Below are 144179 nucleotides of genomic sequence, written 5' to 3' on the forward strand. Positions count from 1 at the left end.
TGAGGCTACAGTGAGCTGTGATTGTACCACTGCACTGCAGCCTGGGAGACAGAGCAAGACCCTGTCTCAAAAAACAAAAAAACATTTTACTACATCTGTACAATATAATAGCATATGCATATTCTAGTAGATACATAGAATGCCTCTAGAAGAAAACATATGAATGTATTTTGTATGTGTTCTATATGTGAGAGCTAAAAATAATAATAAGGACTGGGTTACAAGTTAAGATTCTCCTTGTGAGGGATTTGGAATGCCGGGGGCTTTTGGGGTGCAGCCAATATTCTGTTTCTTGGCCTGGGTGCTGATCACACGATGTGTTCAGTTCATGAAACGTATGCAACTGTATTATGACTTGTGTGCTTTTCCATATTATACGCCATTACAATTTTCCAAAAATAAAATAAAATAAAATTGAATTAAGAAAGCATAACTCCAGCATCAGGCAATCCAGGAGATTCTCAATCCCTCTCTCAGCAGGATTAGTCCTGACTATTACTCACACACCCAATTCAGGACAGGGGATGAAAGAGGCTTACGTTTCAACGTTCTCCAATCTGGCCTCATTTACTCTTCCTTCACACTGACCTCAGTCTCTTGTTTATCCATTGCTTCAGGTCTTTTTTTTTTTTTCCAAAACAGATTAAGCCACGGTTGTTCATCTGTTCAACAAAGTCTGCCCGTTGTCCAATCTGCAGCTCTCTGGGGCTGGAGTGTTGAAGAGAACCTGCTGGCTGTGAAACAGAAGGGAATTTGTTTCATTTCATGCTGGTACTTTTCAGTGTCAGCGAGTACATTTCTTGTCTTTTAAAAAAGGTAAAGACTTAATTATTCCACTCTTTAAATTGAGGAGAACGAAAAAAATAAAATTTTCTTGATATTTTTCCTAAGGGATAACAGATTGCCCCAGAAAGAAAACTCAAATGCTCTCCAATCCCATTTTCAAAATTGATTCTAGGCATTCCCTTTGAGGATGTTGAATTTTTGCCCAGTGAGTTCAGAGCAACAACCAAGATTCACACACATCTGGAACACAGAGCACCCTAGAGACAGAGCTGGAAGGAACCTGGCATATACTGAAGGCCTACTGTGTGCCAGGCACTATGCTAGGAACTTCCATCATTGTTGCATTCATATCATGATAAGTCTTTCAGTAGATACAGTTATTTTGCCCATCTCGCAGAAGAAAACAAAACCTCAAAGTGGTTCCGTATCTCACCTGAGGTTCTACGCTATACATATCCCAACACAGAGTGGCTGAAAACAACATTTTACTGTGGTTGCGTGTGATCCTAGGGTTGACAGAGCTTCACTGGGTGATTCTCACGTGGGGTCTCTCATGCAGTTGCAGTTAGATGTCAGCTGTGGCTGTAGTCTTCTGAAGACTCTACTGAGCTGGATGTCCAAGCACAGTAGAGCAAAACTTTATTGAACAAGTGCTGACCTGGGGCTGTCACCTGGGCTGTCATCTAGAGCGCCTGCCTACACATAGCCTCCCTACGGGAAGGGTGTGTTCCCAGAGGGTTGTCCCAAGAATAAGCATCCTAAGAGAGCCAGCCAGAAGCTACAAGTCTTCTTCTGCCCTAGCGCCACTTCTACTGTACCCTATTGGTCAAAGTGAACCACAGGCCTAACCCAGATTAAAAGGAGGGGTGAAGAGACTTCACCTTTTTTTTTTTTTTCTTTTTTGGAGATGGAATTTCACTCCTGTTGCCCAGGCTGGAGTGCAATGGCGCGACCTCGGCTCACCGCAACCTCCGCCTCCTGGGTTCAAGTGATTTTTTTTTTTCAGACTTCATCTCTTAATGGGAGACGGCATAGAAAAGAGTTTGCTGCCTTCTTTAGCCTACTACATCTAGAAAGTGGTGAAGCCAGGATTTGAATCCAGGTTGGCCTGACTCCTTTCTTTAGAGCCACCTCCAGGCTTCATTATGAACCTGCCTAACCACTGAAAAATCACCATTATTGATTCCAGTGTTTGCAAAGGAAGTTAAGTGGCAATATCAACAACACTTAGATACCTCTTAATAAAGAGGCCAGTGCAGGCTGCACCAAGTCCATTGAGAAGGTCTGAATCTTCCCACTACCCACTGGAAGCCGTTGTCTTTTTCAACAAAAGATGAGGATCTGGAAATGCCTGCAAGACCTCTGAGGTGCCAGGGATCCCTCCTTCTACCATAAGATGATGGGCCCTGTCCTATCATCTAGGGGATACTTGAGCCTATCTCCTAGATATCTAGGTTAGGAGTTCTCTGGAAGCTCTGTGATAAGTGCTATCTGGAATCCCGAGCAAAGTTCTGTGAGCTTCAAGAATAACTTTTTACCAGGTTTCTTTTAAAAATGAGAGCCCCAGCCATGTTTCCCATCACCCTATCCCTGGGTACCACCCCTGTGGTAACCCACTCTCTCCAAAGGCTCATGTGCATGCTTGTGTTGGAGTTAGCCCTGATAGTGGGTCCCATGCTGCTCCAAATCTTTCTGCTATGCCATCCGGCTCTATGAGACTAAGGTAAGAATGGGCTTTACTAGATATAAGAAAAGCCCACTCGCCCTGGGGCACTGAGATTCTGTCAAGGCAGGTCAGTGAAGGAGCATTCTATGGAAAGTTGAGTTATTCTCCCAAGAGGGACTAGAGAAGGTATAGAAGGTATTTCCTTTTTTTTTTTTTTTTTTTAGCATCTCCTGCAGCTGAAGGGGGCAGAATATACTGCCCCAGAAGATGCCACTTTGGTGTATGGGTTATTTTGAGTTTAATGCCGTTGAGAATCAACAGATGCACAAAGACTTCTCGAAGCTTTCTTTATCTAAGAGCAGAAACTTCTGAGAAATGAGAGTTTCCATCTGTCCTCTCAGGGGAGTTTTATGGCCATGAAGAAGATGGCAAGTCAGCACTGAGATGAGCCTGCACACACAAACTTTACTAAAAACCCCTTATCGGCCATTGGCTTCCCCATATATTCACCTTCCCATAATTAACCACCCCTGGAAGCTCAAAACCCTTTTCCTTTGTCTTGCCACTTCTCCACAAATATATTGCCCTTTGTTTGGATGGTAGATAAGGCTTGTGGTCTGACCATCTTTCTAGAGTTTTCATTTCATTTCTGAGCGGTCTTCTCTAGGCATATCAAATGAATATTTTCCTCTTGTTCACCTGTCAGCTTATTTTTCAGGGTCCCAGTCACTGAACCTAAGAGGGTAGAGGAAAAAGGTTTTCTTTGTTCCCCAATACAGCTTTGATTCACACCTCAAACATTTAATTGGCACCTGGTCTGAGGCAGGCCCTGCCTTAAACTTCTCATTCTAAGTACCTCTTTCACGGCCTCAATACCTTCTCTCCTTTGGGAGGCTCCCAGGCCCCACCTTAGGGCATAAAGCCTCCTGCTTCCCCAGTGCCCACACAGGCCCTAGCACCCAGTCAGTGCCCAGCAAGTATTCATTCAATAAACTTCAGGCCAGGCATAATGGCTCACACCTGTAATCCTAGCACTTTGGGAGGTAAAGGTGGGCGGATCCCTTGAGATCAGGGGTTTGAGACCAGCCTGGCCAACATGGCAAAACCCTGTCTCTACTAAAAATACAAAAATTAGCTGGGCGTGGTGGCACGTGCTTGTAGTCTCGGCTACTCTGGAGGCTGAGGAACAAGGATTGCTTGAACTCAGGAGGTGGAGGTTGCACAGAGCTGGGATTGCACCACTGCATTCCAGCCTGGGCAACAGAGAGAGACTCGGTCTCAAAAAAAAAAAAAAGAAGAAAGAAAGAAACTTAAATTTAGGGAAAGATTCAAAAGTTGAGGGGAGGAAACGCTGCAAACTGGAGAGTTAAAAACTAATTATTCTTTAGACAGGGGCCTCAAAATCGCCTCAATCAATATTACTGAATAATTAAGCAAACTTTACATTCACACTCTTGGTAAACAAAAGGATTTTTATAACAAGCTAATCATTAGAAGAGATTGCAAGAGGGAGTTTAACTTAATTAAGAGGATAGTTCACAAACCTGTTGTTTTATCCATTTCCAAATAATAGGCTCACTTACAAATTTCAAGTGTGCCTTAGGAATTTGTTAAAGAAGTCTAAGACTTGTTATTAAGCAAGATTTTGTATCAGTGAGTTTATGTTCACCCTTAAAAGAAAGAAACAGTGAATACCTTTTAAGTACCCCAATTCTAATGTTTTGCCAATTCAAAATAACCTTAACTTTTTCCACACATAATACATGGAGAAGTGTCCTTGCAAAGTATCTTAAGAATGTAGCTTAGTATCTTCTTTTGTCAAACAGATACAGTAGCTGGGTGTGGTGGCACGCACCTGTAGTCCCACCTACTGTGGAGGCTGAGGTGGGAAGATCACTTGAGCCCAGGTGTTCTGGGCTGCAGGGAGCTGCGACCATCAGGTATTTGCACTAAGTTTAACATCAATATAGTGATCTCCCAGGAGCAGGGAACCACCAGGTTGCCTAAGGAGAGGTGAACCAACCCAGATCAGAAATGGAGCAGGTCAAAGCTCCAGGGCTGATTAGTAGTGGGATGGTGCCTGTGGAAAACCACTGCACTTCAGCCTGGGCAACATAGTGAGACCCTCTTTTTGTGTGTGTATGTGTGTGACAGAGTCTCACTCTGTCTGCCAGGATGGAGTGCAGTGGTACGATCTCAGCTCACTGCAACCTTCGCCTCCTGGGCTCAAGCAGTTCTCCTACCTCAGCCTCCTGAATAGCTGGGATTGCAGGCTTGTGCCACCACGCCCAGCTAATTTTTGTATTTTTAGTAGAGATGGGGTTTCACCATGTTGGCCAGGCTGGTCTCGAACTCCTGACCTCAGGTAATCCTGAGCCTTAGCCTCCCAAAGTGCTGGGATTACAGGCATGAGCCACAGTGCCTGGCCAGTGAGAACCTCTTAAAAAACAGAAATATTAATTGCACCTCTATTGTAGGGTGGTCACCGAGAATTGGGTGAGATTGTGACAGGGAAAATATTCTGGGAAATTTTTTAAGTTTTTTTTTTTTTTTAAACACTCTGTATTTACGTCCTATATCTCTTGGCCTTCTCCCATTTCGTCTGTAGTCTTTTACTGCCTTTCAGCATTCATTGCCTTAGGGGACAAATGACATGACAGAAAAGCAGCACAACAGTTTAGGAGCCGTCAGAAGGAAGCCTTTTGAACTGCAAAGTTTATGTCTGGGCCTGGCGTGGTGGCTCACACCTGTAATCCCAGCACTTTGGGAGGCCAAGGTTGGCAGATCACCTGAGGTCAGGAGTCTGAGATCAGCCTGGCCAACATGGTGAAACCTCATCTCTACTAAAAATGCAAAATTTAACTGGGCTTGGTGGCAGGTACCTATAGTCCCAGCTACTTGGAAGGCTGAGGCAAGAGGATGGCTTGAACCCAGGAGGCGGAGTTTGCAGTGAGCCGAGATTGCGCCACTGCATTCCAGCCCAGATGACAGAGCAAGACTCTGTCTCAGGAAAAAAAAAAAAAAGTCTAAGTCTGAAATAATTGAAGGTGTCAAATATTGGAAAAACAAGAATGAGATTGCCCTGTCTCCAGGGATTCGGGATTATCAGGACTATGGAAGGGAGGAAAGAAGCAAAGGGAGGCAGAAAGTTGGCAGGGTCCCTGAAAGAGGGGCCTGCAGCCTGCCTCTTGCCCAGGGACCTGATCTGGAGTCCCTGATCTGCAGTGATGAGTGACAGGAAAGCAGAGGGGACTGGTGCCTCCTGTCCCCAGGGCAGAGGAATTGTTTTCAAAATGTGCTCAGACAGAGAGGCTTTAAGTCAGAACCAGGTGCTAGAAACAGTGGCTTGCTCCCTGTGAACTACGAAGTGGTTTTGAGGTAGCAAAGAGAGTGATGGGTTTTAGATATGGAGTAAAGGAGGACCATTAGGCAGAAGCCTGCAAGAATGTCAGCCCTCACACTGCAACATCACAGCAGGTGCCACTGTGGGTAGATGAGTACACAAAACAGCAAGTCCTAGCTACCGCCCATCACCTGGGAACTTAGACAAAACTTGGGATAGGGCAGGGACCCAAATCAATGAAATAAGGATGTTGCCACCTAGCAGAATGGACATTCAAAATAGAAATTAAAGTTATTTATAGAAAAAGTAAATACAATTGCATCATTGTTCAATTCTACACATCTCATCCAGACCTTGAGATTTGCCCTCACTCTAAGATAATGCATGTAGGTGCTTGATGTATAACATATGCTCAGTAAATGCTAGCTACTATTAATATTACTGTTACCTTTGATCCCAGGACAAGACACTGAAGAAAGTCCTTGCACTCTTTAAAAAAAGTTCCATTACTTTCTTTTAGAGAATCCAGGAAGGAAAGGGGGGGTCATTTTATTCCTCCCAAGGGACACTCAGGTTTGTCACATGAACAGTCATGGTGGGAAAATGGGTCATCAACAACCAGAGAGGACATCTGTGGAGAGTCTTCATGACTGATAGAGTAAGTTCCCTATGTCTCAGTTTGTTGCAGGAAGTTAGGTGGAACCATGTGACTAATTCTAGCCGATGCAATGGAACAGAAGTCAAACATGCTACTTTCCTGCACACTAAAGCTTCTCTCCAACAGAAAACTAAGTACTCTAAGGGCCCAGCAGACAGGCAGAACCATGAAAGAGGAGGAGCCGGGGTTTCCGAGAAGCCCCCTGGAGAAGAGCCCCTTGGAGAGAGCCAACTAGGACACTTAGGTTGGGCTGTTCCTAAGTGAGAAATAAGCTTTCCTTGGGTTAAGCCACGAAAACGTTGGGGCTGTTTGACATAGCAGTCTACCCTGCTACACACTGTACAAATACTAGAGTATGTTCAGTGAGTTCCTGTCAACACGACTGTGGGTCTCCCACCCCCGTACCCCTCTCCCACCCCTGCTACCACACTTCATCCTTCACAGCAGTCTCCCCGGAAGCCAGAGAGTGAGTGGGTACGACTGTACCTTATTTGCCTCGTAAATGTTCTTCCGGATTTAGACATTACCAAGAGTGAGCATAAGTTGGTTTCATTTTTAGGAACTTGAAAATCCTAGATTTGAGAGCATTTTTAGAAATGAAAGGCACATTTGTAGTCATTTGGCCCAACCGTTAAAACACGCGAGGAGGAAACCGAACCCTTGACAGGGACTGGTGTAAGGCCATTGAGCTGGATAGTACTGACGCCAAAATCAGGACCCACTTCTTCAGAGCTGCCTTCAATGTGCCTGTAGGTATTTTCAAATTTCCAGCATAGCATCACATTGACAACTCAAACTTTAAATTGGACCAAAGTGGACTAAAATTCTGGCTCCACCTCTTACCAGGTGGACCATTTTAGGACTAGCATTTAACTTCTTTGAGGGTTGGTTTCCTTATCTGTAAAATGGAGATAATAATAATAAGAGTACTTTCCTCCTAGTGTTGTCATGGCAACTAAACAGCGCCATGAATTTAAAGTGCATAGCACAAGGGCCAGGCGTGTGGTTCATGCCTATAATCCCAGCGCATTGGGAGGCCAAGGCAAGAGGATCTCTTGAGATTAGGAGTTCAAGACCAGCCCAGGCAATATAGTAAGAGCCTGTCTCTACAAAAAAAAAAAAAATTTTAAATTTGGTACATAGTGGCACATGCCCTGTAGCCTTAGCTACACAGGAGGCTGAAGCCACAAGATGGCTTGAGCCAGGAGGGTCAAGGCTACAGGGAGCTATGATCAGACCTCTGCACTCCAGTCTGGGTGACAGTCAGACCCTGTCTCTAACAAATTCAAATTAGATTACAAAGTTCTTAGCACACATCTGACCCTAATAAAGTCTTAGTATGTTAGTTTCTGCTATTACTTAAAATAATACCAAAGTTGTATGAAAATAATGGGGCAACCTTAACAGAACCACATTACACAAAACTTCAGGATTATTTCCTCTGGGAACAGAACTATGCATTCCCTGCTCGTGCTTTATTTGGGGCACTGGTTCCTTATCCTATAAGCCTGACTCTCTCCTCTACCAGATGGCAAACTTCCTGTGGCCTTTCTGTATCCTTCAGGGCATAGGAGTGTGACTTGCACTAAAGCTTGTTGGGGGCTGGAGTCTAGCATGGGGAAGCAGGCATGGGAGTCCCTAACACCCTATTCTTGGCCTGGGTCCCCACTCCTACCTCCTTCTTCTGCTCTGATGAAGAGAAGGCAGCCACTCCTGGTTGTCTAGCTGAATGGCCACTATTAAATGTGTTAGGGCTCAGAAACTGATATCCTAAAATATGGTGCTTTGACATGCTGGACTGAAGAAGCAGGCTCAAGGGCTCTCTCTTTTTTTTTTTTTTTTTTGAGACGGAGTTTCACTCTTGTTACCCAGGCTGGAGTGCAATGATGCGATCTCGGCTCACCGCAATATCCGCCTCCCAGGTTCAAGCAATTCTCCTGCCTCAGCCTCCCGAGTAGCTGGGATTACAGGCGTGTGCCACCACGCCCAGCTAATTTTGTATTTTCAGTAGAGACAGAGTTTCTACCTGTTGGTCAGACTGGTCTCGAACTCCTGACCTCAGGTGATCAGCCCACCTTGGCCTCCCAAAGTTCTGGGATTACAGGTGTGAGCCACCGTGCCCACAAGGTCTCTCTGACCTCCCCACCACTCCCTGCCTAGTCCTGTTTCTCAATCCTCTGTCTCTTCCAAAGCGGGGGATAAGTTGTTCTCCAAAGATCCCTTATCTGCCTAAAGTTCAGACTCACCAAAGAAGACAACAGTGACCTCTGGTCCCTTTCCCGAGTTTTCATTAACTGAACTCATATTGCAGGAAGAAAGACTGACGTCTGTCAACACACCTAGACAGACTTTTGTTGCAAACCACTATCTGCTCTGCAGGCTCAACAGACTTTGTCCCAGGTCATTGTATGCTCTCCAAGTCCATTTATTTTCCCCTAAAAATTATTCACTATTCCTTGAATTGTCACATTTTCCCCATCTCCCTTCTCCTGTGAAGAAGGGTATATAAGCATCTGTACCTTGTTGGGTTATGAGTAATTATTCTCCTTCAATTCCCTCAAACTGTACACCTAAAAATAAAAATGTGTATACCTTTTCTCCTATTAATCTGCCTTTGTTCAGGTGATTTTCAGCAAGCCTTTAGAGGGCGAAGGGGAGGTTTTCTCTTCACCCTTTGATATGGTTTGGAGGTTTTGTCCCCTCCAAATCTCATGTTGAATGTGATCCCCCAGTGTTTGGAGGTGTTTGGGTCATGGAAGTAGATCCTTCATGAATGGCTTGGTGCTGTCCTCAGGATAATGAGTGAGTTCTCACTCTGAGTTCACATGAGATCTGGTTGTTTGAAAGAGGATGGCACCTCCCTGCTCCCCGGCCTTGGCCTTGCTCCTGCTCTTACCATGTAACATGCTGGCTCCCCCTTCACTTTCCACCGTGACTGGGTCCCGCACCAGAAGCTGAGCAGATGTTGGTGTCATGCTTCTTGTATAGCCTGCAGAACTGTGAGCCAATTAAACCTCTTTTCTTTACAAATAACCCAGTCTCAGACATTCCTTTACAGCAACATGAGAACAGACCAACACATCCCTACACTAGGGAAGACTTTGATCTTGAGGAGGTCTGGAGAAGGTAGTAGTCACAGAAATGCTTGGCCACCAACAGGCAAACCTAATTTACTAGGCTCTCGCTATCAATCTATTCAGTCCTCAAGACAAGAACTTCTGTGAAAACCAGAAGGCTGGAAAGCCTTGCTAATTCTAGCTACTTGTTCTAGGGGTTACAATTCCCATTTGGGTACACCTATCTCTAGAAGCCAGGCTTGCTCTCAGAATCTTGACCACTTTACTCCATATCACACCCCCAGGGGAGGGGCAGCTTGGGAGGATGAAATTCACATTAAACTGGCTATAGCTCTGGGAAATGGACAGAGTGGAAACTACTTCTCTAAGAATCAGTTTTGCTATTCATTGATTAGCATTTGAGGATTATCCAGGAATCAGAATATTCCAAGGCTTCTTCTGCCAGGAGGTCCCATTAGCAGTAAAACTTCAAATTTCCTTGGCCTAGGCTCCTGCTTGCATAACCCTGAACTTTGACCCCCCACTTTCATTTTAGGAGACCTCAGTGGTGCACCATGAGCTCATAGATGACTTGACCATGGAAGCCAAGGCAAGCGTTGGCATGTCCACTTCTGCCAGTTTGTGAGGAAGCCAAGGTTCCAGTCCAGGGCATTAACTCAGTGATCCTGGCTGCCAGCCTTAGAGATGACAACTGTGCAGCCATCATCTCTGGGACCCTCACTACTCAGCGAGCCATGTTGTGTACCCCTTTGAGGGGTGAAATGAACCTCTCCCCGGCCCACATGGCACAGTGACCCTTGCACCCAAGCAGCCTCTGCCAATGCCACTCTATGCACAGTTCAGGTTCAGATACCAGCCTGTCACGGGGTAGACCCATGAATGTAGCGGGGTGCAAAACTGATATTTTTTAGCTAAAAAGCATCAAGTTAAGGGCTGCCAGCAGCTCCCAGGACTTGGTTGAAGCAGGAAGTCATCTTGGAGCATATCCTTTTTTTTTTTTTTTAGAAATGAGGTCTTGCTGTATTGCCCGGCATGAACTGAACTTTTGGGCTCAAGGGTTCCTCCCACCTCAGCCTCCCCAGTAGCTGGGACTACAGGCATGCTACCACCTCACCTGGTAAGATTTTCTTTGTTCTATGACAATACTTGCAGTAGCCCCTTCTAGTCATGTAAATATGAAGGTCAAAAGGTGCTCCCTGCCCTGGGAAAAGGGTACAGCAACATCTTTTTTAGAAGGCAAAGGCCTGTCTACCATCCTTGATATGCAGAGTTGGTTTCAAGCAAAGAGAGGGCCAATTTACAAAGAAGCACAGGATCTTCTAGGGCTCAGGGATGCTGAAGTGGCTGATGAGAAAGGACAACAGGAGTTCACCTCCAGGGAGGCAGTGCTGGACCATGGCCTGGGATCAGTCAGAAACGCTGAGAGATTGCCTGGTTCTGCCGCTATGAGTCTTCCCCAGCCACCCTGGAAGAAGCCTGGCTTTGAGAACAGTGACAGGGCATGAACCCACAGAACAGAGCACCTTGTGAAAACAATCAATTCAAAATCTGAGCTGTTGAAACTTTATTTTAAGCCTAAAGGAATATGATTATGGGGCCTGAGCCATGTGATAGGTGACTGTAACCTAGGCAGCTGTAACCTATGTTTCTCTCATCACAAATTAGCCTTCGTCCTTACCTACATTATTTTGTAAAATGTTACGAACGACTAAAGGGCACCAGGGAAGACTGTTTCCCTCTTACTGTTTGTCTTCATTACAGATAAACTTCCTTCTTACCTCTCTCACACAGAGACTTCATGGTGATCACATTATCTAAAATGGATTGTTAAATATACTATTTTAAATTGGAAAGGAAATGAAAAGAAGCCCTAAGGGAAGGAAAAAAAAAAAACAAACTAACAAATTAAATTGTCGTAACTCATGAACGATTCTTGTATAGAAAATGTTGTAATCCTGTTAAATTTCTTTGTTTCCTTCCTATATAAGCAAGATTTGAACTTTTAACTTAGGTGCACTGACCCCATTTCTCTGGAGTCTATGTTATCCGAATGGCTATTCTCAGGCTTTCACATGAATAAATTCTTTAAACTGGCTTCTGATCCCTCAGTTATTTCAGGTTGTCAGTCTCTGCTGCATGTTAAAATAAGCAGGGGAGCACTGGAAAAATATTAATGCTGCAACACCTGAGCAGCTCTTTGCACACCAGTGTTCACAGCAGCATTATTCACAATACCAAAAGGTGGAAATAACCTAAATGTCCATCAAGGGATGAACAGATGAACAAAATGCGATACATACATGTAATGGAACATTATTCAGCCTTCGTGAGGAAGGAGATTGTGACACATGCTACAACATGGAGGAATCTTGAAGACATTATGCTAAGTGAAATAAGCCTGACGCAAGGACAAATGCTATATGATTCCACTTACATGAGATGCCTAGAATAGTCAAATTCATAGAGACTCGGGTAGAATGGTGGTTGCCAGGGGCTGGAGGGTAGGGGGAATGGAAAGTTATCGTTTAAGGGGTACATAGTTTAAGTTTGGGATGATGAAAATGATCTGTGGATGGATGGTGGTGATGGTTGTACAACAGTGTGAATATACTTAAAGAAAACTGAATTGTACACTTAAAAAGATTACAATGGTAAATTTTGTGTTATGTATATTTTAACCACACATGTGCATGCACACACACACACACACACAAATATCAGGGAGGTAATATAGGACTTTTCCTGTGTTGGGTACAACTGAGGCCTCTAATTTAAAAGGGAAGTGAGAAGAACATCTCCTTTTTAAAGAAAGGTTCTGGACCTTCTGAGCAAGACTTGTTAAATTCACAATTTTTTTTTAAAAAAAGAGTTCTACCTTTCTGAACCCATCACTCATTCACCTTCCAGCAAGTCATTCTAAATGCCAGCAGTGTAAATACTAGGGTGAGAGTTGTCCTGGAGTCCTGGGCATCTCCCTCCCAATCAAGCCTAGTCAGGGGACCCAAGAGAAGGATCCAGAGTGCTTGATAGAGGTTTCCTGCAGTTGGGAAGACTGGGAAAGTCTAAAGAAGAGGTGTCGGCTGTCCTGCTCTTGATCTAGTGGGCCCTGATGTTACTGCTGAAGGGAATCAGAATGTGCCACCCCAAAATATGCCACTTTGGCATAAGGATTATTTTGAGCTGAAGGCAAATGAGAAGAAGTAGGTACAAGAAAAGCCCTCTGCCTTCCTATTTGCCTAAAAGCTGGATATAATTTGTGAAGGTGTTTCCTCCTCTGCTGTCTACCTGAAAAGACAGAAGTTAATCAATAGAGACCATTTTAGATGCTCATCACCCCAGAGAAGGCACTGGAGGAATCTGCACAGCAAACCTTTCTCACTAGCCCTTATCTTCCATTGAATCCTCCACATATTTGCCTTCCCACAGCCCTAGAAATTCAAAGTTATTTTCCTTTGTCTTGTCACTTCTCTAAAAATTTATTGTTCTTTTGTTAAGATGCTATATAAACCCAGGTTCTCCCACCCCTTTGAGTTACTCATCTCTGAGCACTCCATTGTGTAAGCAGGATGCACATGCTAATAAACTTCTGTTTATTTTTCTTTTTAGTATGTCTTTTGTTAGTCAACTTTACAGGGTCTCAGAGAACCTAAGCCAGGTAAAGTAAAAACACATTTTTCCTCCTCGACACCATCCCCCCAAAATGACTACCCTCATACATGAACATCGTTATATACATGTAACATATATATTTTATATATAGATATATTAATAAATGCACACATATATGTATTGCATGCACACATGCAATACACATACTGCAGAAAGCCAGAAAGGAGCCCTTAGAGAGGCTGGAAGTGATCCACATCTTGATCTAGGTGGTAATTACCTAGATAGATACATATGCAAAAACTTATCAGGCTGTATGCTTAAGATTTGTGTATTCTGCTGCATCTAAGTTATATCTCAATTTAAAAGTACCAATGGTCAGGCTTACCTTCAAAGACTCTGGATTTAAATGGTCTGGGATGGGGCTCAGGCATCATGATTTCTAAAGATCCCCAGTTAGTTTTATTAATAGCATGTAACCAGGGTTGAGAAACAGTGGGAGCCTCACAATCTATCTTGTAGGGGCTGGCTAGTGACTGGTCTATGCCTGGCCTCTGAAAACAAGACTGGCTTGCTTCTGTAGACTGAGTAAACTCTGGGGATTATAGGGCAATTTGTGAGGTGGGGGAAAGAACCCTATGTCCTTCTAAGACCTCCCTCCCTACTCCCCTCTACAATTCAACTGAGAAAATCTACCCTGCAGACCACACCAAAAGTTGGAGGATTCGGCCTCCAATACCTCTCCTGGCCAGGGAATCACTGTGTGGTAAGCTGGGGAGCCAAAGGTTTACCACTGCAGGAATTTGACTGTAGGAAATCAGGCCCACAGCTTCAACCTGGCATCTGGACATGTGGCCTATTCACCCAGGGGTGCAAGGAAGGTGGTACACAGCAAGGCAGGTAGGTGGTGGGAGGACACGAACATTTCCAATGACCCTGGAGAAGTATCACTGAGATGATCTTGGCTGAGAAGCTCTGGGTAAATGCAGTGTAAAAGCTTTGTGACTATGGTCTAGGGAGCTGTTGGAATGAGTATTTACAGTGGTATTTTTCATGGAACTGACTAGAAAGCTTCAGAAATGAAAGATTTTTTGGCACCATAAGCCTTATGCCAACCAGCATATCTCTAATTTAAGTAGAGAAGCAGACAGGCTCTGAGTTACTGGACACTAATTCATGCCTCGGCACAAAAATTTGAGCTGCTCAGAACGAGTTCTTGCAATTAGACATTTTAAAATAACGAATGAATACCGATGAAGAAAGAAGAAAAAACGGAGTGATATCTACTCAAGTTGCTGTTTAATGGCAGAGAGGCTGTAGAAATTGTCACAGAGTCACCCATGGTAGAGCCCCCTTTTCCTTCCTGAGAGGTCAGTCATCCTAAACCACTTCTAGTTTTCTGAACAACTCCCCAGAGTCTCCTAAACAGCCAATATACAGTTGACACATAACCAATACCACCCTCAAATCATCCACTCTCCGCTTCAGACCCCAAATGCAAAAGCCAGACCCTCTTTCGTCCCTCTCAGACGTCCTCTTCTTCACTTTATGGTCAACCCTGCCCTTCTAGTATCCCCCACCCCAGCACGGTTCTAGCAGTTTCTCTTCTCTCATTCTTAATTGTGTCTTTCTCCTTTCTTCTTTGCCTTTTTTTTCTTTTCCTTCTCGACTTCAATCCTTAATTCTAATCATTACTGTGCCACCGCCACGGTTTTTGCATATCCTAAAATTTACTTAATTTTTTTACATCCAGTGATTTTTTCCCTCTTGGCTCTCCTTTAAAAAGCTAAGCAAGATTATTTTAAAAAGAAACTTTTTATCAGTAGAAAACCAATATCTCTTGCTATTAATAGGAGGAAATTATAAAACAGTAAACTAAACACAACGAAAACAGAGCAGTGGTATTAAATTCTAACTGGATACTGTTGCTGATTGCAGGCTCTGAGCCCAAGGCCTACTCATCTTTGGTTAAGAGTGGAGAAAGGAAAAGTTAAGAGAGGTGTTGAAGACAGAGCAGCACCAAACTGAGGCTTTCTCTGTCACATAATCAGAAGTGCCAAGGGCATGGCCTCATCAGTCTCTGCTTAATGCTGTGTCCTTAGACAATTTTCTGTAGCTCAGGAAATAATGGTGCAAAAACTACTCTAGTGTATTCTTGTTATAGTTTGGATGTTTTTCCCCCAGACCTCATGTTGAAATGTGATCCTCTACTTTGGAGGGGAGGCCTAATGGCTGGTGTTTGAGTCACAGGGGTGTATTCCTTATGAATGGCTTGGTGTCATCCTCACAGTAATGACTGAGTTCTTGCTCTATTAGTTCCCATGAGAGCTGGTTGTTAAAGAGGGCCTAGCATCTCCCCCTCTCTCTTATTTTCTTTCTTGCCATGTGATCTGCACATGCCAGCTCCTCTTTGCCTTTGGCCATGAGTGGTAGCAACCTGAGGCCATCACCAGAAGTCAAGCAAATGCCAGCACCATGCTTCTTGTACAGCCTGCAGAACTGTGAGCCAAATAAACCTCTTTTCTTTATAAATGACCCAGCCTCAGGGATTCCTTTACAGCAACACAAATGGACTAAGACAACTCTCTTTACCTTACCCTTGTTTTCTCTCTCTCATTGCTTTCCTGTTTCCCTGTTTGTCCCTCATTTCTTCCTACTTCCTTCTCCCTTCCCCTGTTTCTTTTTAGTGCAGTAGGCAAATACTTATGTTATCTTCAATGGTCTAACTACCACGAGGGAAAAAAAGACAGAGAAGAAAATTCAAACCTGGGAAAGATGACCCAAAGAGACATCTAGCTAGGCTATACTACGCCCAGGTAAGCCTGGCTTCCAAGGGCTGGCCATTTATCTGCTTCTAAGCCAGCTTCCTGCTCTCAGAGTGGGTAGGACTTATTCTCTGACACTGTTTTTGGATACTGTGTCAAGGGGAACACCAATCTATGGCATGGGGCTGGGGGACCCAGGTCACCCTGTACCAACCCTATCTGCCATCTTTACACATACTGTCTCCCCATAAAAACTCAGCCAAGAGCAGTTCATGTGGATATGGAAACAAACCCATCTCGCAATTATTCACTGCACCACACAGAGGGATGGCGGAGCTTAGTAGACAGGTGTGACATTGTTAGAAGGTAAAATTATGACTTCCATAAATATATTTTTAAAAGAACACATGTTAAGGAATTTATGTTGCTCAAATAATATGAAGAAACCAGATAGATAGGTGTTATAATTGGTTCAAAGGAAAAAAAACAACACAAATTTATATGGAGTAAAGAAATGTTGAGATGAATTGCAAATGAAGACAAAGTAGGTTTTTTTCCTGCCAAATGAGTGGGAGTGAGAAAAAGTCAAATCTCTACCAGACAGAACAGAATTTATGTATCTATGGATTACCTACAATTTCTGGATGTGCAAAACAGCTTAAAGACAATGAACAAGGGACTAGTCACATGGCTCACACATATAATCCCAGCACTTTGGGAGGCCAAGCTGGGAAGATCACTTGAGGCCAGGAATTCAAGACCAGCCTGGACAACATAGCAAGACCCTGTCTTTTAAATAAAAACAAAACAAAAAAATAATAAAAGACAATGGGCTAGGTGTGGTGGCTCATGCCTGTAATCCCAGCACTTTGGGTAGCTCCTGCAGGAGGATCACTTGAGTGCAGGAGTTCAAAAACCAGCCTAGGCAACACAGGGAGACCCCATACTACACACTTTTTTTTTTTGTAGAGGTAGGGTCTTTTGCAGAGACCCTACCTCTACAAAAAATACAAAACTTCGCTGGGCATGGTGGTGTGCACCTGTCGTCCTAGCTACTCAGGAGGCTGAGGTGGGAGGATCACTGAGCCTGAGAGGTAGAGACTGCAGTGAACGGGGCTAGAATATCATAACCCTGAGGGGTGTGCTATAAATGATATGTAGTTTCCCACTGAAACAATGAATTTTTTCTACATAAGGTTCTTAACCCAAGGGAGACACTATTCATTTAATTAATGTTTCCCCGGCACCAGCTCCTTTGGTCACAAGCCACACTGCCTCTCCACCAGACCTCTACCTGGCCTAAGGTTAGGAGAGGATGCCCATGTGACAATCGGTGTAAGGTGATGGGGATTTGGGTTCCAGGTGTGACTCATCATTAACCAACAATAGGAACAGTGTGCCTAGGTCAAGTCACCCAGCCCTCTAGGTCTCTTCATTTGAGTGAGGGACTTGGGTGCTCTCTGACATTTCTCTAGCTTTAAAGCTCTAGAATTCAAGGGAATAAGAAACATGTTTATAAATCTTAAACTAGCCCAAGGATTTGTAGCAAGTAGGTGTAAACCCACAGGTCTGACTGGGTCAGGCCCCACCAGGTCAGCCACTGTCCTGGGGTAAATAGCAAATGAGAGAATATCTTTAGGATTTTCCTTTGTTTGTTTGGCATTCCTTTTTTTTTTTTTTGAGATGGAGTCTCACTCTGTCACCCAGGCTGGAATGCAGTGGCACGATTAAGGCTCACTACAACCTCCACCTTCCAGGTCAAGCAATTCTCCCTGCCTCAGCCTCCCAAGTAGCTGGGACTACACGTGACCGCCACCACGCCCAGCTAATTTTTGTATTTTTAGTAGAGGTAGGGTTTCACCATGTTGGCCAGGCTGGTCTGGAACTCCTGACCTCAGGTGATCCTCCCGCCTTGGCCTCCCAAAGTGCTGAGGTTACCCGCGCCCGGCCTTGTTTAGCATTCATTCTTACCTCTCCCCAGCCCCATAACAGTTTAGGGCCCCAGAGCAACTCCGCTGCTGTGATGAACTGAGAAAACCCCTTTCCCCTTGTTGTGCTGTTTTCCAGGAAGCACGTGGCTGCAGAAGCCATGAGCTCTCTGTGGCCTCTCTTCCTGCTCCAGGATTCCGTGTGTCTGTGACTCTAAGCCTGGTGTGTGGACCCGGAAACATTCAAACAAGGCTAAGAGAAGCTTTCAGTCCAGCTCGGGCTACACACGCACCACCCAGGAATTTCCAGAGCACGTGCCACGCAAGGGGCACACCCGACAGAGCCCAATGGGGTTCCCCACTGGGCCTCCTACCGAGGTGCTCAGGCTGGGCCGGAAAAGGGTGAGTCACCCTGGGGGCGGGCCTCTCCAGGGTAGAGGCCAAAGGAGTGATTACCATGACAGTTCTCCAGAGGGCCTGAGGCGGCAGTGGACAGCCTGGGCGACAGTGGGCCCGCCCCGCAGAACTTTGGTTCCAATCCCTCTCCACCCAGCCCAGGAGTCTCCTGGCCCCAGAAGCAGAAGCAGGAGGCGCCAAAGAAAGAAAGAGGAAAAAGAATTCCTTTTCCAGTCATTTCAGTCCCAAATTTTCCCTGAGACTGCCAGAAAAGATGCTAATGAAAGACCAATTGTGTGGCCAGAGTGTTTTCTTCGGACATCTGCCCAGGGAACTGGAGGATACCCAGTCCAGAAGCGAGGTCACTAGCATCATCCTATGGCAACACCTTTTGCTCGCTACTGACCCCTACTGGGGAAGTGGAGACAAGCGGCTGAGTGCTGGGAAGCAGCTGAAAGAAACTAGACCCGGACATGTCTGCTGGGTTCTTAAATCCAACATCTGCTGTTGGAGGATGAGTCCTGCCTAAACCTTAGGCCACAGATGCAGAGGATCAAACCTTGGGAATTCCCTTTGTTTCAAGGGGCCCCAAAACCTTTCACACTGGACTTCTCTTTTGCTTAACTCCCCTTTATGTTGTGTCCTACGGGAAATGAGGAGCCTTTAAAGCCAGCTTGTCCAACCTACCGCCCACCGGCCGCCTGTGGCCCAGGACGCTTTGAATGCAGCCCAACATAAAACATTATGAGATTTTTGTTTTGCATTTTTTTTCTCATCAACTATCGTTCGTGTTAGTGTATTTTATGTGTGGCCCAAGACAATTTTTCTTCCAGTGTGGCCCAGGGAAGCCAAAAATTGGACACCCCTGCTTGAAGGCCTTTAGGAGAATGAAATGAACATATAGCTACATGTTAGCAGCAGAACAAAGAGTGGATTAGAAGCAAGGCTAGGGTCAGCAGGGGTGCTTGATTATTTCTTGATGTCCTACTAGGTGCTGTCTCCAGCAGAAAGACCAGTAAGGAGGCTGTGGCAATAACCCAACAGAAACATCTGGAGGGACTAAAAGGGGGCAAGTGGTTGGAGGGAAGAGGATGTCTGTGGGGAGGGGAATATTTGGGAAAGACTGCAACGGCCTCGGTGATGGCTTGAATGGGGTAGCACTGTAGAGAAAGCAGAGTCTAGCACCACCTTCCTGTCTACACCCTTCTTTCCCCTGCAGGGTTGGTTTTTGCTAACATCCTTCCAGCAAAATGAGATTTTAAGCAGAAGAACAGGTGTGAAACATGAATTTTGGTTTGAATATGGTTTGAGATGGGGTCATTGTCGTGGCGGAGAAGGACTTTGGTATCAGTCTGTCCAAAGCCAGGCTTGGCCACCACCAGGATGTGAGACCTTAAACAGATGCTTCGTCAGCTTCAGTTGCTTCACCTGTGAAGAGAGAATACGACACCTACTTCATGGCTTTTAAAAAGTGTTTGTTTTTTAGACTCAAATGATATAAATTGTTTAGTGTCTGGCTGTTTAGGAAACACAAGCTTAAAAAAAAAAAAAGATGAGTAATAGGCAACTGAATGCCATAAACATACCTGCATTAATGGTTACTATGAGCCAGGCACTGCCTACGCACTGTACATAATCTCATGTAATCTTCTTGGCAGTTCCATAAGGTAAGGACATGATGATCTCCAGTTTATAAGTGGGGAAACGGAAGCACAGAGAACCTAAGACACCTGACCAAAGGCACACAGCTAATAAGTGGCAGAGCCAGGACTCAAACCTAGATATGTCTGACTCCAAAACCGTGGATCTTAACAATCACACTGATGTCTTTACAGCAAATACAGGTCAAAGCATAGAAGAATAGTCTTGGCTAGAGCTACAAATTCAGGAGTTGTCAAGATTTGATAATATGGTACAACAAAAGTAACTTAGGGGGGAAAAAAGATTTGATCATAGTTGAAACCATAGTTATCGATTAAAAACTTCCCAGATATGTTTAGAAAGAGAGAGGGAGGAAATGCCAATATTTATAGTGCAGAGGGAGAGAAGCCCTAAGAGAAAGCTGAGCAGAAGCAGGCAGAGATGGGAAGGGAAGTAGGGGAGTGATATCAAGGGAAGAGAACAGGCTCCGAGGAGGTGGGTTGGTCAGCAGGACCACAGTGAGAAATCAGCCCATGGCCTGAGTCCATTAATGGGTCCTTGGAGAACCCAGCAAGAGCAGAAATAGGAGCAGAGTTGAAGGGAGAGTTAGGAACAGACCGCAAATGAGGCTTATATTGCAGGTAGCTTGTTGGTGAAGGGATGGGGAAAAGGTGGTAGCTAGAGATGGATGCAGAGGAAGAGATGGGGGTCTGGATTTCTGGTGATGCTTTGGAATGGAGAAAGCCTTCCAAGAAACAGGAGAGAAGATGTGTTCTGAGAATGCAGGAAGGTGAAGGGGTTGATGGCCAATAGATTATATTTTCTCCATGAAATTATTAGTGGGGTGGGTGCTGGGTAGGCAGTTTGAGAGCCCTGGTGAAGATGTTTTTAAAGGCTAGTCAAGTAAAGCAGTGAGAGTGGAGCAGGAACAAAGGAACCGGTAACTGGTAGTGATCAATTAGTTGTAAACATCACTGCACTCCAGCAAGCCCCTGGTGAAGGTTTAAAACCACCACAGAGGTGAAGGGGGCTAATGTTGCCAGGGTGACCAGGACTGGGCAATAGGACTGCCAAATAGGGGTGTGCTCCAGTGGAGAATAGAGCCACACACTGATAATGGCCACTGATCACATTGTTGGGTGCTTTTCCCAGCAGCCTCACCAGCACAAGATAGGGTCACCCATAATCCCAGTTTACCCAGCACAATCCCCATTTTAGCAGTGAAAGGCTGGAATCCCAGAAAGTCCCTCAGTCCCAGACAAACCTGGACAACAGTTCATTACCCTAGCTTAGGATGGGAGCAGCAAAGGCAGAGTTGGATTGGTCCATGGCTGGGGATTTCATGGGAGAATGTGCTGGAGGGATGGGAGGACTGAGGCTTTGGAGGAAGCTGGCAAGAGAGGAGTGAAGGTGAACTACTATGCTATAGGATGCTATAATGACATGAAAGACAGTAAGAACAGCAAATAGTTAATAGAATGGGAGAAACAGGAAGGGCCATGGAACTAGAGCTCCCAGTGAGTTCACTGGAGAATGGACTTAATGGGGAATTAGGATTTCAAGAGACAGGAGAAAAGCAATGAGGATGATTTGGACTGCAAGTAACAGAAAACCCTGACTCCAACTAGCTTAAATGATACAGAAATGTATTATATCACATAATAGAATGGGTAGGTTTCAGGGTGGTTGATTCAGTGGCTCAACAATATAATCAGAGAATCATGTTCTTTTCATCTCTCTGCTCAGCTACCTTAATTGGTGACTTTATCTTCAGTCTAGTGGCAAAAAGGCCACCTCCAGATATGACAATGTCCAGAGTAAAAATAAAAATCTTCTTGCCTGGTTAATGTCAAAGGGGGCGGGGGGAGAAAAGACCATCTCTTTCTGGAGTTCCACTTAGGAACAAGGACATTTTTTTCAGGAGTCCCCTAGTGGACTTCCCAGCAGCTCTCTTGGGCTAGAAGTGGGTCACATACTCATTCTAGCACCAGTCATTGGCAAGATAGACCAATCAGACCCACTTTGGAGCTTGGGGTGGGACTGGCTTTCCTTTTTTTTTTGAGACGGAGCCTCACTCTGTCACCCAGGCTAGAGTGCAGTGGCATGATGTCTGCTCACTGCAGCCTCTGCCTCCCAGGTTCCAGCAATTCTCCTGCCTCAGCCTCCCTGGTAGCTGGGATTACAGGCATGTGCCACCACACCTGGCTAATTTTTGTATTTTTAATAGAGACGGGGTTTTGCCATGTTGGCCAAGCTGGGCTGGAACTCCTGACCTCAGGTGATCCAGCCTCCTCAGCCTCCCAAAGTGCTGGGATTACAGGCATGAGCCACCATGGGGTGGGGCTGGCTTTTCCTAGGGCTCATGGCAGCATGGCAGAGGAGTAGATCTTGAGCAACATTGGAGTTCTGTTAGAAAGGAGTCGGGAATGGTTGCTGAGTGTAAAGTAAACAGTATTCATCACAGAGGCAACACTGAGCAACTGGGATATGAACACTATCATAAAAACTATTCAATTTTAGTTTTTTACCTGCTTAAATTGTTCACTTGGTCTCTGCTGCCTATAGGATACATTACAAAATTGTTAGTTCTAACCAATATTGAGATAAATCTCTGTCATTTCTTCATAAAACTCCTCTGCTCTGGCCAAGCAGGTCAAGTCTAGAACACACCTTGTATTTTCTTTTTTTTTTTTTTTTTGAGACGGAGTCTGGCTCTGTCGCCCAGGCTGGAGTGCAGTGGCCGGATCTCAGCTCACTGCAAGCTCCGCCTCCCGGGTTCACGCCATTCTCCTGCTTCCGCCTCCGAAGTAGCTGGGACTACAGGCGCCCGCCTCGTCGCCCGGCTAGTTTTTTGTATTCTTTAGTAGAGACGGGGTTTCACCGTATTAGCCAGGATGGTCTCCATCTCCTGACCTTGTGATCCGCCCGTCTCGGCCTCCCAAAGTGCTGGGATTACAGGCTTGAGCCACCGCGCCCGGCCCCTTGTATTTTCAAACCTCCTTGACTTTCCCTGTTCTTGGAATGTCTCCCCATCTCCCTGCCGCTCCACTTTCTAATAGATAGCCAGATCCTACCCATCCATCAGGCCCTGACCCAAACCCAATTGCTTAGTCTATAACCACATTATATTAATGCCCCAGAGAACCTTCAAGACCTTCCAGCCCAGGATCGTCTCTCTTCAGGGATCTCCCTGTATAGTCACAGCTCCTTGAGAGCGGATCCTGTTTGACACTTCTCAGGGGTCCTCTCTGCTCCCAACACAATTACTGATGCACACAACGGATGTTCACTGTGTACTTGATGACTGGTGGGTTAATCAATAAATGCCCACAGACTGAGGAGTGAGTATAACCATTCTGCTTTGGAAGCTGCAGACTGGCTCTCAGGAGAAAAAGTCCAGAGGAAGGGTGGGAAGGGAGGCTGGCTCTGAAACACAGAGGGGCCGCCGGGCAACCGTGGGATGTCCAAGTGGGAAACAAGAGAGATGACGAAGCTGAAAGGCACATAAATGACCACCCTCAAATGGACAGGTTAAATGATGTACTAGAACCCATCGACTGTCTTCTAAGATGCACGTTTAGTATCATCTCTGCTGAATGAGTCCTGTTGTTCCATTCCCATCGTAGGCAATTTCTATCCCAACCTTTAAGTTCGGGATCCCTGGTGGGGAGGGAAATGAGCAAAGATCCTTAGAAGGTACCCTCCTTGCAAAAGTTGCCTTCTCTGTCCTGGGAGGAGTGGGAGGGGAAGGAGAGGAGAGGTCATTTTTATTCTTTTTTTTTTTTTTTTGAGACGGAGTCTGGCTCTGTCGCCCAGGCTGGAGTGCAGTGGCCGGATCTCAGCTCACTGCAAGCTCCGCCCCCCGGGTTTACGCCATTCTCCGGCCTCAGCCTCCGGAGTAGCTGGGACTACAGGCGCCCGCCTCGTCGCCCGGCTAGTTTTTTGTATTCTTTAGTAGAGACGGGGTTTCACCGTATTAGCCAGGATGGTCTCCATCTCCTGACCTTGTGATCCGCCCGTCTCGGCCTCCCAAAGTGCTGGGATTACAGGCTTGAGCCACCGCGCCCGGCCCCTTGTATTTTCAAACCTCCTTGACTTTCCCTGTTCTTGGAATGTCTCCCCATCTCCCTGCCGCTCCACTTTCTAATAGATAGCCAGATCCTACCCATCCATCAGGCCCTGACCCAAACCCAATTGCTTAGTCTATAACCACATTATATTAATGCCCCAGAGAACCTTCAAGACCTTCCAGCCAGGATCGTCTCTCTTCAGGGATCTCCCTGTATAGTCACAGCTCCTTGAGAGCGGATCCTGTTTGACACTTCTCAGGGGTCCTCTCTGCTCCCAACACAATTACTGATGCACACAACGGATGTTCACTGTGTACTTGATGACTGGTGGGTTAATCAATAAATGCCCACAGACTGAGGAGTGAGTATAACCATTCTGCTTTGGAAGCTGCAGACTGGCTCTCAGGAGAAAAAGTCCAGAGGAAGGGTGGAAGGGAGGCTGGCTCTGAAACACAGAGGGGCCGCCGGGCAACCGTGGGATGTCCAAGTGGGAAACAAGAGAGATGACAAAGCTGAAAGGCACATAAATGACCACCCTCAAATGGACAGGTTAAATGATGTACTAGAACCCATCGACTGTCTTCTAAGATGCACGTTTAGTATCATCTCTGCTGAATGAGTCCTGTTGTCCATTCCCATCGTAGGCAATTTCTATCCCAACCTTTAAGTTCGGGATCCCTGGTGGGGAGGGAAATGAGCAAAGATCCTTAGAAGGTACCCTCCTTGCAAAAGTTGCCTTCTCTGTCCTGGGAGGAGTGGGAGGGGAAGGAGAGGAGAGGTCATTTTTATTCTTTTTTTTTTTTTTTTTTGAGACGGAGTCTTGCTCTGTCGCCCAGGCTGGAGTGCAGTGGACGGATCTCAGCTCACTGCAAGCTCCGCCCCCCGGGTTTACGCCATTCTCCGGCCTCAGCCTCCGGAGTAGCTGGGACTACAGGCGCCCGCCACCTCGCCCGGCTAGTTTTTTTGTATTTTTTAGTAGAGACGGGGTTTCACCGGGTTAGCCAGGATGGTCTCGATTTCCTGACCTTGTGATCCGCCCGTCTCGGCCTCCCAAAGTGCTGGGATTACAGGCTTGAGCCACCGCGCCCGGCTCATTTTTATTCTTGAAGGCGGCTCAGCCTCCAGAGGTCTGCAGTTCCCTGGATAATACTAGATTTACAAAGAGCCTGAAAGGTCCCCAGGATTCGGGATCGACTCGGAGCTTCACAAATGTTTATTTTGAGGGATTAGCGGTCCTGGCCAGGCCTGTTTGCCTAATGGTTAATCAACCAGTCAGCAAACATTTATTGAGGGCCTGCTTACTGGGCACCAAAACAAGCATAGGAGAGAATCCCCTCTTTTGAGGCATTCAGAAGGGTAATTGAGGCCCTGAAGTTAACTAACACCTGCAACAACTAGCAAATGATATGACATCATAAGTGTGCTTCAGACTGCCCTGGTCTTCCCGGCACCACCCCCTCCAAATTCTACTCAGACTTTATCACCCTGGCTCCTGGGGTACAAGTGTGGTTCAGGCTGAGCCAGAGTCCCTCGCTAAGATACTACCTCTAACGCCATCAGCCGGGAGAGGAAAAGTGGCTTCCCCTGGTTACAAGGTTGTAAGGGGAGAACTAGGAGTGCCCCAAGGCCATATTCTGGCCTTAGTGGGCAGCCAGCTTGAGAGAAAGAAAGAGAAAACCAAACTGAAGAAAGCCAGGCAGGGACAGATGGACAGATGGAGTTTAAGTCACTGGCCTGCCAGGGGTCCCCAAGGCCAGCTCCAGTGTGGCACTTTCCTCAGAGCAGTTACTTGAGACAATATAGTCCCTCCCCTTTCCTTTTAGCTAGGGCGGTCCTGTCCCCACCTGTGTAGGCAGAGGAGCCCTGAGCAATGAGCACACTGCACTTATTCAGCAGCGGCTGAAGTGATTCAGGACGGTGGCCTTGAAGGATGGAGAGGAGAGAGGGCAGCCCGAGTGAAAAAGACGATATGAAAGAAGGCTCTAGGGGCTGGGCGTGGTGACTCATGCCTGTAATCCCAGCACTTTGGGAGGCTGAGGTGAGTGAATCACTTGAAGTCAGGAGTTTGTGAACAGCCTGGCCAACATGGTGAAACCCTGTCTCTACGAAAAACACAAAAAGTAGCCGGGTGTGGTGGTGGATGCCTGTAGTCCCAGCTACTCAGGAGGCTGAGGCAGGAGGACTGCTTGAACCTGGGAGGTGGAGGTTGCAGTGAGCCGAGATCGTGCCACTGCACTCCAGCCTGGGCAAAATGAGCGAGACTCCGTCTAAGAAAGGAGCGGGGAGGAGAGGGGAGGGGAGGGGAGGGGAGGCAGCTCTAGGGACATAACAGCCCTGGAGGGTGGGTCTGAGGGTCAGGGGTGCATGTGGAGACTGGGAGCCAGCTGGACAGAATGCCCTGAGGGAATCTGCTCTCCAGGGGTCCCTGGGAGCTTGGGCTTCTTCCTGACTTCTGGGTTTAGCAGGAGCCCACACTGGCGGTCCCTGGATGCACACAGGCCTCCAGCACACTTCCTCTCCATTTATTATATAAAGCAGAGCTAGCACTGCACACTCAGACTATGCCATGGGTACCCAGGGATGCCATCCTGGAGCTGGCTTTAGTTAATGTTTACATTTTGTCCACATTCCCCTCCAACTCCTACTCTCTCTTCTTTCCTCTAACCCTCGGTTTCTCTTATTCTTATTCTTCCCCATCTTTTTCATTTTATTTTATTTTATTTTTAATTTTAGAATCAAGGCCTCCGTCACCCAGGCTGGAAGAGAAATGGTGTGATCATAGCTCACTGCAGCCTCGAACTCCTGGCCTCAAGCCATCCTCCCACCTCAGCTCCCAAGTAGCTTGGGATTACAGGTGTGAGCCACCTCACTGTGCTCCCCATCGTTAATATGTTGAGACTCACTCTGGGAGGAGTGGATATTAAAGGACCCCAAATCTCTACTTCTCAGGACCTATATTTGATACTCCAGCCAGCAGCTTCTGAATTTCACACCTAACAGCAGCAGGGGTTCTGGATGTTCTCATGGCAACCCCGATTTACACCCAAGAAGGGGCCTTCTGGGTGGCCACCTGGATCCTGGGTGCTTTTCCCTGGGCAGTGTTTATACTAAAGGCCTGCTCGCAACCTGAATCTGCTGCGCGTTGAGCCCGCTCTCCTCCCCCTCCCCGCCCCACCCCACCGCACCCCACCCAGCCTCTGCTCTTCCTGCCCTTCTCCTTTCTGCTGCGCCAAGGTGGAGCCCAGCTGCCTCCCTACCCAGCCCTCTGTGACTCAGTGGAAGCCAGTGGCTACTTCCCCCTCCCACCCACCCACACTCACATTCCAACGGCCAGCTCACTTGCTTCTTGGCACTCGAACTGCACCCACCAGGCCTCTGACTAGAGTAAATAGTCATCTCTTTATGGGACAATTTATGACCAGGGCCAGCCCAGTATGGGAAGAGGTCACGTGTATCTTACCCTCTGAGCACACTCCTTTCGCTCCACAGCTAATGACTGACCTCTGTGGATCTTTCTTTCTGGCCCCTGGCTGACCTGGGGCATTTTATTTAGAAGAACTAGAGTCAGCCTTCAGTGTTGTACCTAACACAGTGCCGACTCAATGCATCTTTGAATAAAAGAGGTTTAAAAAAAAAAGTACTGGCCAGGCGCTGTGGCTCACGCCTGTAATCCCAGCACTTTGGGAGGCTGAGGCGGGCAGATCACCTGAGGTCAGGAGTTCGAGACCAACCTGACTAACATGGAGAAACCCCATCTCTACTAAAAGTACAAAAAGATTAGCCGGGCATGGTGGCAGGCGCCGGCAATCCCAGCTACTTGGGAGGCTGAGGCAGGAGAATTGCTTGAACTCGAGGAGCAGAGGTTGCAGTGAGCTGAGATCACGCCACTGCACTCCAGCCTGGCGACAGAGCAGGTCTCCATATCCAAAAAAAAAAAAAAAATTACAAATAAATAGAGAGTAATTCCCCAGGACCTGACAGATCCTACTATTTTGGTAAGGACTCATTTAGGCCACACCTGGGAAGTTGGGTGGTTTAAAGTGGAGTTAGTGACACCTGAGTTAAGCCCCATCTCTGCTGCTGTAAGATCTCAAGCACATTTTATGACCTACCTAAGCCTCTGTTCCTCACCTGTGCACTGGGGATGACACTCTGTATTTCATCAATTCTAGGATGTGCAGCTTTCTGCATCTTAATCTCTCTGAAATTGGGCCATGTCTTACAGTTGATATGGGGGTGGGAGGTTGTGTAATCCCACTCCTGGATCGACTATAGTGCCTCTACAGTGCCCTGCCAGAGAAGCCCACACCCCACCTCCTGAGCCAGTGTGGCCATCTGACTTGTTCTGGCCAATGGAGTGTGAAGCAAGAGACATCTATCACATCTAGGCTGCAGGTTTCAAAGGCAACTGTCGTTCAGCTTATGCTCTTTTTCATCCACCTCAGCAGCCAGCAAAGTTCCAGATGGAGGCTGTTTCGTGGGCCCAGTCCCACAGGAAAGAAGATGTGGAGCTGAGCTGAAGCCAGTGGGCATTTAAGGAACAGAAGCATAAACCTTTCTTCTTCAGCCATTGTGACTGGGGTTCTGTGTTTTGACAGCACAGTCTAGAATATCCTGACTGGTACTGAATGCTCCAGTTAAGTGACAGATTCCTTTTTCTTTCTTAGTACATAGTGTTGTATCTCACAATTGTTGGTATTGTTGATTCAATGAAACACGGTAGTGCCTCTCACAGACGAATGTAGGTAAATCACTTAGCACAATACCCTGCCCACAGTAAGTGCTCCGTTCATGTTAGCCATTGGTATATTTCTAGCCCTCAGCATACAGCCAATGTTTAATACACGCTTGGAGGATGATACTGATGACACATGAGATTGGGACCCCCCTTAGATCCCGTGGCATGAGAAAGAGTATTGTAAAAAGACAAACTTACAACAAATTTAGTTTAAAGATCTCAACCAGCTTTGTTGCAATTCTAGAATTGGGCAACACTTCATTCCATAAAATAGAACAAGTGTTCCAATGAACTGAGGAGAAGAGTCTGGCTTTACAGACAGAAAAGGTTGAAGAAAGCAAAAACAAAGAACAAAAAGCAGATTGATCATTTCAAAGTTACTTGCCTTGTAAGGCGGGGACAGAGAGATGGAAGAGTAGAAAAATCGCTATTAGTGAGTATCACGTTACTTCGGGCTACCTTTTGCGTGTAAGGATTAAGGCAGAGGAAACTTCAGTATCGTGCCAATTGAAGATTGAAACTGGCCTGTTTGGGAAATTGGCTGTTACCTTATTTCTCAGAAGGTCAGATAACTTAGTTTTAGTTTGGTGAAGTGGAACTTTGGCATGCGTGACTTTTTGTTTTTGTTTTTGTTTTTTTTTGAGATGGAGTTTTGTTCTCATTGCCCAGGCTGGAGTGCAATGGCGTGATTTCGGCTCACCACAACCTCCACCTCCCGGGTTCAAGTGATTCTCCTGCCTCAGCCTCCTGAGTAGCTGGGATTACAGACATGGGCCACCATGCCCGGCTAATTTTGTATTGTTAGTAGAAACGGGGTTGCTCCGTGTTGGCCAGGCTGGTCTTGAACTCCTGAACTCAGGTGATCTGCCCACCTCAGCCTCCCAAAGTGCTGGGATTACAGGTGTGAGCAACCGCACCCAGCCATCATGACTCTATTTTTAGTCTTGTCTGTTGGCGCCTGGTGCAGGAGCTTAGTCCAAAACAAAGGCCTCCTGCAATTTTTATTTAACAGTATAGATAAGTTCAAGTAAATAAAGGAGCTTTGGCACTTGCTTTTGGAGGCTCTTTGAGGGTGTAGGTGTTTCTGATGACCTTTCTGAAAGCTTTTTCAGGGGCTACTCGTTTAGGCAGGTAACTAAGAATGCTGAGTTTTTATTTTTATTAGTGAACAGCTTATTGCCTGGGATATGAGAAAGAGGAAGAAATGACTCAAGTGTGATGTGGCAAATTTTTGGTGCAACAGAATAAAGAAACTGCAGTCTCTTAGAGCAAAATAGAAGCATCTTGAATTTTTGCAGAATCAAGTATGGACCACAGATCCTGCTCTGAAGATACCATACTTCCAGCTAATTCTTGATCTTCTGTGTGCCAAACCCCGTGCTCTGGAACAAACCTCTCCAGGAATTTTATAGCCAGCCCCTGCAGACCCAAAAGTAGGGAGAGTGTTCTACATGCTGGGTTGGGCTCGGGTGCTGGAGGGCAGCCAGGTCTGCTCCTGACTTGCCAGAGCCACTTCCCATGCCTTTGGCATCCTCTCACCTGAACCTCCTATTACCTGTCTGTCTCCTCCTTTACTTCCTCCACTTGGGAAGATGACAAAAGTAATTTATCCTAAAGTATTATTGGTTTGTGCGTTACTTAAATGGCAACCTAGAAAGTGAAAAAAGGAAATCACAGGACTGTATGTTAGGTTATCTTAGGGATCTGTTAATTGCAAGAGACAGAAACTTAAGATGGCTTAAGTTTTTAAAAAGGGAGGACTTATTATCAGGAAACTGGAATTCACATGAAACTTGATTGCAGATGGTACAGTGTGGTCTCAAGGGAAATGGAAAGTCCTCAGGCAGCTAGCTACTCCCTCCAACTCTTCCTCACTCTCTGGAGTTCCATGTTTCTCATCTCTCCTGCCTGCATCCACCTCAATCTTTTCTCTCAGCACACAGCTGTCTTCACTCAGCTGTCAGCTTGCACATGGTCTCATAAAATGGCTGCCCAAAAATGTGGCTTTCAAGTCCAGCACCAACTAGCTAGACTTTCTGTGGCCTCCAGTTCCTGAGAGGCAGGATCTGGCTTCATGTAGCCTACAGATGATTCCACTGAGGTCAGTTGACCATATCTGGTCAACTGAATTGGCTCAGTCAGTCATGGTGCTGCTACTATTGGGCCAGTTAGTTTCCCTTAAAGACCAGGATGGTTGGTGTATTATGCAGGATTTGTTGAGCTGCATGTGGCAGAATATTCAAAACAATAGCAGCTTAAAAATAAAACTTCTGGGCCGGGTGCGGTGGCTCAAGCCTGTAATCCCAGCACTTTGGGAGGCCGAGATGGGCGGATCACGAGGTCAGGAGATCGAGACCATCCTGGCTAACACGGTGAAACCCCGTCTCTACTAAAAATACAAAAAACTAGCAGGGCGAGGTGGCGGGCGCCTGTAGTCCCAGCTACTCCGGAGGCTGAGACAGGAGAATGGCGTAAACCCGGGAGGCGGAGCTTGCAGTGAGCTGAGATCGGGCCACTGCACTCCAGCCTGGGTGGCAGAGCAAGACTCCGTCTCAAAAAATAAAATAAAATAAAATAAAACTTCTGGCTAGGTATGGTGGCTCATGTCTGTAATCCCAGCACTTTGGGAGGCTGAGGTGGGTGAATCACCTGAGGTCAGGAGTTTGAGACAAGCCTGGCCAACATGGTGAAACTCCATTTCTACTAAAAATACAAAAATACAAAAATCAGCTGGCCGTGGTGGCAGGCCCCTGTAATCTCAGCTACTTGGGAGGCTGAGGCCAGAGAACTGCTTGAACCCAGCAGGCAGAGGTTGCAGTGTGCTGAGACTCTGCCACTGCACTCCAACCTGGGTGACAAGAGTGAAACTCCATCTCTCTCTCTCTCTCTCTCTCTAGATATATATAAAATATATAATATATAAGTTTATATAAGCTTATATATAATATATTATATATAAATATATAATATATAAGTTTATATAAGCTTATATATAATATATTATATATAAATATATTAAGTATAATATATAAATATATAATATATAAGTTTATATAAGCTTATATATTATATATAAATATATTAAGTATAATATATAAAATATATATAACTTACATATTATATTTTAATATATATATATTATATATAAATATATAATATATATAACTTACATATTATATTTTAATATATATATATTTTTTTTCTTTCTCATCTAAGAGGTGAGCAGTCCAGGACTGGTACAGTGGCCCCTTGATCACTATCTGGTATGCAGCTTCTATCCTCAAGGGCACCTCATGATCCAAGATGGCTGCTGCAGCTCCAGTCATTACATCATATGGAGTTGCAGGCTGGAAGGAGGAAAGAAAGACAAAAGCTCCTCCACTCCCTGCTGTCATTCTCCCATGAAGCAGCCTTATTAGGAATCCCACAGAACACTTGCACTTATCTCATTGCTAGAACCTAGTCGCATAGGTTGTGCACACTTAGCTGTAATAAAGTCTGAGAAATGAAGGGGTTTTTTTAGCAAGACACATTGTCACCCAGAATATAATCAGGGTCCTTCCACCAAAACAAAGAATCGAGAATGGGTATTGAGGGATGCTCAGAGTCGAAGCTAGAATTGGGAGGAAATAAAGGAAATATATAACTTCCAGTTATATTGTAATGTTTTCTTTTTCTATAAGAAGGCCATGTCACTTTGGAAATTTAAAACATAAGTAAAAGAACCATTTTGGAAAAAATAAGAGAAATCCTGGAAAAGAGAAATCAGCACTTATCCTATAGGATTAATTTCTGAAAGTGGAATTTCAGGCATCAGAGAGATGGTGTTTTAGAAGAAGGAGTAGAGACCCTGCCAGAGGCCCTCAAGCCAATGCATACGAACACATGGGGCTAGGGCACACTGCCTATGAGGTAACCCTACTCCACAAAGAGCAGTTTAAAAAAAAAAAAAAAGCCTATCCAGGTTGAGAGAGTTCTGTAGGTGTGGATGTTCATCCTTTCCTACACTTGAAGCCAAATATATGTTTTAATACATGCTAGCTTTGGCCAGGTGCAGTGGCTCATGCCCATAATCTCAGCACTTTGGGAGGCCGAGACAGGAGGATCGCTTGAGCTCAGGAATTCAAGACCAGCCTGGGCAAAAGAGGGAGACCTCATCTCTACTAAAACAATTTAAAAATTAGCCGGGTATGGTGGCACACATCTGTAGTCCCAGCTACTTGGGAGGCTGAGGTGGGAGGATCATTTGGGCCCAGGAGGACAAGGCTGCAGTGAGCCATGATTGCACCACTGCACTCCAGCTTGGGTAACAGAGTGAGACCCTGTCTTAAAAACAAAACAAAACAAAAACATACAAACAAACAAAAAAACACATGCTAATCTCCATGTCTGTCTACCCTTTTCTTCTCCACTTCACAATGTCACTCATGGAGGGGAAACATGAAGTTTGCCATCCACTCGAATGCAGTTCTCCCTTTCTCCTCACCACAATCACTCCCTATGCAACTACCTGAGAACTCTTTCAGAAATGTAAGGCAAGCCTGTTCCTCCACTGTTTAAACCCTTCTTAGATTCCCTGACCAAGGCAGGCAAAATCCCTCCTCATGGGGCCCCTTCCCTAATTTCCAGTCCTGCTTTCTGTCAGCTACTCTGTCTCTTCCTCCTCCCCAGATAGAGCCTCCAAGAAGCTCCTGCTGTCTGGGATGCCCTGCCCTCCATTGTCTACCTAGCAAACTCCTACTTTCCCTTCAATGGCCCACTCAAAGGCACCTCCTCTGTGAACACTTCCTTGATTGTCTACAGGCATGAGCCTTTTTAAAATTTTTTTTGCGAGGCCGAGCGCGGTGGCTCAAGCCTGTAATCCCAGCACTTTGGGAGGCCGAGGAGGGAGGATCAAGAGGTCAGGAGATCCAGACCATCTTGGCTAACACGGTGAAACCCCGTCTCTACTAAAAATACAAAAAACTAGCCGGGCGTGGTGGCAGGCGCCTGTAGTCCCAGCTACTCGGATGCTGAGGCGGGAGAATGGCGTGAACCCGGGAGGCGGAGCTTGCAGTGAGCCGAGATCGCGCCACTGCACTCCAGCCTGGGGGACACAGCCAGACTCCGTCTCAAAAAAAAAAAAAAAAAAAAAAAAATTTCTTTTGTGTTCCTGTGACACTTCATGACCATCTCTGCCAGTAGGTCTGTCTTTTCCATTAGAGCATGAACTCTTCCAGGGTAGAAACTAGGCTTTATTTTTGTCTGTGCCTCAATGCCAAGCACAGAACCTGGCATGAACTAGGTGCCCAGTGTAAGGCAGTTATAAGGCAATAGAGCATAGTGGTTAAGAGCATAAACTCTGGTGCTACCCCTCCTGAGTTCGAGGCCAGGTTCTGCTACCTACCTAACAGCTATGTGCTTCAGTTTTCCCACTTGTAAAATGGGGATAAAGGTACTTCCTACCCCATAAGTTTCTGTTGAAGACTCAATGAAGGAATATATGCAAAGGGTTCATCACTCATTACATGAAAGCCATCATCTTTATTACTTCTGAATACAGTGCTAGGCAGCAGAAGGGGCATTTGGAACCCCACCACTCACCAGCTCAAAGGCTTTGGTCAGACAAGACTACCTCTTTGACAGATGTAAGTTGATATTATTTTAAAATACGTTGTGCATTTCATCTTCTTGGAGAAACTCAGGGAAGTTACAAAATACCATCTCTTTGTTTGAAGGATCTTGCATAATTCCTTGGCCCTAGTCCATTTGTAGGGAGCACATTTAGTGGTCCATTTTAGGGAGCACAAACAGAGTGTTGGAAAAGGCTTGCCTGGAAAGGGCTAACCACAGAGCTTTAGGAGCTGGGCTCTGGGGAAAGAGAGATTTCTAGGGATGGTGGAAGATGAGGCCTCCCTGCCCTCTGGGGCCCTGGGAGGCGTCGTCATGGTGATGCAGAGTGTAGGTCCGCTTTGCATGTATTTGGGGCTTTTTGTTTCTTCTGTGCTGATTAGGGTCCGTTGAACTAGATTATGGAGAAATGAGGTACAGAGAAAGGGAAATACTTTCTTCAGCCAGGGTAGCATGGGAAGTTATTGGAAAAGCAAGGACTAGAACTTATTAGTTAACTTATTAATTAACCCATATTTATGGAGCCCACTCTATGCCAGGCCCAATTCTAGGTACAGAGGACTTGGCAGAGAGCACGGCAGACAGTGTCTCTGGTCTAATGGGGACAGCAGGCAGGAAACAAATAAATATGTGCCATATTTCACTGATCCTAAGATGTCCCTCCTTTTTTCACATTTTAAAATCTCTGAAATCAAGGTGTATGCATCTGACAATCAGTGATATGTCTTGAGAGCATTTTCTTCTTTCATAGTCATATGTAAAATAATGCTCTACCTTACAACTGATGGCATCTGAGATTTAATAAGATATAGTAATATGATTCAAGTGATGGCATTCCCACCTCCTTAACACTGATTTATTTTCCATCCAAGCAACTTATAGTAGAAACTCCTGCCTGAAATGGCCAACTTCTCTAATTGATCTATTTCTAGGACTTCTTTAGAAATTCATGGTTCTTTCAGTTATATTTCTGTGAATCCACTTTTCTTTAGAACCAACAAAGACGCTGCCTGTATCAGTAAGGAATTTATTTGGCTACAAATAGGAGAAAACCAGAACCACAGTGATTGACACTGATTTGCATGATCCTGGGGCTGGCGCAGCTGCTCATCAGGCATCCAGGCTGCTTCTTTCATTTTACTCTACCATCCTCCATGCAGGACTTTACTCCTCATGGTCACAAGACAGCTGCTGTACTTCCTGGTCTCACTTCCATGTTCCAGGCAGGAGAAGGGAGGAAGGACAAAAGGCATGCCAGTCCCCCCACTCCTTTTTTAATAATCAGGAAAACAAGCTTTGCCAGAAGTGTCACTAGGCTGCACTTACCTATTTCTCACAGTCCGTGTGGTGTCACACGCTCACCTCTAGCTAGAAGATGCGAGTGGAAAAGGGGGTTGTGTGAGTGAAGACGAGAAGCCAAGGGTGTCTGCTCTGCTGAAGAAATAGAGCAATGGAGTTCTAGTGAGCACTTTGCGTGTGTGATGGCATTTGTAGTGCAATCAGAGGGAGGAGGGGATGCCATTCCTATTCCTGATGGGAAATCACTACACAGATTTGCCTCACCTGAAAATGTGACAGAAGCCAGTCAGCAATGTCATGACAGAGCCTGGGCTTCTTCATGCTTGTCTCCATATATCCAGCCACCTTGAGGAAGAGGATGATCCCGCAGGCGCCAGCCATGTTACTAGCCACTTTCTAATTTCCAAATAAGAGGGAAAGGAACATTCCAGACCAGGGTAGTCCACCCCCAACTCTTGGAGCAGAGCTTCAATTCTTCCCAGAGACTCCGAAATGACTCTATCAAGAAGTTGAATAGCTCACAAGGGACCAAAATTGCCAGGCCAGAAGATGGAGACAGTCTCAACCAGATGTTCATGTCCTGAGGGCAGGACATAAGCCCTGGGCTGAGGCCCAGCAAGGATCTCACCTTAAGGGGAAGGAGGAGGAGGGCTGGGTCAGGGGAGAGACCCTTTGAGGGACTGGCTGTTGGGGGATCAAGCGCATTAACAAAGTTGTTGGTCTTTGACAATCTTCTTTACCTGTCTGATGGTCTTTTCCCATCTATCTTTTCATTCTAGGCTTGTCAACTAACACATCAATATAATTCCTTTTGGAAATGGCTGAAAAACTATAAACACAGAACTTATTGGTAGCTACAGTGGTAGATTGTAAAAATGCCCACAATCCTTCACTGCGTCTATATGTTTACCCCTGAGCTAAATGACTCTGTGTCCCTCCTCCATCGAGAGGAGCAGACTACCTCTCCGTTACTGCGACTGGGGCTGCCCTAGGGGCTCGCTCTGGCCAGTAGAATGCAGTGGACCTTGTTTGTACACTTCTGATGCTCTTATCTATTTCTCTCTCTGGAAACTTGTGTGAACAAGCCCGAGCTAGTCTGCTGGAGAATGAGAAACACAGAGAAGCTGCCCCAGCTGAGGCTGTCCTAGTCCAGCCAGGCCCCAGCCCACCAGGCAGCTGGCCTCTGAGCATGGGCAAGATGGCAGAAATACGCAACACTGCAGAATCGCAAGCTAAAGGATAGTTGTTTTGAGCCACTAAGTTTAGGGAAGATCTGTTAAACAGGAAGAGCTAACTGATAGACTTACTCTGTGCTGGACACTGGCTAGGAGCTTATGTAATAGTCATTTCTTTTAGCTATATTCGTACCTGTCGGTGTGCAGAGTGTGTGTTCAGGGGAGAAATAGCTTGGTCTGCTTCTGCTTGTGTTTCCATTCCGGCTGAATTTCTGTGTACTCAATTGCTCTAAAAAGCTTTCAGTCTCCAACAAAAGGACCAGAATGTTCTGTGATAATTCCTGAACATTCCTCAGTCTCTAGTCCCTTAAAAGTGTGTGGGATTAGGGAAGTGGTGCTCTAGTTGGAATCCATCCAACTTTTCAGCCTGCAGAGATTCTATCTGGGGAGGTTTCTTGCTGTTTTTAAGCATATGTAGGTTCCTAGATATCAGGAACTAAGGGAGGATCCTTTTGTGCCACTTACCAGGCAGTCCTAGGGCACTGAGGGAGGGAAGGTAAGACACTAGATGCTTTCTCTGTAGTATGAAATGGGGGAGTCTGTGGAAGGTGGTCGCTTAAAGCCCTGGGCAGGATGACAGTCACCAAAGCAGTGAGCATGATAAGTGCCAACCTAGGGTAACCTCACGCCAGGGAAGAAGGTGTGACCTTAGGCTGGTGGCAATATCTACCTGGAAAGCTGCACTCCAGTGTGGATAGCCTCACTCTGGATTTTACTGTGGGCTGCAGACACAGTTTGCCATAACCCTTGGTGTAACACACACTTAAAGTCAAGGTGCCTGCCAAAAGATAATAACTATAAATGTAAAATTACAAATCATTAAGGGTAATATGATACAAATGGCGATAGAAGCATTGGCAGTATTTTACTTTGATTTCATTTTTGCTTGTCTCTCACTGCCAGCCTTGTCTGAAGTTGCTGCTGAGGGCACCTCATTCACACACCATTTACCCTTCAGCTATGGCACTGACATTGTCCCCTCAAGGAGCACTAGAGTGGAGGTCAAGGACACCCTCCCACACAAACTATGGTTATTTCTCAGAAATCCAGATTTAACTTTTCACAATGGGTTTCTTTATTTACCCTTTGGGAAATGCATGGAAATGTTCAATTTCCTTTGGGAACTGGAAGTCAATATTAGCCGTTAATTCAAACAGCATCCTTCATGAAATGCTTAAGGCAGGCTTGTAAGAAACCAATTGACTGAATTTGTTTACTACCTGTGGGCTTTGGCTAGAGGAGGGAAGACTAGTCAACACTTGGGCCTTAAAAAATCTGAACTCAAGTGTCATGTCCTTTCTTTTCCCAAGGGACGTAGGAAAATTGGAAAGTGGTCATTTCTCAACTATTTCCCTTTATAGCTGTTGAGAGGTAGATGGTGCTGAATATCTGTTTCAGTGCAGCAAAATCAAAAAAGAAAGGAGCAAACAACAAAAAATATAGTTTTTGTTTTGTTTTGTTTTTGTTTTTTGAGACAGAGTTTTGCTCTGGTCACCCAGGCTGGAGTCCAGTGGTGGGATCTCTGCTCACTGCAACCTCTGCCTCCTGGGTTCAAGCGATTCTCCTGCCTCAGCCTTCCGAGTAGCTGGGACTACATGCACCTGCCACCACGCCTGGCTAATTGTTGTATTTTTAGTAGGCACAGGGTTTCACCATATTGGCCAGGCTGGTCTCGAACTTCTGATCTCAAGTGATCTGCCTGCCGTGGCCTCCCTATGTGCTGGGATTACAGGTTTGAGCCACTGCGGCTGGCTGAAAAAATACATAAGCGTTAAAACACTCTTGACGTGTTTTTGTATCAAACTTACAGGGAAGGAGCTCAGCTCGGTTAACCATTCCATCACTGAGAGCAGCCCCTACTCAAAGACAGTTAATGTCTCCAAGGGTGACTGATGAGAGGATTTCTGATGAAGGATTTCAGAGTCTTCAAGTTGAAGACTTGGGGCTGCGTGGGTCTCACTTCATCTTCCCCTTTTTTAGCTCCCCTGTGGCTACCTATTTCCAAGGAGCTCTGTGCTCCTAATGACAAGGAAAACCCAGAGGCTTAAAATAGAGCTCATTTCCCAGAATCTCAGGTACTCAGTGGAGAGAGGGGTGGGGACTTCTTGGACACAAGCTCACATTAGCTGATGAAACACAGCTGCATGTGCCCCACACCCACAGGGAAGAAAACTTGTTTTGCTGGGAAATACTGCAGAGGTTTTTGCCTCATTTTCATGGGAAGGGCTAAAGCTTCCACCCTCTGGCAACATGGACCAGACCCAAATGAACCTGTGGCTGACACCAGCTTTTTCTAATGTAGGTGCTCAGTTGGCTGGGCATGGTGGCTCACACCTGTAATCCCAGCACTTTGGGAGGCTGAAGTGGGTGGATCACCTGAGATCAGGAATTTGAGACCAGCCTGGCCAACATCGTGAAACCCTGTCTCTACGAAAAATACAAAAAATAGCGTGGTGGCAGGTGCCTGTAATTCCAGCGACCCAGGAGGCAGAAAAGGAGAATTGCTTGAACCTGGGAGGTAAAGATTGCAGTGAGCTGAGAGAGCGCCACTGCACTCCAGCCTGGGCAACACAGCAAGACTCCGTCTCAAAAAAAAAAAAAAAAGAAGAAGAAGAAGAAGAAGAAGACAGTGCTCAGTCAATTCCCAGCTATGAGAACTGCGTTAGAGCTATAGCCCTATAGCCCCATAACTCTCATTTTGATGTGTGTTACCTGAGCACTTGAGGTCATCTGTGAGCAAAGTTTGCCAGCCCAGGCATCTCCTCCTGAGACTGCTGGCTTCTGAAGCACACTTCACTTGGTGTGAAACTTCTCATTTTGAAGGAAGCTTTATAATGTGGCCCGATGATCCTTAGTCCATCATGTTATACGCAACCCAGGAGCAAGGTGGTCCTAACTATTAACACTAGGTGTGTGTTCACAGCCAGGTGTGGTGGTGCACACCTGTAATCCCAGCTGCTTGGGAAGCTGAAGTGAGAGGATCACTGGAGCCCATGAGTTTGAGTCCTGGGCAACATAGTGAAACTCTCTAAAAAATTTAATGATTGCTAGTTAGAATGGCAATCATTTAAAAATCAGGAAACAACAGGTGCTGGAGAGGATGTGGAGAAACAAGAACACTTTTACACTGTTGGTGGGACTGTAAACTAGTTCAACCATTATGGAAGACAGTGTGGTGATTCCTCAAGGATCTAGAACTAGAAATACCATTTGACCCAGCCATCCCTTTACTGGGTATATACCCAAAGGATTATAAATCATGCTGCTATAAAGACACATGCACACGTATGTTTATTGCAGCACTATTCACAATAGCAAAGACTTGGAACCAACCCAAATGTCCATCATTGACAGACTGGATTAAGAAAATGTGGCACATATACACCATGGAATACTATGCAGCCATAAAAAAGGATGAGTTCGTGTCCTTTGTAGGGACATGGATGCAGCTGGAAACCATCATTCTCAGCAAACTATCGCAAGAACAGAAAATCAAACACCACATGTTCTCACTCATAGGTGGGAACTGAACAATGAGATCACTTGGACACAGGAAGGAGAACATCACACATCGAGGCCTATTGTGGGGTGGGGAGGGATAGCATTAGGAGATACACCTAAAGTAGACGACGAGTTAATGGGTACAGCACACCAACTTGGCACATGCATACATATGTAACAAACTGGCACATTGTGCACATGTACCCTAGAACTTAAAGTATAATTAAAAAAATAAATCCCACTACCCCGCCCCTCCTTTCCCTACCCCCCTGCCCCTCCCCTCCCCACCCCACCCCCGCCCCCCACTGCCAACACACACAATCCCTACTGTTCACAGCATAGCACAGGACATCTTCCTTAGCTTCTTTGCTTGGGGATGCTGGCCCAAGAAAATAATAACAGCAAGCATGATGGATTAGTTCTTTACTGCTGTGCAATAAATGCAATAAATCACCCCAAAATGAAGCCACTTGATAATAAAACACTTGCTATCTCACACAGTTTCTGTGGGTCAGAAATTCAGGAGTAACTTAGTTTGACAATTCTGGTTCAGGGTTTCTTATGAGGTTGAAGACATCTGAAAGCTTGACTGGGGCTGGAAAATTTGCTTCCAAGAGGCTCCTCACATGACTGGCAAGTTGATGCTGGCTATTGGCAGGAGGCCTTAGCTTCTAGATTATGTGAAGGTATTACTTTAAAAATTTAAAATATATATTACACTCATAGGTATGCACAGGAGGGATCTAAAATTCCCCCTACCTTTGTAATGTTGTCTGTTCTCCTGAATGTCCCCGCCTGCTTCCTCTGGGTACCTGTCTATCTCCACTGAGACATGTGTCCATGCTCCCCAAGGTCAGGTGCCTCACTTTCTAGTGCCTGCAACCCTGTGTCCTTGCCCATCTCCTCTTCCCCCATTGCTCAGGACCTGACCCAGCATGACACACACAAAAGGCACTCAACATGAAGAGAATTGAATAGAACCAGCCTCCACCATAGTGCGTTCCACAGAGAGGATGTAACCCTGACCTTGAAGAGAACTGTGCTCAGTTAGAGTGAGCAAAAACGTGGATTTCAATTGTCCTGGTTTGATCTCCCCAAAATGAACTAATAACATCAGGGGTGCAGAGAGTGATGGGCGGTGGGGATGAAGAAATAGGAGCAGAAACCCCAACCATTTCTTTTCTAAGCTGGGTCAGGGCCTTCACTGCACCTGGAAGGCCCTGACCCAGCTTAGAAAAGGGGGTGCCTCCACCAGGCAGAGCAGACATAGCTGAAGACAGCTGACCATCCTCAAATGCAGCCCTGAGTTCTGACCTGCAGCTCACCAGAATGGAGAAATCCCTGGCAGGGCTGTGAGAGGCACAGAATGAAACAAAACCTTTGACTTAAAAACGCCAATGTGCTCTTTTCCACCCAGCTACTCCCCAGCGGTTCGTCTCTGCACAGGCAAGAAGGGGGGAGGAAGAAAAAGAGGAAGGAGAGGGACATTTCCTTCCACAGACCAGGTTGCCAAATAACTGCTCTAAGATGCCTCTTCTCGCTGGGTCTTCTGGACAATACGGCCCTGCTACTTGTTCAGAAAACACTGCCTTCTCATATGCCACTCACTCCCACTAGAGAAAGTGCTTCCTCCCTGCTCTGCTTCCCTTATCTTGAGCCTTCACACTCTCTCTGGGCAGAGTACTTTCTTCACTGCTCCCCACTTTGGCCATGCTGCTTCCTCTTTGTTTTGTTTTGAGGCAGAGTCTTGCTCTGTCACCGGGGCTGGAGTGCGATGGTGCGATTATGGCTCACTGCAGCCTCGACCTCCCAGGCTCAAGCAATCCTCCTGCCTCAGCCACCTGAGTAGCTGGGACTACAAGTGCACACCACCATGCCTGCCTATTTTTTATTTTTGGTAGAGACAGGGTTCGCTATGTTGCCCTGGCTGGTCTTGAATTTCTAGGCTCAGGCAATCCTCCTGCCTCAGCCTCCCAAAGTGTTAAGATTACAGACGAGAGCCACCATGCCTGGCTGGTTCCTCTTCCAAGGCCTGAGGAAGTCAGGACTCCTTTGTTTGCCCAGGACAGAACCACGCTGCATTCTAGCTTACGCTGGAAAAGGGAGGTATGGACAGAGTTACCAAATGATCCAGGAATTCCACATCTAGGTCTATACCCCCAAAATTTGAAAACAAGTATTCAAATTCTTGTACATGAATGTTGATAGTGGCATTATTCATAATAGCCAAAGGTAGAAACAACCCAAATGCTCATCAACTAATGAGTAGGTAAACAAAAAGTGGTGTATCTATGCAGTGGAATAGTATTCAGCCCCAAGAAATAATGATGTACTTAAACATTCTACAATGTTAACGAAGCCTGAAAACATTATACTAAGTGAAAGAATCCAGACACAAAAGGTCACATATTGTATGACTCCATTTATATGAAACTTTCAGACTTGGTAAAGCCATCTTCCAGAAGTATAGCCATAGAGACAGAAAGCGGACTAGTGGTTGCCAGGAGTTGATGGGAGAGGGAAAGAGGAAGTGATTGCTTAATGAGTATGGTGTTTCCTTTTGGGATGATGAAAAGATCTTCAATTGGATAGAGGTGCTGGTTGCACAGACTTGTGAATGTAAGTGCCACTGAACTGCATACTTTAAAATGGTTAATGGTTAATGATTAATTTTGTATTATGCGAATAAAAAGAAAAAAATCCAACCGGGTACGGTGGCTCACGCCTGTAATCCCAGCACTTTGGGAGGCCCAGGAGGGTGGATCACTTGAGGTCAGGAGTTCCAGACTAGCTTGACCAACAAGGTGAAGCCTGTCTCTACTAAAATAAAAAACATTAGCTGGATGTGGTCGCAGGCGCCTGTAATCCCAGATATTTGCGAGGCTGAGGCAGGAGAATTACTTGAACCCAGGAGGTGGAGGTTGCAGTGAGCCGAGATCATGCCACTGCACTCCAGCCTTGGTGACACGGTGATACTCCATCTCAAAAAAAAAAAAGAAAGAAAGAAAAGAAAAAAGAAAAAAATCCAGTGCTTTTTTTTTTTGAGACGAGGTCTCACTACGTTGCCCAGGCTGGGCTCAAGCAATCCTCCCACCTCAGCCACCCTCTCCCCAAAACTCCACTTCCCACCCCCAGCCACAGAAACTGCTGACATGCACCCCAGTGCCTGGCTCTTTTTTCTTTTTCCATGCATAAGAAATAAAATCAAATGAAAATTTGGCAGGGGAGAAGAAGTATATGGGCTCTCATGTAACTGCAAAGTCCAGTATGAATCCTGCTGACTTCAGACACGGCTGTATCCTGAGGTTCAGCAATGTTGTCAAGGTTTCATCTCCATCCCAGCATCCCTTGTGTGTGGGAGGAGAGGGACACTGCCAATTCTGGTGTCACATGAGGCTGAGTAAAGAAGAGAGGAAGCTGCTTCCTGGAATGGGTCACGTGGACCTGCAGATATAGACACATCGTTGGTCCAATCACCAGGGACTCCAGGGTATGGAGTCTTCTGACTCATCTGGCTCAAACTACGTGGTCACCCTCATGGTTAGCCCACGCTGGAGATGAGAGGCAAAGTGTGAGGTCAACACCACCCAAACATTATGGACAGAATGGTCTCTATGGAATGAGGAAAGGTGATTGCCAGGCAGAGGAAAGAATGCTGGGTAGCAAAATGAATCCTCCATAGGACCTTCGCTGGCCTTTCTTGCCCTCCATCCAGGAAGAGCCTCCCTTCTTTCCCTACCACGTGCGAAGGCTCCACTCCTTCCCTAAGCAACTCTGTCCATTTGGACCTTCCTGGGCAGCACAACTATATTCAGGAGGAGAAACCCAACCCTGGAGGTCATTGTGTTAATTTTGCTTTCCAGAGAGCAACTTGGCACTGCACTGAATTCTTATTGTTCTTATCCTTTAACTCTGCATGGATGCTTTTAGGAATATGTTCTAAAGAAAAGTTCAGCAAGATTCAAAGATGTATGCACATACGGATGACCTTAGGTAACCGTTTATCAACTTGGAAACAACATAAGTGGGCATCAACAGGGGAGGGGTTGGCAAGGTGCAGTGGCTCACACCTGTAATCCCAAAACTTTGGGAGGCTGAAGTGGGAGGATTGTTTGAGCTAGGAGTTTGGGGCCAGGATGGACAACATAGTGAGATACTATCTCTACAAAAATTTAAAAACAGCCAGATGTGGCCGGCCATGGTGGCTCAGGCCTATAATCCCAGCACTTTGGGAGGCCGAGGCAGATAGATCACCTGAGGTCAGGAGTTCGAGACCAGCCTGGCCAACATGGTGAAACACCCTCTCTACTAAAAATACAAAAATTAGCTGGACACAGTGGCACACACGTAATCCCAGCTACTCTGGAGGCTGAGGCAGGACAATTTCTTGAACCTGAAAGATGGAGGGTGCAGTGAGCTGAGATCACACCACTGCACTCCAGCCTGGGTGACAGAGTGAGACTCCATCTAAAAAAAAAAAAAAAAAGCCAGATGTAGTGGTGTGCACCTGTAGTCACAGCTATTTAGGAGGCTGAGGTGGGAGGACTGTTTGAGTCCAGGAGTTTGAGGCTACAGCGTGGCACTCTAGCCTAGGAAACAGAGTGAGACTCTATCTAAAAACAAACAAACAAACAACAAATGACAAAAATCGGTTAATTTAATTAATTTAATTAATTTTGGGGGGTTAAATGATGATGAAGACAAATGAAGGCCAACCATGCAGCTGTTTCAAAGGATAATTCATTTCTGCATTTATTGACCATGAGATTTGTTTGTTTGTTTGTTTGTTTTTAAAAGATCATGTAAGTACCAAATACATTCTCATTAGTATAGTGGTGAATTAAAATTTTTTTTAAAAGGCTAGGGGGTGGCTCACGCCTGTAATCCCAGCACTTTGGGAGGCCGAAGTGGGTGGATTACATGAGGTCAGGAGTTCGAGACTAGCTTGACCAACATGGTGCAACCCTGTCTCTACTAAAAATAGAAAAATTAGCTGGGCATGGTGGCATGGGCCTGTAGTCCCAGCTACTTGGGAGGCTGAGGCAGGAGAATCACTTGAACCCAGGAGGTGGAGGTTGCAGTGAGCTGAGATCGAGCCACTGCACTCCAGCCTGGGCGACAGAGCGAGACTCTGTGTCAAAAATAAATTAATTAATTTAAAATTAAAATTTAAAAAGTTTTTTAAGAAAACATAAATATAGTATGACCCCATCTTTTAAAAACACAATTCTTGTAAATCAGAGGGGAGACCATAGGGTTCAATCTCTCTATACACTTAATGCACAGTTTAGTGCTCAAAATTAATACAAAATAAATTCCATTATTTGATCACATGTTTGGAAGAACATTAAAAGGACTCTGGGTCATAGCCATATTAGCTCATCTCAGAAGCCCCTTCCTCCACACCGGATTATCTAGAGAGCTTTAAATGTGCTAATCTCTGAAAACTCTGTTGAATTCCCTTCCATAAGGCTTTTCCCTGTCTGGACATCTTCCTTAGCCCATTCCATTCCTTCATGGTGCAGATCAGCTTAGCTCCTCTCAGCAAGTAATAACTGTTACTGTCCTTAGAAGAGAGAAGTGAAGGAAACCAAATAGGCAAATTCAGGATTTTCTTCAGTAGGCAGGGGCAGGAAGAATGCTGAGAGCATGACCATGTTAACGATTTTATCTCCCATAAAAACATATGTCTGTATGCACAGAAAATAGTACAGGAAAAATATACAAAAATGCTCTCAGGGCTATCACTGGTGGTGTGGTGACAGGTGATTTTTGTTCCCTTCTTTATATTTTTTTGTCTGAATTTCTTTTTATAGAGCATGTTCTACTTTTATATTGAGAGTTTTTTTTAAGTCATCATACTTCAGCATATTTCTTTTTATTCTTTTCTTCTCAAGATCTAGCAAAGGATAAAGAGAATTCAGTTGCAAAATCCAATCCTCAACACAGGATGATTTATCTTTTAAAACTTTAAAAAAGTAACCCCCCTCCACACATTAGCAGCAAGAATAAAAGACTATTCCTTTTTAGGTTTATGAATTTCACTCATAACATGCTACTGTGCAAATTCATTTAAAATAAAGTAGCCTGAGCACGTGGTTAAGGACTGAGTTTGCTCCAGGGGCCAAGGTCAGTCTCTCCACAGTAGGAACAGCTTTTCTGCACACAGTTTCCCTGCAAACTCCCCTTCCTCACCAGGAAGCTGGCTCAGGCACCATGCGGGCTGGCCACTGAGGTGTTGGTGATCCCACGCTGCCACACTGGCGTTTCCATAGCCCCCCTTGTGTGAGCCTCCAGAGGCCGGAGGGGCCTTTGCTGTGGGTGTGAAAACAGTGAGGGCTCCTGCTCTGCAGACTGGCGGTGTGAGAACTCTGGGGTCTGAGTAGGGTAAAAATCACTCTGCTGCCTGCTTTCCTCTTCCTGCTGGGTCCCTCCCAAGCTGCTCTCCCACCTCCCCTGGGACCTCTCTGGCCAGCTCAGCTTTTGTGTTTGGGCCAGGCGGGAAGAAGCACTTGGCTCGACTCCTTGCTTGTCAGAAGTCCAGCATTACCAGGGGTCTCGCCTGGTTTCAAGTATTTCCCGGTGCCTTTCCTCGCTCTGTAGTCAAGTTTCTAGCCAGGATTTCTTGGCTCTGGGAAAGACTGAATGCTTGTCTGAGCCTTCTGGGCCTGTGTTTCATTTGCAGCTGCCTGGCCCTACACTGGGTGACAGTCTCAGCCCTCCCTGGGCAGCCCGTCCCCTCCTGCTTGGCCAGCAGAGGAGGCCCTTTGTGTCGCTGTCTTGGTGCTGGGGTGGAAGTGAGGCTTCTAATTTTCGTCCCCAGCCCCATGTCCTGGGTTTACTTCGGCTCTAGCCCAGCGTCAGGCGTGGCACTCCCTTCCAAGAGCAAGCAATTCCTGCCTGTCTGTGAAACCAAGCAAAGACAAGAATGCCAACTGCCAACAGCCCCAGCCCCTAACTGTTTCTAAGTCAGACTGGGACCTGCTCAGAACCTGGCACTTTCCTGCTAGAATTTCCAGCTGCTCTGATCTTTCCTATAGGGCTTGGCAACGCCAAAAAGGTCTGGAACCAAAAGAATTCATAAGAACATCATGCTTGGGCCGGTGGGTGCCTCTCCCTCTGTCTGCTCAGGGACTCCCCAGTCACTTCCTGCTGTTGGATTCATCCAGCGTGAGGACCTCAGAGGGCTGCCAGGTGCTGAAGTCTGAGCTCAGGGAAGCGAGATCAGCTTACCCCTATGACATTGGTGGTGTGAGCCAAGGCTGCGGGTTCCGGGAGCCAACTTGGGATTCTGTTCAGGACATGGACACAGAAGTGAAGAACTCAGGGAACTTCATATGTCCTCATCACCACAGGTGACTCGTGCCCTGCCATCATGGGGGGTGAGGAGAGGCTGTGAATGTTAACATAATGCAGACTGACAAAGACATCCTCTCTTTTCTTCCTTCCTCTTTGAGACTAGAATGTATTTTCTGAGCTCTCCTTTGCTTTTCTTTTGGGTACCATGACCCAAGGTACAGATAAACACATCAGTATTTGTAGCCTGTAGAAGGTCACTCAAGAATGTGCATTGTAACCATTTGGGGAGAAAATAGGCATTGTCAGTCAGTGCGTGCTTCCTCTGGCACACTTCTTACACTCTAGCGAGTATCGTGTACGGGAGATGAAACAGGCAGCTGAGAGGTGTCCCGCCTGTGCACCTTCCTGCTGGCCCAGCATCTATTTGCAGCCTCCTCTCTCAGGGTTGCTGAAACCCGGAGCTGATTTCTACATTGGAAGTGAGGAGCTGCAGGAAACGCCTCGTGCCGGGGACGTGGAGGAAAGCCAAGTGCCCTTGTTAGGCTCCTCCTCTGGAGCTAGGGAGTTCCCTGGGTGGTGGCGGGAGGAGCTGCGGTTCTGCAGCTGCTGCGGGCGGGGCAGCTGCGGGCGGCCACTGTGTATTGGGTTTGACCTTGACCCCTGGGCAACACAGGGAGACTTTCACACCCTTCACCCTTGTTGCATCACTCCACTCAGAGGTGCCCAGGGCCCAGCCCCAGCTACAGATGAGAAGACTGAGGCTCGGAGGCTCTCGGACCGCCCAAGGTCTCTGGGCAGGTCAAACAGTGGAGAGGGGCCAGAGCCAAGTGTCTTGGCTCCCGGGCTGGGAGGGAACCCGGCGTGGCCCTCTGGAGGCCACTGTCTACGACTACCGGGGCACCCTGGAGCGGCAGCCTGGCCTCCTGGGCTTGAGGCAGGGGGCAGAGGTGTCTCGGCAGGGCCGGGGCTGGGACCCGCAGAAGGCGTTGAGCAGGGGCTGGAACGGGAGCCGGGTTGTGCTCACGCTCCTGCAGGCCCTTCGCCTCCGGTGTCCCCGCTCCAGCCCGGCGGGGGCGGCGCCGAGAGAGGGCCCCACTGCCCAGGCGGAGGCTCGGGCTGCGTCCATTGGCGGCCGCAGCCCCGGGGTGGGAGGGGGTGCGGCCCGGCGTCGGGTTACGCGGGACTAGCGCGGCAGCTGGCCCGGGGGGCGGCGGCGGGGTGAGGGTGCATTCTTGGATTCCTGGCCGCGAAGGGAAACCAGACCGCAGTTGTATCCAACGCAATCAACAAACATGATGTGTCAAGTGCTGTGTTGCATTTGAGCGGGTGCAAAATGGTAGAGCTGGGGTTCCTGCCCAAACGTTTGTCTAATTGAGGAAATAAGAAATCCACACAGAAAAAGAACGCTGGAGACACCGAGAAGGAAAGAATAAGGCCCGAGAACCACGACCAACCGAATTTAGAGGGTTCCTGGAAAGGGAAGTCTGTTTTTCCCCAAAGTCATCTGGAAAGCTTCCACAACAGGGCCATGTGAGGGTATCCGACCTGCCACCTCCCTCCAGGGCCTGCCACCTGCCCCAGCCGCCCCCACTCACCACAGCACCCATGCCCCACCTCACACTGCTGAGCACCCGGCAGCCAACCCTGCCTACACCCTGCCTGCGCTCCCCAATCTTACCCCAGGCCTCTACTCTCAAGCTCCTCCAAAACTAGGACCCTCACTTTCTTCTTCCAGAAGCCCACCTGCCCCCAGGACTGCTGCTCTACAGCCCTCTCCGGTAGAGGCTCTTTTCTCCCTCCAGCCATGCAGTTCAAGGCCTGAAGATGTCCTCCGCATTCATCACTGAAGTTTCTAAACGGTTTTGCCTTCCTCTTTCAAAAGCCCGTCCTCAGCGCAGTGAAACTACTAGATGTGATACTATAATGGTGGATAAATGTCATAATACATTTGTCCAAACCTACAGAATGTACAACAGCAAAAGTAATGTAAAGTAAGAATAAAGCATTCACATCAATGTAAACTATGGACTCTGCGTGATAACAGTGATAACACTTAGGTTCATCAATTGTAACAAATGCTAGTGGGGAATGTTGATAGTGGGGGATACTGCTCCCAGGACGGGGGATATATAGAACTCTGGATTTTCCATTCAACTTTTCTGTGAATCCGAAACTACTCTAAAAAGTATTAAAAATTAAAAATATTTAACTAAAAAAGCCACCAATCACCCCTCCTAGTTAATGTCATCTGTCACCCTCCTAGTCACTTCCCCCAACCCTTGATTATTTTAGTATCAGACTCTTTCTCCTATCATCATTTTTGGTGACTTCAGCATCTATGCTGATGACCCACCCAACACTCTGGTCTCTAAGACTGTTAATATCCTTAGCCCTAGCAGAATATTCCTCCTGCCCTGCCTCAGCCTCCTGGTCATATCTTAGATCTTGGAACCATGAATGTCTACACCATCTCTAAACTCTCAGATCCAGAGATTCCTTCACCTGTCAGTCCTCCAGGTCACTTATTTTAGTTCTTGGACTCAGCAATTTTCCCATCTCAGACTCTAGTCCATGACTCTCCTGTTTTCTCATGACGTCTCTCCCCTCAGGCCTTCGTTCTCAGCCAGCTGAGAACTGAAACTCCATGCTCCAGCACACAAAATCTCCCTGGCAAACACTCTTACCTTCCTTGCTGTGGTCTCTCTCCATTGTATTCATTGGGCGAAAACCCAGCTGTGGTTAAATCAAACTGTTTACTTCACACCTGCACCCGAGCAATTGAACACCACTAAAGAAAATCGGCCAGCTACTCTGGATGGACTCACTTCAAATTTCTGGCCATAAATTTCAAACAGGCATTTGAACTGTTGGACAATCCTACTACAGTTACTTAGAAAATTCCTTTTCCCTCCCCGCAGTGCAATAATTTCACACTTTCTCCTCTCTCTGCATATTCTCAGCTCCCCTTCCTCTTTCATTCTCACTGTAACCTCAGACGATCCTTCATAGAGAAAGTAAGTACGATCTGTTGCCGGATCTTCCTCCCTCCCTCCAAAGCCTCCGGAATGCCTATAGCTCTGCACTCTCTCTGCCCACCATCCATGGCCGAGCCCTCCATCTGTGCCCTGGGCCCCATCCCCTTTTGCCAGCACATTTATCCCCTTTCTGTTATGTTCATCAATTTCTTCCTTCCTAGCAGAGCCTTTCCACGGAAGTTAAACAGGACTTAAAAAGCTCTAAAGCCTTAGCCTCATATCCCCTTCTTGCTATTGTACCATTTTTCTGCCCCTCTTTAGAGTGACTGTTCCTGAAAGAGCTGTCTACACACTGACATCTCCACCTCCACACTTCTCATTCTCACTGCCACCCACTCCAACTGGGCTTTTAGCCCTAGCTGTCCGTTTTAATAGCTCTTATCAACGATGCCAATGACTGCCATCTTAAGCTCACACTGGTGGCCAGTTCACTGTCCTCTATTCATCTGGCCTGTCAGTGGCATTGAATGTGTTTGACCACTCTTTCTGTGGAAGACTGAATTATGGGTCCTATTTCTTATCCTGCCTCACTCTATCCCTGTCCCCTTCAATCCGATTTTGCAGTCCCTCCCGCTGGAGGTAGACTATACTGTACTTTCTTGCCCCTTGACTTTTGGTGTGGCTGCATGAACCCTTTTGGCCAATGGAATGTAGGAGGAAGTGACATGGTGCCAGTTCCAAACCTAGGCCTTTAGAGGCATTTTATGTTTCCACCTGCTTTTTTGTGCCTATTATCACCATGGGAGAAAAATGTGCCCTAGCTGGCCTGCAGGTCCAAGGAGAGTGAGGGACATGTATGCAGAGCAGGCTCAGCCCAATTGCAGCTTAGAGCTGCCCAGCCAACATCAGTCACATCTAACCAGCCTCCAACTGACCCACAGCTATGTGAGTCAAATAAATATTTACTGTTATGCCATTAAGATTTTTGTGGTTGTTTGTTACCTAGCAATAGCAGACTGATACATCCTCTTTCTCAAAATACTTCCTTTACTGAGTTCCTTGAAATCACCATCTTCTGGTTTTCCTCCAATTTCATGGGCTGTCTTCCTTAATCTGCTCTGCTGGGTTTTCCCCTACCAGATCTCTAAAGGTTGGAGTGGCATCAGTCTCAGCCATCTGCTACCTTCTTTCTTGACTCTCTCCCTAAGTGGAATTATTCTGGCCTATTGCTTTGAAGACTACCTACAGGCTGGTTCTCAAATTTAAATCTGAGCTCCAGACTCAAAGCTGTCTGCACATATTTACCTGATGTCTGATAGGTCTTGGCATGGCCCAAACACAATTATGGATCCACCTCCTACCCCCAAAATAGGCACCAATCTACCCAGTTAGTCCTGCGCCAGATCATCAGTAAGGCTTATCTACTCCCACCTCCAAAACTGGCCCAGAAACCAGTATCACATCTCATCATCTCCATAGCCACAACTCTGGTTTTTAAAATCTCCTCCTGCCAGGACTTTGGCAACTGTATGTTAACTGTTGTCTTCATTCCCCACCTTCTAACCCTCCAAAGGCTCCCCACTGCAATAAAATAAAACCCACACTTCTTACATTGATCCATGAGGACCTGCTACCTATGTCCCCAAGGCCCCTCCATTCTCCTTGCTCACATTGCTCCAACCACATTGGCCTTCATGGTGTTTCTTAAGTATAAGGAACACATTTCTGCCTGAGGGCTTTTGTTTTTACTTTCCCTTCTGCTTGCAGCACTCTTCCCCAGATCGCCACATGACTGCCTCCTTCCCACCTACAAGCTCTCGAATGCCACCTCCTCAAAGAGACCTTCCCTGGCTAAATAAAACAGCACCCATCAACCCACCACACACACGGACGCACCCACATGCACACACACACATACCCTCTACCACAATACTCTAGTTAACTTCCTTTTTGTTATTTTTAATTTTCTTTTGTAGAAGCAAAAGAGGACACTTGCTGCCCAGGCTGGTTTTGAACTCCTGGCCTCAAGTGATCCTCTTGCCTTAGCCTCCCAAAGTCCTGGGATTACAGGCATGAGCCATGAGTTTACCCTGTTCCTCCCATTAAAATATAAAATCCTTAAGAGAAGGTATTTGTCTTAGTCTCTGATGTATTACCAGGGCCTAGAACATCTCTTGCACATAGTGGACTTTCAATAAATGCTTGTTGATTGACTGACTGATGCTAGAACTGAATAGAGAAGGGATACAACTGGCTAGATTGTGAACATGGGAATGAATGTCCCAGGAAGGCAACTGCAGAAAGGCTGGAGAATTCAAGATACAGTATATCCAAGGGGTTTTGAGGGGCCAGGCTGGCTACAGGAGAGAATTCATGGGGAGGGAGGGAAGAAAATTCTGCATGGTGGAAAGACTTAAATGCCATCACTCCCAGTCATTGGAGATCCTGGGTGCCCCTAAGGGTTACAGATCAAGGACGTGATCTGTTGAAAGCACACATTTTAGGATGATTAGTAGGGTTGAAAGGTATGCATTTCTGAGTGTCCTTAACTATGTGCCTTCCCGTGGGATCCCAGAATTTTAGAAGACAAAGACATCTAGAAGAATCTGGGGCCACAGGGGAACCAGAGAGATTGGTCCCCTTGGATTCCAGATGCAAGAAAAAGCCATTACCCAACCTTTTAGGGACCAATACTGAGTTCCCGGTTTAGGAAGGTCTCCCTATGTAATTAAGGATTTGCCAAGCGCACAGCCGACATTCGTACACACGTGTTAATAAGCTGGTGCCCCAGTGTCCCTGGGCTCCCTTATACCCTCCCCCGACACACACACACACACACACACACACACAATTGCTTTCCTGTACCCAGTGACTGAACACAAGCTTCCCCATACCCCCACCCCACGGATGCATCTCTAACCCAGCTACTTGCCTTCCCAGCCCCCTCCACCCAATTCTATTGTCAGGGCTGAACAAAAGGCCCAAGGCATCCTGGGTTAAAGGATTTTTAACTCTGCCAATCCCAGGAGGCTCCAGCATGAAGCAGCTTCCTGCTGGAGAAAAGTGACTGAGACATCTCCCCAGGCGACAGGGGATTTTTTTTTTTTTTTTTAATCTGGTCTGAAAAACAGAACCTAGCCGCCAGTCAGACACTCCTCCCCCCAGGACCCCACCCCAGGGACCTCCCAGCAGTCCAATGGGCCTTGAGGTCTCTTTCCTGATGACTTCTATTTGCAGGCGTCAGGCTTGTTGGTTCCCACGTCCACCCCCTCTCCCCCGGCCCCAGCCAACCCCCATCTGACCTGACTCTGGCTCTCCTCTCCTCCCGCACCTCCCCCACCCCGCCCTGTGTCCAGCGGCTGCCCCTGGCTCGCAGACCGTGCCTCCTCCGCCCCTCTGCTCCCCGGAGGTGCCAGCAGCGCCCGGGCAAGGCCAGAAGCCCAGTCCTGGCGCCCTCCGCGGGGCACGCCCGGTTCTGTGCCTCGTCGTCCTTCCCCTCCTCAGGCACGGGCTCTGAACCTGCCCGGCCAGAAACGGAACCCGTTTTCAGGAGGAGCGCCTGCGGGCGTGCTGGCTCAGCGCGCGGCTCTCGGGGCGGCCGGGTTCGGGCGTGCGCGTTTCCAGGCGCCTCTGTCCCCAGCGGGAGGAGCGGCTGCAGAGGGGCCCTGCTGGCGGCTCGCCCCAGGCCCAGAGGGTTCAGGAACAAAACTGCATCTGGTGTCAAAACCCCTTTTTGCCCACCCTGGCACTGACGTTAAGCATGCATCTTTTTTTCCCTGAAGTTTTTTTTTCCGTAGAAGAGATACTGGATAAATTAGAAACATGTTTAAGAAAGGAGTGAGTGGTGAACGCTGGCATCTAAACAACACAAGTGCCCACGCCAGGCCACACGCCCAGGCGGCCGCGGCCTCGGCGGCGGCGCAGCGCCCCCTGGCGGCCGCACGCCCCCCCCAACGAGCCGCCCCCGGCCGCGTCCCCTCACCTCCCCTCACCTCCCACGCTCCTGAGCCGAGAGACAGCCTGGCTGCCCCAAGTCAGAGCAACAGTGGGGCACCTTGGGAGGAAGAGAATGAAAGGAGTTCAACGCCAAGGTCCTCGGGGATGCTTTCTGTGGTTTCGTGGCTGACGTCGAAGTCAAGAACCTAGGGATGGAGCCAACATAAAAGAAAACCCTTGTTCCATTTTCAATGAATGCCTGAAATTCTACCAATCCAGCAGCATCCCTTTACCTGCAGGCTTTGATTCCTTTTAAAATGCAAATGTGTCAAGAAAGGGGAACCCTTAAAATAAGGGCAGATGGCAGGTTACATCAAGAAATCACCAATGTCACCAAAGAGACATAATTACACCATTATGTGTACATACTATATGGTAACGGCGTTTAATAAGCGGTGTTTAATCGTTTTTTTTTTTTTTTTTTTTTCCTGTTGTTAGTTGTCTAGGCATCCTTTCGTACTCTGACAGTGTTTCTTCAGGATGCCCCGCCCACAGTGGCCAGACCCTCTAGTTCAATTTGCTCCAAGTTTTCTTACACTTTGCATCCTAAACCTTTCTCCAATCCTTCTACTTCCCATTCTCACAATCCTGCTTGAGTTGAGGTTCACAGCATCTTATCTCTAGTCCCAATCACTGCAGTGGCCCATTGGGAGTATCTGGATCCCTTCCATAGCACACGGGATCCTGGGGAAGTTCAAGGGAGTCTCTCAAGTCCTTTCTGCACAACACGCACCACCACTGAATCTGTCAAGAGGTGGTGGTCTTGTGCTGGGGGTGGGGTGGGAGGACTCTCTTCCCAAAGTCAGCAGAGAACCCTTGCTTTCAGCTTCCCATCATCTATCTAAAATTTCTCTCCTCTTGCCACTCCTCCATCTGGCAGAAGCCAGAAGTAGGGGTGCTGGGTTTCTGAAGGACCCAGGCAGGGTCTCTCCTGCTTCTCCCCTTTGTCCTCTGAATCCATCTTTTTCCTGCTCATAGGGTTTCTACTTAGCCATACTGTCCAGTGGGAATGCCTCCAACTTCAGAGCTTCCTCCTCTTTCAAGTGTCTCCTGCTGTATCAGTTATCTGTTGCTACAAAACGAGCCACCCAGTGACTTGCACTCAGTAGCTTAAAACAATAAACATTTATTTGCTCATGACTCTGTGGGTCGGCTGGGCGGTTCTTCTGGCTTGGCTCTGCTGGGCTCACTGTGTTTGTGGTGAGCTGGCAGGTCACCGAATGGTTTAAGATGGCCTCCCTCACACATCTGGTGGTTGGCAGGCTGTCAGCTGGGGTGAAAGGGTGACCTGGCCACGTGTCTCTCATCTAGCAGGCTAGCCTACCCCGGGCTTCTTCCAATGGCTGTAGGCTTCCAAGGATGGGAAGAGCAAAAGATACAAGACTTCTTGAGCCCCAGGCTTGGAATGGACGCACCTTCCCTTCTACCTCATTCTCTTCATCAAAGTAAGCGACAAGGTGGGTCAAACACAAAGAGTGGGCAGATGGACTTCACTTGTAATGGAAAGAGCTGCAAAGTACTGCAGCCACGTGTGCAGTCTACCACACTTGCTGTCTTCTTTCTTGGGGCACGTTATCAATGAAGCAAAATACACTTAAAAATATGACATCCCTCAGACACACCAAATACAGGCAGTCTAGCGCAGTGCTTAAGTGCACAAACTCAGTAGTCAAAGTGCTTGGGTTCACATATGGCTTCGCATTTACCAGCCTGTGACCCCATAACAATTATGTGCCTCAGTTGCCTACTCTGTAAACCTGGGAGTACCTGTAAATATTAGATAAATGATATCATGCTTAGGCAGTGCCTGGCACATAGTAAGCAGCCAATAAATGTCAGCTATTGTGCCCAGGAGGTGATGGCTGGCTGCCCACCAGGAGTGCTGCAGCCCCGGCACCCTCCTCCACAGCAGCCCCAAAGCCCCACTCACTACTGCTGACACCAGCAGCCTCACACTGCCAGCTCTCCGGGCAGGGGCAGGGCCCCTTTGAGGTGCCAGTGAAATGGTCCTGTCAGCTTTTACCAGTTCCTTCATCAAAGCTTGCCTATCACTTGAGCCCAGGAGTTTGACACCAGCCTGGGCAACATGGTGAAACTTGGTCTCTACAAAAAATGCAAAAAAGAAATTAGCTGGGCATTGTGGTGTGTCCCTATAGTCCCAGCTACTGGGGAGGCTGAGGTGGGAGGATCACTTGTGCCTGGGAGGTTGAGGCTGCAGTGAGCGGTGATTGCGCCACTGCACTCCAGCCTGGGTGACAAAGCAAGACTCTGCCTCAAATAAAGAAAGCACGCCTGTCTAGAGCTGGGACAGGTCAGCTGTCATGAAAAGAGCTCTGAAGTCACACAGGCCCCAGGATTGCTTCTGGCTCTTCTTCCTGAGGGATTTAGACAATCAAATTAATTCTTAATTTCAGTTTCCTTGTCTGTAAAATGGGTGTGACAGCAGTGCCTGGCACAGAGCTGATGAAGTGTAATGTGAAGAATTAAAGAGCCTGGGCCTGAAAGCTTCAGGCGCTGAAAGGACTCATGTAGTATCTGAGGCTGCCCCTCCTACAGGGGAAGCTGCTGTGGATGAATCTTTACTCCCACAGTGTCCTCCGTCACTCATACAGCCCTTCGCCCCTGGTCCACCAAGATGGGCCAACATCCTAGGGAACAAGCTAAGCTCTCTCTGCAGTTGCTAGTTTGATAACTGTTAACCCCACTACACTTCTGGGACCTGTACCTTTGTTTTATTTTCAACCTAGTACCTCTAATAGTTAGCCCAGGGCTTGACATGGTAGATACCCAATAAATGTTGATTAAAGAGAGACTGAATAAATGAATGAGGACTTCATTCTGATAGTTTCCCTTTTCCTTGGGTTAGACCAGCTTCTTCTGGATGGTCTCCAAACCAAGACAACCCACAGAAATGGGGGAAGGAGGAAGGGAAGCTGCACCTAAGGCCTGAGAGTGGGGCCGTCCTCTTCAGCCTTGCTGCCACTGCAGCCCTGGGGAGCCGGGGCCACCCCCAGAGATTCGGCTGTAATTAGCATGGGAGCACCCTTGGTGTGCAGAGCTGGGAGATAGCCCTGATGGGTGTGCTTTCATCATTTTCACCAGGTCTCTCCCAGAATCCAGTCTTCCAAAAGTGACAGCAGAGAACCCCAGATTCTGCTGATGGTCCCCATGCAGTTCAGACCACAGAAGATGATGGAGCTGAGCAGGGATTTAAAGAAACAGACAAACCCAATTTCATCCTGAGTGAGTGTGTGCAAGTGTGTGTGCATAGACATAAGTGAAAAAGAAACACACATAATGATTTGATGCTTTACACAATTCATGAAATGAGTTGCCATTCACCCCCTTCCTATGTGGGTCCTGCAGGACACACGTGATAGTGAAAGCAGAGGCAGCAGCAGAGAGTGAGGGCTGCAGGCTGCACGCGGATCTCAGGGGCTGTTTCTCAGGGAGCCAGGGCTCCATGAGTCCTGCTAGAAAACTCTGTGAGCCGCTCAGGCTGGTGGCCGTCCAAACCAATGGCTGGAGGTGGACGGTGGAGGTGGAGAGCAAAGAGCGGCTCCTTGTGGGAAGATGAGACTAAAATATCCTCTATGAAATCAGGCGGAGAAGGTGGGGCAGGGCTCTGTGTAAGGAAAGCTGAGTGAGCTCCTAAGTCCATTTTTTTTTTCCTGGTGCACATTTGGCTGAGCTCTTTTGAATGATGGGTGTGTATCTGTCCACAAGCACATACCCCCAAGCCCTAATCAGAAGGATGGTAGAAAAGTGGGGAGAAGGCAAGTGGGTGAATGTGGACCACAGTGGCATGACCAGCACTCAGGCTGGGGCCCAGGTGGGATTTGAGAATAAAGGGATCTTCTTGGAGTACACAGTCCTGGAATTGGGGAGAAAGGCTGTCACCTTCATCAGAGGGGACTTGGAACTCCTGGATTTAAATTTTGGCTCCCAGGAGGGCATCTGGTTATTCAGGGGATAAAGGAGGGAAGGCTAAGATTATGCTGATTCTGAGTTGGGCCCCAAAGTCACTTTGTAACACACAGACTGCAACACATAGAGTAACACACCGGACTGTGACACGCACATGGCAACACACACACTGTGACACAGGGACGTGACACACCACAGACTATGACACACGCACCGCAACACAGGGACTGAGGCGCACCATGGACTATGACACACACACCATGACACAGGGATTGTGACACACCACGGACTGTGACACACACACCGCCACACAGGGATTGTGACACACCACAGACTGTGACACACGCACCATAACATAAGAGACTGTGACACATGACACAGGGACTGAGACACACACATCGCGACACGTCGAGTATAACTCTTTGGTAAATTTTTTTCGATACAAGGTCTCTGTCACCCAGGCTGGAGTGCAGTGGTGCAATGACGGCTCACTGCAGCCTCTGCCTCCCAGTGTCAAGCGATTCTCCCACCTCAGTCCCCCAAGTAGCTGGGACTATAGACATGCACCACCATACCGGGTGAATTTTTAAATTTTTCATAGAGATGGGCATCTTGCCATGTTGCTCAGGCTGCTCTTGAACTCATGAGCTCAAGAAATCCTCCCGCCTCGACCTCCCAAAGTGCTAGGATTAGGTGTGAGCCTCCGCACCCAGCTGAGTGTCACTCATGGGCAATGCAAGGACTACGGCACCCAGACTGTGACACATGGAGTGTGACACACAGACTGTAGTAACCCTGGAGGCAAACTGTAGTCCTCGTTCCCTTACAGTAGAATTAACTGGGCTATTGATTAAAAACTTGTTCCTGAGGATATCCCAGATCTACCCAATCTAGATACTGGGCCTCTAAGGATTGGGCCTGAGAAATTCACATTTTACTTTATTTTTTAGAAATGGGGGGGGTCTTGCTGTGTAGGCTCTACTGGAACTCTTGTGCTCAAGTGATCCTCCTATCTCAGCCTCTCAAGTAGCTGGGACTACAGGTATGCACCACCATACAGGCTGGAATTCAAAATTTTACATATGTGCTCCAGGTGATTTCAAGGATCTAAGGATGGAGGGCCTTTGCTGAGTTTGTAGACAGGGTTAGAGAAGGCCCGTGACTCCCAAGCCTGGTGGTACCAGAATTACTGGGAGCTTTAAAAACCAGGCTGCCCTCCTGGTAGATCTGAGGTGGGACCAGGAATCAGTATACTTAGGAAGTTCCTCAGATGATTATAGTAATCCCTTTGGTTTGGTACCCTGGGAGGAAATTAACTGGGAAGAAACCTGCATTATCTGTTACTCAACACCTCCCACATTGCCTTCAGATGCAACATTCTGCACAGCCCTCCCAACCCCACCGGAGCAGGCCTAGGGGTACAGAGATGTTGGGGCCATTGTTCTGAAAAAATATATATATATATTTTTTTGTGATGGGATCCTGCTCTGTCACCCAGGCCGGAGTGCAGTGATAACGATCATGGCTTACTGCAGCCTTGAACTCCTGGGCTCAAGTGGTCCTCCCACGTCAGCCTCCGGAATAGCAGGGACTATATACATGCATGCCACCGTACTCATTTAGTTGTTTTGCATTTTTTTGGTAAGAAATGGGGTTTCACTATGTTGCCCAGGCTGGTCTCGAACTCCTGGGCTCAAGTGATCCTCCCTTGTCGACCTCCCAAAGTGCTGGGATTACAGGTGTGAGCCACCGTGCCCAGCCTGTCTTGAAATACATTTGGACTGATAAGAACCCAATGGCTTCAAAGTCAGGAGAGTACCCGAATCAGAAAAACAAGATTCTCCTCCCAGCAAGTCAACCTTTTCTATGCCTCTGGCCATTCTTCTATCAGTTGTAGTTCAGGACAGCAAGCAGTGACAAGTCAGCTGCAATAGAGCCCTACTGCTCACAGGCTGGGAATAGACATGAAGCACATGTGCGTCTACACCAGCGGAGGCCCTGCTTTCTAGCATCCCTGGCTGTGGACATCACCTCTCTGCCTATGGGTGAACTTCAGGTAAACTGGTGCTCAGCCCTCACCAAAGGCAACCTTCCTTTTACAAAAAGCAATTCGATCCTCATCCCAAAATACACTGTATGGCATTTATACTCTACTTAATATCAAAATGGGCAGGGGGTCTGCAGAGTCAAAACTACTTTCATATGAGATGTTATTTGCCCATTTCGCCCTGTTCTCTCTTGAGTGTACAAAGCTGCGTGCTTTGGGAAAACTCAGTCTGATATCACAGCAGACTGAATGCAAAGCAGAAATGAGATTCCATCTGTATTTTATTAAGCTAGATACTTTATAAAATCACAGAAATATAAAAGAGGGCCAAACTTCTTTTTGTTTTGGAAAATATAGGTATTTTTCTAAATGAGAAATGTTAACAGGTAGCAGGTTTGTTATTGTAATAAATACATTTTTTTAATTCTCCATTTTGGTTTCTTTTTTTTTTGAGACGGAGTCTCGCTCTGTCACCCAGGCTGGAGTGCAATGGCGCAATCTTGGCTCACTGCAACCTCTGCTTCCCAGGTTCAAGCGATTCTCTTGCCTCAGCCTCCCGAGTAGCTGGGACTACAAGTACACGCCACCACGCCTGTCTAATTATTGTATTTTTAGATGGAGTTTTGCCATGTTGGCCAGGCTGGTCTCTAACTCCATCCACCTTGGCCTCCCAAAGTGCTGGGATGATAGGCATGAACCACCACACCTGGCCGTTGGTTTCTATTTTATTTTACATTTTAGAAACTTTTTTTGTTTGTTTGTTTGAGACAGGGGTCTCTGCTGTGTTACCAGGCTGACCTCGAACTCCTGGGCTCAAGCATCCTCCTGTCTCAGCCTCCCAAGCGGCTGAGATTGTAGGCATGGGCCACCGTGACTGGTTCAGTTTTATTTTTTTATTTTTTTGATACGGACTCTCGTTCTATTGCCCAGGTTGGAGTGCAGTGGCCCGATCTCGGCTCACTGCAACCTCTGCCTCCCAGGTTCATGCAATTCTTCTGCCTCAGCCCCCCCAAGTAGCTGGAACTACAGGCATGCGACACCACGCCTGGCTAATTTTTGTATTTTTCGTAGGGACGGGGTTTCACCATATTGGCCAGGTTGGTCTCAAACTCCCGACCTTGTGATCCGCCTGCCTTGGCCTCCCAAAGCGCTGAGATTACAGGCTTGAGCTATCGCGCCCAGCCAGTTTTGTTCTGAGAGAGAGAGAGTCTCGCTCTGTCACCGAGGCTGGAGTGCAGTGGCGCGATTTCAGCCCTCTGCAACCTCCGCCTCCCAGATTCAAGCCACTCTCCTGCCTCAGCCTCCCGAGTAGCTGGAACCACAGGCTCCCACCACCAAGGCGGCTAATTTTAGAAAATTTTTAGTAGAGATGGGGTTTCCCCATGTTGGCCAGGCCGATTCAGTTTTAATCTCAAAACTGGTAACTATTGAGAGGTACAACCCACATAAACAAACTAAAAGCTTTTCGAGGTCCTCAGTAACGTTTAAGAGTATAAAGGGGTCCCAAGACCAAGAAGTCTGAGCAGGGCTGCCTCACTTCCCCACCTCCCAGAGTGAAAATGTATCCATTTGACTCTTCAGAGAGCAAACCTCAGAACGGGGCTCATGGGCAGTTGGGAAAGCAAGGCGACTAAAACACTCTAACTGCCCTTAAGGAACTGCTGGTTATGTAGGAGCCAGGATCAGGTCAGCAAACGCCCATAACATACCTGTCATTCCCAGGCCACCGCTACTTCTCTCCCGCCGCAGCCCTAGGTTCCCGAAATTCCGGCCCCCGCGCACCCCCTGGTGGCCGCCCCTCGCCTGTGCAGTCTTCTTCCTCCGGAGCGGCAGAACACTAAGGACCTCAGGCGTGGGCACCATCTCCGCGAGGACCAGTCTAGGTCCCCGGTGGCCTTCTGCCTGTCCCTCCACTCATGTTTATCCCTTGATGACGAATTCCAGCCTGCTTCTGCCTGTGTACCTGCGCTTTGAGAGTACCCTGAGAGTACCCATCCTTCCCCTGGCCAGCCATATTTGTAGGTGATAGAGTACACCAGTCTGGGCACGTTGGCTCAGGCCTGTAATCCCAGCACTTTGGGAGGCCGAGGCGGGAGAACTGCTAGAGCTCAGAAATTTGAGACTGGCCTGGGCAACATAGCAAGACCCCATTTCTTTAAAAACAATAGATATATATTTTTTTAAAGAGAGTAAATCACAGTAGAAATAGTATATGTTGTGGATTGAACCTGAGTCCAGGCAGTGCCATGCCAAAGTTCCACTTCTTACTGATCTACCCTATAGCAAATGATCTGTTGTATAAAGTAACCCTGGACATTGGCGATAGGTGGATATGCTACACTGGGATCAAGTTCCTTCAGGAGGGGTAAAGTGAGTCCCAACTCTCCAAATCTTCTTGGCTTAGCTGGATTCCCTGCTCTTCTGGACTGCATGTCACTGGCTATACTTGCAGCATCCTCACATAAGGATCAATACCCCAAGACCTGCATGAGTCCTAGGACTTTCTTCTGGGAATTTAGGGGTCCTACTGTTGTAAACAGGACTCAAGTAGCTTACTATAAAATCCCAGAACTCCTCAAAGTGAGTATGCAGATTAACACTCTGTTTGTTCGTTTTGCTTGTTTGTTGTCTCTATTTTAATCAAGTCCTAGAAATTCAAAATGAGAATATCCTCAAATTGATAATACTGTTGGAAGTGGGTAAGGGAATTTCAGAGACAGTGAGGTTTCTCCTACAGTTCTGACCCAGAGTCCATTAGCAGGAACCTGACTGCCCCATAAATGACCTCAACCATCTTAGCCTAGTTGTCTCCATGGTAACCATCAAAGAGCAGTCCCCCTTTCTTACCTACAGATGTTCCTCCCACCTTCACCTGCACCCATCACTTCAGGCATGACCTAGAACTGGATTCTAGACAAATGCCATTTGCAGAGATATTGTTCTCTTTCTTTCTTTCTCTCTTTTTCTTTTTTTAATAGAGATGGAGACTTACTATTTTGCCCAGCATGACCTCAAACTTCTGGGCTCAAGCAATCTTCCTGCTTTAGCCTCCCAAGTAGCTGGGATTATAGGTGTGCCCAGCCTTTCTTCCCTTTGAATCCATGTTTTAAGCAAGTAGAAATCATTTCTTTAATTTGCACAGAAAAGCCCTTTAAATATAAATTAGGAGTATCAGGTACATGAGGGGTTATTTCATTAGTCTACTTTTGCATATGCTTAAAATATGATTAAAATTTTTTATTTGAAAATTATTATCTTGATTGTGACAAAAAATAAATAAAAATAAAAAATTCAAAGAACAAACAAACAAAACATTCAAAATACATCCTTTCTTCAACATGTCTGAAGGAAATCTGGTCTTTGCAAAAAGAAAAAAGAAAAAAGAAGAGGTTTTGCAGTAAATGTTGTTTTCTAGAAGTGGGAATCGTAAATTGTAAGCTTCAATCATTTTCTGGGGTGCGGGAAGGGTGGCATAGCCTAAGACTTTAATTTTGGAGTACTTGAAGAATCTAAATAAATATTTAAAGTATAATAAAAATGTGTAGATTTGGAGGGAAATTTTAAAAATCAATCACATTGTCCTTCTCCCACAATCCCTTTCCCCATCTTCTCCGGTAGCAGCCTCCTCTTCCTCCCAACCTTTCACATGTCCACAGTGACAAATACAGTGTTGACACCTGTTGCTTTTGTCTTGCAGCAGGGGTTGGGTAAACTCTGTTTCTTGGGAACTGTTTAATCAAGACTTCTTCCACAGATTTAAAAGATAGTCCTTGAATAACATTAAAGATACTAATTTTGCTGTTGTGCATTGTTTGTAAGATAAACACATTAATAAAAAATGGAGGAATTAAAATTCAGATTTTGTATTGCTGTTTGCTAAATAATTAACATGAAGGCATAACTGTCACTCTCTTTAAATTCTAAAAAAGCAAACAAATCAAAAACCCAAACCCCAAAACCCAAAACTATGGTCCTGACCTGTTTTGTTTGACCAGCAAGCTAAAAATGGTTTTATCATTATATATATTTTTTCAAACGTTTAATGTAATTTTATTTTTTTCCGCGGGGGAGTTGGCCACCGTCCTGCTGTCCATATCAACCAACACCTTTTCTGGGATCTGATGAGTGTCATTAGGATTGTTCTTACCCAAAGCTTTTTACATTTTTAAAGGGTTGTAAAACAAGCAAACACACAAAAAAGAATAGGTTGACAGACACCCTGTGGCTGGGTCTAACCCCGGCTGTAGGCTGGCTGGAGCCCTGGTGAAAGGTGGCTTTTCTTCCATCCAGGCAGCCACTAACAAGAGGTACAGCCTTGAAGTTGCCATGCCGACAGGGAATTCAGTTCTTAAAATAGTAGACTGTGCTCAGGCATTTTCAGGGTGGGTGGGTTTGGAGGGAGGGGGTTGGGAATAGGGTGGGGAGAGATGATAAACTAATGAGTCAGACCCAACTGGTGACAGCTGCTCCATCAACCCTCTGGCAACATAAAGTGAGGAAGAAAGGACATTTTCCATGAATGGGAACAGTTTGGTTTCCTCACAGTATTTTCCTGCCTGGCCAGAGGAAATTCCCATCTCCACCTCCTCTCCCCTCCTGCCACTCCCCAGCCTCCTCCTTGCAGAGAAGAGGAGGAAACTCCCATCTCACAAAGAGCCTGCCATGATTCAGAGGGACTGGGTGTTACTGAGGATTAGTCTGTGCAGGGACTGAGAGGAGCTCACTTTCACACACGCTGCCTTGGGGCTCCGTGCGTTGGGAGGCCTGGGAACGAGCATTATCATCGCAAGATCTAATGAAAGTATTTCACTAAAAATGTCTTTAATCCAGATCGATGAATCAATCGATAATAGTTATTCTTTGAGACTCTCCTGTTGCCCCTCTATTGTTCATATTTTTTTTTTTTTCTTTTTAGAAATGGGGTCTCGATCTGTTCCCAGGCTGCACAACCATAACTCACCATAACCTCAAACTACTGGGGTCAACTGATCCTCCTGCCTCAGCCTCGCAAGTACCTGGGACTACACCACATCTGGTTGATCTATTTTTTTCTATGTGACAAATATTCATAACATAAAATCTACCATTTAACCATTTCCCAATGATGCAATTCAGCAGCAGTAAGTCCATTCCCATTGTGCAACCATCACTACCTTCTAGCACTATAATTTTTTTTTTTTTTTTTGAGGCAGAGTCTCACTCTATCACCCAGGCTGGAGTGCAGTGGCACGATCTCGGCTCACCAGCTTCTGCCTCCTGGGTTCAAGCGATTCTCCTGCCTCACCCACTCGAGTAGCTGGGACTACAGGCACACGCCACCATGCCTGGCTAATTTTTGTATATTTAGTAGAGACAGGGTTTCACCATGTTAGCCAGACTGGTCTCAATCTCCTGACCTCAAGCAATCCGCCCACCTCAGCCTCCCAAAGTACTGGGATTACAGACGTGAGCCACTGTGCCCCGGCCAGGACTTTTTAACCATCCCAGACTCTGAAACTGGATGCATAACTCCTTGCTCTGCCTCCCATTACCATCCCAATCTCTGGCTCAACCACCATTCTTTCTGTCTCTATGAATTTGGCTGCTTTAGGTAGCTCATGTAAGTGGAATCATCCAGTATTTGTCCTTTTGTGTCTGGCCTGTTTCACTTATAACATGTTCAAGGTTTGTCCATGTTGTAACATATGCCAAAACACAAAATTACAATGAATCCAGTTTAAGGATCTCAACTGACTTTGTGATTCTAGAATTGGGCAACACTTCATTCCATAAAATAGAATACATGTTTTGGGCCAGCCATGGTGGGTCACACCTGTAATCCCAGCACTTTGGGAGGCTGAGGTGGCTGGATCACTTCAGGTCAGGAGTTTGAGACCAGCCTGGCCAACATGATGGAACCTTGTCTCTACAAAAAATACAAAAATTAGCTGGGCGTGGTAGCGTGGGCCTGTAATCCCAGCTACTCGGGAGGTGAGACACGAGAATAGCTTGAACCTGGGAGGCGGAGGTTGCAGTGAGTTAAGATAGAGCCATTGCACTCCAGCCTGGGCAACAGAGTGAGACTCTGTCTCAAAAAAAAAAAAAAAGAATACATGTTCCGACGAGCTGAGCAGTGAGCTTGGTCTTACACACAGAAAAGAACTGGTGGGAGTGGAAGCAAAGAATCAAGTGTATTAGTCGCTTCAAAGCTACTTTCCTTGTAAGGCAGAGACAAGGAGATCAAAAAAATAGAAAAATCACTGATTAGTGAACCTCAGGTTATGCCAGGCTACCTTTTGCGTGTAAGGATTAAGGCAGAGGGAACTTCATTATCCTGTCGATTGAAGATTGAAGCTGGCCTGTTTGGGAAACTGGCTGTTATCTCTCTCTCCTAATTTCTCAGAACTACAGGTAATAAGTTAATTTAGGTTTAGTGATGTGCAACTTTAGCATGGGTGACTCCATTTTGACTTTTAGTCTGGTCATACTGGGACCTACTGCAGGAACTTAGCCCAAAACAATGGCCTCCTATCAATTTTATTTAACGCATGTGTTAGAATTTCATTCCTTTATTCCTTTTCAAGGCTGAATCATATTCCATCATATGTGTACAACACAGTTTATCCACTCCTCCGTAGATGGACATTTGGGTTGTTTTCACCAAAAGGTGAATCAAAAGGCTTCACCAAAAGGCTATCGTGAATAGTGCTGCTGTGACCATCCATGTACAAATAGCTGTTCAAGTCCTTGCTTTCAAGTCTTGTGGTGGCTAAGTCCATTTTCAGAAAGAAAACAATTAGCAGGCTGAGAACCCAGCCCGGGTGCAGAAGATGCTACAGCAGCACGTTCTTGTTTTTTTCCCTCACATCTGTTGAGTCTCCTCTGAGGCCAGCAAGCCCCTTACCTTTTGTCCTCCCTCAGTGCTCCAGTCCTCGGCTCTTGCTGCCCATCTCCATGGGGCAAGGCTCTGGGGTCAAGGCCCTGTGGTCCTAGATCCGTCATTGAGAACAGTGGGGAGCTTTAAGGTTTATGGTTATCTCTTTCATATTCTTCAAAGTTGCACATCATTCAAGAAAGGTTTCTGGTTTTAATACTAGTTGTATCTTTCAGCATGATTTCAATGTGTTTTTGTCCTGAGGAACCCATTTCCCACCAGGGGCACAGCATGGAAGGACTCAGTGCACGGCATGTCACTAGGAATTTTTTGGTTGGGAATGGGCACATGCCCTTAGCTGGCTCACTCAGGCTGACAGGAAGGAGTTTTATTTCATGGCTGGGCAGGATGTTCTCTTTTTTCTCTGGAAGTATTTCACTTGATATTGATCAAAAGAATGCTGGCTGAACTGTGAACAAAGCCGGGGAGGAAGGCAGGGCTGAGAGAAGAGCAGGACGTAGTCCTAAGAGCCTTAATCATACAATGCCTGAAGCCCACCCTATCCAGTCTGCCTGTGAGGAAGCTAATAAACTGCCTGTATTTTAAGCCTAGTTTGCCAGGGTTTCTGATCCTCAGGGTCAAAAATATTCTAACAGACTCAGTCTGCATGGTGTTAGGGTTTTGATTTTTACCCCAAGAGGAGTGGAAAGTCATTAAGAGATTTCAGCAGGATGAGTACAGGGAGGGGTGACCAGATCAGGTCTGCATTTCAAAGCATGACTCTGGCTGCAGGGTGGAAATGGGTAGTGGCTGGGGTGGTTGTAGTTAGGGGGCTACTGGGCTAGCTCTGGGGAGAAGTTGTAGAGAAGGACACAGGGGAACAGATCTGGAAGTTTTTAAGGAAGTTAATAAGGTTGATGAGCCTTGATGATGGTTTGTGGTGATGGGGAGTGGGGTGACCCCTAGGCTGATGTCTGGCTCAACTGGATAAATAGGAGTGCTACCCACTATGACAGGAATGTGGTTGACAGGAAGAGATGAAACACCTAAAGTGTCAGGTTCCTGGAGGGACTGGCCTTAGGTGGGAGTGGCGACAGCTAACATTAGTTTAGTGCTAGCTGTGAACCAACTGTGGCCCAAAGTGCTATACATGTTTGTGTAAATTAACACAATGACCACCTTACACCCATTTTACTGATGAGAAAACTGAGGCACCGAGAGGTTAAGTAATTTGCCCAAGGTCACACAACTGATTAGGAAATGGAGTTGAATCCAAGCAGTTTGTCCCCATGAGGTTCCCAAGAAATATATGTGCTAAGAAGGCTCTAACGAGCAAATGGCATGTAATGTCTGTGACACTATTATCTGGGACTTGGGCCCCCAACTCCAGTGCAGAGAAAACTCTGGGAAGCTAGATTTTGATTCTCAGAACAGCCTCCCTTTTCTAAGTCAGTTAGGCCTAAATGGCTTCTGATGAAGCAGCGTGGGAGGCGTGCTCAATTTCATAGCCGCCACCCCAACTTGAGTCTCCAATCTTGCCACCGTGATCTGGGCAGCCTGGCCTAATGGATCCCCAGCAGGGCCAGGGTGAGAGGCTGTGTGCTTCCTATGTGCCAATGCTGTTGCTTCAGCCTGCTGCCAGGAGCGGGGAAGGCAGCACATCTACACAGAAAGGGAGACAGGGATGCGCTGGCTCAGAAGGAAGCGTCTGCCTATGCCAGGGTCATCTAGAAAGAGGAGAGAGAAGAGAGAGCCACCTGCATGGGCTTCACCTCCTTGGAAAACACCACCGCTAGAAAGCGTGGCCTGGTCTCTTGCTGAAACCATCCTCACAGGGTTAACAAAAATTACATGCCAGGTTCTGACAGAAATACAATTAAGCATTAATCAGGCAGCACTTGGCACACTTCCTTGTAGCTGCTTGCTAAATAAAAGTCACACATGACCATTTGCATTCCCATTGTCCTTATGGATAGGATCTCTGATGTTAGCATCATAAGGTTTTCGTTTAAGGATTGCTTAAGATGTTTTTCAGATCCTGAATGCCACTGGAATGGCTGACGCCAACCAATCTGAAGGCCCCTACAGAGGAGCCAAATTGGCATGAGAATGTAGTTTCCTCCCCCTATCCCATGGCTTCACCTTGCACTCTTTGACCAAGGAATGATCCCCACATCTCAGCTCCACACTCACCCAGATCCCTTTAAATCTCTAGCCCCAACTTCTCAGGGAGGCAGATTTGAAGTTTGCTCTCATCTCCTCATTTGGCTGCTTTATGAATAACCCTCTTTCTGTGCTGCACCTCGGTGTCTTGGTGTCATCACTTTCCACACATCGGGCAACAAACCTAGTATGGTGATGTTGCCTGGAGCCAGATCAGCTCTCATCTGTAGCTATAGAGATTTAAGTTTTCAGCATGGCAAGTCTTGTCAACACACAGTGCTAACCAACACCCTCAACAACATGCTTCCATTGGACACAAAGAAGAGCTTCCTAGCACACTATCCTAGAACATCCTTCCGAGTAGGTGACTCCAAGAGTCAATGCAGCACTAAGGCTACAGAAGCGAGGGGAGGAGCTGTGTCACTCATCTTTCTTATCACTCTCATCAAAAGGCATTTCACACTTATACTGTAAAAAAAGTCATGTGAATGTGGTCACTTTCGGTCTCTCAAAATATCTTATTGTGTGTAATGTTTTGGAACCTCAGTTGACCATGGGTAACTGCAACCGTGGAAAGTGAAACTGCAGATAAAGGGATATGGATTCTTGCCTCATCTGCCACTACTGGATTGTCAATTCCTTGAAGGCAGGGACCATGCCATTTATTTGTTATGGCCACTGCTCCCAGCACAGTGTTTGGCACTTGTGGGCACCTTGTGAAACTGACCGAAGTCCCTATTTGTTCAGAAGCCGCCTGGTCACAAGCCAGATAAATCCAAAGTGTCTTCAGGCAGAAGGAGAGGTTTAAGAGACACAGATGCATTGACAGCTCTATTGCATAGGAAAGAGTTGAAATGATTTCAAAGATTTGTTGAGCATTTCTTATACGCAGCATGCAGGCTGTGGCGCTGGGGCACACAAAGATGAATTCCTATCTCTTACCCTCCAGGGCCCCACCCTTGAAGGGGAGAAGATACGTGTACTGCTGGCTGCCACGCAGTGCACCAGGCAGGTATTGATGAGTATGGACAAAGGATATGACACTTGAGTGGGCTTTAAAGTGCTATAAATAGAATTATCATAACATAAAATTAGCACTTTAAAGTGTATACCTGGGCCAGGCGCGGTAGTTCATCCCTGTAATCCCAGTACTTTGGGAAGCTGAGGCAGGAGGATGGCTTGAGCCCAGGAGTTCCAGACAAGCTTGGGCAACATGACGAGACCCCCATCTCTTCAAAAATAAGAATAAAAAAAATTAGTCAGGCATGGTGGTGCATGCCTGTGGTCTTGGGAGGCTGAGGCAGGAGGATCACTTGAGTTTGGGAGGTTGAGGCTGCAGTGAGCTGTGATGATGCCACTGCACCCCAGCCTCGGCAACAGAGTGAGACACTGTCTTAAATTAATTAATTAATTAAAGTGTATAACTCAGTGGTTTTTAGTATATTCGCAATGTTGTACAACCATTATCACTATCTAATTCCAGAATATTTGTATTTGAGACAAAAGGGGAGAGGTATGGAAATGCCTGGCCCCTCTGAGGGTGGGAGTGAGTGGCCCACAAAAGAAAGCATGCCTGGAACAGGGATGGGAGAGGTTGGGCCAGGTTGTGCAGGGCTTCTCCTGTCTTGGGAAAACAGGAATTAGGCTGTTTCCCTGTAGGTAATGGTTAGGCCCTCAGGAGAACTTTAGCCTGGAGTGTCACATGAACTCTTGTGTCCATTTCTCCCTCCCTCCAAGCCTGGGTAAAGCAGTGGGCAGGGCGGGAGACATCCTGAAGATATTTGCTTCCCTTCTTCAGCTCCCCAGGCTGCTGACATCCTGGCTCCCTGCAGTCTAATAGGGGAGAAAAGAGTGAATAGAAAATAAGAAAATACTCGTGTGAAGGAGTAAAAAGGCAGCTGGAAGTACAACATTCATTTGGAGATGGAATAAATAAATGAGATAAAATCCTAAATAAATATCTTACACTGTTCTAATTGCATTTTAAAAGCTGCCACTGGAGAACAGATAAAACGATGCTGTATTTCATTAGTGGCTCCTGTAATTCTATGGTAGTTGCCAGCAAGCCCTATTAAAGAACTCTGTAATTAAAGACCAGTTCTAGGTCCTGTAATTTAGAGCATTATCAAAATATGGCAAGTGACAGGAGGTAAAGACATGGAAACAAACACTGCTTTCATGAGGTCCTGGTAGACTACATAGAATATGAATTTTTAAAGCTCAACCTTTGTATTGCCCTCACCACCAGGGCCAGTCCACATCAATGCTTTCCATCTGACAGGTGACCGGTTATGTTTTTGTTTTGTTTTGTTTTTAGATGGAGTCTCGCTCTGTCACCAGGCTGGAGTGGAGTGGTGCGATCTCAGCTCACTGCAACTTCTGCCTGCTGGATTCAAGTAATTTTCCTGCCTTAGCCTCCCAAGTAGCTGGGACTACAGGCATGTGCCACCACACCCAGCTAATTTTTGTATTTTTAGTAGAGATGGGGTTTCACCATGTTGGCCAGGATGGTCTCCATCTCTTGACTTTGTGATTCACCCGCCTTGGCCTCCCAAAGTGTTGGGATTACAGGCATGAGCCACTGCGCCCGGCCTCCCGTTATGTTTTTATTATCCCAAAGGAGTGTGGATGGAGAAGTAAATCAGTTTTTTTTTTTTTTTTTTTTTTTTGGTGATTAAAAAATTGAGATATAATTATCATAACATAAAATTAGCATTTTAAAGTGTATACCTGGGCTAGGCACGGTAGTTTGTGCCTGTAATCCCAGCACTTTGGGAAGCTGAGACAGGAGGATTGCTTGAGCCCAGGAATTCCAAACAAGCTTGGGCAACATGGCAAGACCCCCATCTCCTCAAAAATAAGAATAAAAAAAAATTAAGCATGGTGGTGCATGCCTGTGGTCTTGGGAGGCTGAGGCAGAAGGATCACTTGAGCTTGGGAGGCTGAAGCTGCAGTGACCCGTGATGATGCCACTACACTCTAGCCTCAGCAACAGAATGAGACACTGTCTTAAATTAATTAATTAATTAAAGCGTATAACTCAGTGGGTTTTAGTATATTCACAATGTTATACAACCATTATCACTATCTAATTCCAGAATATTTTTATCACCCCCAGAAGAAACTTTGTACCTATTGGCAGTGTCTTAGTCCATTCCTGCTGCTATAACAAAATACCCAACATTGGGTAATTTAGAAATAACAGATATTTATTTTTCTTTATTTTTAAATTTTTTTCTTGATACGGAGTTTCGCTCTCGTTGCCCAGGCTTGAGTGCAATTGTGTGATTTCGGCTCACTGAAACCTCCACCTCCCTGGTTCAAGTGATTCTCCTGCGTCAGCTTCCCGAGTAGCTAGGATATAGGCATAAGCCACTACACCTGGCTAATTGTGTATTTTTAGTAGATACCAGGTTTCTCCATGTCGGTCAGGCTGGTCTCAGACTCCCAACTTCAGGTCATCCACCCACCTCGGCCTCCCAAAGCCCTGGGATTATAGGTGCGAGTCACTGCCCCTGGCCCAGATATTTATTTTTCATACCTCTGGAGGCTGAGAGCTCTAAGATCAAAGCCAGCAGATTTGGTGTCTGGTGAGGGCTCAATCTTTGCTTCCAAGATGGTGCCTCTTGTGTGTCCTCACATGGCATAAAAGTGAAAGGGGAACAGGGACTAAGGCATTCCCTTTTATCTCTTTTGTATTGTTATTGAGACAGGGTCTCATTCTGTTGCCCAGGTTGGAGTGCAGCAACACAATCACAACTCGCTGCAGCCTCAACCTCCTGGGTTCAGGTGATCCTCCCACCTCAGCCTCCTGAGTAGCTGGGACTATAGGCACGCATCACCACTCTCAGCTAACTTTTATTTATTTTATTTTTTGAGACAGAGGCTCCCTTTGTTGCCCAGGCTGGAGTGCAATGGTGTGATCTCTGCTCACTACGACTTCTGCCTCCCAGGTTCAAGTGATTCTCCTGTCTCAGCCTCCCGAGTAGCTAGGATTACAGATGTGTGCCACTACCCCCAGCTAATTTTTGTATTATTAGTGGAGATAGGGTTTCACCCTATTGGCCAGGCTGGTCTCGAACTTCTGACCTCCAGTGATCCACCTGCCTTAGCCTCCCAAAGTGCTGGGTTACAGGCATGAGCCACCGTGCCCGGCTGTCAGCTAACTTTTTGTAACTTTTGTGGAGACAAGGTTTCACCATGTTGCCCAGACTGGCGTCGAACCCCTGGGCTCAAGCAATCTGCCTGCCTCGGCCTCCCAAAATGCTGGGATTACAGGTGTGAGCCACCACGCCTGACTTTGACCTTTTATAAGAGCACTAGCCTTCCCTCATTGGGGTGGAGTGCTTATAACTTAATCACGTCGCAAAGGTACCACTTCTTAATATACCAGGTATTCACTTTTAACATATTCAGTTTCAATATATGATTTTTGGAGGGACACATACATTCAGATCATAGCAAGTATTCAGTCCTCATTCCCACCTACCCAGCCCTTGGCAACCACTAATTGTCTTCCTATCTCTATAGAATTGCCGATTCTGGACATCTCATATACATGGAACCATATAATACTTGGTCTTTTGGCGTCTGACTTCACTTAGAATGTTTTTGAGATTCATCCATTGTGTAGCATACAACACTACTTCATTCATTTTTATGGCTATTCTGCAGTGATTAGGTCTATGAAACCTGCCTCCAAAGGCCAAGGGAGTTAAGAGGCCAGAGAAAGAAGCTGACAATCCAGCTTCTCAGAAGTAAACATTTAATAGGGATGTAGGAATGGAAGCCATGTCCCTGGCAGTACGAGACAGTGAATCCCCACACCATTACCCCCCAGGCCCAGGGCTTATATACCATAGGGAAAAGATATCCATGCCTCAAAAGGAATTTGCCTAAGGGCAGGATTTACAGTAAGTAGTAAAGTAGAAATCTTAGAGGCCTTCCCCAAATGGGTTTATCAGAAGTCAAAATGGCAGATTAGTATCCAAGATGGAGCTGGTTGCTTTAGCCTCTACAATGGTGAAAAGCTCGATTGGTGCCTGGAAACACTGCATTTGGTTTATTCATTCATCTGTTGATTCCACATTTTAGCCATATATTATATGACTATAAACATTCATTACAAGAGTTTGTGTGAACGTAGGTTTTTGATTCTCTCAGGTACCTAGAGGTAGAAGTGCTAAGCTTATGACTTGATATTTAACCATATGAGGAGCTGCCAAGCTGCTTTCCACACAGCTGCACCATTTCCCGTTCCCAAAAGCCAAGTATGAGGGCTCCAATCTCTCTACATCCTTACCCACCGTTGCTAATATCCTTTTTCTTTTTTCTTTTTTAATTATAGCCATCCTAAGGGCGTGAATCACATTGTGGTGAAGTAGTAAGTAGTATCACATTGTGGTGAAATCTGTCCTGTAACTATGAAAATAGCCATTCTTTTTGCCTTTGCTGTTTGTGATAAAGCATGGAGGTTCTCTGTGTTAGGCCAGCATAAGACAGTTTGTGGTTCTGCTTCTCCTGTTCTCATCACTGGGCCCTGGCCTGGAGAGCTCTTCCTGACTTGAGGACACTGTCAGAGGGACTCTGGTGGATTGGGTTCAATCCTGGTTCTGGCAATTGTTAGTGAGGGTGAACTTATTAAAGGGTGAGTTAGTTTCCTAAGCTTCATCTCTAAAATGGGAATAATTTAAGGGAGTGCTAATGTATTTCAAGGACTCTAAAATATACCCTTTTCACATCACTGAGATAGAGATGTGTTTTAAGGTGTCTGTGGGGCTGGCAGGAGCTGTGTATGTAGTCATTCTCACCTGGACATACACATGAGAACTTGCAGACGGGATGTCAGCTGCCAGAGAGAGAACCCCAGAGATAAGAGTGGAGCCTCTTTGAGGCAATGCCACCGTACCAACACTTTTGCCACAGAGGACAGCACTGTGGGTAAAACTTGGATCTCAAGGACGGGGCCATGGTGATCTCAAGAGTGGGCCCTGTATCACAGGAAGTTTGGAGAGAATCTTTACCTATTCATTTCACTTGCATTTCCCTATTATCTATGCACAAGAGTGGCATGCAGTAACCGTCTCTGTTGAAGGAAATCTAGAAGAGCTCTTTCAGTAACTGTAAAATAAAAATTCTAAGGGCTAAGAAATACTTTGTCAATTAATTGCTTTATTTTCCTTTTTTAACAGTATATAAAATAATGATGCATGTGACAATCAGTGATGAAATAAAGGTACCTACTTCCCACATTGGAAGGCTATTGAGAGGCCTTGGCAGGGGGCAGATAGTGTGCATGGAACACTTAACACAGTGTCTGGCAGAGAGTAGTCCCGTTATAAATGTTGCTGGTTAAGAAGATTATTCACAATAACAAGTCTATTTGTAATATCATTGTAGCAGGACGAGCTGCTGACAAAACCCCTCGGACACTGGGTTAAGGAAGGATTTGGCTTTATTTGGCCGGGAGCTTTGGCAGCCTCACATCTCAAGAACTGAGCTCCCTGAAACCAGAGTTCCTGGCCCTTTTAAGGCCCTACAGCTCTAAAGGGGTTCTATGTGAAAGGGTCGTGATAGATTGAGAACACATGTGGTTAGAGTGGGGGTTAATCTTTTAACCTCAGGCCTGGTCATCAGTGGCACCAGCTGGCCTTGCCACTGACTTCATTCCTGTTTTTCAACTTTGACTTCCCCTTCTCTTCAGAGACAAGAGACAGTAAGAGAAATGGCCTCGCTCCTCATTCCCCCCTTTGAGAACCTCACTCACTAGTGAGAGTTCTCACGCTCATCATCACGACCCAGGTCTTCCTGCCAGACCAGTTCTATGATTCCTAGAGTTACATACTCTCCTGTTTTCCAGTGGGGATCAAGTAGTTCTAATGTGTTATAGCACACATCAGGCTGGTCACTTCCTGGGCTGCATACCTTGTACTGGGTGGCATTTTACACACAAGTTCCTTTTAGAGTTCTAGTACATTCATAACAACTATAAAATAGAAAGACTGTTTTAACTTTTTGCCCTACTCAGTAACTTGAACAATCCTCAGTCTGAGGAAGATCAGTTGGAGTCCTTACTGTACACGTCCAAAACTTACGGAAAATGAGTCCTATGAGTTTCCTCATGCTTCAGCCACGTGTGGACCAGTCAGCTTCCAGGTGTGACTGGGGCAGGGCTTGTCATCTTCTTCAAAGACACCTTCTTGCATGGGTTGTCCAGGCTTGGTCTCGCCTCCCAGGTCTCAGATGCTGCAGGTTTTACATGGCTGTGGTGGATCTAGGCTGGGATTTCCTCTACCTTTACAGCTGTGGGAGTGGTCAAGACAACAGTCTGGGGTCCTTTCCACTGTGGCCGCAATATGGCTATGTTCCAATCCTTGATCCACACCCGATCACCTTTGCTGTCTTCTGTACCAAGTCAGCCACAAACACCAGTCTGTTGTTCGAGCTGATTCGTAAGGGCAGCCCAAACCTAGGGATGAGATCTCAGAGAAGCGCATGTGTCACTTCATGAGCTTTCTCGGTCCATGTTGGATAGGCCTCCATCCACCCAGAGCGTGTACACACTAGAACTGGCAAATACTTGTTACGCCCACATTTGGGCATCTCAGTGAAGTGTACTTGGAGATCTACAAAGGGGGCTGCTCTCTAAGCTTGTATGCTGGGTGGGACGGTTGGACCTTGCCCAGCACTGCACTGCCAGCAGGTGACACACTGCTGCACCGCTGTTCTGGCAAGAGCTGACAGATGCAAGATGTAGAAGTACTGGCCCAACAACTTTTCAAGTGATCTTGACCCAGGTGGGTGGTCTTCTGCACAGCCAGTGTGACTGTGGCTCCTAGCAGTTGAGGCATGGCTATTCTTCCGTCCGACAGCTGGATCCATCCTTCTTCTATCACCTGCCCTCCCCTCTGCCTAGAGAAAGTCCTTCTCTTCTTTAGAATACGTAGGTACAAGGTCAGGTACCCGAGGGAGCAGGGGGGCTGTGACTGATGCCCAGTAGGGAGTGGATGCTGCTTTTCGAGACTGAGTTAGCTCGGGAGTTCCCCAAGGCAATCGAGGTGGAAGTTCACTGGTGTCCTCTGCAGTGCATGACTGCCACCTTTTGGGGCTTCCATACTGCCTCTAGTAATTGCAGGATCTCTTGCTGATATTTTATGTCTTTTCCCCCAGAGTTCAGCAGGCCTTTTTCTTTATATAATGCCCCATGCACTTGGAGAGGTAAGGCATACCAAGAGTCAGTATAAATATTTCCAGTCTTACCTTTACTTAGCTCTAAGGCCCGAATTAAAGCAATGAGTTCGGCCTTCTGGGCTGAAGTACCCTGGGGCAATGATTTGGCTTCAGTGACAGTGTCCAGGGTTACCACTGCATATCCCATGCACCTCTCCTTGTGGGTTGACAAAGCTGCTTCCATCCACATACAGCTCCCAGTCTACTGATGTCCAAGGATGGTCTCGGAGGTCCAGCCTGCTAGAATAAACTGTCCAACACCTCTACACAGTTATGTTCAACTGGGCTCTGATACCCAGAATAAGGTGGCAGGGTTTAGGGTGTTGCAAACTTCAATGGTTATGTGAGGAATTTCACAGAGCAAGCTTTGGTACCTAGTTAGTCTAGCATTCATTAGTCAATGATGTCCTTTGGTATTCATTAAAGTCACCACAGCATGGGAGGCCTTTATGTTCAGGTTTTGCCCAAGAATTACTTTATCCACTTCTTGTGCTAGCAGGGCACAAGAATGCTGCCAAGGCCCTCAAACACGGGGGCCACCTTTAGAAACTCCACCTAGCTGTTTGGAGAGGTAGGCCAGGGCCCCATCATCTGGGTTAAAACTCTAACTGCCGTCTTTTCTCTCTCTGACACACATAGTATAAATGGCTTTGTCAGGTGAGGCGGCCCCAGGGCTGGGGCTGGCATGAGCTTCTCCTGTAACTCATGACAAGCTCGTTGCTGTTGGGACTCCCATTCAAAAGGCTCTTTGTTATCCCCCTTTGTGACTTTGTACAGAGGCTTGGCCAGCACTGCAAAGTTTGGGATCCATAACCTGCAGAACCCCTCTCCTAAGAATTCTCTCACCTGCCTTCTGGTCTTAGGCTCAAAGTAGGTTGCAAATGACCTGCTTTCTTTCTGATCCCAGGCTGCGCTCTCCCTATCGGATAGTAAGTCCCAAGTAACCTACCTGCTGTTGGCAGATCTGAGCTTTCTTCTTGGACACTTTATACCCACAGTCCTCCAGGTACCAGAGCAGGGTGTCCATTCCCTTGCTGCACCCGACTGCTGTGGGGTGTCCCAGCAGGAAGTCATCAATGTGCTGGAGCAACACACAGCCTAAGTCTCTAGAGGGGAACTTTTGGAGGTCTCAAGCCAATGCCTCCCCGAAGATGTTGGGGGAATTCTTGAACCTTTGGGGAAGCCAGGTCCAAGTGTACTGAGTGGTGACACCTGACCCCAGATCGTCCCACTGAAAGGCAAACAATTTCTGGCTCTCAGGGGCTAGTCTGATGCTAAAGAAAGTGTCCTTCAGGTCCAGGCAGGTGAACCAGCTGTCCTCAGCTGGCAGTAGCCCCAACAATGTGTACGGGTTAGGTGCCATTGGGTGCAAAGTCACTGCAGCTTGATTGACCAAGCACAAGTCCTTGGTCCCTGGCTTGGGAACAGGCAGGAGGGGAGTGTTCCACAGAGACTGACAAGGGACTATAATTCCAAAGGCCCGCTGGCCCTTGAGATGGACCTGGATACCTTTAAGAGCTTCGCTGGGGACCAGGTACTGTTTTTGCCTGACAGGCTGGGCCCCAGGCTTAACTTCCATGAGTACAGGTTGATTGCCAACCCTGGAGGGTTAACTTCCACCTACACCCTTGGCTACCACTTAGCCAGATCTGGTCCTATGCCTTGGCCTGGCTTAGTTAAGAGTCTCCATTCCTCCTCTGAGGAACCGTAAGGGCCATGATGACTCCCATTCCAGGTAACTTTAGCTATAAAGAGCTGTGCTTTGTAAAAGAGATGGTGGCTCTCCGTTTACTATGTAGGTCCCTTCTTAGCAAAGGCAAGGGGCAGTCAGGCACGTACAGCAACTGGTGAATCACTTCATTTTCCCCTACGGTACAGGTCCAGGGCAAACAGAAAGCTTGCTTTGCCCAAACCCCTGTGGCTCCAATTATATCAATAGTCTTTTGGGATAAGGGGGCGGCAGGGGTGGTCACTACTGAATGTTCAGCACCAGTATCGACTAGGAACTCAATGTTCTTGCCCCCCACCGTCATCCTGACCATGGGCTCTTTGGGGGCACATGAGCCTGTTCCCTTGCCATCCAGTAACCCTTCTGCCAGATTGAACAAGACTCCTTCATCCTTGTCTGAGGCCTCCTGCTCAGAGTCACCTTGTTTCCCTTTCAACTGTGGGCACTTGTCCTTCCAATGTTCTATTTTCTTACAGTAAGCACACCGGTTATGCTGCAGGCGTGGACGGCTAGAGTGGGTATTTTTCCTGGGGCACTCCTTCTCTCGCCCTTTGGGGGGAACCTTCTAATAGCTGCGGCTAGCAGGTCGGCATTTCGCCAGGCTTGGCGTTTGCTCTCTGTGGCTTACTGCATCTTTATTTACAAACACCTGAATGGCTATTTCCAATAACTGTGATGTATTCGTGCCTGCAAACCCAGTCTGTTTCTGCAATTTCCTTCTAATGTCTTCTGCACTTTGACTAACTAAAGCCATGTTAATCCTATGCTGATTTTCAGGGCTATTGGGATCAAAGAGAGTGTACATACGATAGGCCTCACATAGTCTCTCATAGAATTGGGAGGCTGAGGGAGGAGAATGGCGTAAACCTGGGAGGCGGAGCTTGCAGTGAGCTGAGATCCGGCCACTGCACTCCAGCCTGGGCGACAGAGCGAGACTCCGTCTCAAAAAAAAAAAAAAAGAATTGTGCCGGGCTCTCATCTTTCCCTTGAATGACCTCAGAGACTTTGTTAACATTTGCGGCCTTCTGAGCTCCCTTCTTTAACCCTTCCAGAAGGGCTTCCCTGTACTGGTTTAGCCTTTTCATACTCTTTCATTTGGGTCCCACTGGGGGTCTGCTCCCGGTCATTGGATCCTCACATACTCTTGGGGGTTTTGGTAATCAGCTGGAACATGTTCTTCCAGCCACTTAGCTGTTGCTTGGAGCACTCTCCTCCTGTCATTCGTGTTAAAGAGGTACATGAGCAATCATGGCAATCAGCCCAGGTGGGGTTGTGGGTCTGGATAATAGTTTGGAGCAAATCAATTATATCTTGAGGCTTTTTGGTATAGGATGGGGTATTTTTGCAATTGAGGAGATCGGTAGAGGTAAAAGGCTGGTACACAAAGGCACGCCTTTCCACCATATGCCCCTCCTATGTACCCCAGTACACCGTTGCTCTCTCAGGGGCATTTGTATCCCAGTTCTAGGCCTCAAATAGGCTGCCAAGGGAGGGGTTTCTCCCGAGGTCTCGCATTCTTTCTTTTCTACTCTGGGTGGCCTAGAGGTATGTATGCCTTGTAGAAGCTTGGGTGCAGTGGGCTCAGGAGAGGGAGGCCCTCCTTCTTGGTGAAAGTGGGGGGCCACTGGCGCCATTTCTTGCCATGAATCCTCTGATGTTGAGTCAGACAGGACTTTAGGAGCCTTCCCCCCTCAGCAGGTGGAGCCAGATTCTTCCTTAGCTGTCTGTCCCTTTGCCACTAGTACTTCTACTGCCTGTCCTCTTAACCACGTGGGGGTCTAAAACCTGCTGTAACCAAGTGTATATGTACGGAAACTGGTCTAGGTATCCTTTACCAGTTACCTTGTGCCACACCTTTGAAACAAGGGACTTGTCTAGACTTCCTTCTGATGGCCAACCCACTTCTAATGCCAACCAGTCTATCTCACACAAAGTTCTAAGTTTTCCTGGCATCATAGTAACTCCATAGTCTCCATTAAATCCTTCCTTGACATTTTTCAACATAGTTCCTAGCAGAGTGGACTTACTTTGCATTCCACCCATCTTCCTCCCGAGACAAAACACTCACACCACAAGAAGGAAAGGGTGGTCACTCACTCATCTCACCCGTCTCAAACTCAAGCACTCACTCACTTTCACTTTCCTTTTTCCAAATGAGTCAAGCCAAATTAAAATCAATACTGAGACCAAAGTGCCAATAAGGGCACACCGTGGTTGATCAGGCCATGCTTCCACTCAAGTGGAGTGGGCAAATTCCCAGGACCAGCCTGTCAAGCAATTGAAACTGTCAAAATAAAGACCAAAACCAAAGCGCGTATAAAGGCACGCGGTGGGTGATCAGGCCAAGCCTCTACTCAGATGGAGTGGGCAAGTTCCCAGGACCGGTCCTACCGTATTCCAGAAGTCCAGACTCCAAGCGCCAGTTCCTTCCCGGTGTTCAGCTTCTGCATTGAACCTCCGCGGGGGCCTGCTGTGCACTGCTCTGACCAGGCATTCCACCGGGGCAAATGCTTACCCGAGAGCGCTCTCGGGATCTGTGTCGCTCAAGCTGGCCAGAGTCCCTACTTCAAAGGGCAGGCCTAAGCTGCCTAAGGGGCTGCCTCGACAGTCTATCAACCACCTGGCTTCCTGGTCAGGGAACCAAGAAATGTAGCAGGACGAGCCGCGGACAAAACCCCTCAGACACCGGGTTAAGGAAGGATTTGACTTTATTCGGCTGTGAGCCTCGGGAGAGGGTCATGTCTCAACGGCCAGTAGCTTTGGCAGACCCGCGTCTCCAGAACCCAGCTCCCCAAAGCCAGAGTTCCTGGCCCCTTTAAGGCCTTATAACTCTAAGGGGTTCCACGTGAAAGGGTGGTGAGAGATTGAGAGCACATGTGGTTAGATTGGGGGTTAATCTTTTAACCTCAGGCTTAGTCATCGGTAGCACTGACTGGTCTTGCCACTGACTTCATTCCTGCTGTTTTTCAACGTTTTCTTCCTCCTTATCTTCAGAGACAGGAGACAGTAAGAGAAATGGCCTCTCTCCTCATTATGACTTGTAAATATTGACCAACTTTCTACAAGGGACCCTTCTTCTGGCCCTTCAGACTCATTAATCCTAAAGGAGGAAAACCCATAATAATTGCTTATTTCTTTCATTGCACTCAGAAAAATCAAGGCCAGGCACAGTGGCTCACGCCTGTAATCCCAGCACTTTGGGAGGCCAAGGCAGGTGGATTGCTTGAGCCCAAGAGTTCAAGACCATTCTGGTCAACATAGTGAGACCCTATCTTTACAAAAAATACAAAAATTAGCTGGGTGTGATGGTGCATGCCTGTGTTCCCAGCTACTAAGGATGGTGAGGTGGGAGGATTGCTTGAGCCCGGGAGGCAGGGGTTGCAGTGAGCCAAGCTCATACAACTGTGCTCTAGCCTAGGTGTCAGAGTGAGACTGTATCTCAAGAAAAAAAATAAATAAATAAATGAAAAGAAAAATCAATAAATTAGTTGGCTCAATGAATACAAAATTTGTTTTGTTTCATTTTTTTGTGATGCAGTCTCACTCTGTCACCCAGGCTGGAGTGCAGTGGCACAATCTCGGCTCACTGAACCTCTGCCTCCTGGATTCAAGTGATTCTCCTGCCTCAGCCTCCCAAGTAGCTGGGACTATGGGCGTGTACCACCACACCCAGCTAATTTTTGTATTTTTAGTGGAGACAATGTTTCAACATGTTTGCCAGGCTAGTCTCGAACCCCTGACCTCAAGTGATCTGCCTGCCTTGGCCTCCCAAAGTGCTGGGATTACAGGCATAAGTCACCTCGTCCAGCCCCCAGTGAATACAAAATTCAACAAATGTTAGTCAAAGGCTCTTACAGAAAAGGCTTGTTGCAAGACTGGAGGATGACACACTAATGTTAGTGTCCTAGAAGATGCACACTTGGCACCATATAGGTCAGTTCCAACCAGAAGTTGATTTCTGGACCTCAGGGGCACATATATGTGGTTTAGTAGCTTTCTCTATGAAGCCCAGTAACTATGTCCACAGTTATGCAAATCTCTTCCCAACTTTGGGTTCAGTGACTTCACATTGGTAGCCTGAAACTGGCCACGCTATGAGTATTTACACTACAGGAATTGGCAAACACCATAAATCAGCACATCACTGCATTGAATTCCTCGAGTTGAGGTGTTATCTATAAGCTCAGTCTCATACCACAAGCTGAGGGGCACTCACTGGGTCAACAGAGATATTTGGGCATTTAAGGAGTTACAGCACCAGGGGCATTTGCCCCCTACTCCACTGGACACACGTCCTTGCAACACTGTCCATGTCCATGTGGCTGGCTTTGGGTATGGCTGACTTGCTAGGAGGTTCTTCTTGCTCCTGTTTCAGCAGTCAGTCCATCTTCCAGACACTGGACAAACTTCTCCATGGTTTCTCCATGGCTGGAGTTAGGATTAGAGTTGAGGCTTACAGGGGCTGAGTCAAGGCAACAATGAAACAGACACAAAAGTCCAATGAAAGAGGAAAACAATGCATATTTGATCACTGAAAAGGGGGTGGAGATGGGCTTTCTTATTTTCGACTGAAATTATTGGCATGGTTGAATTCATAGACGTCCTCCCCACCTCCAACTCTCCTGGCAGAATTCTGTAGCCACTAGCGCAGTCTCACTCCTTTTCTCTTCAACTGTCTTTATGAGGCTTAGCACACCTTGTCATAAAGACCAGGCAATAGAAAACTGGGGAAGGGGGCCGGGGGCGGTGGCTCAAGCCTGTAATCCCAGCACTTTGGGAGGCCGAGACGGGCGGATCACGAGGTCAGGAGATCGAGACCATCCTGGCTAACACGGTGAAACCCCGTCTCTACTAAAAAAAAAAAAAAAAAATACAAAAAAAAAAACTAGCGGGGCGAGGTGGCGGGCGCCTGTAGTCCCAGCTGCTCGGGAGGCTGAGGCAGGAGAATGGCGGGAACCCGGGAGGCGGAGCTTGCAGTGAGCTGAGATCCGGCCACTGCACTCCAGCCTGGGCGACAGAGCGAGACTCCATCTCAAAAAAAAAAAAAAAAAAAAGAAAAAGAAAAAGAAAAAGAAAACTGGGGAAGGGAAAATAGAAAACCAGCTTGCCTAGGAAGCGGAGAATACCATTTGAGGAGGGAGGTGGAGGTGCTGGAGCAGCTATGGGGTAGGAGAGAAGTAGATGGGGGAAAACAGGGGATTAAACACATTATTTTATTATTCTCTGAATAGGTAATATATGCACATGGCACACAATTACAGAGGTCTCCCACCTCCCCTCACCTGCATACCCAGCAGCCCCATTTCCTCCCTAGAAATAGCCTATGCCATCAGTTCTTCACATATCTCAGGGGTTCCTGAGAATATTCCATCTCAGGGGCTCTCAAGCTTCCTTGGTTGAGAATCACCTGGAGGGCCTGTGCAAGGACTGCTACCACCAGCCCCTGGGGGTTCTTTTCTGATTCAAAGGCTTGGTGAATTTGCGTTGCTCTTTCTTTCTTCCTTCCTTCCTTCCATCCTTCCTTCCTTCCTTCCTTCCTTTCTCTTTCCTTCTTTCTCTCTTTTTCTCTCTCTCTTTCTTTCTCCCTCCTTTCCTCCCTCCCTCCCTCCCTCCCTCCCTTCCTTCCTTCCTTCCTTCATTGGAGTTTCGCTGTTGTTGCCTAGGCTGGAGTGCAATGGCACCATCTCAGCTTAACACAACCTCCGCCTCCTGGGTTCAAGTGATTCTCCCGCCTCAGCCTCCCGAGTAGCTGGGATTACAGGCATGCACCATCATGCCCGGTTTTTTGTATTTTTAGTAGAGACAGGGTTTCTCCACGTTGGTCAGGCTGGTCTCAAATTCCCAACCTCAGGTGGTCCACCCACCTTGGCCTCCCAAAGTGCTAGGGTTACAGGCGTGAGTCACTGCACCCAGCCTGGGGATCTGCATTTCTAACAAGTTCCCAGGTGATGCTGATGCTGCTGGCCCAGGGATTGCACTTTGAGAACCACAGTTCTGGAGGTATTCATAGAAACTCTTTCAATACTCTCTCTCTCTCTGAAGTAATTTGAGTATCTGTTTCCGGCAATGGAAATGCCTCTAAGACAGCATTAATACAGCACAATTCCGGCCTGTGGGCCTTCCCTATGGTGGACTCTTCATCTGGAATTCTCTCATCCCTAACCTCCACATGTCCAAGGCCCAGTTCAATGGCCATTTCCTCCAGGAAGTCTTCCTTGGTTCTCTCGCTATACTGGAAGAAGTTTTATGATCCTTTACATTTCCATAGGAGTGTTTGTCTGCATTCTTCTAAGGGTACCTGTTATTTATTAGAACAAGATGTAAAAATGGGGCTCTCTTTGCCTCAATTGTTATCATTTTTGTTAAAGTGATATCAGATCCCAAAATAAGTTTGAGAGAGATAATCAAATGTAGCGTTTAGGTTTCAAGATACTTGGTCCTCCCTCCCCTGGTCAGCTTGGGGACTATAGAATGGTTGAGGTCATTTTTGGATGATTTCTTGGGAGAGGGCTATGCTGTAAGCCTACAAGAGAAAAGGAGAAATCAAACGGGGGTGTCACTTCCATCCCCTGCAGCCTAGAGAGCCTGGGTGTCAGTGGCCACTTGACAGCTTGACAACGGTTCTCTGTAGCTGGGGGACTCTGGGGACCGGGGCCTGAGAGAGCCAAAGCAGCCTGGAGCCAGGCAGAGAGAGAGAAGGAATTGCCCTCCACCAAAGGCAGAGCATGGGGAGCATTGTTGCTTCTCGAGGACCCGTGGAAAGTCTCCAAGACAACCATTGTGGGGGCATCTGAAATCCCACCCAATATGGCCGGGCTGGTAGGGGCTGTGCAGGGACCTCAGCTGAAAGGCAGTGCAAGGGCAACTTCACATTCCCATGGCTCCACAGGGCAGAGTCCTGGGAATGGTGGACAAGCCCCCAGGCTGGGGGATCTCTGAGGATCACCCAAAGCACCCACGATCACAAAAGTCACCTTTACTCACCTGCCATTCAGAGGACCTTGAGATTTGGAGACAAGGGCACCACCTTGTGATTTTACCCTTTCTCCTATGGGCAGGAAGCTCATTTACCTGCTGATGTGAAAAGGTGGGGTCGGGGGAGAGAGAGTGAGAGAGAAAAGCTACCCCATCTCCCTTCTCAGGAGACTGGGGAGATGGAAGAACATGTAATGCCCCATGAAGTTCAAAGTCTTGATTATGATTTAACACTGGACATTCTCCTGAAAGGAGACAGTGGTTGTAACTCAGAGGGGCAAAGGACTGTAAGACTGCTGTTTCCTGAAGGCGGCAAGACAGGGCATAGTCCCGCTGAAGTTTCATCAGGGGCAGGCAGAGTCATTCTTTTTATTGTTCTGCATCATGTTTGCTTAAAGTTCCACACACACACTGCATAAGCTTTTTCTCTCCCTCACTATGCCATGAACTCCCTGATATCATGGCATATAACACCTTTGTGTTCCTTTAGGTGCCTAGCACCATATCTGGCACATACAAGGCTACAGCTGATAGTTGCCCATTTATTCATTGATCCTTGCCTTCAACATGTATTGAGAGCCCATGGTGGGTGGTAGCAAGAGAGCACGAAATGAAATGCCTGTGACTTGTGTTCCAGGAGCTTGCTGTCTATAGGCGAGGTATACGAGAAGTGTCTGCAGAACCTCACCCCACTCCAAGGGGAACCAATTCAAGCCCCTGGGCACCAGGCAGGAACGTGAATAAGAGAGGCAGTCTCTAACTGCAACACCGTGGGCAAGTGTAAGACGATAGGTGTGTTGGCAATTCTGGCAGAACAGGGCACCCACCATGCCCTTCAGAAGATGACAGCCGTTCTTTATTGCCTTATGAGAATCCACAACCACTGCTGCCAGATTGCCTGCTCCTCCAAAAAGAGTTCGAAATGGGGAGTTTCATGTAAAATGTCACCAAAAACACCACATCTGTAGGTGTGTTCAGTCCAAGGGTCGCTGTCCGGGGCCACTGTGCTATGGTTGTCTCTCTCCTCTGGTGCTCCTGTTTATGAAGGGGGCGCCAGTCATTGTGAGCCATGCGCTGCTTCTTTAGGGATTAATTAGTCAGGGATTTGGAGCCGCTTTATACAAAGAACTTAACTTTGTTAAAACACTCCTTGGCCCAAAGAAGAAATATTTTTAAAATCCCAACCCTAAGTGCTTAATCTGCTAAAATGTACAACAGATAAAATTACCACTTGGAAAAGAGTTTGCTTCCTGTTTCAGAAGAGCCCCTGTGGCCTCTACAATCTGACTACAGGGAAGAGGCCTTTTCTGCCAGTGGTATGACAACAAGCCACAGACTTACCAAACCAAGTCAGAGTTTGAAAGGAACTAGTTGATAAGTTGCATTCACTGCAGCTTTATTACCTGGAAAATAGTTGCATCCGTTGGAGATGTAGTGACAGCTTCTAGGGCTGGTCCCCCATGGTGGGGCTGTCCTTTGAGGCCCTGCTTGGACACTGCTGGGATCCAAAGGCCTAGAAGCCAGACTGTAAATGGAGCTAGAGAAGTCCTGGGAGACAACACAGCAGGCAGCCTAGGACAGCTGGCTACCTGACACATGTCTCCATCTTCTGGGTCCTGTTCTGGGGACAGTCCTAGGGGTAGCAATCTGTACAAATACAATGTATGATTGCCTTGAGGTAAAATAGGCCATGTTTCTCATTTTTATCATTAACTCCTATCTACCTTTATTAACAGGAAATCTGATTATCTAAACATCCCTTTAAACGTTCTAAGAATCCTAAGCACTTGGTTCCAGGAAGTCAGTACTGCATCTGCAGGCCTGATGGAGAGAACGGCGAAGCTCCCCTGACGATTGTTTCGGTGGCTGCCACAAGGTGTTGTTGTGGGAGACTGTTTTTGTGCAGGCCTGCACACAGCTGCCCTACACTTTGAGCGGAGGCCCTTGCTGGTGCAGGCAGGTCTTTGCCAGCCCACAGTAGTGCCACATACCTGGCAGTGTGAAGAAAGTGCAGGGTTGTAGGCCAGCACTTATTGTAGCACAAATTGGAATGGTGAGGGGGCGAGGGTGTGTCTAACCTGATATCTCAACTGGCCACTCTGAGATATCAGGTGGGCCACCAGAAATTCTGTTTCCATAAAGATCCCATAACTTTCTAGAAGGGCAGCAAAACTTTGAGACTGGCCTGCGCTAAGAGAAGGCCGTGGGCGTGGTTAAGAGGACAGATTTTGAAATCAGATCTACCTTGGCTCAAATTTTGACCCTTTAATACCTGTGTGATTTGGGGCAAGTTATTCAGTGTTTCTGGGCGTCAGCTTCCTAGTCTATAAAAATAAGGATAAAAACATCTATTTTATAGGTTGGAGAGCTAAGCCATGTAAAAAGCTCAGCGTGGTGTCTGACCATGCCAGATTCACAATGAAAATGGCCACTGTTGGGGCAAAGGAAAAAACTCCACTGTTGCCCTCTGAAGGTTTGCTGAAAATTCGACTCACAAAAGGCAGATTAAGTGGAGAAAGAGCATACAAATTTATTTTATTAGAGCTAACGTGACACGGGAGCCTTTAGGGTGAAGACACAACCCCCCAGTGGGGTGTAGAGGCTTATATGTCCTACTTCTTTGTTTTCTCTAACTTGCTTCAGAGGAAGATACCCTTCTTCTCAGGGGAAAGGGAGATGGGGAAGTGTGGATGATTTTAGAGGAGTAGTCTTTTTCCTATAACATGGATTCAGTTAATGAAAACTCAGGGAACATGCTAAAGGCAATTGTGTTCTTCTTTGGTAGGTGCAGACTTTAGGCAGATAAGGGAGCTTCAGAGAACAGCATCTTCCTATGCTTTGGGACAGATGGGTGGGGAAGCAGAGGTCAGAGAGACCTTGAGGCTCCTTTTTCAGTTCAACATGTACAAACGGCCATATTTTGGGGTATTGGTTTCTGAGCCCCAATACCACTCATAGGTGTTTTATTTGGGCATTAATTGTGCCAGTTAAAAAAAAAAAAAAAAGACCTGTTATAATTTGAAAACTGCAGAGAATGAGTACATTTTAGCTAGAAACTTTGATAAATTGGTTGTACTGAATAAGGCTTTCAACCTGTTTTACATATATATATATATTTATTTTTTAACTGATCAGCACAGGAGTTTTGACCTGCTCAGTTTCCGACATGGGCTGGTTTACTCCTCCTTAGGCCTTAGGCAACCTGGTGGTCCCCCTGCTCCACTTAGTGCAGACACCTAATGGTCACAGTGCGCTACAGCCCAAAGCTTCTGGGCTCCAGCACTGTTCCCACCTCAGCCTCTCCAGCAGCTATGACTGCAGCTGTGCACCCACCGCACCCAGCTATATTCTTATTTTTAACGATCAAAATCATAGAACAAATGTTTACTCTTAAGTCCTATTCAGCGATGACCTTGTGTAGTACTTGACATAGAGTTAAGTCATCACAGTGTCTGGTTTTTAGCTCTTGTGCTCTTAGACGACATAAACGCAGACAGTCATGAAAGGGCTGCCCAGCCCACGCTCCCACCTCTGAGCCCTTACATAAGCTCTGCCAGGTTTACCTTCCTGCTCCAGACTGATTTCTCCATAGAGGACCTTACCTCCTGCTTTGCTGAAAAATCAGAAGCATGAGGCAGGAACTGCCTCAACTTCCTGCTGCCAAATCTCAAGTCTCCTGAATCTAGCTTCCCGCTTTACCCTTCCCCTCGTCCAGGTGGAGCAGTCCCTCAAGGCCAGCCCCCCCAAACCCTTTTACCTCTTTCCTCCTCCTTCTCAGGATGCTTGCATTAACCATCACTCCAGATCACTCTGTATTTTCAACCTCACTTTTTCCCGGATTCTTCCGATTGACATCGGACTATGTTCAAAATTCATTAAAGATAAGAAAGTGAAGATCCTTTTATCCACCACTATTAATTAGGAAGCAGGTTTGACTGCTATAAAGGCCCCAAATAATCGAATCCACTTAAAAAACTTAAACAAGATGAAAGTTTACTTATTTCTCACGTAAGCTGGCAAGGCGGTACCTCAGGGGCAGGGACTTCAGCTCCTTAAGGGTTCTCACTCCGCCATTCCTAGGGGTGGCCTTGTCTTCACAGTTCATGATAACTCGCACTGCTGTAAGCAGCATTGGGAAAGAGGGATGGGGAGATGGAGAGCCCTACCCCATGAAGGTATGACTTCCACTCACCTCCCAACAGGCCAGAATTTAGCAACATGGCCATGCTCAGCTGCAAGGAACGCTGGGGATCAGAGCCATTATTCTGGTAGCCAGTTGACATCGTTTGGATATTTGTCCCTGCCCAAATCTCGTGTTGAAATGTAATCCCCGGTGCTGGAGGCGGGGCCTGGTGGGAGGTGTGCGGCGGATCCCTCCCGGGTGGCTTGGATCATCTCCTTGGTGATAAGTGAGCTCACACTTCAGTTCACACAAGATCTTTTCTTTATAAATTAGTGAACCAATTAAACCTCTTTTCTTTATAAATTACCCAGTCTCAAGTATTTCTTGACAGCAATACAAGAATGCCCTAATATACCAGTTAAACATAGAGGCTCTATTACTGTACCAGGAGTGAGAATAGGTATAGAGTACAGCAAGCAAATCTGCTCCCACACACCATATCCCCGCCAAGAACAGCCCAATATCTATTTTCTCCTCACCCCAAGTTTTCAAATGAGTTGTCCATACTCATCATCTCTACTTCCTCTCTGTGTTTGTTTTCCACATAGATGAGAATTTGCAAAAGTGTTTTGAAGCAAGGGAGAATGTTTTTTCTCATGTCAGATGGGTAATGTGCTGACATATAACAATGTTTGAGGGAGGCACATCTCACTCATAAGCACGAAAACCCAGTCGTTACACGTAACTGCAAAAGGATCAGAGAGAATATTACACAACTTCATTCTGTGAAGGTGGGACTAGGGGTGGGTTGATCTGCTTAAGAAGACCTGGAAGGTGAGGTCCAGGGAGCTAAGTAAAGCCATGGAAGGAGACGTTGTTGTCCAGGAATGGGCTGAGTCAAGGAGACAACCAGGAGGCAACCCGTGCTGAGGGCTGAGAGAATTGGATCTTGTGTGAAACTGAATGAAGGGGGAGAGGACACACATGGTGGGAAGAGGGGATCAGACAAGGGTCGGGGAGGCAGATGGGAGGCAGTGAGCGTGCCTTTTCAATTCCTGATCTCATGATTTGTAAATGTGGTGATGGGGGTGCCTTTTCACCTGGTACCAACTGTGCTTTCCCAGAATGGGGTAGCTTCTTAAAGAAGACATATACAGAGAAGGACGAAATTCTTTTTTTTTTTTTTTTTTTTGAATCAGAGTCTTGCTCTGTCACCCAGGCTGGAGCGCAATGGTACGATCTCGGCTCACTGCAACCTCCGCCTCCCAGGTTCAAGCAGTTCTCCTGTCTCAGCCTCCCAAGTAGCTGGGATTACAGGTGCCCGCCACTGTACCCAGTTAATTTTTTTTGTATTTTTAGTAGAGACAGGGTTTCACCATGTTGCCCAGGCTGGTCTTGAACTCCTGACCTCAAGTGATCTGCCCGCCTCGGCCTCCCAAAGTGCTGGGATTACAGGTGTGAGCCACCGCACTTAGCCAACAAAATTCTTATGTGCACTGATTTTTCTCTACTTAGATCTATTCATACTTATGGTATTTATTAGGTAACCCATGCTTGGAGCATTGCAGATGAAACTTATTAAATTTTTGAAAACATAGCCTTTGATATCAATGCAAAGCACACGTTAAGATAAATCTGGGGTCCAGGCGTGGTGGCTCATGCCTGTAATCCCAGCACTTTGGGAGGCCAAGGCGGGCGGATCACTGAGGTCAGGAGATCGAGACCAGCCTGGCTAACATGGTGAAACCTCGTTTCTACTAAAAATACAAAAAATTAGCCAGGCGTGGTGGCACGTGCCTGTAATACCAACTACTCAGTGGCATGAACCCCGGAGGCAGAGGTTACAGTGAGCCGAGATTGCACCATTACACTCCAGCTAGGGCAACAAGACCAAAACTCCATCTCAAAAAAAAAAAAAAGAGAGAGAGAGAAATCTGGATAATTTCTGAGTCACACTGCCAGGGATCAAATCCTGGCTTCTATACGAATTCGCTCTGTGGCTTTGGGCAAGTGACTTCGCCCCTCTGTTCCTAATTTATAAAGTGGAAATAAGAAGAATACATTTAGTTCCAGTAAGGTTGTTGAAACTAACGTAAAACCCAATCCAAATGGGCTTTAACAGGAAAAGGAAAATTACAGGCTTACGTAATTCAAAAGATCTAATGGTAGCCTTCAAGTCTGGTTTGATCAAGGCTCTGGTTCAGTTTCTCTGAGATTTTCTTTGACTTTGATCATAGTAGCAAATTGGGTAGGAACGCAGATTTCCCTTTGCACAGCCTGCCATCTAGGAAAGGCTGTTCACACCCGGAATTCCTGGCCGTGCTTCCAAGACTCAGTCTAGCTGGACTGGAATGGTGACCACCCACAGAACCTCACCATGGGCAGGGTTGATGAGCTGAGCCTAGGGCCATACCCCACCCCTGGAGCCAGGTATGGAATTGGCTTCCCTGGAACCTGCTGGACTCCTTTCAGAAGTCAGAGGCTGCTGGGAAGAAGGAAGGGAAAATACAAGCATGGGAAGCAAGCTAGAGGAATTGTTACTGACCACAGGTTCTTAGGCGCCCATGCAATAGAAATTGACAGGAGGCCAAACAAGTTTCCCAGACAAGACTTTATGGGAGCTTGTGCTCCAACACAAGGAAACTAGCCCAGGAGCAAGAGTTCTTGGCTGGCCACACTTAGGGGAGTGCATTTCAGTGTCTTAAGGAGGATGACATGCATAATTCATGAGGTTGGGTGAGCTTCACTACATGCGTGGGGTGGAGTGCAGGGTGTGCAGGCATGGTAAGGAATCATGCCAAGACATACTGTTGCATGAGCAGAAAACAGCAGATAAGCCCTCCCTGGGCAGCGATTTTAGTATTATAATGAGGCAAGGGGCAAAGATCATTCTTCTGATCTTATGTGCATGCAGGCTGTGGGATTAACTCCCTTGAGTAAGATTTAGGGTGGATGCTGCTTATCTTAGTTTCTTCAAGGTCGCAAGGTCAGCGGGGATGCGCTGGAGTGATGGTGGTGCAAAGTCTGCTAATTGACAGGTGTGGGAGTGGGGGCCTCATCCCGGTGAGGGCCGAGTCCTGTCCCTATGCTGTGTCACAATCTGCTATATCCATGCACATTGTTTTGACCCAGGACTCCTCCCCCAGCAGTTATGGCCTTCTAGTGTCCTAAGTTAACCGTAAAGAAGCAAACATCGAGCTAGTTTGTCACAGGAAATGTTGACAGACTCAGAAAGGAAAAGGCATTATAAGTCACAGCAATGCCATGTCTATACTCATTTCCAAGAGCCACATTGTAACCTACATGTGTAATGGTTGTGAAACTCAAACTCTTTCTCCAGGGCCAGAGTATGACTTTCATGGGTCTCCATTTTTGCCTTCATGATCCCTTTCTTCTACAAAAAGTACTAAAAACTGTATTTTATTACTAAGTTGATACTGACAGAGTTCAAGACATAGTATCCACAAATATAGCATGCTGGCATTTGAGAAAACAGCAGAAGCAGGAAGGTCACTCTCACCTTCTCTGCACTGTGTCCCTGAAGAGGGCCTTAGAGAATTATCTGACCTTCCTCCGAAGAAAACCTTCATTCCAGAGATGTCCTTCCTACACCCAAGGAAAGGAATGTCCTTTTCTCTGAAGACACAGGAACACAAAAAAGAATCTAAACAGGCCTTGCTAAGTATTTTCCAGTTTAATATCATTAGATCATACTTTTTTATCCTCCAATCATACTTCTGCGTGGCTGTCTATAAAATACACAGTTTTTTCCTGTTTCTTTGGGCCTTCATTTCTGAGTGTTCCCATGTTACTTTTTTTTTTTTTTTTTTGGAGAGAGAGACAGTCTCACTCTGTCACCCAGGCTGGAGCGCAGTGGCACAATCATAGCTAACTGCAACCTCAACCTCTTTGGCTCAAGTGATCCTACAGCCTCAGCCTCCAAAGTAGCTGGGACTACAGGTGTGCACCACTGCACCTGGCCAACTTTTAAAATTTTTAGTAGAGACGAGGTCTGGCTATGTTACCTGACTGGCCTTGAACTCCTGGGCTCAAGTGATCCTCCTGCCTTGGCCTCCCAAAGTGCTGGGATTGCAGGCATAAGCCACTTTGCCCAGCCCACATAAAATTTGTATTAAATAAATTTGTGTGCTTTTCTCTTGTTAATCTGTCTTTTATTATAGGTGCCTCAGCCGTGAACCTTGTGATGAGTGAGAAACCCTTCTCCCCTACAGTATGTCTGTATTAACATTATATATTAAAACGTTGTCTTCTAGTCAAAAAAAAAAAAAAAATTGAAACATTTTCATGAGCCACTAAAAGTATCATGAGCTCTGGGCTCTGCCCCAGCTGTGCCCAATGGATGGGTCCACCCTGCCTTTATTCCCAATGCACCACAGGAGAAATGTTTCAATGTGCACCTTGCCGAGAATTTCATCTTCTTTATGTTACCCACGGCATTTTCTGAGCAGCTTTCCTGGAGCTCCGTCTGCCATCTTGCTTATGAAAACCCCAAGTTGGCCGGGCGCGGTGGCTCAAGCCTGTAATCCCAGCACTTTGGGAGGCCGAGACGGGTGGATCACAAGGTCAGGAGATCAAGACCATCTTGGTCTACACGGTGAAACCCCGTCTCTACTAAAAAATACAAAAAACTAGCCGGGCGAGATGGCGGGCGCCTGTAGTCCCAGCTACTCGGGAGGCTGAGGCAGGAGAATGGCGTAAACCCGGGAGGTGGAGCTTGCAGTGAGCCGAGATCGCACCACTGCACTCCAGCCTGGGCGACAGAGCTAGACTCCGTCTCAAAAAAAAAAAAGAAAAAGAAAAAAAAGAAAACCACAAGTTGTGTAACGCTTACCTGACAGAATGGTAATCCAGATCTCCTTCAGGCTACAGGCAGATGGAGGCCTGCAGAGATGGCCTGAAAATAAGTAGCTGGAGTCCTAAGAGAGTGGAAAGGAAAGTGTTCTGTGCAGTGTTCAGGAATTGAAGCTGTCCTGTTAGTGAATGAGGAAAGAGGAAGAACCCTAAAATGATCCCAACGGCCTGCACACCTTCCTTCCTTCTGTTAAGTTTCTATAATCTTGAGTAGGTTCATCCTTTTATTAAAAAGTTTAATAAGCCAGGCATGGTGGCTCATGCCTGTAATCCCAGAACTTTGGGAGAAGGCGGGTGGATGCTTTGAGCCTAGGAGTTTCAGATCAGCCTGGGCAACAAAGTGAGATCCTGTCTCTTAAAAAAAAAAAGAAGAAGCCGGACGCGGTGGCTCACGCCTGTAATCCCAGCACTTTGGGAGGCCGAGGCGGGCAGATCACGAGGTCAGGAGGTCGAGACCATCCTGGCTAACATGGTGAAACCCCGTCTCTACTAAAAATACAAAAACAAACCAAAAAAAAAACTAGCCAGGCGAGGTGGCAGGCGCCTGTAGTCCCAGCTACTTGGGAGGCTGAGGTAGGAAAATGGCGTGAACCCGGGAGGCGGAGCTTGCAGTGAGCCAAGATTGGGCCACTGCACTACAGCCTGGGCGACTGAGCGAGACTCGGTCTCAAAAAAAAAAAAAAAAGTTTAACCAGCCTGGGCAGGCTAGGTTATGTGGTAACAAACGACGCCAAACTCTCAGTGCTTAAAACCAAAGATTTATTTTGCATGCATTCTACATGTCCTTCTTGGGGTGGATGGGGGCTGTCCTCCATGTCCTCCTCACTCAGAGACCCTAGCGGATGGAATGGCGCCATCTGGAACCGGGACAGCAGTAGTGGCAGGAAGAAGGAAAATGTGGCAAATTGCAAATTGGTGGGTGAGCCCGCCACTGGGAAGCGACCTGTGTCACTTCCATTCCATTTTCTTTGGCCTCCAACACTGATTCAGAAGGCGGGGAAGTACGATTCCACCATGCTTCCAGAGGGGCAGAATGAGAATACGCGATGGCCAGCCTCAATGATTGCTGCAATAATTTTCATCTTTTTTTTTTTTTCTTTATCCTTTCATTCTTACAAACCTTGCACATGGTAACCAATAGCTCCATTCTAGAGTGAAGGAAACAGCCTGAGTCCCTGACGTGGCTGGGGACAGGAAATCCACCCACCTGCCAAGCTGCTGGTGACACCTGGTGGCAGCCAGGAAGCCCCAGACTCCTGAGGAAGGAGCAGTGTCCCTATTCTCCAGCCTCCAGGTGAGAGTTCCCAGCACTGGCCGGGTCTGCTGGGCTGAGCAGGTATCTGGGGGTGAGGACTTTGGAGTATGAAGGACAAGGGCTCCCTGAGAGGGAAGAGAAGGTTTCTCCAGAGACATTCACAGGGCTTGGGATCTTTAGTAGTAAAAGGAATGCAACCTGGCTTCTTGCTCCCAGCAGGTGAAGCCAGACGTATTGTGACGTGTGGCAATCTAAATGACAAAATACTTTATGGACACAGTTGGGAAGTACAGATATTGACATTACCTCATGTCCATTACATAAACGAAGCGAAAAAAAGGTAGATACAACAATTAGACTACAAAGGACAGTTTGAAAAGAACGGGGTGTGTGTGTGTGTGGCAGATGTGAATCAGTCCACAAACTATATGAGCACGACGTATTTGATTCCTTTATTTCCTTTTAATCAACTTAGTCCTGCCTCTGCGCTCTCATTCATCCCGATGAAAATTTGTCCCCAGTTATTTTTAGGGTTTCCCACTGCCATAGTTGTGCTGGGGTCTCTTGTCCATAGCTGCAAAACACCGGCATTGCCCTGTGATTTTTGAGTCCACAGAGACAGCCTTCTTCCACTCCACACAGTCCCTGGAATCCCCGCATCTGGCTGGGGTACACGAATCAACCTTGGTGGGCCAAGCTTGACTGGATTCCTCAGAGGCACTCTCTGCAGGTGTAACCCCTGAGGTCTTGCCACCCACCCCGCCCATTCTCACCTTTCCTTTCTCCCTTCTTCCCTAACTCTCTCCCACGTGCCCCTCAGGGCACATACTCTTGAATGAGTTTAAGTTTTTCGAGAGCAAGAAGTACATCAGCCCTGCTGAAATAATCGAATAAGGGGATACCAGCAACATGGAAACCAGAAACTGGAAAATTCCCCCACTGGAACTCCTAGAAATGCTGAGCTTTCAAGAAATAAACAGGCAAAGGAAAATAAGCCACCAGGTACCGAGTCCAGAGCTAAGACTTTATCCTGCTTAGGGACGCAAGAAGCACTGGTGAGTAATGACACAGGTAGGCCGGGGGGTAAATATTGAAAAAAAATATTTCTAAAGCTAATTTAGCATATATACAAATGAGATGGGACTAAAATACTGGATAACAATAATATATAAGATGGGAGGATGATGGCCCCGTTCAATATTTTAATGCCATTGAATCATTTAGGAGAGGAATAAAGACGTTAATTCACTTTGTATTTCATAGCATCAAATATGCATGTTCAAAACTTAGGATAATTATTAAAACAATAAACATTGGCTGGGTGCAGTGGCTCACGCCTGTAATCACAGCACTTTGGGAGGCCGAGGCAGGTAGATCACTCAAGGCCAGGAGTTCAAGACCAGCCTAGACAACATGGTGAAACCCTGTCTCTACTAAAAAAAAAAAAAAAAAAAACTACAAAAATTAGCCAGGTGTAGTGATGTGTGCCCATAGTCCCAGCTACTCAGGAGGCTGAAGCATGAAAATTGCTTAAACCCAGGAGGCGGAGGTTGCAGTGAGCTGAGATCGCACCACTGCACTCCAGCCTGGGTGACAGAGCAAGTCTTTGTCTCAAAGTAATAATAATAATAATAAACATTGAGTGTACCTCTTCCACAGGGAAAGGATGTTAAATAAAGCTGGATTTCCATCTGAAAAGGGAGGGGATATATGGACAATACCATATGAAGTAAGAGTCAGAAAGATATCCATACATATAAATAGATGTGTATGGAATCACCTCATAATGTTACGGTGGTTATTTATGGAGAGTGAGGCTGCAGGTGAGTTTTATTTTCGACCCCACCTCTGGTACTCACGACCTTTGTGTGGCCCTCTCCCACACTGTAACAGATCGAGTTTGGGTGACCTAAAGAATGCGGCAGGAGCAAAGGTTCGTCACTCCCCACTGAAGCTATAAAGGGCTGTGGTTTCCGTCTTAGACACTGTCTCTCTTGCTTTTTCTCTCACATCATTTATTCTTAAGGGATATTTTGTCCTGAGAAATCCTATAGAGGGGCCCAGCCCTGGCCTCCTGCCAACAGCCACATGAGTGAGCTTAGAACCAGATCCTAGCAGACCATTGGTGCCATCCATCTGTAGTCCCAGCTAGTTGGGAGGCTGAGGCTAGAGGATTACTTGAGCCCAAGAGTTCAAGGCAGCCGTGAGCTATGATCACAACGTTGAAAAAGCAGCAGATCCTGCAACCTGCCAAGCCTTCACATGAGAATAGCCCTGACAACATCTGGTCTGCAACCTCCTGAGAGTCCCTGAGTCAGAACGACCCAGCATATTTCAGACGAAACCATGAAAGGGGAAGGAAAGAAAGAACCAGCCGGCTGAGCTGCTCTCAGTGATTGTGAGATAACCGATGTTTGATATTTTAAGCTGCTGGGTTTTGGAGATAACCTGTTACACAGCAACAAACAACCAACACAGTATTTTTCCCGCAATTTTCAACTACTATATAATGTACATACATTGCCTTACAACCAGAAAAAACAAGTTTTAAAAGATCAAGTAGGCCAGGCGCGGTGGCTCAAGCCTGTAATCCCAGCACTTTGGGAGGCCGAGACGGGCGGATCACGAGGTCAGGAGATCAAGACCATCCTGGCTAACACGGTGAAACCTCGTCTCTACTAAAAAATACAAAAAACTAGCTGGGTGAGGTGGTGGGCGCCTATAGTCCCAGCTACTCGGGAGGCTGAGGCAGGAGAATGGCATAAACCCGGGAGGCAGAGCTTGCAGTGAGCTGAGATCCGGCCACTGCACTCCAGCCTGGGCGACAGAGCGAGACTCCGTCTCAAAAAAAAAAAAAAAAAAAAAAAGATCAAGTAAATGATTCATTCCAGTGTGATACAGGACAACCTGTTGTCTGATTACCACCACTGCTTTGCACATCTGTACCCACTGAAGTCCATGTGGTGAGACACCAGCTACACACCAGAGAGGCCTGAAGAGGGGTTGGTCTTAATTTGGTTTTGCCAGAGACCTAGGTGTTGCAAAACATCCCATAAAAAGGGATGATTCTCTTCATGTGTTGCAGGTCTTGCAAATGTAGCTAAAAATTAGTTAATTCCCTCAGGAAATTGGATAACTTTTAAACTTGGTTAACTGCCTCAAATGTCATATAAAGTAATAAATAGCATTTGACTATTACCAACAGCTACACTTTGTTTATAGAGGATTTTCTTTTTCTTTTTCCTTTTTTTTTTTTTAGAGACAAGGTCTCCTTCTGTCACCCAAGCTGGAGTGCAGTGGTGCAATCATGGCTCACTGCAACCTCAACCTCCCCAGCTCAAATGATCCTCCCAGCTCAGCTTTTTAGGCACCTGGAACTACAGGCACGTGCCACCACACCCAGCTTGGATTTCACAAAATTGGAAACATTTTTCTTTTGAAGGTCAGTGGGCCTAGAACAAAATGTGGCATGGTAAGAGAATGCTTTCCTTGAAACTGAAGCCTTCCCTCTGCCAGGAACAGCTCTGTGGCTCTGCAACAAGTTACTTTGCCTCTCTGGTCAGTTTCCTCATATGTAAAACAGTAGTGTTGAATATACTATCTCTAAGGACTCCAAAAATTTGTTACCCTATAGTCTTGCTTTAACCTACCATGGTATTTTGGCTCTTGAATGACAAGCCTGAGCCCCCACTCATGATGGACGTTGCACTATCCAGTATGGAGGACACTACATGCATGTGGCTATTTAAATTCAAATTAACTTAAATGAACTAAAATTAAAATGTATTTCTCTGTTGCAGTAGCCATGATTCAGGTGCCCCATAGCACCTGCAGCCAGTGACGATGTATAACACAGCACAAAGTTAGAGCACTTCCACTATCACAGAAAGTTCTACTGGACAGCTGCTCTAGGGCCTCACCTCTCCAAGTGTGGTCCACGAACCAGCAGCACCGCATTATCTGGGAGCCCTTAGAAATAAAAGTAGACTCTCAGGTCTGGCACAGTGTCTCACATCTGTAATCCTAGCAGTTTGGGAGGCCGAGGCAGGCGGATCACCTGAGGTCAGGAATTCAAGACCAGCCTGGTCAACATGGTGAAACCCATCTCTACTAAAAATACAAAAATTAGCCAGTCGTGGTGGCAGGTGCCTGTAGTCTCAGCTACTTGGGAGGCTGAGGCAGGAGAATCACTTGAATTCAGGAGGCAGTGAGCTGAGACTGTGCCATTGCACTCCAGCCAGGGCAACAAGAGTGAAACTCTGTCAAAAAAAAAAAAAATAGAAGAAGAAGAAGAAAGAAAGAAAAGAGAAAAGAAAAGAGAAATGTAGACTCACAGGCCCTACTCCAGCTCAGCTGACTCAGAATCTGGATTTTAACAAGATCCCCAGTGCCTCCTGCAGGTGTGAGTTTGAGAACCGCTGCTATGGGGAATGTTCTCCACTGAGCAGGTGACTGGAAGGACAGAGTGGTGGTTAGATGTGTGTCCTCGGCTGGATGCTGTGGTTCATGCCTGCAATCCTAGCACTTTGGGAGGCAGAGGCTGGAGGATCACTCGAGACCAGGAGTTCGAGACCAACCTGGGCAACATAGGGAGACCTCGTCTTTACAAAAAAAATAAAATAAAATTAGCTGGGCATGGTAGTGCATGCCTGTGGTCCCAGCTATTTGGGAGGCAGGAGGATTGCTTGAGCCTGGGAGGTCAAGGATGCAGTAAGCCAAGATCATGCCATTGCACTCCAGCCTGGGCAACAGAGTAAGACCCTGTCTCAAAAAAAAAAAAAAAAAAAAATGTGTGGCCTCTGTGGTCACACTCTGTGGATGTGTAGCCTGGCTATCTCTTAGCTGTGCAACCTTAGGCAAATGTCTTAACCCTTCTGGGCCCCAGTTTCCTTATTCGGAAAATAGTATCCATCTCATGGGAAACTCTGAGGCCATAACAATATAAAACAATTATCACAGTGCCTCTCTAACACACAGTACGTGCTCTTTAAATGACAGTTTTGTTATTTTGGGGTTCTGTGAGGTTTCAGATTTCCGCCAACCCCAAGCCTTGAGATCCAATGCAGACAACAGGCCAAGAGCGGCTCTTCTTCTTTCTGCCACAGGGTGGCGCTGTGTCACAACGTCCTTTCCTTTCCCGCAGACTTCGAGCTGGCTCCCCGGCAGGAAACCAGAATTTGAGATTTCCACCGTCTCTGTTTCCGATTACTAAGCACGACTGGGCAGCCTGGACACCGATCCAAGCATTCATCTGGCAGATAATAGGAAAACAGGCCTCAGCTTTGTATCCAGTTGGAATGCGAAAGTAAGGGTCGAACCAAGAGTTCAATAAGGACTGTGTGAAAGTGGTCGTGGAAGCCAGAGACTCCTGATGGAGGGCTGGGGGCAGGGACGTTTTGGATTTTCTAGATCAGCTGTGCAAAGACTTGTGTTCCTTGTCCCGAGTGTGCAAACTACCGCCCTTTGCTGGCCAAGCATATGGGTGTATGTAGGGGGGTGTGTATGGGAGGTGTGGGTGTGAGAGAGAGAGAGGATTTTTAATTTTTTGAAACACGGTCTCACTCTGTTGCTCAGGCTGGAGTGTGGTGGTGCAATCACAGCTCACTGCAGCCTCAACCTCCCTGGCTCAAGCAATCCTCCCATCTTAGCCTCCTGAGTAACGGACCAAAGGCGTATGCCACCATGCCCGGCTAATTTTTTATTTTTGGTAGAGATGGGAGTCTCCCTATGTTGTCCAGGCTGGTCTTAAACTCCTGGGCTCAAGAGATCCTCCTATCTCAGTCTCCCAAAGTGCTGGGATTACAGGTATGACCCACTGTGCCTGGCTGGGATTTTTTAAAGGAGTCAATTTCTAAAGTTTCTCAAACTCGAGCCTACATCACTGTCACTTGCGGGGCTTGATTGCGGGGCCCTAGTCTCAGAATTTTCAATTCAGTGGGAGGCCTGCCTGAATAATTTGCATTCCAAACAAGTTCCCAGGTGATGCTGAGGCTTCTGATCCAGGGACTGCCCTTAACTATGCTAAACTGAAAAGCTCACCTGGACCAAATTAGATACTCCTAGTTCAAGAGAAGGACATGGAGGGGGCGGAGCAAGATGGCCAAATAGGAACAGCTCCAGTCTCCAACTCCCAGCGCGAGCGACACAGAAGACCGGTGATTTCTGCATTTTCAATTGAGGTACTGGGGTCATCTCACTGGGGAGTGCCGGACAATCGGTGCTGGTCAGCTGCTGCAACCCGACCACCGAGAGCTGAAGCAGGGTGAGGCATCGCCTCACCTGGGAAGCGCAAGGGGGAAGGGAATCCCTTTTCATAGCCAGGGGAACTGAGACACACAACACCTGGAAAACCGGATAATTCCCACCCCAATACTGTGCTTTAAGCAAACGGGCACACCAGGAGATTATACCCACACCTGGCCGGGAGGGTCCCACGGCCACGGAGCCTCCCTCATTGCTAGCACAGCAGTCTGCGATCTAACCGCAAGGCAGCAGTGAGGCTGGGGGAGGGGCGCCCACCATTGCTGAGGCTTAAGTACGTAAACAAAGCCGCTGGGAAGCTCCAACTGGGTGGAGCTCACAGCAGCTCAAGGAAACCTGCCTGTCTCTGTAGACTCCACCTCTGGGGACAGGGCACAGCTAAACAACAAAAGGGAAGCAGCAGAGACCTGTGCAGACGCAAACGACTCTGTCTGACAGCTTTGAAGAGAGCAGTGGATCTCCCAACACGGAGGTTGAGATCTGAGAACAGACAGACTGCCTGCTCCAGTGGGTCCCTGACCCCTGAGTAGCCTAACTGGGAGACATCCCCCACTAGGGGCAGTCTGACACCCCACACCTCACAGGGTGGAGTACACCCCTGAGAGGAAGCTTCCAAAGTAAGAATCAGACAGGTACACTCGCTGTTCAGCAATATTCTATCTTCTGCAACCTCTGCTGCTGATACCCAGGCAAACAGGGTCTGGAGTGGACCTCAAGCAATCTGCAACAGACCTACAGCTGAGGGTCCTGACTATTAGAAGGAAAACTATCAAACAGGAAGAAAACCTATACCAAAACCCCATCAGTACGTCACCATCATCAAAGACCAGAGGCAGATAAAACCACAAAGATGGGGAAGAAGCAGGGCAGAAAAGCTGGAAATTCAAAACATAAGAGCGCATCTCCCCCTGCAAAGGAGCGCAGAGCATCGCCAGCAATGGATCAAAGCTGGTCAGAGAATGACTTTGACAAAATGAGAGAAGAAGGCTTCAGTCCATCAAAATTCTCAGAGCTAAAGGAGGAATTACGTACCCAGCGCAAAGAAACTAAAAATCTTGAAAAAAGATTGGAAGAATTGATAGCTAGAATAATTAATGCAGAGAGGTCATAAATGAAATGACAGAGATGAAAACCATGACACGAGAAATACGTGACAAATCCACAAGCTTCAGTAACCGACTCGATCAACTGGAAGAAAGCGTATCAGCGATTGAGGATCAAATGAATGAAATGAAGTGAGAAGAGAAACCAGAAGAAAAAAGAAGAAAAAGAAATGAACAAAGCCTGCAAGAAGTATGGGATTATGTAAAAAGACCAAATCTACGTCTGATTGGGGTCCCTGAAAGTGAGGGGGAAAATGGAACCAAGTTGGAAAACACTCTTCAGGATATCATCCAGGAGAACTTCCCCAACCTAGTAGGGCAGGCCAACATTCAAATTCAGGACAGAGAACACCACAAAGATATTCCTCGAGAAGAGTAACTCCAAGACACATAATTGCCAGATTCACCAAAGTTGAAATGAAGGAAAAAATGTTAAGGGCAGCCAGGGAGAAAGGTCAGGTTACCCACAAAGGGAAGCCCATCAGACTAACAGCAGACCTCTCGGCAGAAACTCTACAAGCCAGAAGAGAGTGGGGGCCAATATTCAACATTCTTAAAGAAAAGAATTTTCAACCCAGAATTTCATATCCAGCCAAACTAAGTTTCATAAGTGAAGGAGAAATAAAATCCTTTACAGATAAGCAATGCTTAGAGATTTTGTCACCACCAGGCCTGCCTTACAAGAGACCCTGAAGGAAGCACTAAACATGGAAAGGAACAGCCGGTACCAGCCATTGCAAAAACATGCCAAAATGCAAAGACCATCAAGGCTAGGAAGAACCTGCATCAACTAACGAGCAAAATAACCAGTTAATATTATAATGGCAGGATCAAGTTCACACATAACAATATTAACCTTAAATGTAAATGGACCAAATGCTCCAATTAAAAGACACAGACTGGCAAACTGGATAAAGAGTCAAGACCCATCAGTCTGCTGTATTCAGGAGACCCATCTCACATGCAGAGACATACATAGGCTCAAAATAAAGGGATGGAGGAAGATCTACCAAGCAAATGGAGAACAAAAAAAAGCAGGGGTTGCAATCCTAGTCTCTGATAAAATAGACTTTAAACCATCAAAGATCAAAAGAGACAAAGAAGGCCATTACATAATGGTAAAGGGATCAATTCAACAGGAAGAGCTAACTATCCTAATATATATGCACCCAATACAGAAGCACCCAATTCATAAAGCAAGTCCTTAGAGACTTACAAAGAGACTTAGACTCCCATACAATAATAATGGGAGACTTCAACACTCCACTGTCAACATTAGACAGATCAAAGAGACAGAAAGTTAACAAAGATATCCGGAATTGAACTCATCTCTGCACCAAGCAGACCTAATAGACATCTATAGAACTCTCCACCCCAAATCAACAGAATATACATTCTTCTCAGCACCACATCGCACTTATTCCAAAATTGACCACATAATTGGAAGTAAAGCACTCCTTAGCAAATGTACAAGAACAGAAATTATAACAAATTGTCTCTCAGACCACAGTGCAATCAAACTAGAATTCAGGACTAAGAAACTCAATCAAAACCGCTCAACTACATGGAAACTGAACAACCTGCTCCTGAATGACTACTGGGTACATAACAAAATGAAGGCAGAAATAAAGATGTTCTTTGAAACCAGTGAGAACAAAGATACAACATACCAGAATCTCTGGGACACATTTAAAGCAGTGTGTAGAGGGAAATTTATAGCACTAAATGCCCACAAGAGAAAGCTGGAACGATCTAAAATTGACACTCTAACATCACAATTAAAAGAACTGGAGAAGCAAGAGCAAACACATTCAAAAGCTAGCAGAAGGCAAGAAATAACTAAGATCAGAGCAGAACTGAAGGAGACAGAGACACAAAAAACCCTCCAAAAAATCAATGAATCCAGGAGTTGGTTTTTTGAAAAAATCAACAAAATTGACAGACTGCTAGCAAGACTAATAAAGAAGAAAAGAGAGAAGAATCAAATAGACGCAATAAAAAATGATAAAGGGGATATCACCACGGACCCCACAGAAATACAAACTACCATCAGAGAATACTATAAACACCTCTACACAAATAAACTAGAAAATCTAGAAGAAATGGATAATTTCCTGGACACCTACACTCTTCCAAGACTAAACAGGAAGAAGTTGAATCCCTGAATAGACCAATAGCAGGCTCTGAAATTGAGGCAATAATTAATAGCCTACCAACCAAAAAAGTCCAGGACCAGATGGATTCACAGCTGAATTCTACCAGAGGTACAAGGAGGAACTGGTACCATTCCTTCTGAAACTATTCCAATCAATTGAAAAAGAGGGAATCCTCCCTAACTCATTTTATGAGGCCAACATCATCCTGATACCAAAGCCTGGCAGAGACACAACAAAAAAAGAAAACTTTAGACCAATATCCCTGATGAACATCAATGCAAAAATCCTCAATAAAATACTGGCAAACCGGATTCAGCAGCACATCAAAAAGCTTATCCACCATGATCAAGTGGGCTTCATCCCTGGGATGCAAGGCTGGTTCAACATATGCAAATCAATAAACGTAATCCAGCATATAAACAGAACCAAAGACAAGAACCACATGATTATCTCAATAGATGCAGAGAAGGCTTTTGACAAAATTCAGCAGCCCTTCATGCTAAAAACGCTCAATAAATTCGGTATTGATGGAACGTACCTCAAAATAATAAGAGCTATTTATGACAAACCCACAGCCAATATCATACTGAATGGGCAAAAACTGGAAAAATTTCCTTTGAAAACTGGCACAAGGCAGGGATGCCCTCTCTCACCACTCCTGTTCAACATAGTGTTGGAAGTTCTGGCTAGGGCAATCAGGCAAGAGAAAGAAATCAAGGGTATCCAGTTAGGAAAAGAAGAAGTCAAATTGTCCCTGTTTGCAGATGACATGATTGTATATTTAGAAAACCCCATTGTCTCAGCCCAAAATCACCTTAAGCTGATAAGCAACTTCAGCAAAGTCTCAGGATACAAATTAATGTGCAAAAATCACAAGCATTCTTATACACCAGTAACAGACAAACAGAGAGCCAAATCATGAATGAACTTCCATTCACAATTGCTTCAAAGAGAATAAAATACCTAGGAATCCACTTACAAGGGATGTAAAGGACCTCTTCAAGGAGAACTACAAACCACTGCTCAGTGAAATAAAAGAGGACACTAACAAATGGAAGAACATACCATGCTCATGGATAGGAAGATCAATATCGTGAAAATGGCCATACAGCCCAAGGTTATTTATAGATTCAATGCCATCCCCATCAAGCTACCAATGAGTTTCTTCACAGAATTGGAAAAAACTGCTTTAAGTTCATATGGAACCAAAAAAGAGCCCGCATTGCCAAGACAATCCTAAGTCATAAGAACAAAGCTGGAGGCGTCACGCTACCTGACTTCAAACTATACTACAAAGCGACAGTAACCAAAACAGCATGGTACTGGTACCAAAACAGAGAAATAGACCAATGGAACAGAACAGAGAGTGCCCTCAGAAATAATACCACACATCTACAGCCATCTGGTCTTTGACAAACCTGAGAGAAACAAGAAATGGGGAAAGGATTCCCTATTTAATAAATGGTGCTGGGAAAATTGGCTAGCCATAAGTAGAAAGCTGAAACTGGATCCTTTCCTTACTCCTTATACGAAAATTAATTCAAGATGGATTAGAGACTTAACTGTTAGACCTAATACCATAAAAACCCTAGAAGAAAACCTAGGTAGTACCATTCAGGACATAGGCATGGGCAAGGACTTCATGTCTAAAACACCAAAAGCAACAGCAGCAAAAGCCAAAATTGACAAATGGGATCTGATTAAACGAAAGAGCTTCTGCACAGCAAAAGAAACTACCATCAGAGTGAACAGGCAACCTACAGAATGGGAGAAAATTTTTGCAATCTACTCATCTGACAAAGGGCTAATATCCAGAATCTACAAAGAACTCAAACAAATTTACAAGAAAAAAACAACCCCATCAAAAATTGGGCAAAGGATATGAACAGACATTTCTCAAAAGAAGACATTCATACAGCCAACAGACACATGAAAAAATGCTCATCATCACTGGCCATCAGAGAAATGCAAATCAAAACCACAATGAGAACCATCTCACACCAGTTAGAATGGCAATCACTAAAAAGTCAGGAAACAACAGGTGCTGGAGAGGATGTGGAGAAATAGGAACACCTCTACACTGTTGGTGGGATTGTAAACTAGTTCAACCATTATGGAAAACAGTATGACGATTCCTCAAGGATCTAGAACTAGATGTACCATATGACCCAGCCATCCCACTACTGGGTATATACCCAAGGATTATAAATCATGCTGCTATAAAGACACATGCACAGTATGTTTATTGCGGCACTATTCACAATAGCAAAGACTTGGAATCAACCCAAATGTCCATCTGTGACAGACTGGATTAAGAAAATGTGGCACATATACACCATGGAATATTATGCAGCCATAAAAAAGGATGAGTTTGTGTCCTTTGTAGGGACATGGATGCAGCTGGAAACCATCATTCTTAGCAAACTATCACAAGAACAGAAAACCAAACACCGCATATTCTCAGTCATAGGTGGGAACTGAACAATGACATCACTTGGACTCGGGAAGGGGAACATCACACATCGGGGCCTATCATGGGGAGGGGGGGGGGGAGGGATTGCATTGGGAGTTATACCTGATATAAATGACGAATTGATGGGTGCTGACGAGTTGATGGGTGCAGCACACCAACATGGCACAAGTATACATATGTAACAAACCTGCACATTATGCACATGTACCCTAGAACTTAAAGTATAATAAAAATAATAATAATAAAAAAGAAAAAAAAAGAGAGAAGGACATGGCTCCAGAGGAAATTCCTTTAACCCCCCACCCATGGTGACACCCTCAGCACTCTCAGGAACCTCTTAAGGCCCCCTTGGGCCATGTCAGGGGACTTGTCAGCCCAAAACCCCGTGTGGACAGGAAAGGTGGCTGCAGGGCCAAGAGCCAGGGTCATTCCCGAGTTATACTCCCCTCTTCCCTCCAGGCTCTTAATTCATAACTCTTGCTCTGTCCTGAGAAGGGTGATTAAGACCCTCAAAACCCTGCTTAGTCCCACTTTTGGCACCAAACCTGCAGAGAGCACCCTTTTTGCCTGATGCCACCAGTCCAAAGCATGGTCATTTCCCCCTAGAAATAGGAGGAAACAGCAGAGGTCTGGATGATTCAGATGGGGGCGTTGGACATTTCAGAGGGAGAGTAGACAACTCAGATGGGACCCCCACTGGTTGATATGGGCTGATTGGAACACTCATGACCAGAGAGAGAGAGAGTCCTGGGAGCGAGCCTGGGTCCTCCTCTGAGTTCCTCAGGCACCAGGGCCTCTGCACGTATGGCACTGATCACATACTGCCTGATCATGAGTCGTGAGCTTTGCCATTCTTTCAAAAAGTCTGTGGCCCACTCAGGATGTGCCAGGCTCAGCACCAAGCTTGAATGGGAGCCCACATCCTCACAATGGGGAAAACATGCAGATGTCGAAGCACATCTCACATATGTGTAGTGGGCCTGTGTGTGCAGCTGCCAGGCTCTGGGCCGTCTTTGAGTTCCCCTAAAACCTGGTTTTAGGTCCAAGGTTTAGGTCCAAGCAGTGCAGTGAGGCCCATTGGTGGGCCATGAGATGAGTGAGGGAGGCCAGAAGCTAATGTTTTAAGTCTAAATAGTTTTAAGGAATAGCTATCTTTTTAAGGTTGAGATGAAGATGAAATAAATTTGATAAAAGTAAGATGAGTTGCTTTAGAGAACAATAATAGGCTATAGGGTCAGTGCTTATCTGAAGTTTGGGAAACACTGGCCCACAGAATTCACACATGCAAAAGTGTGGGTGAGTAACGGAGACTTCACTGGAGACTACATGGTAGAAATTGAGGCAGGGTCTTTTTTTTTTTTTTTTTTTTTTTTGAGATGGAGTCTCGCTCTAGCCGGGCTGGAGTGCAGTGGCCGGATCTCAGCTCACTGCAAGCTCCGCCTCCTGGGTTCACGCCATTCTCCTGCCTCAGCCTCTGGAGTAGCTGGGACTACAGGCGCCCGCCACCTCGCCAGGCTAGTTTTTTGTATTTTTTAGTAGAGACGGGGTTTCACCGTGTTAGCCAGGATGGTCTCGATCTCCTGACCTCGTGATCGAGACGGGGTCTTCATGTAGCACAGCCCCCATCCCACACAGCCACAGGATCAGGATCCCACAGGAGTCATTTTCGTTCTTCCCAAGTCCATTCATGGCCACACAGTCACTGGATCTTTTTGTGTTTTTGTTTTGTTTTGAGACAGGGTCTTACTCTGTTGCCCAGGCTGGAGTGTAGTGATGCTATCTCGGCTCACTACAGCCTCGACCTCCCTGGGCTCAGGTGATCCTCCTACCTCAGCCTCCCAAGTAGCTGAGAACACAGGTATGTACCACCATGCCTGGCTAATTTTTTGTATTTTTTGTACAGACGGGGTTTTGCCATGTTGCCTAGGCTGGTCTCGAACTCTTGAGCTCAAGCCATCCGCCCCCCTCAGCCTCCCAAAGTGCTGAGATTACAGGTATGAGCCACTGTGCCCAGCCCACTGGGTCGTTCCTTTTCTTTTTTTTCTTTTCTTTTCTTTCCTTTCTTTCCTTTTCTTTCTCTTTCTTTTCTTTTCTTTTTTGAGACAGAGTCTTGCTCTGTTGTCCAGGCTAGAGTGCAGTGGCACAATCTCAGTTCACTGCAAGCTCCACCTCCCGGGTTAAAGAGATTCTCCTTCCTCAGCCTCCCAAGCAGCTGGGACTACAGGCGCCCGCCACCACGACCAGCTAATTTTTTGTATTTTTAGTAGAGACGGGGTTTCACTGTATTAGCCAGGATGGTCTCGATCTCCTGACCTCGTGATCCGCCCGCCTTGGCTTCCCAAAGTGCTTGGATTACAGGCGTGAGCCACCGAGCCCTGCCTGGGTCTTTTTTTTTGTCTGTGTTTCTGCCACTTGGGTCCAGATTCCTGGCTCCAAACAAGGGCCACACCCTACATCACCAATTTCAGTTCTTTCCCTTGATTGTGAAGAAGATTCAGCTGTCTCCCAAATTCCACCCCAAACTCTGGAACTGGGGAAAGCTTATATAGTTTATATTGTAAAGGTCAATGAATACCAGTAAAACCATTTTTTAAAAAATGCTTTATTAATGAAGATAGTAATGCAAAATGGTGCAACTACTCTGAAAACAGTTACGCAGTTTCTTAAAATGATAAACATACACCCACTGATAACCCAGCCATTCCACTCCTAGGTATTTACTGTATTCACCCAAGATGATATATGCCCACAGAAAGACTTGTACAATGATGTTCATAACAGCTTTCTCAGCAATGGCTGAAAACTGAAAACAACCCAAATGTCCACCAGCAAGTGAATGGATAAACAAATTGAGCTGTTTCCATTCAATGAAATACTCTCAGATAAAAGGAATGAACTATTGGTAATTCAATGATATGGATGAATTGCAGAACAACTACACTGAGTGAAAGCAGCAAGATAAAAGGAATACATACTATATTATTCCATTCAGATAGCATTCTAGAAAGTGGGCCAGGTGTGGTGGCGTGCACCTGTGGCCCCAGCTAGTTGAGAGGCCAAAGCAGGAGAATCACTTGAGCCCAGGAGGCAGAGGTTGCAGTGAGCCGAGATCGTGCCACTGCACTCCAGCCTGGGTGACAGAGGGAGATTCTTTCTCTGAAAAAGTACGGAATAAAAACAAAGGAAAAAGTGTAAGGTCCCTTTCCACAGACACAGCACAGCCTTAATCCTGCTCTCCAGAGCCGACTACTGTTAGCAATGTACTGAGCAACCTCTCAGGTTATTTCTTATGAATACATGTGAATTTATAGAGATTTTATTTTTACAGAAACAGGATTATACCGTACATATGGTTCTGCAACTGCTTTTTTATGAAATGATGTGAGAGCCTTGGAGAAATAAAGTTTAACTCCAATGTACACTTTGACATGATTATGCTCTCCCCTTGCCACAGGCCTTGGGAGAAATTAGACTAAGCCAAATCAGGTAGCCACTCTTGAGAAAAGTGTACAGCTAGGCTGGACGTGGTGGCTCACACCTGTAATCCCAGCACCTTGGGAGGCTGAGGCAGGAGGATCACTTGAGCCCAGGAGATCAAGACCATCCTGGGCAACAGAGTGAGATTCCATCTCTTGCTAAAGAATTAAAATTACTAAAAATTTAAAAATTAGTTTTAATTTTTTTTTTTTTTTTTTTTTTGAGACGGAGTCTTGCTCTGTCGCCCGGGCTGGAGTGCAGTGGCCGGATCTCAGCTCACTGCAAGCTCTGCCTCCCGGCTTCACGCCATTCTCCTGCCTCAGCCTCTGGAGTAGCTGGGACTATAGGCGCCCGCCACCTCGCCCAGCTAGTTTAGTTTTAATTTTTTAAATTAAAATTACTACTAAAAATTAATTTTAAAAATTTTACTAAAATTAAAAATTACTACTAAAAATTTAAAAATTAGCCAGGTATGGTGGTGAGCACCTGTGGTCCCAGCTACTCAGGAGGCTGAGGTGGGAGGATCAATGAGTCCAGGAGTTCAAGGCTGCACTGAGCCATGTTCATGCCACTGTACTCCAACTTGGGTGACAGAGAAAGACCTTGTCTCAAAAAAATATATATATATAAAAGAAAGAAAAATGCATAGCTAAATACTGACTCCAGGATCACTGAGTCCAGGAGTTCAAGGCTGCACTGAGCCATATTCATGCCACTGCACTCCAACCCAGCTAACAGAAAAAGACCCTGTCTCAAAAAATAAATACAAAAAAGAAAAGAAAAATGCATAGCTAAATACCCATCTCCTGTTTCATTAGATTCTCCCTAGGGATGCTAGTGGATCTGCTGCAGAGAGGGAGACACAAACCTCCCCCTGGACTTGGCGGTGTGGGAATGTCTTTGGGAAAGCCGTCAGCAGGGGCTGACTGTGGTCGGGGTGAGCAGAGCCGATGCCCATTTTGCAAGGTGAGAAAGTAAGTTTTTATTAACACAGGAGAATGTTTCAAGTCTGTTCTCTGGAAACCTAAGATGTACTTACTGTGCCTTCACATAGAGTCTAGGTCATGTTCTTGTTATCCTTGGGAGTTGGTGGTGTGGTGTGGACAGGAACCGGGCTCTGAAGTGCAGCAAAATGGGTTGGAATCCCAGCTCTCACCCTTGCCAGCTGGGTGACCTCGGGCACGTCACATGACCTTCCCCATTGGCTTCCACTGGCTTGTTGTGGAGGTTCATGCTGTAGTCGTATGTGCGGTGCCTGGTAATTCGTAGCCACCAGCATCCCCTAGGAAGCTAATTTTACTGCTCTCCTATTATCATTATTTCCTATTGAGGTCATTGACCTCAGGTCTAAGAAAGATTAGATCCCTCTCTTGGTGGCTTCCTTGAGTGACTACTAAACAGGTTTTGCCAACAGCCTTCCCCTCCCGCAAAGGCAACTGGCGCCCCCTCTCAACTCTTTCCAGGTCAGCAGCAGCAAATAGCTAAAACTTGCTGTGAAATCTTGGCTCGCAGGGCCCATATTGATTTTGTTCTCGAAGCCTTTCAAGTAGCCGCTCCCCTGTGATCTCCCTGCAATGCCCTTACAAAACCCAGCAGCTTCCCCAAACAGCTACTGAAGATACATGTACTTCTGGAAAGCAACCTGGACCCCTGGGCCACTAGAACCAGTCCTGTCTTTATCTCGAAGCCCCAAGATCTGAGAGCCCAGCATGTTTACCAGGTCATTTAGTGGCTACCCAGGTAATGGGTGAGGAGCATGGGCAGGAGGCTCCTGCCTCATCACCTTCCTCTCAACCATCCACTCACAGATATTGATCACCTTCTGCTACATGCAAGGGAACCACACACAGTGCTCCCAGGACCTTTGACATCCCAGTGCTACTTGTTGGCTAGGGTAGCGGTAAACAAAGGAAAGGCAACCTTAGCTGAGCCCCTGCCTCCATTCTTGCCAAAATTTAAACCAGGTCAATTCTTCCAGCCTAGTGCACCCTTTAACTTTGTTGCTGAACTGTTTGCTAGTCCTGGTGGCTCAGCAAGGACTGGAGAAGGTAGGTGGCCTGGCTGAGACCCTGCAGCTCAGTTCCTGCCACGGACTCAGCACTAGCCAGGTGTGTGGCCTTCAGACAACTCACTTACCTCTCAGTGCTGTTTTCACATATCATTTTCTAAGTTTTGTGGAAATAAGACCACAGGCCAAAATGTCACACTAAACTAACAGATAAATCTCTTCTGGAAGTTTCTGCAGCAGCCCACACACTAGTGGTGATGGTGAGTGGATGCTCCCTTGTAAACCAGGTGCTTGTGAGGTAAGAGCTACCTATGTCTAGAGGGGTTTTTTGTTTTTTGTGAGACAGGGTCCCTCTGTCGCCCAGGCTGGAGTGCAGTAGCGCGATCTTAGCTCACTGCAACCTCTGCCTCCCGGGTTCAAACAATTCTCCCACCTCAGCCTCCTGAGTAGCTGGGATAACAGGCACGTGCCACCACACCAGGCCAATTTTTGTGTTTTTAGTAGATACGGAGTTTCACCATATTGGTCAGGCTGGTCTCTAACTCCCGACCTCAAGTGATCTGCCTGCCTTGGCCTCCCAAAGTGCTGGGATTACAGGTGTGAGCCACTGCGCCCGGCCTCTAGAAGGGATTTAACACAGATAGTTGAAACAAAAAGGTATTTCCATCCTCCAAGGACCTGTCTAGACATGAAGGCCAACTATGAGAGGAGATATTCAGAAGAGATGGGTCATCCTAGGGGTCAGACCCACGGGTGGAGATGGGGAAGAAGAGGTGACAATTCTTAGTAACCTACATACAACTGCTGCTGGCTGAGTCAGGCAGAAAAGGAACTTAGTGAGAGGATACTGGGTGGCCACACAATGGTGGGAAGACAGAACTGTGTCTGCAAAATGGGGAAGAAGGAGGGAGGTCATGGGACCAGAGCCCACGTCACACCCCTGGAGGTAGCTTGTTATGGTATCACGGGGTCTGGATGAGGTGACTGCCCCTGTTGGCCACTGTTAAAGTAGATCACCACCAACCGGAAGTCTGAGGTGAGTGCCTCCAACCAGCCAAGCCCTAACCACAAGGGAAGCTTTGAGCGAATGTGCCTTACCTCAGCAGGAGTCTTTGCCTACCGCAAAGCGGACTTTGCCTCTGACCATGTTGAATGTGGTGGTCCCAAACTCAGGAAGTGGGGTCAAGGCTGGGTGGCCAAAAATTCAACAAACATCCCAGAGTGGAAGGCCAACTGATCAGTCTCTGAAATTGTGCTTACTGATGAGAGGTGGAAGCTATTCATGGGGCAACTGGGGGCTCCAACCCATAGTAACAGGTCTCCAGGAGGCAGCAACAGGGGCTCTCAGAGGAAGCCTCATCTCATGACTCTCCATTGGCAACAGTGTTGGCAATGTCTGAAGACATTCTGGGTTGTCACATCTTGGGGGAGGGGTGCTACTGGCATCCAGTGGGTAGAGGCCAATGGTGCTGCTAAACATTCTGCAATGCCCAGGATTGCCACATGATCCCAATGAATAATTATCCCACTAAAATGTCAACAGTGCTGAGGCTGAGAATCCCTGATTTATTCAGAGATCCTCACAGGTCAGCTCATCAGGCTTGTCTGCAAAGAGGACAACAGCCTGGACATGCGGCCTGAATTTTGGGGAAGACCCATTCTTGTAGCAGGCACAGGGGAAATGAACTGTGTTTGGAAAGGGCAAGGCAGGAATCCCATCCTAAGTGCCCCGAGCTTCTGGGCAGGTTATGATGACTGAGATTCAAAAACAAGAACTGCATAGATATTTGCTTACTACCTGAACTAGCATTCAAGATGCTGGAACAGGCAGATACTAGGAATGCAGCATGAAGGCCTGAGAGTCTGCGGTTGGCTGGGACCAGAGATGGAATGCTGTGGTGGTATGGTTTGACTCTGTGTTCCCACCCAAATCTCTTCTCGAATTGCAATCCCCACATGTTGTGGGCGGGACCTGATGGGAGTCCACCCCCATGATTCAATCACCAGTCTCAAGTAGTTCTTCATAGCAGTGTGAGAATGAACTAATACAGAAAATTGTAACAGGCAAAGGTTGGAACAGTTTGGAGGGTTCAGAAGAAGACAGGAAGATGTGGGAAAGTTTGAAACTTCCTAGAAATTTGTTGAGTAGTTTTGACCAAAATGCTGATAGTGATATGGACAACAAAGTCCAGGCTGAGGTGATCTCAGATGGAGATGAGAAATTTACTGGGAACTGGAGTAAAAGTCACTCTTACTATGCTTTAGCAAAGAGACTGGTGGCATTTTGCCCCTGCCCTAGAGATCTGTGGGACTTTCAATTTGGAAGTGATGATTTATGATATCTGGTGCAACAAATTCCTAAGCAGTAAAGCATTGAAGATGTGACCTGGCTATTTCTAAAAGTGTATGCTCATATGCATAGAGAAAGAGATGGTTTGAAATTGAAACTTACATTTAAAAGTGAAGCAGAGCATAAAAGTTTGGAAAATTTGCAGCCTGACCATGCAGTAAAAAAGAAACACCCATTTTCTGGGGAGAAATTCAAGCCAGCTACAGAAATTTGCATAAAAGGAGCCAAATGTTAATTGCCAAGACAATGGGGAAAATGTCTCCAGGGCCTGTCAGAGACTTCACAGCAGCCCCTTGTATCACAGGCCCAGAGGCCTAGGAGGAAAAAATGGTTTCACGGGCCAGGCCCAGGGCCCAGCTGCTCTGTGCACCTTTGGGACATGGCACATGGAAGCCCACCTCTTACATCAGCATGGCCTGGATGTGAGACATGGAGTCAAAGAAGATTATTTTGGAGCTTTAAGATTTAATCAGCTGGGCACAGTGGCCCACACCTGTAATCCCAGCACTTTGGGAGTCCAAGAGGGTGGATCAGTTGAGCTCACAAGTTCGAGACCAGCCTGGGCAGCATGGCAAAACCCTGTCTCTATAAAAAAAAAAAAAATTAGCTGGGTGTGGTGGTGAGCACCTGTGGTCCAAGCTACTTGGGAGGCTGAGGTAGGAGAATAGCTTGAGCCCTGGAGGTGGAGGCGGTGAGCCAAGATTGTGCCACTGTACTCCAGCATAGGTGATGGAGCCAGACTTTGTCTTGCAAAAAAAAAAAAAAAAAAGGAAGATTTAATGACTGTCCTGACGGGTTTCAAAGTTGCATGGGGCCTATAGCCCCTTTGTTTTGGTCAATTTCTCCCATTTGGAATGGGTGCATTTACCCAATGCCTGTACCGCCATTTTATCTTGGTAGTAGCTAACTTGTTTTTTATTTTACAGTCTCATAGGCGGATAGACTGGCCTTGTCTCTGATGAGACTTTGGACTTGGACTTTTGAGTTAATGCTGGAATGAGTTAAGACTTTGGGTTAATGAGTTAAGACTGTTAGGAAGGCCTAGTTGGTTTTTAAATGTGAGAAGGATATGAGATTTGGGAGGGGCCATGGGCAGAATGATGTGGTTTAATTCTGTGTCCCCACCCAAATCTCATGTTGAATTGTAACCCCCAGCGTTGGGGGAAAGAACTGGTGGGAGGTGATTGGATCATAGGGGCAGTTTCCCCCTTGCTGTTCTTGTGATGGTGTGTGAGTTCTCATGAGATCTGATGGTTTAAAAATGCATGGCACTACCCTTCGTGCTCACTCGCGCTCTCTCTCACGCGCTCACTCTCTCTCTCTCTCTCCTGCTCTGCCATGGTAAGATGTACCTGCTTCCCTTTCACCTTCCGCCATGATTGTAAATTTCCTGAGGCCTTCCAGCCATGCTTCCTGTCAAACCTGTGGAACTGTGAGTTGATTAAACCTCTTTTCTTCGTAAATTACCCAGCCTCAGGTAGTTCTTTATGGCAGTGTGAGAATGGACTAATACATGTGGCTTCAGCTCTGGGGAGGAGAGGCAAAAGGGGTGAGGAGCCAGGAACTGCTGGTTTCCAGTCAGATCTTAAGGCTAACCACAGTTTAGTCCTTGGGTCCAGCCTCGTCAGTTGGGTTGTCATCTCCTTAGTCACATGATGGTGGGTGGAACAAAGGGGACAGACAAATCAAGATCTCAAGGGAGGCAGAAATTTGTATAACTGGGAAGCAAGACAAATGTCCTACTTGTTTTCATAATGCAATGGGCTGAAATTAAAGCTTTGCACAATATTCTTGGTTGGTAGGGTTTTTTTTTAATTTTCATAGAGATGAGGTCTCACTATGTTGGCCCAGGCTGGTCTCAAATTCCTGGGCTCAAGCAATCCTCCTGCCTTGACCTCCCAAAATTCTGGAATTATAGGCATGAGCCACCCCAACCAGCCCAGGATATTGTTAAAAAAGTATCAACAAGCCTGATATAAACAGTGTATCCAAGTTCTGTCTGATTTCCGTAGACCCCCAGATGGTGCTAATTTTCCATGTTGGTAAAATGCTTTGACTTTTGCAAAACACTTTCAGGGCTTTTAGCATCTCAGCAACTCTGTGAGGTGGCCATTAACAATTCCATTTGACAGGCAAGGGAACTGAGGCTTGAAAAGACCAGGCAGCTCACCCACAGCCACAGGGCTAGCTAGTGCCTCAACTCTTCCGTGCCTTTCTTCTTCTATAGGAAACATTCATGTCAGTTCCAAGGGGCATTTGAAAACTCCTGACCCCAAGTGATCCACCAACCTCAGCCTCCCAAAGTGCTGGGATTACAGGCGTGAGCCACCACGTCTGGCCTCTGTATACATTCCTTCCCCGCCACCACCCCCCAGAAACAGGGTCTTGCTCTGTTGCCCAGGGTCTGGATACAGTGGCACAATCATAGCTCACTGCAGCCTCCCACTCCTGAGCCGCCACACCTGGCTATTTCTTATATTTAGTTATTTGTTATAGTTATTCCACTTGTCTGATCACCCTACTCCTTCTGGGTTTTAGGTTTTTAATTCTTTAGGGAAATCTGGTACTATTTCCTAGCGAAACACTCCATACATCTTAGGGGATTCTAGCCCAAGATTAGGAAGGAAAACTGGTAGATAGGGATTGCTGCTGGAGAAAAACCTTACTGACAGCAGCAAGAAATGACAGCTATTAGTCTGACAGTGAGAGAGGCCCTGTGACCTGGGCGCTTTTCCTTTTATGCTGCTTTACATTGTGGTGAGGCTGCTGTCTTCTTCTTGGCTGCCTTCTCCCACTTAGGTTTGGCACAATTTCCCCTTTGGGAAAAACAATGTCTTAGCAGCCATCTACTTACAATTTCTCTCACATGGTCAGGAGCTCATTGGAGGCTGCTGTTCTCTGGTAAATGCCCTCTTCAGCAGGCTTGATGAATGTGGGGAGAAAGCCTCAGGAATTGACTTCCCTTTAAGGAATATGGACTGTCCTTCTCTTTTACTAACTTGGTGCTAGTTGCCATTGTGAACCTTTGCTTGTTTCATTTTATTATCTTTTTGAGATATATTTCTTTTTAGTCCCAGGCTTATAGTTAAACAAATGTGTAATTATTGTTTGGAATTCTTAATAATCCACTCAACCCTGCTCAAGAGGCAAATATTTTGGCACTGGAAAATATTTATATGTGTCTGCATGGTTTCTTATTCTGGATGCAACTATAAAATAATAAACCACAACAAATATCTTCCAAAAAGCAATTATACGTGTATTCATATCAGATCCCTTTAAGCTATTTCACTAGTTTGGAGGTGTCTAAGCATTACGGTGGCATGCATTTCCTAGCCAAGTCACCTGGGTTCCCTTTTTGCAGCTGACATTTCTAAGAGCTGAGACTCTTAATCTGCAAAAGTTAGTTTGTAATAGCTTTCTTGAAGCACAACTGGCATACAACAAACTACATATATTTGAAGTATGCAATTCAACATGTTTTGACATATTTATATGCCAGTGAAACCATCACCACAATCAAGATAATGTATCTATTACCCCAGAAAGTTTTCTCAAGCCCATTTGTAATTTCTCACTCCTGCCCTTTTTCACCTTCCCCTCCTTGTTTCCCAGGCAATAACTGAACTGCCTACTGTCACCATAAATGAGTTTGCATTTTCTAGAATTTTATATAAATGAAATTAAGCCATACGTCCTATTTTTCCTGGTTTCATTCACTCAATATAATTGTGTGATTCATCCATGTTGTGTTGTATCGATAGTTCATCCCTTTTTGTTATTGAGGACTATGTCCACTGTATGAATACAATGCAATTTATTTATCCTTCCATGTTCCTGTTAAGGGACAGTTGGCTTGTTTCCAGTTTGGGGGCCATTATAGATAATGCTGCTGTGAAAATTTGTGTACAAATCTTTGTGTGGACCTATGCTTTCTCGTCTTTTGGGTAAATACCTAGGAGTGGAATAGTTGGATCTTATGGTAGGTGTTTATCTAGCATATTAAGAAAGTGCCAGAAAATGAAAAAAGAAACAGTAAACTGTTTTTCAAATGGTTTCCATTCCCACTAGCAGGGTATGAGAGTTTTAGTTTCTTCACATTCTTGCCAAAATTTGGGATGATCAGTCTTTTTAACCTTAGACATTGTAATATATGCATAGTGGTATGTTGTGGTTTTAATTAGCATTTCCCTTATGACTAATGATATTGAGCATCATCTTTGGTGAAACGTTGAATTAAATCTTTGCAAAAGTAAAATTTTGCACAGTTCGGTGTTCTGTGTATTTGTCGAACATCACAATGCTATGACCTGCTACGGCCTGACACACTGATTTAACCCCTCTAAGTGTACATTCAAAATCCTAGCGTCAGTAAAAGCCAACATTTATGAGGTGCTTGTTACCTGCCATTGCCTCTTCTTAGCATTTTATGCATACTAACTTAGTTATTCCTTACAACATCTCACTTTTCGGGTGAGAAAACAGTGACCCAAAGAAATGAAGCAACTTGCCCCAAATCACACAGCTAGTTCAGTGGTAGAGCTGGGGCTCAAAGTTGTGTGGGAAGTGGGAGAGAAGAATATAAGGAAGCACTGGTCTGCAGTTGAGAATTCATCTGCGGTTTTTCTACATCCTTTGTGTAGAAGGTAGATAGATCGTGGAATTTATCTGGTGTCCAGAATTTTGCCAAGTGCAGAGGACCACAGGGTATGATATCGACCAAGTTATCTGAAGTGACTGATTAGGTGATCTTGGCTAGCTAGAGAAGGAAGACAGAAGAAAGAAAGAGGAGCAATGGAGGGATCAGAGGGCTCCAGGAAGTTGGAGGGCCATGACAGTCAAGAGAGTGCTGCAAACATGGATGATTTTGGCTAAAGTGAAATGTAGGAACTTGGGAATTAATAGGTGACAGGTCTTCTAGTACTGATGGGGTTCAGGCACAAGGAGGTTGGATGCTGGCAATCAGGAAATGGAGGGCAGTATCACTAAATGGCTTGAGTCCCAAAGAGATAGTCATTTATTTTAATTTTTTTCTAGAGAAAAACAGTTTAGATGCATTCAGACTATTTTCTATTTTTTCATTCACATGTTATTTTTTAATGGAATGAAATCTATCAGTATCTTCCTTTATGGTTTGGGTGATGTTTCAGGGTGATCAATCATCCCCGTTTGCATAGAACTGTTCAGTTTTAGCACTGAAAGTCCCACATCCTGGGAAACTCCTCAGCCCCGGGCAAATCAGAACCTAGAAGCCATGAAGCTCTTGCTTCAAAAATTACCAATAGTCTCACAACCAGTTCTCTCCTTTCGTTTTCATCCCTCCTCTCTTGCTGAATTATTATCCAAAATATAAAAGAACAAACTCACAGACTGGTAGGAACCTACATCTTCAATCCTAACCCCCGTTACCTGCTTCAGGTATCCAACACTCTAACCAAGTGGGCTTAATTAAATGTGATTCCCCAAACACCCCCACCCCAGGTGTCTCAGGCACTCTGTGTTGTTATAAATGACTATACACTGGGTGGCTTAGACAACAAAGATTTATTTCTCACTGTTCTGGAGGCCGGGAAGTCTGATATCAGGGTGGCAGCATGGTCAGCTCTGGTCAGGGACCTCTTCTTGGTTTGCAGATGACCATTTTCTTGTTGTGTCCTCACATGGCAGTGAGGATAGAAAGCAAGCTCTACCCTGTCTGTTCATGAAGACACTAATCCTGTTCATGAGGGATTCACCCTCATGGCCTAATTAACCTTCCAAAGGCCACGCCACCTAATGCCATCACACTGGTGACTGGGCTTCAACAAGTCAATTAGGGGGAAGGGGGAGGCACAAGCGTCCAGTCCACAGTACCAGGCTCTCATATCTCAGGCCTCTGTTCCTGGTCTTCTTCTTCCCTGAATTTTCTCTGCCTTTGCAGCCTGCCTACCTCCCATTCTTCCTTTCAGACCTTCCTTTGAAGCAACCTTGTCCAGGAAGGCTTTGCAACCTGAAGTCTTCCTCCTTAGATATTTATAACTCTTTGAGCTCCTCTATTAATTATAACAAGGTAGTAAGTGACAGAACATCTGACACCAGATGGCTCAAACAAACAAATGAAAAGCACCCTACCTTTGGAAGGTACATCCACATTCTGGCATAGTTGGATTACAGGATCAGAGCAAAGCCATCCAGATTCTGTATCTCTTCCTCCATCTCTTAACTCTAGGTTACCTCTCTCCTCAGGCAGCTCCTCCCCGCACAGCTGTAACAGCATTGGCAGCTTCTTGGGCTACATTATTTCAGGTTGTGGGAACAGAGGAGGACTTACTATGTCAACATCCCAAGAGGCTGAAAATGCCCCTGACTGGACCACTTTATTCCATCGCTGTGGTCAGGAGGTTGTGCAGGGCCATGAGGCTGCACAGGTGGTTGTTATGCATTGCATGACACTAAGAAGTGCCATTCACATAGTCTGCAACACAGCTGTGGGACTGAGCACACCCCTTCACCTCTCTGGGTCTCAGTTTCATGAGTCAGATAAGAGTGGCAAATCTGAGGTCTCCTTTAGTCCTATAGATCTACCATTCCATCACTCTGTGACCTCCTCTGTTGAAATAGTATTTTAATGGTTTGGCTATCTTTCCATGAAGAGCTCTTAAATTCTCTTTTTATCTATGTTCATCCCCTTTCAGAAGAACAAGTCGGTGGTAAGCTTTTTCAAACAGAGGAAGCAGAGAAGCCCAAAGAAATTAAGATGTAAAAATAGTACATTGTGAAAATTCTCAGTTCCATGTGACCACTGGTTTTATCTATTTGGGTGGATAAGTTATAATGTGGTTGCCATTTGCTGAGTGTTTGTTACATGCTTGCTTCTAAATGTTCCTTGTGTGTTACATCTTCTAGTTTCTTCTGGTGACCCCCATGGACTAGATGGTACTGTACCTGTTGTTCCCATTTTATAGACAAAGACAATAAGCCCTGGAAAGTTGCTCAGGGTGCATGTTTACTGAATGGTGTCATCTGGATTTGAACATATGTTTGCTGGGCTTCACATTTCTCTCTGACGGGACACACTGTGTCACTCCTTCGTCAGAGTCTCTGATGGCGTTCACCGAGTCTCAGCTGGGGGCTCTAGCCCAAGGGAGTAACGCACTTGCTAGTTCACAGAAACATGAGTGTTTTTAAAAGGAAGATTCAATTTTAATACAATTAATAATTGTAAATAACAATTTTATATTTGGAAATTTTTATTTTCTGACAAAAGTATAGAAAGTAAAATTCAATAAAATACTCTTGGCTGGTCACAGTGGCTCACGCCTATAATCCCAGCCCCTTTGGGAGGTCAAGGCGGGCGGATCATGAGGTCAAGAGATTGAGATCATCCTGGCCAACATGGTGAAACCCCATCTCTACTAAAAATACGAAAATTAGCTGGGCGTGGTGGCACACACCTATAGTCCCAGCTACTCGAGAGGCTGAGGCAGGGTAATCGCTTGAACCTGAGAGGCAGGAGTTGCAGTGAGCTGAGATTGCACCACTGCACTCCAGCCTGGCGACAGAGCAAGACTCCATCTCAAAAAAAAAAAAAAAAAACTCTTGGCAAGTGGGGACACACAGACAAGAGAGGTACTTCTTCATATATCAGAACCTTGGGTCAGGGATGACCTTTGAGATTTGTATGTCGATCTGATGAAGAAATTGTTTTTAAAAAGCTGAAAAGCACAGATGGATACAATAATTGGCAGGTCTTATTTTAGTCAGTATCTGTCTCAATTCAGCCTCTACTTTGCTGCCCAGGGCTGTGTGTATGCCGCTAACCTTTCCCAGGGAGTGCTGGTCAACCAGGAGAGCAGGCTGGATATTGCAGGGGAGCCCTGCCTCTCCAGGCAGCAGCAGGTAGGTCAAGACTCAGGCAGCCTCTCTTCCAAGCCTGGCTTCCTGGATCTTTGTCCAACCCTAACGTGTGATGGGAGGTACACAATGCAAATATAACCAAAGAGACCTAACTGGGTTGCTGCTGAAAACAAGCGCTTTTCCATATGAAAATGTCACATTAAGGAAAGAATACCACGCAAGCTGATAGAATACCACGCCACCTGTTCCCACAGGAAGGTGGAACCAAGGTGGTCCCTGCTTGTCCACGCATGAGGCACCATCTCTTGGTGTTGCTAGAGTAATGAATAAATGTTATTGTATTCCAGTGAGTTTCCTAGTGGATAGTTCACTGACCTGTTTATTTGCAGGCCTAGATTCTTCTATGTAAAAATGGAGACTTCATTTTGCCCTTGGCTTGAACCAGTGCTCAGTACCCACAAGTCCTATGTGATTCTGTCTACAAACTCGGTGGCAGTTGTTGGTGTAGTCCACCAAGTGTTTTTAGTACTTCACCAGGAACATGGAAGGATTATACTTCCTCCCCCTTGAAGTTGGGTGTGGCCACATCATTTGCATTGGTGAGTGAAGGTGAATGGAACTGAGGTGTGTCACTGCCAGGCAGGAACTGGTGCAAGATTCATTCATCTTTCTCATTCTGGCAAAGCAACCAGCAACACCCGAGGCAGGGAAGCTCCATCAGCTTGTGTCTCCGAATGAGTGGGATAAGCACAGCCCCCTTGTTGGCCCCCAATGGACGTGCAGCATGAGAAATAAATATTTGTTCCTTTAAGCCACTATAATATTGGGATTATTAGTTACTGATACATAATCTAGTCAATGCTAACTGATAGAAACTCCAGCTCCCTCCAAGAATGCTACCACCCCATACCTCAGTAATTAATAATCCACTGTTTTCCTCTAATTCATCACTATTTCATGCATTTTAGGTTTGTGCCTACAACTAAACTGTCTGAAACCAACCCTCACATGTTATGCTTCCGTATCCTTCACAATGGTAGAGTGTAATGGCTAAGTGCACTGGCTTTAGAGTCTAGCAGAACTGGGTCCAAATCCCAGACCTATTCGGTGTGACCTTGGCCAAGTGATTTAACCTGGATGAGCCTCAATTTCCCTATTCCTAAAATGGGGATAACAAGGCAGGCATCCTAGGATTGCTGTGAGCTTGGGATTTATTAAATCCCTGGGACTTAGCAAGAAGCCTGGCACACAGTACGAGCCTAATGGTTTAACTTCAACAGTGCTGAACACACAGGAGGTGCTGACTTGCTGTGTGACTGGTGCCTCCTTTTGATGAGCAGGGTCTTCTAACTTTGGGCCCACAACCATAGCAACTTATAAGTCCCCCCTAAGAACTAATAAGCTATCAAATATTTGGAGACAGCTTTCTTTTTTTTTTTTTTTTTTTTTTTTTTTTTTTTTTGAGACGGAGTCTCGCTCTGTCGCCCGGGCTGGAGTACAGTGGCCGGATCTCAGCTCACTGCAAGCTCCGCCTCCCGGGTTCACGCCATTCTCCTGCCTCAGCCTCCCGAGTAGCTGGGACTACAGGCGCCCGCCACCTCGCCCGGCTAGTTTTTTGTATTTTTTTAGTAGAGACGGGGTTTCACAGTGTTAGCCAGGATGGTCTCGATCTCCTGACCTCGTGATCCGCCCGTCTCGGCCTCCCAAAGTGCTGGGATTACAGGCTTGAGCCACCGCGCCCGGCCTAGAGACAGCTTTCATGAGTACCATTCAGATGTATTCTTTTAAAATAACATCATCAATCAAAACTGCAATGAGATACCACTTCATATCTACTAGGACGGCCACAATGAAAAAGACAGACAATAACAATAACAGGTGTTGGCAAGGATATGGAGAAAGTTGAACCGTCATACACTGCTGGTAGAACGTAAAATCATGCAGAAGTTTTGACAAACGTCTGGCAGTTCCTTCAGCAGTTAAGCTTAGAGTTATTATATGATATAGTTTGGATGTTTGTTCCTTGCAAATTTCATGTTGAGATTTGATCCTAGTGTTGGAGGTGGGCCTGGTGGGAGTCATTTAGGTCATGGGGGTAGATCCCTCATCAATTGCTCGGTATCCTCCCCATGGTAATGGGCAAGTTCTCGCTCTATTAGTTAAGGCAAGATCTGATTGCTAAAAAACAGCCCGGCACCTCCTCATCTCTCCTGCTCACTCTCTCGCCGTGTGACATACCTGCTCCCCCTCCACCTTCTGCCATGAGTAAAAGCTTCCTGAGGCCTCACCAGAAGCTGAGCAGATGCCAGTGCCATGCTTGTACAGACTGCAGAACTGTGGGCCAAATAAACCTCTTTTCTTTATAAATTACCCAGCCTCTGGTATTTCTTTATAGCAATGCAAAACAGATTAACATTCCATATAACCCAGCACTTCCACTCCTAAATATATACCCAAGAGAAATGAAAACATGTTTCCACACAAAAACTCACATATGATAGTTCATGGAAGAATTATCCATAATAGCCAAACAGCAAAAACAACTCAAATGTCCATCAACTGATGAATGGTTAAACAAAATGTGATATATCCATGCAATGGAATATTATTTGGTCATAAAAAGAATAATACATGCTAGAATATAGACAAACCTTGAAAACATTGTGCTAAGTGAAAGAAGCCAGAAATAAATGTTCCCATGTTGCATGACTCCATTTATATGAAACGTCCAGAATAGGCAGGTCCACAGAGACAGAAGGTTGTTTGCTGGGGGCTAGTGCTGTGGGATCAGGAATTAGGGAGTAATGGCTAAAGGGTGTGGGGTTTCTTTACGGGATAATGAAAATGTTCTGGAATTCATGGTGATAGTTACAGAACTCCATGGATATGCTTTTAAAAACCCCTCTGATTCATACATTTTTAAAAGGTGGTTTTATGGTATGTGAATTATATCTCAATTAAAAAATATATCCTCTTCAGCAAAAGCACAGGTGGGTACCTGTCCACATGGAAAGCTTTGCTTGGGGCAGGACAGGAAGACATTCATGCAGCATGTATCTTTAGAAACTTACAACAAAAGGTGGCAATGAGTTCTGCCCTCACCCGTGACAGATAAACATCCTTTATCCAGAAGAGTCTGCCAGCCAGGAAGGGCATCTCGGAGCCTCTCACAAAAAGTCTGCAAGAAGCAGCCCAGTCCTGACTTCTCTGGACACCTGGGAGTTGGATTCAGTGGTCTGTGCAAACACACACTTGGCCAGAAAGTCCTGAAGCCAGTTTCTTGTATGGGCAACAGAGGAAGGTGGGAGGACTGCTGGAAGAGAGAGGGCTGAGGGGGGACACATATAAGATGAGGCTTAGCTACACTGAGATTGCCCCTGTAAGTCAGTGGTGACCACTCTAAGGATAAGCCGGTAAGTCAGTGGCCAGCTTACCCACTCTGCGTATTTCTCTTACGTTCCAGGTGATGTCACCTGGGGTAGCAGACAACGCCAGTTGCCGGTAGTTCTCAGAGAATGGTGCCTGGTCACTGGGAAACTGGTGAGGGAGGAAACCGAGAGGAGGAGCAAAATCTCATTTTGAACAAGCCCTCCAGGTGACTCCAGTCCATGCAAAGTTTGAAAACCACTGGCCTGAGGTGGGCAGATCATTTGAGGTCAGGAGTTTGAGACCAGCCTGGCCAATATGGTGAAACCCCCCATCTCTGCTAAAAATATAAAATAGCTGAGCATGATGGCTGTAATCCCAGCTACTCAGGGGCTGGGGCAGGAGAATCGCTTGAACCCAGGAGGCGGAGGTTGCAGTGAACTGAGATCGTGCCACTATACTCCAGCCCTGGTGACAGAGCTAGGCTCCATCGCAAATAAAGAAAAAAAGAAAAACCACTGGCCTACACTCTGGCCATAGTCACCTCTCTTCCTCAGCATCAGAACCCTGGCTTTGCTTGGGAAAAAGGGGATCAGGGCCACACGCTCAGGACAGAGGAGAGGCCGACAGAAGGACTCAGGGCCACTGAGAGCACAGAGCTGCTGCACCTGCCCTCACCCGCAAACCTCTAGTCTAGGCTTGTTAGGTTGGGAAAGTTAAACCCCTAATTTGCTGAAGCTGCTGCTTTCAGGTTCCTGCTATTTACAACTGAATCCATTCTCTACCAGTGAACCTGGGGACAGGGAGTTCTGAAAACACCAGGTTTGTCCTGGTTGGAGAAGTGTGGAATTTGTCTCTTGCAGGAACCAAGCACATGGGCTGTCATACAGGCGAGGGGCCAGGGTTCAGAGCTAGATTTCTGGTTTCAGTTTCTCTGCAGGGCTGGGCCAGGCCAGCTGGGCCAGGCCATGGGTGAAGTGGGCAGGCTCTGACCAGAGTGCCAGGGGTGCCATCCCGGGTGTCTATGCCTTGCCCCTGCTTCGGCCTTGGCTGCTTTCTCCCAGGACCTGGCAGTTGACAACTCTCTCCCATGACAAAGAGTCTGGGCCGGGGTGGCTCCAGGGTCAGTTCAGTGACTCAATAACATCACCAAGGACCCTGGCTTTTTATTTTTATTTTTGTATTTTTTTGAGATGGAGTTTCGCTCTCGTTGCCCAGGTTGTGGTGCAGTGGCGCCATCTCGGTTCACTGCAAACTCCGCGTCCCGGGTTCAAGCAATTCTCCTGCCTCAGCCTCTCGAGTAGCTGGGATTACAGGCATGCACCACCACACCCAGCTAATTTTGTATTTTTAGTAGAGATGGGGTTTCACCATGTTGGTGACTCCTGACCTCAGGTGATGTGCCCGCCTTGGCCTCCCGAAGTGCTGCGATTCAAGGCCTGAGCCACCACACCCAGCCCCTGGCTTTTTAATTCATTCATTAATTCAGTAAAGATTTGTTGAATACCTATTAGATGCCAGGTGCTGCTCTAGGTGTCGGGGAATGGACCAGGGTGCTGCTCTCTGAAAGTTCACGTTTGTGCGTGTGTGAGTGAGTGCGGGTGAGCATGTGAGTGAGAGAGTGTGAGCATGTGCATGTATCAGGGAGCGTGAGTGAGTGCATATGAGTGTGACTGTGTGTGTGAGAGAGTGCATGTGAGCATGAGGAAGTGTAAGTGTGTGTGTGTGAGAATAAACAAGTCCTTAAAGTGTGAAGTGCTAATACGCACTCTGAAAAACAATAAGGCAGGAAAAGGGAATAGAATGATTAAGAAGGGGATGCATTAGAAAAAGGGTGGTCAGAGAATGCTTCTCCAAGGTGGTGACATTTACACAGGGAGCTGAAGCAAGTGGGTGAACACGCCAGGTGTCTGGGCTGAGATCACTCCGGGCTGAGAGCAGCCCAGGTGAAGCAGAACAGCCAGGCAGAGGCCATGAGGCTGCAGTATGCTGGAACATTCAAGGATCAGCAAGGAAGCCAGAGGTTGGCTTGGAGGGAGGGAGGGGGAGAGTAAAAGGATGAGATCAAAGGGGCAATGGGGAGTCAGATCACATGGGGTTTTATGGATTTGGAATTTTATTCGTGGAGAGGGAGGGAGCCATCAGTGGGTTTTGAGGAGAGGAGCAATGAATTCTGACTTCCAAACAGAATCATCCTCACTACTGTGCACAGGACAGCCTGAGGGACCCCCACCATCCTCTGCTCTGCCATCCTCAGTATTTTGGCTTTACCTTTAGACTTCTGTCCTCCAGGTCACAGGATGGTTGCCATGGCTCCAAATGTGACATGTACACCTCACTCACGTCCAGGCCGCTGATATCTGCAGATAAAACTAGATCACACCACAGATTTACGTTACTGTGAATTCACTGACCCCAGCCTCACTCGGCTCTCAATATTGCCTGGAAAACCTCCTCTATTTCCCCAGCAAGATTTTGCCTGTTCTCCCTAGCAGCTATTTCCAATTATCATCATTTCTTCAAACCTGCAATACCACTACTCTCCTCTCAGCGGATGGTCAACCTCTTATTTCACAGAAAAAAAATAGAAACCATTAGGTGGAAATCCCCTCAGCTGCCACCAAACCTGTCATGAGGATCTTGTCGGCATCTGCCTCATCGCTCCTGCTTCCTCCGTGACAGGCAGCCCTCACAGGTGTAAAGGCAGTCCGTCCTGGGCTTCCCCCATGCCACCCCCTCCAGCACATTCTCAGGGATGCATCCTGTTGCTCACCTCCTCTTTCCCTCCTGTATTTTCAACATCTTCCTTCTCTACTGGCTTCTTCCCATCTTTTCCCCAGTCTTAAAAAGAAATAAACAAAAAAATGCTAAGTTAGAGACACCATGCACAAAAGGTCACACACTGCAGGATTCCATTTATTTTCTATTTTATATATATATATAGAATTTTAGTAGAGATAAGATCTTGCTTGAACTCCTAAGGTTAAGTGATCCTCCCGCCTCAACCTCCCTAAGTGCTGGAATTACAGGTGTGACCCACCACGCCCAGCCAGGATTCCATTTATATGAAATATTCAGTACAGGTAAATTCATAAAGACAGCAGATTAGTGGTTGCCTGGGGCTGAGGGGAGGGGGAATGGGAAGTGACCACTTATTGTGTATGGAATCTTTTTAGCAGATGATGAAATGTTTTGGAATCAGAGAGAAGTGATGGCTGCACAACACTGTGAATGTACTGAATACCACTGTATGCTTTAAAATGGCTACTTTTGACTGGGCACAGTGGCTCACATATGTAATCCTAGCACTTTGGGAAGCCGAGGAAGGCTGATCACTTGAGGTCAGGAGTTTGAGACCAGCTTGGCCAACATGGCAAAATCCCATTTCTTCTAAACATACAAAAATTACCCGATTGTGGTGGCAGGCACCTGTAATCCCAGCTACTCAAGAGGCTGAGGCAGGAGAATCGCTTAAACCTGGGAGGTGGAGGTTGCAGTGAGCAGAGATCAAGCAGTGGCTGTACTCCAACCTGGGTGACAGAGTAAGACTCTGTCTATAAAATAAAATAAAATGGTTAATTTTATGTTATGTGAATTTCACCTCAATAGTAATAAGAAACAGACTCTCAATTTCATATTGTCTTCAGACACCTCAAACCTAATATGGTTAAAATTCAGCTTACCAATTGGCCCCTCGCTCCCTGTTTCAGTCGGTGGTGTCTGGTCCACAATGTGTGGCCATACAGGTTGTAGCCGGCACAGAGGCCTCTAGCCAGGAGGAGTGTGGGAGACAGAATCCAGCCCATGTCACTTATAGGCTGTCACCTTGGCAATAGCTACCCCTGCTCAGCGGGCCCTGTTTCTAACTCTCACAAAGGTACCTTATGGACTGGAGGTGGACTAGAAATAGAATTGCATGGCCCACCATTGTCGTGCGAGGCAGACACCTGAGCCTCATTCTTGACCTTTCTTTGAGCACACAGAACCATCACCCACACCATCCAGTCAATTACTAAGTCTTGTCAATTCTTCTTTCTGTCCTCCTCCCTCCAATGCCACCAACCTGACCGGGCCACCATTATCTCCACCTACAAATGTGGAGAACATAGATTTCCCATCCTTGTGCTTCTAGCATTAACACTTATGGCCAACTCAGCTGGGGTGACAGGTGTCCTTGTTTCTCCATTAGGTGGAGCTCAGCAATGGAAAGACCATGGTAAGTGCCGGGGACTCAGCCTCTTCTTCCCCTCCTCATCCTGGCCACAAGAAGGCAGTGATTCTCCAGAGGAGACCCAGACGGATGCCTGGGTGGCTGTCCCAGGCCTAGATAGGAGGGAACCATTGGGCAGGGAGTGCTTGGAAACCCATTTGGCCCTCACGACAAAGGCATATTTGCCAACTGCTTATTCAGGAATAAAGGTGAGGTTTGGCTTCCACAAGGAGGCCACCTGTGTCTATTTCTCAAACTGCTTTCACAGTGAGAATGAAAACCAAAAAAAAAAAAAAAAAAGAGCCTGGATTACTTTTCTAGCCAAAGTGATCCTTCTGACATGCAAATCCAATCCAATCATTCTGTTTCCCCTGAACAAAACCACACCCTGACATCTCATTGCCCCCATGATAAAATCCAACTCTTTAACAGGGCCTGAAGTACCCTTGGTGATCTGGTCCATGTTTAGCTCTCCAGACGTAACTCTCACCACTTCCTTCCTTGCCCTCTCTGCTTGTTGGGCAGCCATGGAATTGCACCATCGAGGTCCCCTGCTGCAGGGAGCAGTCAAGTGACAGCCACAGCTCCTGCCCTTTGGGATCCCTCACTGCACCCCTCCAAAGCCACATGTCCCCTGAGCTAATTCCAGCCAAAGGCTGAGCATAGCATGGCACTAGCTTCTGCCTGACGGGGGATTCCTCTGAGGGCCAGCTTTGGCTCAGGGACTCCCCATCTGCCTGGCCAAAACCTTCTTAGAACCACGCGCAGTCTGAGACTTTCGTCTCCAATCATCCTTCCTGCCCTGGCTCCTTCCACGGGGTCAGACCCACATCATGATTCAGAAACTCCAGCAGAAAACTCCTCCTCTCGCTGCCTGCTCCTCCTGCTCTGTTAATGAACATGCCTGTCATACAGAACTACCTCCCATCATGTTCTGCTCTCCTCCCCTGGCTTTGTATGTGCTGCTCCCTCTGCCTGAAAGATTCTCTCTTCTCTCCCTGACCCTTCCCTGGTCAGCCTCTATGCATCCTACAGGATCCAGCTTAGTGGTCACTTCATTCACCAGAGACAGGCATTGATGGCTCACTGAGGCCCAGGCATTGTTCTGGGGGTGCACTGGGGATGCAATAAGGAATACAAAATAGGTAAAGCCCCTGCTTTCACCAAGCTTATTTTGTGGCGAGTAAATGGTCAATAAACATATTTTTCAAAACAGATTCACAATCTGCTGATAGAAAAGATCAGTACTATCAAGAGAATAAAGCAGCATTAGGGCATGGAATGGAATGATAAAGGCAGTGGGGTAGGGGAAGATTGTTTTAGACAGAAAGATTGGAGAAGGCTCCTTGTGGAGGTGACGCCTGAGCAGAGTCCTAAATAACATGAATGAGCAAGTCATGGAGTCATCTGGGGAAAGCTCTTTCCAGGCCAGAGGAAGGCATCCAGACAGCAGGGGCCTGCCGCTCATGGCTCTGGGGTGGATGCCCTTCCTGTGGGCTCCTGCAGCCCCTCTTGCTTCCCTAGCAGAGGGCACGTGTACTAGTTAAGGGAAACTGACTGGTCTGCCTCCCCTTCAGACAGCAACTTGGTGAGGACAGGACACTTGCTAGTCAGCCTAACTGGTTAGTACCCTATTCCCTGAGCCTTGCACAGCTCTCGATGTGCAGTAAGTTCTGATGGCTGAATGCATAATTACAATAATAGCTGTCCATTCATACAGTGTGCCTGGTTCTGTGCTAAAGGTTTCCCTCATATTTTCTCACTTAGAATTCCTAATAGCAAAGTAGGTAGCATTATCATCTCCAGGTATACAGCCACAGTAGGCTATTCACACTTTCTCTGCCAGGCCCAAGGAAATAGGCACAGAGAATTTAAATCACATATCATGACTCTACAGCTGAAAAGTGTATTTCAAAATGTATAAAGGCTAGGTGTGGTGACTCACACCTTGTAATCCCAGCACTTTGGGAGTCTGAGGTGGGAGGCTTGCTTGAGGCCAGGAATTCAAGACCATCCTGGGCAAGAGAGTGAGACCGTCTTTACAAACAAGAAATGTTTAATTAGCTAGGTGTGGTGGTGCACACCTGTGGTCCCAGCTACTCAGGAGGCTGAGAGAGGAGCTTCACTTGGGCCCAGGAGTTTGAGGCTTCAGTGAGCTTTGATCACAATGAGAGGCAGGGGGTGCCCCCAGCATGGTGTGATTTCGAAGGTGGAATTCTAACAGAAGGCTCCTAGCATGTTAGGGTCAGAAGGGACGTTTAGAAGATCCCACCCATCTGTTGCACACAGGGACACTGAGTCAGAAGGCTGAAGTGACTCTGAGGCTGCCTTACTGTTTGCTCAAGCTTCAACTTGACAACAAGGATTACAAAAGCCATTTGATCAGAGGCCTGGCACTGCTTAACTGAAATGAGAAAACATGTTGCTGTGAGGATGATTATGTAAAGAAGGGATGCGGTTCACAGACTGGCCTTGCCCGTGTCTGCTGGAGCCCTGCCACAGTGACTCCAACATCCTGCCCACGCTGGCAAGCCCCGGCAGCCTTGGCCTGCTCTTTGCCTTAGCGTTGCCATGCTGCTTGCTGCAATGCCAACTGGACCCGTGTGCCGGCCACTCCCTGCCACTTTGGCAGTTCCTCTGGTGCTCCTGGCAGTGCCAGACACCATGCCATGGTTCAGGCTTTCCCCACCCCTGGAGCAAAAGAAACATGCAAAAGGCCCATGGTTCTTACCACGGGAGAGGATGCATTCAGCCCCATCATTTTACAGCAGTGAAAACTGAGTCCATGAGGGATGACGTGACTTGCCCAAGGTTCCAAAGCTGGTTGGGGGCAGAGCCTAAGCAAGACTCCTGTTCATGGTTTCTTCCTCCTTTGGGGCCTCTGCCTCCTCTCTGGCTCTCTTCTCTAGTGATCCCCATGCTGCTTCCGTCTCCCTGTCCTCACCCAAGGCCCCAGCATTAGTCCCAGCCACCATCCCTCATGCACCATCACCTCCTCTCTCAGCCTCTGCTCTGCTCTTGCCCCTCCAATCTATTCTCAAAAAAATAAGTCAGGTCACATTACTTCCCTACCAAAAGCCCCTGATCACTCCGCCTCACCCAGAGGAGGGATCCTTGGCACGGCATTCTGGTCCTCCCCAGCCCAGTCCCAACTGACCTCTCCAGGTTCATTCCTAAGGCATCCCTACACACCCCTGATATTCCAGCCACACTACTCAACTACCCCATAGACTGCTGTGAGGATTAAATAATGTCTGATAAGCAGACAGCACCTGGAGTGTAGTAAGAGCTGTCACCTGTGTGGGCTGGGCACTTTTCCACCAGACTGACTTCTAGAGCCCACCTGAGCTGGCTAGTGGGCGAGCACTGCTCTGCTGTCTGAGCCCAGACACATGTCCTTAGCTGTGACCCTGGGCAGACCCTCACCTCCCCAGGTCCAGGTTACATGCCCCAAGAAAAAAGGTACAATGAAGAACCCCTCTGCTGTCCACCATTTCTCAGGAACTTTTTTTGAGAAAAAATTTGATGTGGTTCCTATGAAATGGCCGCATGGTTTATTATTAGTTCCTGGCCCTCAGGAGCAGTGGGGAGCCACTGTCCCCCTTGGGTCCCCACCGTCATGGCTGCAGGTCTCAACCTGGGGCTGGGGAAAGACCCCTGAATATTCCCCACTGGGCACAGGGGCGGAACGGACCGTAGGTGCTCTTTGTGTTCTAGTTACTCATTCGCACAGGAGGCACTTGCAGCCTTACAGGCTAATGCATAAGAGCCCAGTTTCATGAATGCATCGTATCACACCCAGAGGTGAGCTGTGGGCAGTGAGCAGTCCCAGTCGCAGCCTCCATGATGCAGGCAGATTCCTACCTGCTCTGAAAACCTGGCAGCTGTTGGCTCATGAGGTTATCCACCTGTCCATCTGTCCATCCATCCAATCATCCGTCCATTTCTCCAGGGGACGTTAACATTGCCTCTTTTCCATGTTTATTTGCTGAACAAAACCCAGTGGGAGAATAAAGAAGATCAGAAAAGTAAACCAGCTCTCCAAAACTCACTTTGATTTTTCCTTTCTCCTCCCTCTTTCCTTTTTTCCTTTCTTATACCTGGGGTACATATGGGGTGTCATGCAAGATAAGTTACAAATAAGGATGAATTCAATTATCTCCCCTTTGTTACAGTTCATTCAGTTTCTGAAATATTTCAAACAAATGGACAAGTATGGAGAATAACGTAACAGTCATAAAAGACCCATCGTCTGCTCCAATGAACATTAACTTTTCACCATATTTGCTTCGAGGTTTTTGTTTTCTTTTTTTTTTTTTTTTTTTTTTTTTGAGACGGAGTCTCGCTCTGTCACCCGGGCTGGAGTGCAGTGGCCGGATCTCAGCTCACTGCAAGCTCCGCCTCCCGGGTTTACGCCATTCTCCTGCCTCAGCCTCCCGAGTAGCTGGGACTACAGGTGCCCGCCATCTCACCCGGCTAGTTTTTTGTATTTTTTAGTAGAGACGGGGTTTCACAGTGTTAGCCAGGATGGTCTCGATCTCCTGACCTCGTGATCCGCCCATCTTGGCCTCCCAAAGTGCTGGGATTACAGGCTTGAGCCACTGCGCCCGGCCAAGGTTTTTGTTTTCTTAGGAAACAAAACGCCATGGGTCCAGTTGAAGTTGCCTTCCTCAACATCACTCTGCCTCCTTTCTCTACAAGCTGTTCCCATCCAGTGTGGTGTCTTCCAGCAGGATTTAGGCTTTTACTAGGCCTCTAGGTTTAGACCCCATAAACAATACATAGGATGCCCTATAAACAATACGACATATTGTTTATGGGAGTTTTGGATTTTGGATTTTATGGGCATGATATCATACTGTGTCTCCTTTTGCGACTTGCTTTTTAATTTTATTGGATTTTTAAAAGTTGCATGTGTAATACATACTGGTTATAACAAGTTCAAGCAACACAGAGATAGAGTAAGGAAAAGTTAATCATCTCCATCTGCCTAACTCGAATCCCACTGCTAACAGTTTAACAAACATCTTTCTGCACCTTTTCTGCTGCTCACACAAACATACACAGAGGCTTCATCATAAAAGCTCATGAAATGCTGAAGAAAGAGCCAGAGAAAGTTCAGGACAGGCCAGAGAGCATCTAGACCAGCAACACGAACAGATATGGCTCTCCTGTGCTACAGTAGTGAGAGGCAGCAGAGGAAGACATGCAACTTCCCCTGCCGTTAGCCCACATCCTGCTGGGTTTCCCCACTCACACCCCCCACGTGACAGGCCCGGTGGTCTGAGAGGTGTCCAGGGTCAGTGGTGGGCAGTGTCCTTTCTATTAAATGTCCTTGGACCTGGCAAATGGGGAGGGTCCAGGCCGTCACTCACCAGCTGGGTGACCATGGCAAGCCTCTGTAGTAAAGGGGCCACAAGACCCCTGAAGTCCTTCCTGACTGATGATTGTCAATCAGATTGCTCTGACAGAGAGATGAGCTGCTGGTGGATCTGAGAAGTGGAAGAGCCTTTGGGAAGCTAGACTGTCGAAGCTCACACTCTGGCTTTAGTTGTGCCTGAGAAGGGATTCAAGGATCATATGTGTTTTCTGACTGCTCCATGAACCAGGAATGAGTACACTGGATGCCAAGCAAGTTTCCAAGTGTTGGATTTTGTTTACTTGTTTGTTTTCTTCTCTTTTTAGTTTTTAAAAGTGTAATAGGACCAGGCATGTTATGCCCAGAGCTGGAATGGAATTTTTTTTTTTTTTTTTTTTTTTTGCCCTTGCCAAAAGAAAAAACAGAATCAATCATTAGAGCTTACTTTTTTTTTTTTTTTTTTTCAAAATTAGTTTCATGTCACTGCAAAGCAGTAAGAGAAACTGAATGCAAGAAGGCTTTGGTCAGCTCCATCTGGGAGGTCTGTTCACTTGTTGACCCTTGAGGCTGAAATAGCTTGGAGAGGAGCATAAACCTTCCTGGGACTTACAAATTGAGATTTGACATGATTTCTAAAGATCTCTCCAGTTGTTAAATTCTATAATTCTTTGTTTCTTTTCTTTTTCCACATGTATTCATTCAATAAACTTTTTTTGAGTGCCTAGTATATGTCAATTATTGTTCTAATAGCTGGGGATATCAGTGAAAAATCAGACAAACTCCCACTTCATGGAATGAAGAACTCCTTACACACAATCTCGACACACAAAGACTTCCAGCTTCATCAATTATTCCAATAATCCAGTCATGTACCTTTCAGAGTGTATGGATCCCCCATAACACCCTCATGACGTGGGTAGGACAGGTATTCCTTTTCCAAATGGGCAGACCAGGAACCACTACATGTAAGAATGGAACCTCAGAATGAACGATATTGTAGTCTCGAAGGAGACACAGCAGAGGTGGAATGCCCCAGATCTCACTTCCTGGAGCCTCTGTCCAGCTCATCTCACAGAGTGGGAAAATCTGTTGTGCACGTCTTCTGATTTCATGCCAAGGAGAAGCTTAAGTTTCCAGACCTGACACAAAAAGCCGGTGGTGAATTCTGAAAAATGATACTGGGGTAAGAGAGGCTAGGATTCCCAACTCCTTGAGCAAATAAAGCTCCCTACCCTGCTTCATTTGTCCATAATGTTTAAAACCCCATTTGGTATCCTTAAAGTTGAAAATAGCTCTCTCATTCTTCGTTTTTCCCTTTCTTTCCTTTTCCCTGGCCTGATATTGGCCCCAACAGCAGCAGTCTACAGCTCCTGTGCAGGCCGGGGCACTGACCCCTCCTCAGGCCCCGGTAGAGGGGCAGGCGGCCATTCAATCTCTTCCATCAGTGCCTTCCAATACCAGCCCAGGGATTCCCTAAATTGCCCCATGGGGCCTTTCCAGGGCACTTAATAACTTGCCCATAGCCCTGGATCCCCTAGCTCTGGGATTCTGGCCAATAGTCTCCAAACTCTTTTCATGAGCAATGAAAGGGCTCTTTAGTGTTGCAGTCAAATGCAGGGTCTTTTCTCCCTTTTTCTTGGAGGGCTGTGAACCCCTTTTAGGCTGCTGCTGTCTCCCCAGCATGGCCCATCTATCAGAGAGTTCAGATCCCGAGTGTGGGCCTGCTGGGTAAGAAGGGGGCTTCTGTGGTGACTGGGGAGTTTGGAGCTCCCAACAAACTCTCAGGCAGCCTCAAGTTGGCAGCACAGACATAAGAGATTATCTGAACCGAAGCTGCTCCTAAAAATATGCTGCATAGAACACTTCAGTGTGTTCATGAAGATCATGGCAAAAAAAAGAAAATTTTAGGATAACAAGTGTCTATATTTCATTAAAATAGAGAAACAGGACGGGGTGTGGTGGCTCACACCTAGCCCATAAAACCCAGCACTTTGGGAGGCCAAGGTGGAAGAACTGCTTGAGGACAGGAGTTTGAGACCAGCCTGGACAACATATATCTGTATAAATTAAAATTTTAATTTTAAAAAATAAAAAATGAAAAATAAATAAAATGGAGAAAATGATAATGCATTGCCAACCTATCCAAAAACCTCAATCAATATCCTCTTAATCACTAAGACACTCAATCATTTATGTAAACATCCACCAAGGAGCTCTGAACAATAGAAATCAGTGTTTCCCAGAGTATGAACCTGGACCAGCAGCATCAGTATCACTTGGAAACTTGTAAAAATTGCAAATTATCAAGGGAGGGTATGGTGGCTCACACTTGTAATCCCAGCACTTTGGGAGGCCAAGGTGGGGGGATCATTTGAGCTCAGGAGTTCGAGATCAGCTTGGGCAACATGGTGAAACTTCATCTTTACAAAAAGTACCAAAAAGTTAGCCAGGCATGGTGGCACATGCCTGTGGTCCCAGCTACTCGGGAGGCTGAGGTGGGAGGATGGCTGGAGCTGGAACCTGGGAGGCAGAGGTTGCAGTGAACCAAGATCTCACCACTGCACTCCAGCATGGGCAACGGAGCCAGACATTTTCTCAAAAAAAAGAAAAAGAAGCAAATTCTCAGACCCCACTGTAAACCTACTAAAGCAGAGACTCTGAGATGGGGTTCAGCAATCTGAGTTTTGGCAAAACTTCCAAGAGATTCTGACGCTTGCTGAGGTCTAAGAATCACTGATATGAAGCATTGAACAATTATCTAATTATTTAACATTGGGTGAAATCATCAGTGGGTACCTTTGTGTTCAAGACACTATCATATTGGATTGAGTTATTAGATATGAACTACATTTTACTTCTCCATCACAAAAAAATAAAAATAGTGACATCACTTATTAAGAATCCACAGTGAATGCATAGAGTGCCCAGAAAGAATTGGACATGCATGTGCACGGGACATGTGCATGCCTATGTTCATATCACATATTTGCCTCTCACAATACACTTGATTACTTTTCTTTTCTTTTCTTTCTTTCTTTCTTTCATTCTTTCTTTCTTTCCTTTCTTTCTTTTGTGTGTGTGTGTGTGTGTGTGATGGAGTGTCGCTCTTGTTGCCCAGGCTGGACTGCAATGGCGCAATCTCTGCTCACTGCAAACTCTGCCTCCTGGGTTCAAGCGATTCTCCTGCCTCAGCCTCCTGAGCAGCTGGGATTATAGGCGCCCGCCACCATGCCCAGCTTATTTTTGTATTTTTAGTAGAGACGGGGTTTCACCATGTTAGTTGGGCTGGTCTCGAACTCCTGACCTCAGGTGATCCACCCACCTTGGCTTCCCAAAGTGCTGGGATTACAGGCTTGAGCCACCACACCTGGCCTCAACTTTTCTTCTTCTAATGTGTGGGGGTTGTTGAGGCCTCTTAGGCTCAACAGCTTTATTCATAGGCTTTTCAACTTTCTTACAAGACATCTTCCCAATATGGCAGAACAACATAGACATGAGAGGCGCTTCTACCAGGAGGAGAGCTGAGATGTGCCTGTCACACATCCTCCACCCTTCCACTAGGACCTGGAAAGTTGCTGGACAGCAGATTGTAATAGAGTGTTTTGATTTACATAGCACATTTTTTTCTTTTCTTTTTTAAGCTACCAATTCTTGAACCTGCGTCACATAGCAAATTTTAAGTAAAAATGTTGCTAGGTCTCTGTAACAAATGTTTGGAGAGTGAAAGTTCAAATGGTGGGTCTCACTCTTGGAGGAAGTGTTGATGAATCAATGGATGCTGGCCTCAGTTCCCAACCTGTCCAGGCACAGCAGGGTGATTCAGGATGAATTCCCAGTCCCTGGAGGCTAATACACGGTCCTAGCCTATTTGTTTACACAACCGTCCTAGCAGTTGTTTAACTTCAGCCTCATTTCAGATGCAAAATATTTCAAGTGCTTTCTCTTTGCAGGTCCAGAAGGAAATGTCAGGCGAAGATTTTATCTGTTATCTTCGTGTGAGGGCTTAAATGAAGAACCAGGAACTGAAAGAAATTAATTCGTCAAATTATTATGGAGGCCTGTCATGCCTGGGTGTGAGGAGGACAAGAATGATTAAGACAGGGGATACCGACCTCTATGGGCTTACAATGTAGAGGAGTTGGAAGTTGAGGTTGTAATGGAAACTGAAAATTCAAGTCTTTTATCTCCTGGGGAAGGCCGTACCGAAGGTAATGCTTCTCATTTATTTACGTGTTAAATAATGTATTTTACAAATTGGCGGGCCAGGTGCAGTGGCTCACGCCTGTAATCCTAACACTTTGGGAGGTCGAGGCAGGTGGATCATATGAGGTCAGGAGTGTGAAACCAGCCTGGCCAACATGGTGAAACCCCGTCTCTACTAAAAATACAAAAAAAGTTAGCTGGGCGTGGTGGTGTGTGCCTGTAGTCATAGCTACTTGGCAGGCTGAGGAACTGCCTGAACCTGGGAGGCAAAGTTTGCAGTGAGCCAAGGTCGCACCACTGCACTCCAGTCTGGGTGACAGAGCGAGATTTTGTCTCAAAAAAAAAAAAAAAAAAAAAAAGTGTTAAGTTTTCTTACCACAATAAATTTTTAAAAATAAAATGACTTAGTTAACATTTCATTCTTTTTATTAAAAATTCCTGTGCTCACCATTTCCCATAAGAAGCTGCATAGCAAGGGGGTCTTACCCCTGATACTGCTACTGTCAGCACGACTTCTGGGGATGAGGCACTGTGGTGGGGTCTTCCTCTTCCAAGACCATGATGGGGTCTGGGTGGATGCCTTCCTCTCCTTGCTGGGGTGGGAAATTGGGAGGTGTTGCAAATCAGTGGTTGTGGCAGCTTCTGATGAAGAAGTCAGTGGTGTCTGGTTTTCAAGGCCAACAAGGGGAATAAATAGTACTTACCTCTCTCCCCTCATCCACTGTGCTATGTCGTGTTATTAGGAGCTTCACTTACCTCATGGGAAAATTAATAAATGTTTTTTAAAGCCCAGTCTCAAACGTTGCAGAGGCATGAGGTGAGGCTAAAGATTAACAGGTGGGTATGACCTGTCCAAAGGGGAGACAGGGACTCTAGAGACAGGGGACCTAGGGGAGGAAGAGTGCCACAGAGGCAGAGACCTGCATATATACCCTCTGCAGTGCCCCAGGGACTTTGAGGCCCGTGGGGAGGTTCCTTTTGAGCCAGGGCAGCAGGGGCTGGGGAGCCACTGCACGGCTGGTGGTTTGCCTGGGCCTAGGATCAGGCTCCTCACAGACTCGTCCCATGGAGATGGAGGCCTGCTCCAGGGATGGGGCTACATTGGGCTTCCCATCAGTTGGCAGGCAGGTGCTCACAGTCGGATGGATTAAATTTTTTTAAAAAGGAGAAATATGACATTTCTCATACCTGAATGTTGTGAAGCAAATTTATACCTGTTAGACTTGACTCTGGATAAACGCGTCCCTGCAATCTCCTGGCAAGTGAGAGGCATTGAAGGATGCACCAGAGAGCAGGGACCTGTGGAGGGTTAGAAAACAAAGCCCTTTGAGGGAGCTGAAGAGATTTTCTCATTGGCCAAAAACTGACAAACAGGGAGTCGCATACGACAAAGGCAAAACAGAAGGGGCTCCGTTTACCACAGAAAGTCTTCCAGTACCTTGTGGGGTCTGTGGGACCCAGAGAAAGTGGGGCAAGCAGTTGGGCTGTGGGCCAAGGTCTTCTCGAGCACTTGTGGTCAAACACAGAGCATGTATTGTGCTCCCTTCAGAGCTGGAGCCTGATGGAGGACTGGGCTGGAGACAAAACACTACAGAAAGGCTACCCACATCTCCTGTCGCGTGAAAATGGAGAATTCGGCCATACAGGAGGAGAGGAAGGGATCCTGACTTGTCTACCAACCATGCAATTCATATCACTGTGTATCTTTTTATGCTTGTGAAACGGAATGGAACTCTGTGCCAAGAGCTTCAGAGAAGAACATGATCTGGGTCGAGTGTGATGAATATTCTCAAATATTAAGGCACTGTTTGATGTTCATGCCCAGCCACTCCTCTCTCAGAATCCACCATGTTTGTAGCCCCAGGGAGGCCAGCTAACCCAGGACATGCCAATCAGCCTCGCTTTCCTGGGAATATGCGGTTGGGAGTGAGAGAGCGTGAGTTCTTCTCAATATGCGAGTGTAACATGTTGAGTAAACTTAGAGTTATGGAGAGGAGAAGGCAGAAAGCATTTTCCACCCGGGGGGCCAGGAAGAGAGAAAGCAGGCTGCAGAGTGAATGAAGACGAAGTCAAATCACAGAAAAAAACAAGACATGGAAGAGTCCAAGTGGCCTTTCAGTTCCTAATTCTAGTCCTTCCAGAGACCTCTTAGCCTTCCTGCCCTGGGGTTCTGAGACATAACCCAGGATCCTTACAATTTACCTTTTTTTGTTCAAACTAGTTCTCACTGGTTCAGTAACTTGCAACCAATGAGTCTTAAGTAGCCCATCAGGAATGACACATCAGACAAACAGAGCAAGTGACTCACCATTTTGTGTTTATTTATGTAGTAAAACACACAGAACAGTAACCATTTTTAAGTGTATGCTTCTGTGGCATTAAGTACATTCATATTAGTGTGAATCATCACTACCATGCATCTCCAGAACCTTCTTTCTTTCCTTTTTTTTTTTTTTTTTCAGAAACAAGGTCTCACTCTATTGCCTAGGCTGGAGTGCAGTGGTGCAATCATAGCTGACTGCAATCTTGACATCCTGGGCTCAAGTAATCCTCCTGCCTCAGTCTCCCAAGTAGCTGGAACTACAGGTGCATGACCAACCATGCCTGGCTAGTAT

The 144179-nt window shown here is 46.5% G+C and overlaps 1 long non-coding RNA gene and 1 other non-coding gene across 2 annotated transcripts; both read right to left on the reverse strand.

Annotated features, from left to right (window-relative positions):
* Positions 1-17827: 17827 nt before the first annotated feature.
* Positions 17828-53839, reverse strand: LOC117099742. Its single transcript, XR_004443984.1, has 4 exons — positions 52205-53839; positions 36952-37063; positions 35848-35928; positions 17828-19653 (listed from the first exon to the last, which is right to left on the reverse strand). It is a non-coding gene; the product is annotated as an uncharacterized LOC117099742 (long non-coding RNA).
* Positions 53840-91292: 37453 nt separating this feature from the next.
* LOC117063174 lies at positions 91293-91392 on the reverse strand. The gene has a single exon (XR_004428787.1). It is a non-coding gene; the product is annotated as a small nucleolar RNA U13 (small nucleolar RNA).
* Positions 91393-144179: the final 52787 nt, after the last annotated feature.

The sequence above is a fragment of the Trachypithecus francoisi genome, unplaced genomic scaffold, assembly GCF_009764315.1.
Source record: "Trachypithecus francoisi isolate TF-2019V2 unplaced genomic scaffold, Tfra_2.0 Lachesis_group17, whole genome shotgun sequence".
Classification (NCBI taxonomy): domain Eukaryota; kingdom Metazoa; phylum Chordata; class Mammalia; order Primates; family Cercopithecidae; genus Trachypithecus; species Trachypithecus francoisi.